The 144,179-nt window shown below is 38.2% G+C and overlaps 2 protein-coding genes across 2 annotated transcripts; both read left to right on the plus strand.

Moving 5' to 3' along the window:
* The first annotated feature begins 18,400 nt into the window (after nucleotides 1–18,400).
* On the plus strand, nucleotides 18,401–75,780 carry ADAM28 (ADAM metallopeptidase domain 28). Its single transcript, XM_026681162.2, has 25 exons — nucleotides 18,401–18,567; nucleotides 28,177–28,289; nucleotides 30,194–30,270; nucleotides 33,476–33,554; nucleotides 38,689–38,765; nucleotides 40,820–41,015; nucleotides 41,746–41,808; nucleotides 43,794–43,865; nucleotides 44,708–44,877; nucleotides 46,022–46,106; nucleotides 47,386–47,516; nucleotides 50,111–50,288; nucleotides 53,193–53,282; nucleotides 56,358–56,553; nucleotides 58,560–58,662; nucleotides 61,470–61,626; nucleotides 62,448–62,528; nucleotides 64,485–64,560; nucleotides 66,757–66,862; nucleotides 67,493–67,586; nucleotides 68,159–68,221; nucleotides 68,978–69,025; nucleotides 70,607–70,675; nucleotides 72,277–72,342; nucleotides 73,313–75,780. Exons 1-25 carry the CDS (start codon nucleotides 18,516–18,518, stop codon nucleotides 73,331–73,333), a joined length of 2,463 nt encoding a protein of 820 aa, XP_026536947.2. The 5' UTR covers nucleotides 18,401–18,515; the 3' UTR covers nucleotides 73,334–75,780.
* An 18,280-nt stretch (nucleotides 75,781–94,060) lies between these two features.
* Nucleotides 94,061–122,510, plus strand: LOC113420980 (zinc metalloproteinase-disintegrin-like NaMP). The gene is made up of 17 exons (XM_026681161.2): nucleotides 94,061–94,236; nucleotides 95,516–95,622; nucleotides 96,989–97,065; nucleotides 99,143–99,221; nucleotides 100,391–100,467; nucleotides 102,246–102,444; nucleotides 104,095–104,157; nucleotides 106,383–106,454; nucleotides 107,795–107,964; nucleotides 109,289–109,373; nucleotides 111,559–111,689; nucleotides 113,111–113,288; nucleotides 115,176–115,265; nucleotides 116,694–116,889; nucleotides 117,277–117,379; nucleotides 119,825–119,954; nucleotides 122,056–122,510. The coding sequence occupies exons 1-17, from the start codon at nucleotides 94,185–94,187 to the stop codon at nucleotides 122,125–122,127; spliced, it is 1,881 nt and encodes a 626-aa protein (XP_026536946.2). The 5' UTR covers nucleotides 94,061–94,184; the 3' UTR covers nucleotides 122,128–122,510.
* The last annotated feature ends 21,669 nt before the right edge of the window (nucleotides 122,511–144,179 follow it).

Here is a 144,179-nt window from a genome sequence, read left to right on the forward strand (position 1 = left end):
CCAGTTTCCCAGTGCGAGTGACAGTAAGAAACCAGTAATCTTCAAGGGATGACTCAGAAGATGGAGGAAGATTTGTCATTTCCTTTTTTCTCCCCAGTAAATAGGAGACCAATCTCTGTAGCTTCCAACTTCCAGTCCAGCAAGCTATATGGCCTTCAGAGGAAAATGTTCTCCATCCATGTTAAGTGTAAGTGTAAGGATTGCTAGTCAGGTGTCATTGAGAGGAGGAAGTATAGCATAGCAACTAAAGTGTTGAGTTGAGGTCAGGGTGACATTCCCCTTATCTCCAACCATGAAGCACTTTTAGTATGGTTTGCCAATTGCACAGTGGCAGATAGGACAGATAGATACCTCTGGGTGTCATATGAGTCCCAGATATATCCTTAGAAAATACGGTGTGAATTGGCTGTAGCCTTCTGCTCTGTTTTCTGTGTGATGGGCCATATCCATCATTTCAACCATTTTGTTGTAGGAATGCTGAAAATATGTTCTTCACATTAACATCAGAGAGTTAACATAATTGCCCAGAGGATCATTGGCTTCCCTCTCCCCTCTTTGAAAGAGCTTTATACTCCCACTGCCTTAAGAAAGTTCAAACGTTCTCAAAGATCCATCTCATCCTGGGAACCCCTTTTTTTTTTTAACTATTACCATTTGGCAGACAGCACAGGACAATAAAAACAAGGACAAACAGGCTGAAAAACAGCTTCTATCCCAGGGCAGTAACTCTGTTGAATTCTACTATATAGTGCAATATTAATGCAATATCAAGGGTTTTCAATTTAATTATGTAGAATGCAAATGATGTGTGTTTGTGTTTTATTTTTATAGTTATAATGTACACTGAAGATGGCGTTTAATTTCGTTGTACAAGGGGCAATGACAATAAACTAAACTAAACTAAAACAAGTGCTAATTATTGTAGAGATATAGGAAAAGAACCAGCCTCCTCCTGTGCTCTGACTTGAGCTACAAGAGAAAAGGAATGATAAAAATACAGTGATGAACAGATGTAAAAGAACTCCAGAACGTAAGATACATTATCAGATGCATTTATGGTAGCCCCATATTTTCTTCACCTTAAAGGTTCCAAATGTTAAGAATGAGAAGAATAAGAACACTTTCAGGGCTGAAGGGCTTTGGTCTCCCTCCACTTCTTCAATTCCAAATGACAAGATACATTCTAGATGGAAGAGGTGCAGAGGTGGTATTCAGCAGGTTCTGACCAGTTCTGGACAATCGGTAGGGGAAATTTTGAGTAGTTCGGAGAACCGGCAAATACCACCTCTGACTGGCCCTGCCCCCATCGATTCTCTGCCTCCCGAGTCCCAGCTGATTGGCTGGGTCTTCTTTGGTTGCCCTGCACAGGAGAACAGAGCTGGAAAGCAGGTTAGTGGGATGGGGAGGGAATGGGGATTTTGCAGTATCCTTCCCCTGCCACGCCCACCAAGCCACGCCCACAGAACTGGTAGTAAGAATGTTTGAATCCCACCACTGAAGAGGTGCTTTTAAAAAGTATTTTGTAACTAAACTTTGCAGGTGGCCGCTTTAACTGAACAAGTGCATTACTGTTGGTGACTACTTTGGTGATTCTCCCATGTCATCCAGTTGCTCAGAGGAAATAGTCAATCTGAAGAGAAGAAAGAAAGATTTGGTATTGAAATGTTTCCAAGAAAATAACCAAGCTGAGAGAGCACCAAGGACCCCAAGGTAGTCATAAGAATTAGCTGCTACAAAACAGCAGTGATATCAGCAGTGCTTTACAATGACAATGCCTGTGTTTTCAAGAATAGCCTTAATAATCATTGATTTCCAAAAGGATAAGCTTAATAATGATTTCACAGTTGTTCTGCTTGCTGTCTTACCAGGATCCAATTCAAAGAATCAGGCAAAAAGAGATTAATGCCAAAGAAAATGTAAGAAGGAACAATTTTTCCCCCGATATGTTTTTTTGAAAATTTCTTTTGAAAAGGTATGAAAGCCAGCTGGGTGACTTTGGGCCAATCACCAGGAGACTGGGAGTTCTAGTCCAGTCTTAGGTATGAAAGCCAGCTGGGTGATTTTGGGCTAATCACCAGGAGACTGGGAGTTCTAGTCCCATTCAGGTATGAAAGCCAGCTGGGTGACTTTCTACCAGTCATTCTCAGCCCAACTGAACTTGGGCTGAGTTGGTGTTCGAGGAAAATCAGAGAAGGAAGGAGTATGATGTCTACCACCTTGACTTATTTATAAAAAAAGTAAAGACGGGGAAAAATATAAAAAACCAGAAATCAAGAACAAAGCATTTGGCTGTATACCATATAGGTCTATAATTATATTATGGCAACTGCACATTGTCAACAATGCTGATATTCAGGGGTCTCCATTTGAGACAAGTCTTGGCTCTAGAGAGTTTAATCTGACCCTTCTTTTTTTTTGATGCCTAGTTTCCAAGACAATTAAGACTTTAATCATAGTGCTGCCATGTGTATTTGGAGTGGCTGTCACCAGTTATGGAATGTTGTGGCTTGGGATGGAGCCATTTCTTCTCAAGTACAGGAAAACCTCATCATCTGGTCCAGGTGGGAACTCACAGAAGCCTTTGGCTTTTTTTACTGAGAGCTTATAAGTGACAAATGAAGCCTTTTTTTGTTTGTTGTGACTCAAGAGGGCTTGCAGTCAGCAGCCTGCAATGTCTGTGCAAACATTTTCAGTTTTCCTAGACCTCAAGTGAAGTTTCTATCAGCTGGTGAGTGGGAAATAAGGGAAGCTTTCTGGAGAAAATACTTTATTTATTTATTTGTCAAACATGTACAAGGTAACAACTAAAATCATGAACATAAACAAGAACAAGGGAAGCAATACAGATAAATAGGGACAGGGATGGTAGGCACACTGGTGCGCTTATGCACGCCCCCTTTAAGGACCTCTTAGGAATGGGGTGAAGCCCATAGTAGACAGTTTGAGGTTGAAGCTGTGAGGGGTTGAGGCTGTAACAATGGAGTTTGGTAGGGCGTTCCAGGCGTTGACCACTCTGTTGCTGAAGTCGTATTTCGCAAAGTAAGGTTAACGCCTTTTTGGCAATGCTATTACAGTGAGCTCTGGGGCTTAGATCATTTGAGATGAGTATTCCTTATATCTGACCTTTACTCAGATTACTCAGAGTACTTCTCTGATCTTCCCTACTCAGCCTTTTTTTAAAGACAAAGTTGCAAAAAGGAAGAACAGTTCAAGCACATTTTAAAACATTTGCAAATCTGCTGACGTCTAGACTAGACTTTCTAATTTACAGTATTTTTAAAATTTATTTTACTTTGATATCCTTTTTGGAGGGCCAGTATGATACAGGTGAAGGTGTTGGATTGGGTTCAGGATACCCATATTTAAGTCTCCAGTTACCATGCACTTCACTAGGTGACTTTGGACAATTACTTTTCTCAGCCCAGCCAAATTCACAAGATTGGTGCTGTGAGTATACAATGAGAGGTGACCTCATGTATACCATCTTGAACTCTATGAAGAAAAGATGGTAGATTAATGTAAGAGAATAATAGAGATTCTTGATTATAGCTCTTATGCAACAGTTTTCTTAGATTATATTGATGGGTTTTGTTTATGCTTCTTCTCTTTGACCAAGCCAATATCATTTAACACAGATGTAATAAATCTTGGCTTATGACAACAGATAATAGACCAACAAACAAACACAAGAATAAAATTAAGATAAAAGGAATTCCCCCCCCCTAAAATATCTAAAAAGAGTTAGAATTAATACTACATTGCACAATACTTGGCTGTGATGAAGGAAATAAAACCAGATTGACCCAATAATAACATTGTTTTGAGATAGAACAAATCAGAACGACCAGGATATTTAGTAAAGAGTGAGAATAATAATTAATTCTTGGTGAACACTTGCATAGGGAGAACAATAAAGAATAACATGAAATTGATTCTATTACTGTATTACTTCATTGCATGGACACAATCTTCATTTGAAGGAGATTTTTTGGGTATCTTCCTTCAGTAATGACTGTTGGGAGGGTCTTGAATCTAGCTAAAGATAAGGTCCTTCTGAATTTTGGGATTGTTACGTGACTGTACAGAGTAATTATAAAGTTGTAATTTAGCATGTATTGCCTGGCTCCAGGAACACTGAAGCTGTCAATCATAATGAAAGGGGCCCAGCCAACTGGAGAAATCGAAGTCTGGAGTCATATTTTCACCAGCCTAACCTCCAGCTAATAAAGTTAAAATGGCACTTTCAAGTAGCTGACACAGTGATCTTGTTAACAGCATCAAGGGTGTTACAGAAGTTGTTCTGCAACAGATAATAGTTACCCAACATGAATGATTGTTATATTGGAAGTCTTGATCAGGGAATCTTCAATTGAAGATGACTTGAGGGAACTTGTGTCCATAGCTACCACATTGTAACTGTGATACAGATCCATAGTAACATTCAGATGCCCCAGTTCCATTTATCTTTAAGCACAATCATGCAGAGTTTAGAGTAGGATTAGCAGAGGTGGTATTCAGCAAGTTCTGACCAGTTCTGGAGAACTGGTAGCGGAAATTTTGAGCAATGCAGAGAACTGGGAAATACCACCTCTGACTGGCCCCACGCCCATTTATTCTCTGCCTCCGGAGTCCCAGCTGATCAGCTGGGTCTTCTTTGGTTGCCCTGCACAGAAGAACAGAGCTGGAAAGCAGGTTAGTGGGGTGGGGAGGGAATGGAGATATTGCAGTAACCTTCCCCAGGAGTGGGGTGGGAATGGAGATTTTACAGTATCCTTCTCTTGCCATGCCCACCAAGCCATACCCACCAAGCCATGCTACGCCCACCAAGCCATGCTCACACAACTGGTAGTAAAAATTTTTGAATCCCACCACTGAATTAGCTCCAGAATTAAGATCTTTGATACACCCAATGTGTCCTTCATTGCAATGTAGACATATATGGCTTTAAGAGCAGTGGACAGCTGGGGATTCCTACCATTAACAGTTCACAAAATGAACTAATTTCCACTGTTATGCATTACCAAAAATTTTAGTTCCAAAAACAGACAGCAGCTGAGCCAACCAAGAGAATGTTAGCAAGCTTTCCTATTAAGGAAGAAAGACAGAAAATGTAATCCGAAATATATGTGTTGAAAACGTGGTAGGAGTAAAAAAGAGGAAGGAAGTTGATCATAGTGTTTAGCATCACTTAATTTAAACAAGTTGTCTAATTGAGGACTTGACAACATATTTACAAAGTTGTGAAATGAGGACGTATTTCCAAATATTGAGCAAACCCAAGGGACATGGCAGTGGAAATTGAAAGTCTTTTTAAAGGTTGTACTAGCCAGCTTAGTTTCTCCTTTTCAGCTTCTTCTTAGCCATAACTAATTTATTGTGTTTGTTGCATAGTCAGCCAGATATTTAGACTGGATTTGGCAGTTTTATTCACCTATGGAGTCCTTTCCAAGGACCTGGAATAGGCAGATGTTGATGTTTGATGGTGTTAGAGATATCATTGCAGGATATTAGGTGTCCAGTGTAAAGCTCCTTTTTACAATTGAATGGACCACATCAACAGCTTCCAGAGTACTTGCTCACTTGGAATCCAGCAATGGAAAACATTAATCCAATGTACTCCAGGAAATAATTCCCTGATGAACCAAAGGTTTCATCACACTTTTCTTTTTGTGTGCATTGATTTAGAATTTAGAAGAGAATAGAGCTGGATGGGATATTGGAGGTCTCTTAGTCAAGCCCCTACTCAAGCAGGAGATCCTATACCATTTCAGATAAGTGACTGTCTAGTCTTTTCTTAAAAACCTCCAATGATGGAGCACCCACAATTTCTGGAGGCAAGCTGTTCCACTGGTTAATTGTCCTCACTGTCAGGAAATGTCTCCTTAGTTCTAGGTTGCTTCTCTCTTTGATTAGTTTCCAATCATTGTTTCTTCTCCTGCCCTCCAGTGCTATGATTTGACCACCCCTCTTCTTTGTGGCAGTCTCTCAAATACTGGAACACTGCTAGTCTTTCTTTTCATTAAACTAGTCATATCCAATTCCTGCAACAGTTCTTTATATATTTTAGGCCTCCAATCATCTTAGTTGCTCTTCTCTGCACATATTCCAAAATGTCAACATCTTTTTTTGGTAACGTGATGACCAAAACTGGGTGCAGTTTTGCATCTGTATGCATGTGTATAATATGGATGCAGATTATATAGGGAAGAATGTCTAAACGTAACTTAAAAATTTGCAGTAAGAAAGGATGTTTGAGGCTCCTTGATAAATGGTCTAAGATTGAAAGGGTAGGAACCATTGGTTTCTAGTCTAGAGAAAACCATGAACCTATATATTTCATCTACTTCCTAAGCCACTCAAGAGATTAATGAAGTATTTGTGAACTTAGAAGTGCAAGAGGAAAATGCAAGAGGAAAGAACCCTAGAACCCGAGACTTCAGAGAATAATTAGGACTGCAGAAAAAACAGTTACTACCAACCTGCCTTCCACTGAGGACATGTATACTGCATGAGTCAACAAGAGGGCTGTGAAAATATTTACAAAACCCTCACATCCTGATTCAACCCCTACCCTCAAAACGACGCTACAGAGCACTACACACCAGAACAACTAGACACAATAATAGTTTTTTCCCCAAACTAAATCCCTCTGCTAAACAAATAGTTCCCTCAACATGGTCAAATTATTTACTAAGTCTGCATTACTATTACTATTAATCTTCTCATCACTCCTTATCACCCATCTCCTCCCACTTGTGACTGTATGACTGTAACCTTATTGCTTGTATCCTTATGATTTTTATTGACTGTTTCCTAGTATGATTTGATTGCTTATTGTACCCTATGACTATTATTAAGTGTAGTACTTTATGATTCTTGACTCTTGACGAATGTATCTTTTCTTTTATGAACACACTGAGAGCATATGCACCAAGACAAATTCCTTGTGTGTCCAATCATACTTGGCCAATAAAGAATTCTATTCTATTCTATTCTATTCTATTCTATTCTATTCTATTCTATTCTATTCTATTCTATTCTATTCTATTCTAACTTCTACTCTTCAGTATAGAAGCTTTGAATGATTAGCATTATAAAGAACATATGGCTGTTGGATATAAGGTGTTATTCTTGGCTACAGTGAAGATCCTAATCTCATAAAACCATTTCTGAAAGTTTTCTGCCAAGCCATGTCTATTTCTGAACAAGAGACTGGATAGCTATGATAATGGAAGAGTTGAAATCTGATCATTTAAACTGTTGCAATTCTCTTCATAGAAATTTACTTGGGTTTGAGTAAATTTTGCAGCATTTAAAATATATGTAGAAATATTATTTCCCAGAAATAGTAACTATTTTGGTCAGGTCTGCAGTATATGCATTTCATGCCTTTGCAATTTGATTTAAGTGATGTGGCAGTTCAATAAGTTATGAAAATTTCCATTAGTCTGACAACTGTGACAAAAAAGGTTGTTATTTTAAAAAAAACTGGCCAAGAAAAGAGATCAAACAATAAGAAAGGGCATCAAAAAGGCAAAAAATATCTCTATGTGTTCAGATTTGGCTATTTATGTAGTAGGGATATATAACAGAGAAACAGGAATATTTATTGAGAAATGAGATACTGGGGAACAATAATTATCATCAGGATTAGTTTTAGATTCTCAGATTAGAAAAACTTATTATTTGTAAATGTTCAAAGGCTTTTCCATTTCATTTGCTTTACAATCTTAGGAATCCATTTTCTTTATTGTAAGTGTGATATCTACGTGACATTCTATTGCAACAAAATTTTGCAACATGTTCCTTTGCGGTTTTCTGATTAACTTCACATTTCAATCAGTGCTCAAAACTCAAAACAGTGCTTTTGTTGTTTACTTGGGTTTTGAAAGTACAGCAGGAACTTAAATTGTAGGAAATGATGACTTGGCCGCCACCAAGTACAGTTGGATAGTTACATTGGTACTGATTGAAATACATGATTTTTTAAAAAAATTACTAGCATTATCTATGCATCATTTTGCAAGGAAATGTACGTGCAGAACTTGTAGATACAAACGTTTGTCTCAAGATGTTCCTCTCCCAATATAATTACAAAGAACACACAGATCATTGACATATACCTTCTTGTTCTAAAACCTAAACAAATGATTAAAGTTCTGCAGATAGTTTGGGTATTAGCCATCGTCCAATGATGTGGATCTCGCCTCCCAGGATTCCCTAAGCAGTGTGCTAGGAATTCTGAGAGTTTATCTACACATCTCAAGAGTACCTTTGTAATAAAGATATATTCACATAGGGTTGGTTTTGTTATTTGCATATGATGTATTAGAAATGTTGCTGCCAAGGCTAATATAAAATAAAATTCTTCTCAGAATAACAGAGTTGGAAGAGATCTTGAAAACCTTCTAATCCAACTCCCTGCTCAAGCAGGAGATCCTATACCAGGGGTCTCCAACCTTGGTAACTTTAAGACTAGCGGACTTCAACTCCCAGAGCAAAGCTGGCTGAGGAACTCTGGGAGTTGAAGTCCGCTAGTCTTAAAGTTGCTAAGGTTGGAGACCCCTGCCCTATACCATTTCTGACAGATGGCACTCCAGTCTCTCCTTAAAAGACTCCAGAGATGGATCACTCACAACTTTTGAAGGAAAACTGTTCCACTTGTTCATTGTTCTCACTGTTAGGACATGTCCCCTTAGTTCTGGGTTGCTAAGAAATTCTGTTTCATCCCATGTTCAATAACACAAAGCATTTCCTTCTAAAGTATGGGCCTCTTTCCCCCTGTTGCTTCTGTCTTCTGAGATTTAGACTCAGAGACGACCCTAGACCAGGGGTGTCAAATTCAATTTCATGGAGGGCTGCGTCAGGGTTGTGTTTGACCTCAGCAGGCTAGGTGGGTGTGGCCAGCTCAGCATCACACATCAAGGGTCCATTTTTGGCCACAACGGCCTCCTGCAGCCCTCTGCTAGTGAAAACAGAACTCAGGAAGGCTGCATGCGGCCTGCCCTGGCTCTGCTTTTGGCAATGATGGCCTCCTTCAGCCCCCTGCCAGTAAAAATGGAGCCTCAGGGAGCCTGTATGCCTCCATTTTCACTGGCAGAAGCACTGCGGGCCAATCCTTTGCTGTTTCCAGGGTGGGTCTGTGGGCCAGATCTAAGCACCCCGTGGGCCGGATGCAACCCATGGGCCTTGAGTTTGACACCCCTGCCCTATACGGTTAGATATCCTGTTGTATAATCAAAGGTCATAACATGAAACTATTTCTCAGGCTTATAGGAGGGTGCAACTGAAAATGACATCAGTGGAACTGTTTCTCACATTGATCATTCCAACCAATCAGGGACACTGCTGGTGTAATATGACATGGTGTGAATGCAAAGCTGATTTTCTATATATGTGTGTTATGTCTCACCTTTACAAAGGAGGTGAGAAGTCCAAACTCCAACTGAATACAGACAGGCAATCAAATCCAGTAATTATAGAGTTAATTCTTTGAGCCGATAAAGTTCTTGGCAGTCTCACACACGCTGTCTGCCAAGTCCGACAAGAAAACAGGAATATAAATCACACAAGCTGTCACAACATAGAAAACTCCAAAGCTCCTCTGAATAAGTCACACGTTGTCCCGTATGAAATTCCCAGAGCAAACACACTTTTATTCCCTGTGGGGCGTGTCACTAATTCAGCTCACTCTCTCATTCGTCCACGCCTCCTGCGCTGCAGCCCACACTTTTGCCTGCGACGCTGCCTCGCATCAAGCCAGAATTCGTCTGCCTGATTCTCTGTCAAAGGCTGCTCCAATATGCCCTCCTCCTTCTCCTGATTAGCCTCAGGCTGTTCCTCTCGGTTATCTGCTGACACCTGAGGCACAATCAGGGAGGAAGGCATTGCCGAAGAGGAAGGTCCTGGGGAGGAAGGCATTCCCAATTCCTCCTCATCTTCCGAATCCTCTTCCTCTAAGAATGCAGGCTCAGGACTCGGAGCCACAACATATGTGCATGAGGGATACTAAGAAGAAATACAAAGAAGGATTTTGTAGATTTTATTTTTCAATGGGGGGGGGGGAATGAGAGAATTTGGAAATGCAAAGTATCTTAATATCATTAATATAACTCTCTTGATTAAAAATGCAGTCTTATTCTTTTAAACCTGTACTAAACCATCATACAATTGTTCTGTGTGATTAAACAACAATGTACTCCATGGGGACTTATGCTGTATTTCCTAAGCACTGTTTTTGCTTATCTGTTAATAAATTGAAACAAGAGTACAATTTTAGGTGATCATAGAAAAGTAATGATGGGATTGAACGTTAGGTGTTTTGATCATTGCTACACTGAAAACATTTTTAGGCTACGTCACCAAAGCTCAAAATATTGATCTAGGGTGATAAATCCTCTTTTATTGTTCAAAACAGCATTACTCATATCTCCAAAAATAATTTTCACTCGAAAGCAAATTGGTTTCTGATTGCCAAAGGAAGCCCAGTGGTATGAAAACTATCCACAGGTTGTGTGCAAGATGGTTGATGTATGAGTGACAGTTATTATAGTAACTTAAACCTACTTTTTCCCCTCCCTACTCAATTCTGAACAAAGCCAGGGCACCCTACATTAAAAAAAATCCCTCCTTGCATTAATATTCCAAGAAATAGGAAGCCATTCATTTTGTTCACCTTTAGTAATTGCCTGAAAGAAAACTTGGCAGGGGTACTTACCATTCATATGAATGGTTATAGCAATAACACCTGAACTTATATACTGCTTCATAGTGCTTTGCATCCCTCTTTAAGTGGTCTACAGTGTCAGCATATTGCCCCCAACAATCTGAGTCCTCAGTGCCCCAAATTGGGATGAAAGGCTGAGTCAACCTTGAGCCAGTCCTGGCTGTGAGCAGAGTCAGCCTGCAATACTGCATTTTAACTACTGTGCCATCATGGCTCCTTTTATTTCATGGAAATCTCTTGGTACAATTATTAAACCTTTTTTTTTTCTTTTTGTTCATCCTAAAATGCAACATTCCCTGATTTCTGTAAGAATGTTTGAATTAGTCTTGATTACTATCAGGCATGACAGAGTGTAGAAATCAGAGAGGTGATTTTGAGGGAGACAAAAACTTTATATCAGCAAAGAAGGTTGAAATATTCCTTTAAGTCCCAAGAAATAAGCTAGCATTTTGAAGAGCCTTGGGCAGACTTCTCCTGATTCACTGGGGTTTGTGAGGAAGGGGAAATAAAGCAAAAACAGGTTGTGAGATTTATGTCAGTCCTTGAGATGTCCTCTGTACAATTTGAACAAGTGTTTATCTGTGAATCAGATGACATCACAAGCATTACTCAAAATCCTATTAAATGGGGGAAATTTTTGGGGGAGAATTCATGAACAGGGCTTTTGAGAACATGACGCAGAGATGCTCCTGTAGCAGAATGACATAGACATATTTACAACAATTGCAATACTTCTTGAGTTGACAGATATCCGTTGATATGAAGAGAGACAACACATCCTTCCTGTATGAAGACACTGAAGATCAACTTACTCTGAATGTAGATCCTTTGCTACCAACTCATCTTGGTGCTGTTCAACACTCTGTATTATGTTCTTACAGAGATAGGGAGCTGGTGTGATTCTCCAGATGTTGAACAAATTGCAATGTTGACCTGTATAGCTAACAATCAGGGATGCTATGAATGGTGAGGTACTGGATCTCCATAAGATGCATCCATTCTCTCCCTCTTCCAGGAAAACAATAGAACAAGAAAAGCCAAACCCTACCCTGGCTTTATTTAGCAAATGCAGAGGAGTAATTACTTTGCGTTCTCTTCTACAAGATAACTTTTTTTTTTGGTTTGATGACTGCAGAATTAGGATAAAGCCAGCTCCATAGACTTGAGGAGGCTTTGCAAATTCAGTTCTCAAACTCATGTTTGGTACAGGAATTCTGAGCTTCAGCATCCTCTACAGATGTTTAGGCTCTGGGTGAAAGTTTCTGGTAGGGACCCTTTACATCCTCAGCAAATTGCTTACTCTTGCTTTAGATGTTGCTTCTAATGTTCAACCAATACCAATCTTTGTGTATCTTGCACTATGAGAGCTATTCCATTTTCTGAGATAGTCAATAACGATCAACTTTTCTCTGTAACAGTCTTCTGAAAAGTACTGTCAGCTGCCCCAGCTTTCCAGCATCGTTTCCATACTTAATAGAGTTGAAAGGGACTTTGTAGCAGGGGTGGGATTCTACCAGTTTGCACCTATTCGCTAGAACCGGTTGTTAACATTCTAAGCAGTTCGAAGAACCGGTTGTTAGAAGAAATTACTGGCCTAATCCTGTAAGGAAGGCAGGAAGGAAACATTCTGGTGTTGCTTACAGAAACTGCCTCTCCGTTAATTCTTATTACATTCTTGGCAGGATTAGACTTCCTGTCACAGGAACATCTCTGGAGTTTTTTTCCCCTCCTTTGCTGGTACTTTGCTTGTGTGGAGTGACCATTCAAAGTTACAATGGCACTGAAAAAAGTGACTTATGACCATTTTTCACACTTACGACTGTTGCAGCATCCCCACAGTCATGAGAGGCCAGGCAAGGAAATGCGTGCCTCGATGTGAGTGATATTGAGTTGGCCACACCCAGCTAATAACATGACCACCAATCCACGCCCACCACCTAAGCCACGATTCAAATTTTGAATCCCACCCCTGCTTTGTCGGTCATCTAGTCCAACCCCCCACCCAAGCAGGAGACCCTACCCCATTTCTGACAGATGGCAGTCCAATTTTTTATTGAAAGCTTCCAGTGATGAAGCTCCCACAACTTCCGAAGGCAACTTCTGTTCCATGTGTTGATCGTTCTCAGTCTCAACATCTTTTTTATAGTGTGATGACCAAAACTGGATGCAGTATTCTAGGTGTGGTCTTACTAAGGCTTTATAGAGTGGTAAAACAGATTACCTTATCACTTAATGGATTAAGACTCCATTGTGGTTGTTGAAGCTTTCTGTTTAGTAACATACGTTTAATATGTTTCATGTGTAGCTTGGATCTGTCTTAGGTATTTCATGATAACACATCCTGCAAGCCTGTGTTTCCTTGTGCAGCCCACAATTAATAATATGTGCTTTGTGCATAAGGTGAGACTAGAATTCACACTCTCCCAGTTTCTAGCCTGGCACCTTGAACCTATACAGCAACCTAGCTCTTAAAACAGTAATACTTTTTTCCCCACGTTCAAGTGAAAGTCCAAATAATATTGAGCTGCTTTAATGAATACCAATGACCCACTGTACTCTGCAAGTTCCAGGATGACGTTTGAAGTATACGTAGCTCTCTTGCTGGAAATAAAGATTGCAGGGACTTTTAATTTCCATTTTTTTAAATTAAAAGTACCCATAAGATACTTATTAAGATAGTAAGCATCAAGGGATCTATGGACACCTGCTGCTCATACATACTACATTGCTTAATTCAAAAACTAGAGAATGACCACAAGCATTTAAAGAGATGAGCAGTCTGAGCAATAAAGATACCAGTTCTGTCTATTTACACACAAACTCCTCAGCTTGTTACACTCAATAGAACAGGAATCGGGTCTGACCGCTATTGGAAATTGCATCATTTGGTGAATATTATGTTATGGTGTTGGGTAATTCTTTTTTACATTGTCATAAACTATGAACAACTCAGGGAACTGATGGAATACCAGTGTGACAGCAGATACAGATACAGATTAACAGAGTTGGCAGGGACCTTGTAGGTCATCTAGTCCAATCCCCTGCCCAAGCAGGAGACCCTACACCATTTCTGACAGATGGCAGTCCAGTCTCTTTTTGAAAGCTTCCAGTGATGATGCTCCCACAACTTCCGAAGGCAACTTCTGTTCCACTGGTTGATTGTTCTCACTGTTAGAAAGTTTCTCCTTATTTCCAGGTTGAATCTCCCCTTGATCAGTTTCCATCCATTATTCCTTGTCTGGCCTTTGGGTGCTTTGGAAAATAGCTTGACCCCCTCCTCTCTATGGCAGCGCCTCAAATATTGGAAGACTGCTATCATGTCTCCCCTGGTCCTTCTCTTTACTAGACTAGCCAGGCCCAGTTCCTGCAACCATTCTTCATATGTTTTAGTCTCCAGTCCCCATAATCATCCTGGTTGCTCTTCTCTGCACTTTTTCTAGAGCCTCAACCTTTTTTTTTTTTATAGTGTGGTGACCAAAACTGGATGCAGTACTCTAGGTATGGTCTTACTAAGGCTTTATAGAGTGGTATTAGTACCTCACTTGATCTTGATTGTATCCCTCTGTTAATGCAACTTAGGATTGCATTGGTTTTTTTGGCTGCCGCTGCACACTGCTGGCTCATATTTAATTAGTTGTTCACAAAGATTCCAAGATCTCTCTCACAGTTACTGCTATTAAGCCTGGTTTCACCCAGCTTTAGTACTTTTAGAATCTTGGGCAACAGAGACGACCTGTAGGGTGCATAAGGAATAGTTTTGAAGGACACAAGAAAAATCCTACTATCAAGTTAACAGTCAGATAAGAGGGGCTTGAGCCTGGGACAACAAAATAATTTGAGAAAATGCCCCTCCTTACTTCAGACAAAGGTAAAGCAAGGGAGGGAGAAACCACATTCAGACTTGTAGCTTATATTACTATAGATGTTACAATTAAAATAGTCCTGACCTATATGACATTGATTTCTTAGCCTGGTCTACCATGTTGGGTTGACAAGACCTCATTCCACAGTTTATTCCATAAAGTAATCAGAAAATCTGGTTTTAGGAATTAAATTATGGATAAATATGGTTGAATTTTACTGATATCAGGTTCCTGAAGCTGCATGTTTGGCAACAAGTCCCAATTAATGGAATAGGATTTCATAGAAGGGATAGTAACCCTTAGATCTCCAGATGGTGCTAAATTAAAATCTATATGCCTTGGTTATATAGTTTAGGGCAACTAGGAGATGCCTAGTTATTATCAATTTCTGGAAGTCTAAGGGACTATTGGTAAAAATAAAGAAAAAAAGAATTCTGAAACAAAAATCTCTATACACATATTATACACATCTGTAATGTATATATAATATTACTATTTAAAGACAAAAGAAAAATTGCCCCTTTATTAACTGAACTATTCTCAGAAATTATACCTGTTATGAGAGATTATTTGTCTCCCTCCAAAGAGCAAGATAAAGTGTGGGAAGGAAATTTTTAGCTCATTTTATAGGTTTAATTGGCTTTGATTAAAATAGATCATTCAGCATTGCCAATGTTATCAGCAGATTTGAAACATTAAGAGGAGCGTCAATTTTTTAAAATAAAAGCCTACTTGAAAATGCTGGATTGAACATTGTCATTAAGCTACAGCTCATCTCCTTGTCTTTTGGCATATTTTTTATCAAAGTATCCACTAGGGAAAGGAAGATGGAGTACCCTGCTATACATCAAATGACATGAATGAGAAGTGATTATGAATAACTAATGGACGTAGGCACAATTTTCTTTTACAAGCCACAGTGACATCAAAATTATGGGTTTGTGAAACTGATTCATCATATCTTTATGAATCAGGTCTTCCAGTCAAGATGAGGGCAATTCAATTCATAGAATCCAATAAATGCCCAAATGGTCATCTATCTTAAGAAATTGGTGATCAAACCCAATTTTTTGAGCCCAGGTGGCTCAGTGGTTAGAATGCAGTATTGCAGGCAAACTGTCGACTGCCAGCAGTTCGATCCTGATTGGCTCAAGGTTGACTCAGCCTTCTTTAGAGGCTGGCAAAATGACCCAAATTGTTGTGGGCAATTATTTCTGTAAATCGCTCAGAGAAGGCTGTAAAGCACTATGAAGTGCTATATAAGTCCAAGTGCTATTGCTGTTGCTGTTGCTTTTAACCTAAAGACAGTCATATTTAGATGTTAACCATTTAATTTTGTACATTTTAACTCTTATACCGTGGGACAATATATGTTTCTTTGCATATGTATGCATTATAGTTTCCTTTCCTCTTTGAAAAGTAGCATTTATATTTTGTGGCTTTTCGATTTTTTAAAAAATATAATAGCAGAGCCTCTGCTATCTGGGGAGCCTAAAATTATATTAAGTAGAGGTGTGAGTGAGTGAATGGCATTGGGAATATTCATGTTTTCTGGTATCATCTTCCTTCCATTTAAAGTACCAAGTAACTGGGGTTCTTTGGACAGTTTGTCAATTAAAAACTGAAAATATAGGGAAATAAAACAAGGACAGTCAAACAGATCTGATGAATAAAACTGGAATTATAACCGCACAAAAAAGGGTCTGCAGGAGAGAGAAAAAATAGATAATGATGATTTTACCAAATGAGGTAGCATATGCAAGAAGTGAACAAATGGGGAATCCTAAGGCCTTGTATTCTGGAAGAAGAGATGGAGAAAAATAACTTGGACCGAGTTAAAGAAAGAATTGGAAACAAATTTAGACAAGGGATGGAATTGAGAGTGTGTTAGGTATAAGTGTCAAAAGATTAATTTTCATGTATAGTTGTTTTAGTGAACAACTAAAAATAATTTACACAGAGAGTTGGGCTTATGTCAATTTATTCTCAGTCAATAAACTGAGTTATTCTCAGTCAATAAACTGTTTTATAGTCAATGACCATAAAAAAAGAAAGACAAATATTCTAGCTCTAGCAAATAAAACCTGAATAAAACTAAATATTGTAATCAATAAATGGTGCAGTCAAAATACAGCATATTTTACAAGCAATAAAGCAAAATGCAGCCACATCCAGAGAAAGGAAAACAGATCAGACAATAATAATTTAGGCAGAAATTGAGTTGCCTGGAAATGATCAACTATTATTGTAGCGGAGAAATATGTGATGATCTAGAAGTTTCCTTGTCTACTGACTTGTGAGTGACAATCTCTTCTTCAGAATCAAAATATAAAAAGACAAATTAATGGGCTGTGTTGGTGAGGTTGTTCAGTTGGGTAGTAGCTATGAGGAATGACCTCAGTCCTGGAATTCTGGATTTTTTTAATCTCTTCATTCTTTGATCACTGTAAAACAGAACCATGTTCTCACTGCAAGAAAGCTCATTGGATAAGCTCATTTCTAAGAAGGCAATGGATAGAAAGTTTTCCCTCCTTGTTCACTATTACGAGGAAAGAGTTTAAAGATTCTAGCTCAAGGCCAGCATCAAACTGAGATAAGAAAAGCATTAAAGGCAGTTGTATATATGCAGGGACATGCGTACACTGTAACACTGGTTTATCATTTATCCTCCTCTCTAAGAGAAATCTTAAAATCAGCATAAGATGTGGCTTGAGGCTACTTCTATAGCTTTTCACCTAGACGAGCATTGCCATTTTAATTAGTTTGGTGCCATTGCAAGAGAGGACTGCTAATGATGATAAATGGCCACCAAAGAGAGTTTCAAAGGCTCACATACCTCCTTGTTTCTAAAATATGAAGAGAAGTTTCTTTTGCCTTTGTCCTCTTGGAATGAAATTGCTGTTTCTATTGTGGCTTCTCTTTCCTCTAAAATTGGCAAAAAGTAGTCAAAAGTAGTTTTTCCTCTACCACCCCCCTTTTGCTTCACAAAGATTTCTGCTTTACCTTTAACAGGAGAGTGGGTTCTACCTCCTTTGTTCACCCTCGTCTTTATTTTGGTGTTGTAGATGTCTATCCCAGGTGGAGACAAAAGGAGAGATTATAAGGGAAAAGTAGGCTCCCCTTACGGCAATTGAAATGATTCACTCTGCTATGTGATTCATCTCCTAGTTCCCCTTCAAAACCCTTTGAGTGCATATTACTGCAGATGACATTTGGATGACCAACATATAAATCTCTTGTTTCAGAAAATAGAGGGGTTTGTGGAGGTGTTACACTAAGAGAATAACAAACGTTCTTGGGGTTTTTACAAACTGAAAAAAAAATCTATTATTGCATAAAGTTTCCCCCCTGTAGTGAAGGCAAGAATCCTTTTGGTAGATGCATTGGCATGGATTCTTTCCACCAATAACACCATTTTTCAGAGGCTACAAGCCCGCTCCTTGAGCTTCCTGATTACCAACTAGCACTAAATGCTAGCAACATTGAAAGGATATTAGATTGTTCAAAAAGTGCCCCTGACTCACAAAATACTACAAAAACCAACTCGCTGCTGTCTTCTTGGCGTTTAAAACCCTTTGCACAAGAGCGCACAAATTTAATTGTATTAGCATACCAGCCAGGGAGAGCTCTTATGTGATCACTTAATCTCCTCCTTTTGGCTTTGGCTTTGGGGCCCGCTTTGAAAGAACTCTTCCAGGTATCATTGTTGGAGTGACATGCGCTAAGCCAGCTGGAACCTTGCCTTCTAGTAGTAATGTTGCAACTTTGAAGTTGTGCAACACCTTTAGCAAACACTTCCTCGTGTAAGGGCATGAATAAAGCTGGAGCACTCACTACTTGCTTCTCACAGTTAACAGGAGAAGCACTCAGGTTGGCTGGAAGGCAGAAAGAATTTCCCTGTCCACCAGCCAAATCCAAGATCCAAAATGATCCAAGCTTTCTTGGTTACTATATGCTTAATAATGTTTTCATACCAAGGTAAGATGTTTTCTTCAGTTTCATATTTTTTTTTCAGATTCTTACTGCTAAAAGACTATTGTACCTGATAGTTTCTACGGTTTTTCATTTGATGATTAACAAGCACTTGTCCCAGTCTAGCCAAAAGAATGCTCTCAAAGATTTTGTACTAAAATTACAAAAAGGGTTTCTTGTTTTTGCTTAAATGTTGTCAAGCAGGAAACAGATCTTAAGGAAGAAAAGTCCTAAGATCCTAAGAAACAAAGCACGTTCAAGTTAGAGGAAAAGTTTTCCAATTATGTGAATAAAAATTAGAAGACTGAAGAGGACAGAGAGGCAGAGTTCATTTCAAGAAAATTTCAGGAAGCAAAATATTAAAGGAAAAATAAATATTTTTCAGATTTAATTTTCTTCCAATAGAGCTCCTGTAATTTAAGCTTGCATAATATTCAGCCAAACAAAAGCTAGTATTATTGTTATCTTCAGAGACTCTTCAAACTACTTAAACTAACATGATGCTACTTACTTTTCTCAATATAAGTTGTTCAGATTTATGCCAGTTGGCAGCCCAGAAATGCAGGTTTTATTTTCCAGTTATCATAGGTGAATATTCTTTAAAATCCGTGTTAAGTGTGACCTTAAATGCTTTCTCTTTCATATGAGACTTCGGAGAAAATTTGTTTATTATGGTATGGAAAGCTGTATTCATGCAACATGCCTAACTAATTTGGTGGAAGTCCCGGTATCACTAATGGGGTTTACTCAATTATAACCTTGGTTATACGATTTTGGGGTTTAGTGTATCTATAACATCAGTCTGGTTGGTAAAACTAAATAGGGCTCAGTGTAGCGTGCATGAACCACTTTCAAGCCAGGATTTAGAGTGGGGCCATGCTTGTTTTTTATCTGTGGTAAACCTAGGATGTGGGTAGTGCATTCATCCTGATTCCCTTGATCTCTCAGCAGCCTTTGATACTATCAGCTATGGTATCAAAGGCTCCTGAGGGGGTTATGAGTGGGAGGCACCACTTTAGGAACATGGAGTGTTTTCTTCATTGGTTTTGCATGGGATGGCACACTCCATTCAGAACTGATGAGCGATCTGGGGGTCCTTCCGGATTCATAGCTCCTACTCAAAGAGCAGGTGGCAGCTGTGGCCAGGGAGACCTTTGCACAACTGCAAATTTGTGCACCAGTTACTTCCATTCCTGGGCTGCCAGGCACTGTGCTTGCATTCACTCATGTCTTAGTCACTTCCTGATTGGACTACTGCAAAATACACTTTATGGGGCACTACATACTCCTTGAAGACTATTTGAATCTCCAAAATGGTATCTCTACTTTGTCTTATTATTCTTCCATTAGTGCTTCTTTCCTATTCAGGATAGTATTAGTCAGGAAGGAGAAAAGATAGTGCCTTTAAAAAATATATAGAGAGAGAGGCAGAGATGGGTAGCTTTGTGAAATCTGATGGGAACAGGAAAGCTGGACTAAACTTGCTGTGTAATATTCATGTTTGGATCTAATCAACCATAATCAGCACTGTGGCATGGAAGGAGATGCCTTTCAGTCTCTCCCACCTCCTTATTTGATCCTGCTATTGGCAATAGAGCAAGTGTGGTTAACTGGAGGTTGTGACACCACCTTGCTTCTTCATCTTCCAAACTCAATATCTCACATGCTACCTTTCTCCCTCCCCATCTCCAATTCCTTTAAAGGTAAAGGTTTCTCATGTCCAGTCATGTTCAATTCTAGGGACATGTGTGCTCATCTCTGTTTCTTAGCTGAGGGAACCAGCATTATTCAAAGACACTTCCGTGGTCATATGGCCAGCATGACTATACATCAATCTGCATGGAACATTTTATTTTCCTAACTATTTATCTATCTGATACCTATTTATCTACTCACATTTGCATGCTTTCAAACTGTTAGGTTGGCAGGGACTGGGACAAGTAATGGGAGCTCACCCCATCACACGGTGCTGGGGTCTCGAACCTAGGCTCTCAGTTTTCCAGCTGACAAACTCAGCATCTTTAACCCCTGAGCCATCACACCCCCTTCTTTAAACTTACTCTACCACAGGAATGTCAAACTCAAGGTCCAGGGGGTGGATCCAGCCCTCTGGGTGCTTAAATCTGGTCCACAGGGCCACCCTGGAAACAACAAAGGACCAGCCCACAGTGCCTCTGCCAGTGAAAACAGGCTCCTGAACTCTGTTTTTGGATGTGATGGCCTCCTGCAAGCCTCTGCCAATGAAAACAGAGATAAGGAGGCCCCATGCAGGAAGCTGTCACAGCCAAAAACAGAGCTCAGGAACTCATTTTCGATGGCAGAGCACTTGGGCCAACACAGGCGCACCCCCAACATGAGTGACGTCGAGCTGGCCACACCTACCCCAGCCACACCCATCCCAGCCCCCTGAGATAAAACAACCCTGATGCGGCCCTCAATGAAATCGAGTTTGACACCCTTGCTCTACAGTAATGTAAAAGTTAACATCCAACTCCTTTGATATTCATCTTTCTCCCAAAATCCACCAGGGAAATAGTATACTACAGATAATCCTCAACTTACAATCACAGTAGAGACAGGAAAATTTGTTGTTAATTGGTGCAGTCATTAAATAAGGTATCCTGTGACCACATCTTTTTGCTATGATTGTTAAGTGAGACTTCACATTACCGTCACTTCTACCTGCCTGTCAGCTTTCCCGTCAATTTTGCTTGTGTGAAACCAGCTGCGAAGTTCACAAACAATGATCACATGACCAAGGGATGCTGTGATTAGTAAATTAATCTATTTTTAGATTCATACAATACTCTTTCCCTGATGAGTATGTTTTATTCAACACAAGTTTATGAATCATGCATTCTTGGAAGCATGCAGTTCTATGTAATGGATATTATAAGCAGATCATGATAAATGTATGATGGTTGCCCAGTGCCTGAATCGTGATCACATGACTGCAGGGACATTGTGATAGTTGTAAGTGCAAGGATTGGTCATAAATCATTTTTTTCAGCACCACTGTAAATTTAAACAGTTGCTAAATGAATGGTTCTAAGACAAGGATATTCAACATTCTGGGGAAATTGCAGCATTGTTTTTTTTAAGAAGAGAAAGTTTATATTTAAAAACCTTGCATCAGTGAGACTGACATATAAAAGGAGAAAAACAGGAAAGTTTCCTTAAAAAAAGGTTCTTGGAGCAACTTACATTAGCAATACATCAATTAGGTGATTGTTCATAGAGTTTTTACGTGTTAAAGCATATTGGTCAAACATAAAGGCCATCTGAAGACTGATATTGTCTAAGTAAGTGTATGTTGAGAAGCAATTGCATTGAATACTTCCATATGGTTATGTGTTGTAAACCAAAAAACAATCCAGTTCCATCACAACTCACATTGTTTTATTGTCTGTATCATGGTTTTTTAACCTTGGTGTCTTTAAGATCTGTCGACTTCAATTCCCAGAAGTTGAACTTCAACTCCAGAATTCTGGGAGATGAAGTCCACATATCTTAAAGCCACCAAGGTTGAGAAACATTGATCAATATAAGCAAATTCAGAGGGGCAACGAAAAATGGAAAAGAGGCAAATCTGTAAACTTGGAATAATCTCTGTCTTCAGGATTCAATCTAGCAGCTACAGTAGCAGCAACACACATCAACATTTCAATAACCTGGAAGTGAGAGGGATATTTCCTTTGCCAAACTCATTACACAACCCTGACTGAAACAGCCAGCACTCTGCTTGCTTCATAGATGAAGTCTTGTGTTAGCTGGTGGCATGTTTTGTTCCCCAAGTTTCTGATGAATAATTTGCTTTTAATAATTATCCAAAATAGATTCTGAACACCCACGCGGAAACTCGTTTGTATTTACTTACCGATATAAAATCAATTATAGTCAGGGAACACAAAGTAATTATTTGAAAACACCCGATTCCTTAAAAAGCAACATTTGTAAAAGGTAGATGGCTCACTTCTAGCAGATCGACCACAGGACAATGCTGACAGATCTGACCAGATACCTGCTCAAATAGAGATAAATAGAGCATGTACAGTATCTCCTGATCTTTTAAGTTGTACTTCTAATTCATTTCTATAGAGCGGGGGTGTCAAACTCAAGGCCTGTGCTTAGATCCGGCCTGCGGGCCCAGCCTGGAAACAGTGAAGGACCGCCACACGGTGCATCTTCTAGTGAAAAAGAAGTTTGGGAGGGCCGTGTGCAGCCGTCCCAAGCTCTGTTTTCTCTGGAAGCGTGCTGCAGGAGGCCGTCATGGCTGAAAACAGAGCCCAGGAGAGCTGTTGACATTGAGCTGGCCACGCCCACCCTGGCCACGCCCACCCCAGTCCCCCGGAGTCAAACACAACCCTGATTTGGCCCTCAGTGAAATCGAGTTTGACACCCCTGCTATAGAGCATGGTATCTGGTGAAGAACTTTTATAGATCAAACTGTGTTGCTCCTGGGACCATTAGATACCTAAGAAATCCTATATCAGTGATTCTTCATCTTTGACAAATTGAAGGTGAGTGGACTTCAGCCCCCAGAATTCTGATAAATGGCTATGCTGGCTGTGGACTTTTAGGAATTGAAGTCCATGTATCTGGAAATCGCCACGGTTGGGAAATCCTACTGTATATGGTCAGATAAAGAAGCCATTGCTTCCTTACAGGTTCTTCTAATCAGAAGTTTCTAATTAGAAATTTTTTGAATAAAATAGCAAACTGTCTACTTAAAATCCTAACCAGATAAATCAATGATTCCACACAGGGAAGGAGACACGGTGTTATTTCAAGCCAAATCATTCTTTGTGTGAAACCCATTTGAAGTTAGCTCACTGGTTCCTCACATCAATTATTCTTATGAAAAGTTAAGCATGACTTCATGCGAGGAAAGCATTCTGGAGTTGAGAATTTTGATTTCTACCACTCCTTCTAATGAGGTAACCTAATGGCTGCTTGCCAGCAGAAAGAATAAAAGAGATTAGTGTGCCAAACCTTAAAATATGTGCCTGTAGAAGATCTAATCTTTAACCTTAAATTTAAAGTTTAATTTAAATGCCATTCAGTTTTTGGATTGGTCATATCCACTTTTTGGAGTACACACCATGTAGGGTATCTAAAGATCAAATATGGCCCTTGGTGGGGGAGGGGAACATACACCTCTGTTAAAGGGATTGTTAGACACCCTTGATCATCCCCTTCACCAAGTTTTGAGTTTGTTTTGCTCGTTTATGTTCTTCTGAAAGGGTCATACCCAGGGGTGGGCTTCAAAATTTTTAGCAAAGGGTTCTCTGCCCAGTTGTTGGGTGGGTGTGACCATGGTGGGCGTGGCCTAGTCGGCCTCCTGCACTATGCCCTCCCCAGGCTCCGGAGGCTCTCTGGAGGCCAGAAAAGGGCCCATTTCCGGCCTTCCTGAACTTCCAGGCGGCCTGTTTTTCACCCTCCCTGAGCCTCCGTGCACACCCTGCAGTTACTTGCATCCCAAATGGGCCGTGTGGGGACTCCTGGGAGGGGAGGAGCGTAGTGGGCAGGGCCAGCCAAGAGTGGGATTTGGAGGTTCTCCAAACTGCACAGAATTTTAGCTCTCCCAAACCCTACGAACCCCCAGCAGCACATCCCTGGACATACCAGAGATGATACCTTTGGCATCTTTTGAGTTATTTCCACCACTCATAGCATGCTATGTAGGCTTGATACTATGGATACAGCATATCCTGCTCCATTGCTATCAAGCATTCCTATGTAATGACCTGTAATATGGATCTATTTACTCCCTAATTACTTTGCTATTATTCAAGCTCCAGTGTAAGTTGTCTGCACGGTTGTTGTTTTTAAACGCTCTCAATTATTCACCACTACTAAAGTTTCATAGCTTCAGGCTGGCATTAGGGCTTAGGAGTTATAAATATATAGGTGGTTTTCAAAGAAGCAAGCAGATCAAGGATCTTTTACCTGTAAGGCATGTTCCCTCATGACCTGTGAGAAAAGAACAACCCTTGTGAAACAGGCTTTGTTGAAGGGATGATTCCAGATTAACATAGCTCTTCAGCCATATTTGTATTAATTTCAGAGGCCTTTTGGGAGGGATTAGATCTCTGACAAAAAGCTACCCCTTCTCTTTTTTGGCAGCCTGCTATGTGAGGGGGAAGGCAAGAAGGAAGGAGAACATTAGAGAAGGAGAATGACTAATATCCCTTCTTGCTTTTGGCTTTTTCCCTGTCCAATATTGGTACACTTACATAACCTCCAACAAATTGTAACATGTGAGAACAACTGCTTTAAACTTGGTTGTAAAAAAAATAAAGTTTTTAAGAGAGTTGTCAAAGTCCGGAATATCTTACCCAATTCAGTTGTTTCAGCTACTAAGTTTCAGAGTTTTAATTCCAAATTAACTTCTGTGGACCTCATCCCATCTTTAAGAAGTTTCTAAGGAGGGGTACCTAAGTGCACTAATATGCCTATCATTCATGTCACATTTTAGTTCTTTCGTTTTGTTTGAATTTATATCTTTTGTTTTATGAAGATGATAGATAGATAGATAGATAGATAGATAGATAGATAGATAGATAGATAGATAGATAGATAGATAGATAGATAGATGATAGTATTTGTGGGAGAAAAGCCCCCAACAGAATGTGCCCACAAAATGTTGGCAATTATCCACAACAGGTTATGACATGACACCCTGAGTTTTTGCAGATAACCAGTATGATACAGTAGATAAGGGTCAATCAAGAATTTGGAAAGGCCATGTTTAAGTCCAAGGGGGCAAGGTCCTGAGCATGCATGTATGTATGTATAGAATTACTCTGAATCAGAAATTAGGAGCTGGAACATTTCATTTTTTTGCTCAGATACTCCCTTCCTTTAGTATTAGGGAAGTATCCCTAATTGTAGAGAAATATTCTAGTCTTCATCCCACTCATCCTCTGAGGGGAATTACAGGAGGGACTTTCAGAATGGATGTATCAGCTTACTTCAGACTCTAGGCCAGAAAAGAGGACTGTAGAAATGTTGAACCAGACCGAAAGACTCCAAATGCACATAAGAATTCTCTATTATGTACAAGTGATTCATAATTCCCTCTCTGGCCGATTCATCCTTGACTTTGTGTTCTTGATAAATATGCTTACATTTATTCACAGCCCAACCCTCACCTATCCCTTCGAGACTCAGTCTATTTACTTTTAAAGCTGAAGGCAGGGAGCTTTCTAGTTTCTGGGTTGAAGAGCAGTTTGTTCAGTAGCCTCGAGCTCTGAGAACATCTACATCAGAGGTCTCCAAACTTGGCAACTTTAAGATTTGTGGACTTTAACTCCCAGAATTCTCCAGCCAGCTGGCTGAGGAAATCTGGGAGTTGAAGTCCACAAGCCTTAAAGTTGCCAAGTTTGGGGACCCCTGATCTACATTTTACCTAGAACAGGGACAATGATGAATGGAAGGAAAGAAAGCTGGTTATGTATTTCTTTCTTTAGCATTACAGTATTTTATTAGCTACCCAGTGTTACTGCAGTAATTCAAAATATAAAGCAATTAAAAAAATGCTAGCCCTCTGAGGTAGTCTAGGTCAGTGGTCCCCAACCTTTTTTGTACCAGGGACCAGTTTCAAGCAGAAACACTTTTTCAAGGACCGGGGGGGGGGGAGAGATTCTATTTTCCATTCCCAAAACTTTATGTTTACCCTACAACTAGCATTAAAGACACCTGACTGCAGTCTCTCTAATTCTAGGTCTTGCCCAGCTGTGTAGCTACAAAATTTCATGCAGATGTTTCTCTTATCTCTGTTTGGTGAAAACAGAAATTGAATGAGGAGCATTTAGTCAGTGTGTTTTCCCTAGGAAGCTCCTGTAGTCCTTGTTTAGGGATCATTCAGAGCTACGATGGACCTCTAACATCCAGCCCAGGAAGAAACTGCTTCAAAGAAGCCGGGGGTGGCTTTTCCTGTCGCCGCACCTCCTCCGAGCGCCCATTCACCCCCACCCCGCCCGCCCGCGCGCGGTTCAATCCAGTGCTCCGTTCTGCCTGCCTGCCTGCCTGCCTGCGTTTCTGGTTGTTTGGGAGCAGCTTCAGCTGAGAATAATAACTATTCGCCTCTTTTTATCAGCCGAAGCTTCTCCGAATCAACCAGAAACAAAGGCAGGCAGGCAGAACTGAGCACTGGATTGAACCGCGGGCGGGCGGGCGGGATGGGGGTGAACGGGCGCTTCGGAGGAGCTGCGGCGACAGGAAAAGCCACCCCCCCCCCGGCTTCTTTGAAGCAGTTTCTTCCTGGGCTGGTGGAGGAGCGAGAGAGCGACTGAGAGAGGAACGAGGCAGGAAGCCGCTGAGCCGGAGAGTAGGACAGGCTTTGGTTGCTTCCTCCCTCCCCTTCTTTCATTTGTGTCCTTGATCCCTGATCCCAGCAGCATTCACCGAAGGCGAAGAAAGCCGCCATTTTTTAAATTTTTTTTTATTTGCGGCCCGGTACAGAGTGCGGCCCGGTGGTTGGGGACCCCTGGTCTAGGTAACAAGCACAACCATGAATATTAGTTCTCTGTAAAGGCATATTAACAGCATCTTGCGAGACTGAAATTATTTCTTCCCTCTGTGCTTTCACTCTCCAAAAACCCCACAATCCCTTCTGAAATGCTTCCCACGTTCTCCTTCCTTCTATGGGCTGAGATACCTTTTACAAGCCAGTTGACCTGTCTGTGGCTCTTCCTCCTATCTCCCAGATCTTTCCCACATATCATTACAAATAATGATACTCGACTAATTCAGATGCTTCCCAAACACAATTAAGAACCAGACGCTCATTGGAGTAACCCTGATTTTTGTTTTTTTAAGCAAGGAAAGATTGGGTTGCCTTTACCAGGAGTCAAGTTCCAAAATTAGAACAGTAATTGGTAGAGAACAATATAGTAAAGAAGAATTGCTGCTTTTTCTGTGCTCTAAGCAGGAGAGAATAGTAACCTTTCTTATCAGTCGGGCAAGCAATCACACCCCTCCCAGGTTTCTGGCAGCATCAGGTACATAAAAGTATGAGGAAAATGTAATCTTTTGCCTGGGGTTATCTTTCAAAGATGTCAGTCAGTCTCAGAAGATACATTTCCATGGCCAAATGCTTAGACTTCAGTCCCTCTCTACTTTAAGAAATCTCTCTTCCTCTCCCTGTCTCTCTCTCTTTTGCATGGAAGCAGATGATAAAAACTGTCTCACTTTTGTAGGTGTTTGGATATCAAGTTTTTCCCCCCTACTGGGTGGCTGTTCCTACTTTACTTTATTGTTTTGTTTTCACTTGCAATTTACAATTACAATTATTGTTATCCTTTTTTATAATGTGTACTGGACTAATTAGATGCTTACAACATGATGGAAAGGCTGGATTAAAAAGTAAATAAATAAATCCCTTTGCCAGTCTCCCAGTTGCAACATCTACTGTAGGAGAAACAATCTTGAGTTCAATCAGCTTCTGGTAATTACATGGTGATGGTCATGTAGTTTGTTTGACTGCAAAATGGAAGTGGTTTTCCACTATTTTCATTCTCCATTGGTAACCGAATAACAAATTGTGTTGTAGATGTGAAAAGGGTAGAATAACATACCAAAGTGAACTGTTCTTTTCTTTTCTTTGTGAAGCGAGCTGTACAAAGGAGTCCTGGAAGGTTAAGGATTATGAAGTAGTGTATCCACAAAAAGTTCATGCATTGCACAAAAGAGACATAGGAGAGTCTCAGAAGCCTGACCAAAAAGTAAGAAAAAAGATTTGCTTTCCATCAACTTATTTATTGATGAATCTGATCCTGAGTTTTGCTCAAGATTCATGTGAACCCGAGTTAAATTTACACTTCTTTCAAAATTTTGCAGTCTGGTTCTTAGGGCAATGTCTCAACTATTTTTATTGTTCATTTTTAAAGTTTACTTTGTTCTGCTTTATGGTTATAAAGTCACATATTTGTTAGAGTTCATAGAATATGAAAAATGATGATGGGAGGGAGGTTATAATTTGGAACCTATCACCTGTTTCATTTTTAGATTGGATCTGGTATTGTCTAGGATCAGTGGTGGGATTCAAATTTTTTAACAACCGGTTCTGGGGCATGGCTTAAGTGGTGGGCATGGCTTGGTGGTCATGTGACTGGCTGGGCGTGGCCAACTCAACATCACTCACATCGAGGCACGCATCTCCTCGCCTGGCCTCTCATGACTGTGGGGATGCTGCAACAGTCGTAAGTGTGAAAAATGGTCATAAGTCACTTTTGTCAGTGCCATTGTAACTTTAAATGGTCACTCTACACAAGCAAAGTACCAGCAAAGGAGGGGGAAAAAAACTCCAGAGACGTTCCTGAGACAGGAAGTCTAGTCCTGCCAAGAACGTAATAAGGGTTAACAGAGAGGCAGTTTCTGTAAGCAACACCAGAATGTTTCCTTCCTGCCCTCCTTACAGGATTAGGCCAGTAATTTCTTCTAACAACCGGTTCTCCAAACTGCTTAGAATGTTAACAACTGGTTCTAGAGAATAGGTGCGAACCTGTAGAATCCCACCCCTGTCTAGGATCCTAGAGACCTTTGAATAATAGTTTGAATAATATTTGCATAGATCGATTTTCATAGACAGCTGCAAGTAAAGAATGGTTTCCTCTTTTTAGATAGACATACCATAAATCTCGTAAGACTACAAACTTTCAAAGGTCTGGTTCACCTTGATTAAAAATCTGTCAAGTTGCAGAAATCTGAGACAATCTTTGCACACTTATATGAAGATTTGACACACTTGACATGGTTTGAGTGAAACTTATACAGACCTAATATTTCATGGGAGCGAAAAATCCTATTACTCAGGATTATTGAGTCTGGCTAATTACTCTGTTGTCAGCCAACATAACTTTTGGTATCCTTTTGCTGCCAGCTAGAATTGCCATCTGCTTATTATGGATTTTTGCATTGCAATCTATGCAACTGCGTGGGTAATTAATGATTTATTATTAAACAAATTTATATGGCCACCCAATTCAACACAATTGTGGAGACTCTAGGTATCTTACAAAATTCAAATTTCACCATGTTAATAAGTTAATATTGTTAATACAACTACTGTTAATACTTGACTTTGACATTCCTTTTTACGGTCTTGGATCAAAGATGATGGGTAACTGTGGCAACTGTGAAGCAAGCAATATGAAAATAGCAATAGCAATAGTACTTAGACTTATATACAGCCTCCTAATGTTTTACAAAATATTATACTTTCTGGATTCCCAAAATGCATCACTTTAAATATAAAAGTTGTATTTGTGGATGAAAAAGGCATAGTGAGGTTAAAACCAGCGATTGGATTCAGGTCCATCCTCAGCCATAGAAAAGCTCATGGGATAATTTTTGAGTCAGTCACTGTGTCCCAATACAACCTCATTCACCCAGATGTTGAATTGGAGAAGAAAACCTTGAACTTCTGGAGAAAGTTTAATTTAAGAAGATCTTACAGTGGCTCTCAAGCATCACAGATGAAATAATCCATATGTAATAAATGAATTTGCTGCAACTTTCCATTTGACACTGGTGCTGAGTTGTTAAGAATACATACATTTTATTTGCATATTTTTTAAAGAATACCATCTGTTGTTTCTCTAAATAAATACTGAACTCTGCATTTCAGACTAAGTATGATGATACCATGCAATATGAATTTAAAGTGAATGGAGAGCCAGTGGTCCTTCACCTAGAAAAAAATAAGTAAGTTAACTCAGAAGTTCCTTTAACTTTTCTAAGATGATGTGAAAAAATTTATATTCTTGGACACAATCCAAGAGAAATTAAATTGTATTGCTTTGTTTGGGAAATTAAAACTAAATTAAATTAGTTAATTGAGTTAAATTAAATATAATTATTGTAAAGGAGAAGGGGATATAATTAGTGAACATGTTAATTATGTCTTACCTCAGAATTCAGAATTTATTTTTCCTGCTTTCTATGGTACACTGATGGACCATAACAATTCTAAATAAAATTGAATCACTCAAGGCTCATAAACTTTGGTCCCTTGAATTACCTAGGTTAGTTATGAAATATTAGAAATTTAAAAATCATTGGTTACACATTTATGCTGCTCCACAGACACCTCATCAATCTGTATCACTTTTCCTAAGAGCCTTACATAGCAATAGCACTTAGACTTATACACCACTTCACAGTGCTTTTACAGCCCTCTCTAAGTGGTTTACAGAGTCAGCCTATTGCCCCCAACAATCTGGCTCCTCATTTCACCAACCTTGGAAGGATGGAAGGCTGAGTCAATCTTGAGCTGATGAGAATTAAACTGCGAAACTGCAGCCAGCACCCAGCAGAAGTAGCCTTGCAGTATTGCATTCTAACCATCACGGCTCATAACTGCTCAATTTTCATCAGAGTTTACATGTTGAAGCATGAATGTAATGAAATGTCATGTCCTATTGAGGTATGAAAGGGGACATGACCTAAACAAGTCCAGATTTCAACACAGCCTATTTTTGTGTGTGTGTTAAGAATGCCATTTCATTCCTCTCAACGGTCTCCATTTGAACTGTAAATCAAGATACTTATAAAGATAACAATAAGTAGATTTGCCACCTGGCTTATATCTGCATAATAACTAACTAGCGGAACAGGTTTTGGGTCTTTCATTGACTTGTCTAGCCAGGCCACTGCATTTTTATTAGCAGCTTTGTTTTGATAGGGGGAATAGACAGGGACTGAAATTATTTTTCACTGCAACAGTATTGCCAAAAAGGCTTTAAGAATTGTAAATTTAATTTTATGAAGCTTCTCCTCTGGTAGTAGTGTTTTGCTAACTAGGGCATTCAAAACCTTTGCGAGATCAATACTTGAATTCAGCTCTGCTGTCTGGAATCCGCACTGTATATCAGACATAAATACAATTCAGTGAGTCCAGAAGTATTTTACCAGAAGAGTACTACATTCCTCTGTTCACAACAGAATACCCCACACCACCAGGCTTGAGATTCTAGGCTTAGACAACCTTGAACTACGCCAGCTAAGATTGGACATAAGCATAGTACATAAAATCATATGTGACAACATCTTACCAGTTAATGAATATTTCAGCTTTAACAACAACAACACAAGAGCGCACAACAGATATAAACTTAATGTAAACCACTCCAAACTCGATTGCAGGAAGTACGATTTCAGCTACAGAGTGGTCAACATCTGGAACTCACTACCTGATTCTGTTGTCACCTGCTCAAACCCCCAATCCTTTACCCTCAAACTAACTTCTATTGACCTCACCCCATTCCTAAGAGGTCTGTAAGGGGCGTGCATAAGCACACGATCGTGCTTACCGTCCCTGTCCTATTGTCCCCAATTATTAGTTCCTATTTCTTGTATTGAAACTTATGTTTATTCTTGTTAAATTGTAAGCTTTTGACAAATAAACAAACAAACAAATAAACAAACAAACAAACAAATAAATAAATAAATATTTCTCCCTTGTAAATAAACTACTTCTACTGCTAAAAGGAGGTGTGCCATTTTCATTGCCTGAAATCCGGTGAATGTCACATCAAAGTTGAAATTAGTGTAGCAGCCACTGCATGGAAAACATGAGAACAATTATTTAGAATACCTGAAGCCCTGATGCAATTTAATATTAACATTAAGACCCAGATACATACTGAATGCTTGGGGAATGATTTCCCACTTTTGATTTTAGAATATATTTTTCTATCGACCATGTTGTTATACGCGCCCTCGAAATGTATATTAATCTAATTATTAAGGATGAACGGTAAAGAAATGTGCCCCATGTGTGTGTCACTTTATCTTATACTGTTGAGACATTTTGTGTTAAATTAGATGATGTGTTTTTTAGAAATTATCATGTTACCTTTTCCTATTGTCTAAACATGCAGGCTGCGTCGAACTTCAGGGTAGCATCTTGATCAGGGGTGTCAAACTCGATTTCATTGTGGGCCGCATCAGGGTTGTGTTTTACCTCAGGGGGTTGGGGTGTGTGGCCAGGGCAGGCGTGGCCAGCTCAATGTCACTCATGTCAGGGGCACCTGTGTCAGCAAAAATGGAACCCGGGAGGGCCATGACAGCCTCCTGCAGCCCCCTGCCAGCAAGAACAGAGCAGCCCTCCCAGCCTTCGTTTTTGGCTGCAGCGGCCTCCTGCAGCCCTCTGCAGGCAAAAACAGAGCTCAGGAGAACTGCACGTGGCTCTCCCTAGCTCTGTTTTTGCTGGCAGAGGCCCCACAGGCCAGTCCTTTGCTACTTCCAGGGTGGCCCCATGGGCCAGATCTAAGCATCCCATGGGACTTCACCTGATCTGGATTACCTTGTTTGGGCTTGGAGCTAAAGGTAGGAGGCCAGCAATAAATACCAGGTGTATGTCTATATTAGAAAAATGGAAGGCAATGCCAAGAAAAGTGCATGAATGTGTCTGCATAACCAGCAGGAGAAGAAAGTTAACTCCATTGTGTTGATTTGGGGCTGCGAGAGAGATGCTTCTGAATGAAGGTTCAATGTATTCATTGCCTTGAAGTTGCTTCATGAAACAATATTGAACCCTTTTACTCTGGAATAAAAGGAACTAAATTGTTCTCCTTTGCAGACCTTAGCAGCTTCATCAGGTTGTTACTTTGGCCAGAAGAATCAAAGAAGAAGCAATGCAAAATGTCTTATCCTGGTAAATCATACCTCCTCTGAGCCTTGATGAAGAGACTTGCAGAGTTTTCTTAGTGCAAAGCTCTTTGCTAAGGTGAATCCAGTGTGCTCTGCACTCCTCTTAAATGGCAATCCCGATGAGATTGAAATACCTGCTCCTTCCCTTTGATGCCAAACAAGATCCTTAAAATGCCAGCATACAGTAGTTGTATACTTATTATGCAATTATCTTTGTTCCCAAGACTAAATAATGTCTTCTTTGTATTCTTTCCAGGGAACTTTTTTCAAAAGATTACAGCGAGACTTATTATTCCCCAGATGGCAGAGAAATTACAACCAGCCTTCCAGTTGAGGTAATATCCAGAGCATCTTACTTTTATGAAATAAATGGAGAAGGTTATTTGTGCACAATATTCAAAACATGCACATACCAGACCTGGCTATTCAAACAAGAAGGGCTGTAATATGCATTATATTGATCATGCTCTGTGTAACAATGTGTGGGTTGTTAAAACCCAGTCTGCTCTACTGATTGCATTAATAGGGCTATATTTCAATCAACCAATTCTTTCCTACTGATTAAAAGCAAACATTTTGGGGAGTGAGCCCCACAAATAGGTTTATTAAAAGAATATCAGATTTATGGGATCCACTTTGCTTTTTAAACCCGATTACACTGATAAATGCAAAAACGTTTGTTTGGAACACCAAAAATAAGAATAATTCACTTTGCTTCTACAAAATATAGAAACCCATTCTATGTTCCTCACACTAAAATGGACCAGAGCCTGTTATAATATCACAGCACTATCTTACTTCCTTGGCCCCCTCCTCCTCCCAAATTCATCTAAAAGTGTACCCTTTGTCTCCAAAAAATATCTACTCCTGGGTTAGCATCTTCAAAGGTCATACAAATTGTTCTTAGTTAATGTGTAAAAGAAATCTATTTTGATAATTTGATGTCTATATGGATTCTGCTCCAGAAGATTCTAGGAATTAAAAATACAACACCAGTTGGAGTCTTCCAGGTCATATAGGACTTTTTAATATAGTGTTAATATTGTGTATTTATATCTCTGATGTGTTTCTCAAAGCTTTCATTATGTGGGCTCAAGGAAATAACCATGTAATTGATATAATAAGTAAATATGGGTTTCCCCCCTACATTATGAAAAGATTTCAGAACATAGGACAATGAGCAAGTCTTCAAGTTTATTCAGCAAATCCTGTGGTACAGTAGTAGAGTTGACCTCCAAGAAGGCCAAGTTGGTGAAGAAAAGGTCTTGTAACTTGAAGAACACATTTTATATTTCTTTGTTGATTGTCTGCCCAAAGGCTCCTAGCTTTTTGCATCCATGGGGTTCCTCCTGCAGTGATATTCTGTACTTCCAAATAACCAAGACTTATTATTTGTAAAATGCATTTGTTTGAAATTCAATGTCTTTTGGCATTTGTGTACTGCATGTGATTATTGTTCTCTGTTATAAACAGTCACTTCCTTAAATTCAGAACAGTTCAAAGCCAGTTCTATTTGAGTACCAGTATTTGCAAGGTCATATCTCACTTATAATCAGCACAGGTTTTGGTACACCTTAATTTCAATCTCTGTGGGAGGACATTTAATCTATTTTTGGGACTGGGTGGCTTTGTGCTTGCTGAGAGATCTCAGCTTTGGAACTTTATCACAGGGACACAGGTGTTGCTGTCTGTACTCCAAGCCAAACCTCACAGGTGATTCTCCCCCCTCCAAACACACAGATCTCAATGTTACTAATCAATTAAAGAGATGTGTTGGACTTCAATTCCCAGAATTGAGTCAGCATTGCCTCAAGTGTCCTTTGAAATTTTCTACAGAAAAAGTCATTAGGCCATAATACAAATTATGACTATGTTAATTAAAACAATATGAAGAAGTCATTGCTTTGCAGACAATTCCAGATCTGTGACAAATTTAATTTAACTAAAAAGACAATAAAACTGTACCAAGTTCCTTTCTTTTCTAAGTTTCTGTCTGAAGGAGTTCTTCCCACACCCCTTTTTGACACACTCAAAGAATTTTCTATTTTTATCCCTTCTTCCTGATGATATCTGTTTCAAACAAGGCACTTCTCTTAAAGACTTCTAGAGAACTTTCGAAGGAAATGGCAAAAGCCATTTAAATGGCACAAGATTGGTACTTATGTAGCAAAATGTGAATAAAAAAATGTGAATAAAAAAATGTGAATAAAAAAAACCTAAGCTAAAGAATCTGATTTAATTTAAAATGAGGAAACACATATTTGGCGTCCTAAACGCTGCACGGATTAAACTGGAGAGGGAGTTTTTGTTTTTTAAAATCTTATTTAAATTATGTGTAAGATACAGTTAAAGAAAAGCCCCTGTATGTTTTACTCCAGTAACTGTAGCCAACTTTACAGGGTTGTGCTTATATCTGTTTCTTTAAGCCATTGAGACTGTCTGAAGATGAGCTATCATGCCACAGCACAAAGCATGCAGCAAACACACAGTTCAGTTGCCTTTCCATCAAAATAGTACCTATTTGTCTACTCGTATTTGCATGCTTTCAAACTGCTAGGTGAGCAGGAGGCAAGTGACAGGAACTCAGCACTTGGATCTCGATTGTGGACTGTTGTTTTCCAGCTAACATGCCCAGCATCTTAACCACTAAGACATCATACCAGATTGCGTTGCATCAATTCAACGATGATGGGAAAAGTGCCGTGGTGGTGCAGTGATTAGCTGATGGTCATTTACTTGTAAGATAAGGCAAATTAGATCTCGATGATCCAAAATAACCTACAATTGAACAGCTGATGCTAGAGAGACCCTGCTGGTGGAGGGTTTCTCCAGTTCCACCTAATGTTGTGGTTCGCCGGCAGCAGGTGCGGACGGCTGAGGTCTCGGAGAGTGAGGACTCAGATGAGGGGCCTGCGTGTGATGCAGGGATGGGGCCAGGACCATCAGGGAGTTGAATGCTGCCTTCGGAGATGGTGGAGGCTGGCAGTAGCGATGAAGAGGTCCCAAGGAGCCTGTGCCCAGCATGCATGTGCGCAGGGCTACTCGAAGGAAAGACTTGGGCGACTCGGGAGTAAGGCTGCAAGGTAATGGCCCCTCCCTGAGGAGATAAAAGCCAGCTGAGAAACTGCAGTTATTTGCAGAAGGCAAATAACTCGAGCTTGGTGGACATTAGGAATATCTGAGTTGGTGTTTGGAGACTCTTTGTGTTTGAATGATTGCTTAGTAACTTTATCTGGTGTTCTTGGCAGCCTTGCAAAAGCTTGGCAAGGCTCTTTCTTATCGGAGCTAATTGGTTTGAATCAGCCTTTTACCCATGAAGGAACGGGATTTGTAAAGAAACATTAAAAGGTTGTGCTGTTACCTTTGTCTCGTGTTTGCTTCCTTGGAACCAGGTTTGGGTCAGAACACATGAGGGCTTTCTAAAAGCATTCGTTTTGCTATAGCTGATAGTACATTGCTGGTACTGACCTGATATTGTCCAGAAAAACGTCTTCCAAATTGGTCATTAAGATCTCACTTATCCAGAAAAACATCTTCCCTTTTGTTTGTACAGTAGAGTCTAGTGAGTAACTCTTTGTCTTTTGCAAAATATTGCAAGAGACATTGGTTTTGTACAGAAAGCCTCTTCCTATAGTCAGTTATCAATTTGCAAATGATGTTTTGGATCTGGAAGTGTGAAGGTGTATCTTTCTTTGGGTTTTGGTGCTGGAGAGAGCTTGGACATAAATGCTATTTCTCAGTGTATTTATGCATATAGTATATACATAACACATTCCTAAGTAGAGACTCAATGAGCTTGTCTTGCTCTTTGGAATAGAATGATTTAAAGGCAAAAATTTTTATAGCATCTTCTAGCAAAGTGAAAAAGAAAAAAAATATTCTAACACCCTCCCCACTTTCCCCCTTGTCAACAAAAGCCTGATAAAAGAAGCACAGAATTTTGAGCAACAAAATCCTGCATCAGGCGATAGGGCCAGGTAGGAAAATAACTAAGTAGTGACTTTTATTTAAAATTATTCTTTCTGTCAATTAAGCAAGAAAAGCTCAGAGTCTGCTTTTTATTTTTAGCCACTGTCCAAAATGCTAAGTCAGCCAATGATTTTACCAACATATACACCAAATAAGGGGAAAAAAATCAGAACTGGTATTGAGTCAAATCATGCGAAAGAGCATCTGGGACACCTTCTCTGGCCGGGGAGAAATTATTGAATAGGGAAAGTGAGATCTTAATGACCAATTTGGATGATTTGAAAAATGCCACATTGGTGCATCAAATTGTACACAAATTGTACACTGAGGACTGCCAATCTAAAACATTATTACCCTTTAGTTGTTTTTCATGTATTTGTCTCTCTCACTGTCATTTGGAATGCTCCAGTATTTTACATAGCCATTTATAGCCTCCTCATTAGTAAATTTCAAACTATCTTTAGGTAACATTTTAAACATCTTTGTATGGGAACATTTTTGAGATTTTTTTTTAATGGACTCAGTCCAGGAATGATGGCGTCAGAGTTTATGAAATCTGGAGGCTCACATATCCCCCAGTTCTGCAATAAGTAGTAGAACAGAGTGAGAAACATTCTGATGATGAATTTTAAAAAGTCGATTGATTGATTTAGTTAGTCATTCAATTTCTATAGCTACCCATCTCAAGCAATGACTCTGTGCAGCTTACAAAAATCAAGATAACAGCCACAAAGGTGCCATCAAAGCTCTGCCTGTTTTTGGTTTGTATTGCAATGGTGCCAGCAATATGTCCTTATTGGCAATATCCTTTGGATATCCTTGGATTCAGGTTAAGTTTTCCCATATAAGCTGTGTTGAAAAGTTCAATAATTCTGGAGCACATATGTGCAGGTGCAACTTGGTTTTAGGGAGATTTGTGTTTCTACTGGGCTCATTTTGAAACAACCAGTCACTCTGATTCCCAAAGTGGACGAATGGCTGCAAAAGTTGATGAAGTTAGCAGAGATGGCTAAACTGATCGCTTCGATTAAAGATAAAAAAATATCACATTACTTTTGTTTCTACTTGGAAACCACTTCTGGGCTTTGTGCTTGAGGTGGAAAAAAAGTGAAACTTTGATTTTGGGCTTTACTGATTAGACAGCTTTGTTGTTTTAGAAATGGACAGTTTATACTGTCATGTAAAAGTAAAAAGTTGAGGTCTGATGCTATTATCTTATTTTACTGCACCGAAAGGAGTCAATCCCTTTTTTTTCTTTTCCCGTTTCCCTACACATTCTCCTTCCCTTACTTTTCTACTATTTTCTTTTGTATTTTTGTATTTCACATTGTAAGCTAATAAAAAAGAAACAGTCAATAGTAGACAGATTTTGTATCCCACAAATCAAAATATTCTGGATTGTTTTCTGTCTTACACATTACTTCACTTATATGTTGGGAACCATATTCCTGCTTAACAAATCACAGTCCAATCCAGTGTAGTCTTCTTGCTTCCATACAGGATCACTGTTATTATAACGGCCACATCCAGAATGATACTGACTCAACTGCAAGCATTAATGCATGCCATGGTTTGAAGTAAGATACTGTTTTATCTTTATTTTATAAGAATGAAAATATTATTACTGTTCTTGAAGCTGTCATAGTTAAAAAGTGGCACATCAGTTTCTTATGCAAATTAGTTGTGTAACTTCTAAACTTCTGCAAAATTAAGAAAGATTTTGGTTGGATACCTAGAAGAGCTGCTGCCAGCCAACAAAGACAGTAGGGAACTAAATCTCTGTTTAAAGGAGCTTCAAAGACCATGTTATCTTTGTACAAAAGAGTTGATGTTACAAGAAAAGAAGATAAGTAGGTTTCAGATTGTGAAGGAAGTATAGGAAGTAGCTAGGAAGTGTACAGGAAGAGGCAAACAGACTTTTGGTTCTACTAGGAACACTTTCTTGAGCCATTCTGCACACTTTCTCCAACCAACTAGATATCTTAGCTGTATAAAGATTAGAAGAGTCAGATTATCATAAGGCTAATTCAATGTCCTCCTGACAGCTGTTACTGAGGGAAGACACTGGAAGCTCCAGTTGATGCAAAATGCAGCAGCCTGCATGGTTTTGTGCAGACCTTAGTGTGCACATGTTTCAACCAATGCGGGAGCTGCATTGGTTGCCAATTTGCTTCCGGGTGCACTTCAAGGTGCTGGTTGTCATCTTTAAAGCCCTTATGGCTTGGGACCAGGTTATCTGAGGGAACGTCTCTTGACAGTCACATCTACCTGACCCATCAGAGTGGAGAGGCAGGGAATGCTGCAGGTCCCATCCCTGAGGGAGATACTTCTGGTGGGACCCAGAAGTTGGGCCTTCTCTGTGGTGGCTCCCTCTCTCTGGAACATCATTCCTCCAGAGATGAGAAGGGCCCCCACTCTAGCACTCTTCCGAAAGGCACTGAAGACCTGGTTCTGCCAGCGGGCAGGGGGAACCCAGAGAGGGCTGGAGCCCATCAAATGGCTTATGTGATCTGCTGTCGTCGGGTCAGTGGGTGGGAGTTGGGGGTGATTTTTTATTTATTTTTTTCCAGATTTTGTTCTATTGTACTTTATTAATTTATTTGATTCTTTTTATTAGTTTTCATTGTTTTTTATTTTAAATATGGCTTGACATTCTATTAGCTGCCTCAAGTCGCCATGGGTGAATAGGCAGCAGTATAAATAAATAAATAAACAAACAAACAAATAAATGATAATTCTGTATTGAGGGTATTATTATGTCAGCTCTTTACTAAATATCCTGAGAGTTCTGACTTTTATCTTAAGTTGTTATTATCAGATCAATCTTATTTCGTTTCCTTGACCACAACCAAGTACTATTCTGCAGTTTGTAGAGTACACACTATTTTCTCTTAGATATTTTAGAACAATTATATTTTTTCCTCTTTCATCCTACTTAATTGTGACTTTCATGTTTTATGTGTTGATCTATGAGCAGCAAAAGATTGGTTTGATTGAATGACTCTACAGTAGGGAAATATATAAGATATATTTCACCCCTATGAAACACATGTTTATACACAAAAACTGAATCTTCCAACATGTGTAGTCTTATATCTTCATAGCTAGAAATATTCTCTACTTTTTAAACAATAATTTAGGAATTATACATTATTGGATTCCATGACAAACTACATCCATTCAAATATTGTATAGCTGACAATTGTATAGCTAATTCATCATTGTACTGAGAATGTGCAATATCTTATATTTTTTTGTGAGTTTAGCTGTGTCTTTGAGAAGCAGGAGAAAGTGATATGTAAGCTAGGGAAAGAAAATAAAAGTCAGTTTATTTTAAAGAGAGATTCACAAATTTATGTTGACTTTGTTAGTTAAAACTGGTTATTCATCATGGAATCCTTTGTACTCTCTGAGCTTAATTGTTTTCTTGCAGATGTTTCATTACCCAACCAGGTAACATCTAGTCCACTAATGATGTTACTAGTTGAGCAATAAAATGTTTGCAGGAAAACAATCAAGTTTAGGGAGCACCAAGAACCTCACAGTTGAACCCTGAGCTCCAAATATTCTCTTCTATGGGATTTCCAGCTCTAATCCTAATTTTCAAAAATAATCTACAATTGTTTTTCAGAGGGTATTTCAAGAATTATGGTGAGAGGTATCTTATTGAACCTTTGAAGCTTTCCAACAGTGAAGCCCATGCACTCTTCAAATATGAAAGTCTGGAAAAAGAGGACAACACGTTCAAAACCTGTGGAGTAACCAACACTACTTGGAAATCAGATGACCCCTTCAAAAAGACCTCTCGGATGAGCATGAGTATTGAAGTAAGTTCATATAACATGGTTTGAAAACAGGGGTTCATTTACTTGTTTCTAAAATGTAAAGTGAAAGAGAAATTTCTGGGACTGCTAAAAAGAATTCAGAAGATAGGTTCCCTCATTACTAAAATTCTATTCCACCCATGCTCTACAAGAACATATGGAAACTCAATGAACAGAAAATACATATTCCAGTTTATAACATTTTCTATGTTCATGCAAACTTAATTTAGAGAAATGGTTCAAAATAGGTTCAACTGAATCTCCAAATCATCTCAACTTTCTGAATCAGTTTAGAAATAAGTTTAACTGAATTATCAATTGGAGGCCTCTTTTATTATGCATGCACAGGGGATAGAGGGAGAAACTGGTTTGAAATATCAAATCAAAGTGCTTTGTGATGTCTAATAAGACCATTACATAATCTTGATTCAATTTTCCAATTTGATTTGAATCATCAAGTTGGATTGAAGCAAGGATTGAATCAAAACTGATGAAGTGAATCTGGTCAATCATTGCATAATGTTCTCCACCTGAGAAATTTCTCAGCACATTCTAAAATGCTGAAGTTTTAACAATCTCTCTCACTATACATGTCTTCTTCAAAGAGCCAATATTTATGAAAGGTCATATACTTTGTCCAGGGAGGATAACAAGATTATCTGAGGATGCAACATTTCTGTTGACTGCAGGAAGCAACATGTCTAAACAATATTTTGTTTAATGTTCTGTTTAGAAAAAGGAATACTTGCAGGCCAAAAAATATGTTGAGTTTTACGTAGTTGCAGACAACAGAATGGTAAGTATTCTGGATACCAATTTTCTTTCTGTATTGAGCACACAATTTTGTTTTCAATGCGGGTGTTTTGAAGGCATTACCAAATACAACACTCTAACTAGATTTCTTCGTAAAATATGTGCTAAAATATACTTTGATAATTTTTGTTTTTTGTTATTGGACCCGATCCCTATGTACAAAGTTAAGGCACATTTGAAATTCAATTATTGTCTGATTTGTACTAAGCTGTTCCTGGACTTTATCTAAATTTTAATGATTGTTTATCCAGAAATGCCAAGATCAGGAAGTTGAAGTTAAGATGGAGAACATAAATGAAATTTTGAAACAGAAAAAAAAAAGAGTAAAAGAGAGAATCATCATCCATTTCTTCTACCTGGGAAATCTAGCATTCCAAAATCCAGAGCAAAATTCATGAAAAGAATTTTGAATTGGTTTTGTGGGTGGGCATCTCTGGTTGTTTTGCTTTCCCTTATTTTTTTATTTATTTCAGAACCATTACATTTAAGTTGCTTTTTAAATTGTATTGAAATATGAATACACTTTGGCTTCAATGTTTCCCAGAATATTTTTTTTATTTTACACTTTTGCTTGATTTTTGAAGATAACTTTCCCTAGCAGGAAAAATATTTTTATTTTTTATGAATATTTGATTTGAAATTGATATTCTCCTTATGTGTGTTTGTGCAAGTATGAATTTCAATTAATAAATTGGTTCAAAAGGTCAAAATTATGTACTGTTAATTTTCATACTATCATTCAGATTAAATATATTTCTCCTCCACCACTAGCTCAAATAGAAGCTGACCTTTGGCTAATAGAGAAATAAGATCCACATTTTGACTTAGCCAATCTCATTTGCAATAATACAGTAAAATAACTCTTGGGGGAATTTGAACTCTCTGAATATGTGCACATTTCCCGCCAGTAAAATTAACTATGTTCATGAACTCAGTGAATTTCCAGATACCAGTCTGAGCTTCCCCTTTTAATACTATTGCAAAAGAGAACGTCTTATGCAAATTTTTTTCAGGGAAATTGGTCTCGGGCTGGTGGAATTTAAATCCAGTTTGTAGTGAAGAATGCTTTTCTCACACTTCTCTGAACAGGGAAATATAGTGTCCAATTAAGGAAAAGGTTTTCAGTAGGCTGACCAAAATTTTCTCCAACCAGGAGGAAAACCCATGTGTGGTACTGAAAAATTAATAATAATGTTAATATATTAATGCAGATTCATGTGTAGAGTTAAAAAGGTCAAAAGGGCCCAGCAGAGATTATACTAGCTGAGACTTCTCAGAAAACAACAACTGAATGGAAAACTGCTGGTGACCTTCTACCACTGCACCATAGAGAGTATCTTAACTTACTGCACCTGTGTGTGGTTTGCCAATTGCAAAGTGGCAGATAGGACAGCACTCCAGAGGGTTAACATCATTGCCCAGAGGATAATTGGTTGTCCTCTCCCCTCTTTGGAAGAGCTTTATAGCTCCCGCTGCCTTAAGAAAGTTCAAAACATTCTCAAAGATCCATCTCAACCTGGGCACCCCCTTTTTTTTTTAACTATTACCATTTGGCAGACGGTACAGGACAAATAGGCTGAAAAACAGCTTCTATCCCAGGACAGTAGCTCTGTTGAATTCTACTATATAGTACAGTGTTGGTGTGGGGTCGGGGTTTTCAATTCAATGTGTGGAGTGTGAGGATGTGTGTTTGTGTTTATTTTCATGGTCATGATGTGCACTGAAGATGGTGTTTGATTTCGTTGTACAAGATGCAATGACAATAAAGTAAACTAAGAACTAAATGACCAGCACAAAATAATTCATTGGAGTCCTTGGATATAGAATTATTATTTTTGTCTGAATCAGCAAATTCCATGATTTTTTAAAAGTATTTTCCTTTCCCTGACATGTTCTTTCTTTCTCTGCTCCAGTCCCTCCATCCAAAACAATTATTATCTCTTCTTAACCTTTTTGTCTTTTCTGTAGTTCAGGAAGTACAGCCGCAGCATCACTACTATAAGGAGGAGAGTATTTGATATAGCCAACTTTATAAATGTGGTAAGAAGACATGACAAAAGTTATTTCACTTTTTGGATTTAAACCTCTTGGATTTTCACTGTGTTCACACAATAAACTTAACCAGGTAAAGAGACCTAGGAGATGCACTTCTCCAAGAATGTTAACTTTTCCAGTTTTGAGTTCAGCAAAGCTGGGTCATGAATGGGTTAGTTCAGTAACTAGGTTAATAAGCCTCTTATGTGAATACAAAGTTCAAAGCGGTTGCAATAATTCAATCAGTAATACATTTCAGTAGCTGGATTCTTTCAGGGCTGTGGTTAATCTGCTTTGCTTGAAGATTAGAAAGAGATGATCTTAGTAAGCCCATTTTAAAGCCAACTGATTAAGAACATGATCTCTTAGAAGAAAGCAGGAGAGAGGAACCCAATTCGAATTGGATTGTGGCACTTAAAAGGAGATCCACTCATATTGTACTATTATACTTATTGTATCTATTAACCTTGTTGACCATCTTTACTGTTGATGATCAGTTAGAATCAGGGAGAGGACAGGAAGACCGATGGGTCAAATCTTCCTTAAATAATCACCTGTTTCTTTTTTTAACATTTATTTCTGCTGTTTAAAACAATCCTTCTTCTTCTCTATGCAGAGTCCTTGGTGCTGTCTGAGTCTGACTAAATGTCCATAAGCAAACCCACTAGGCTCAGAGAGCACTGAGGACTCCACAATTCAAATCTTTACAGATTTTCTTCTATTGATTCCCAAATCTATTCCATTTCACCTGTCTTTAGAAACTAATGTCAGTTGCCTTTTAGTCTAGAAACGTTTCTCAAGGTTTATATGTGTTTGAGTTTCTGATTGATGCCATATCCACCACACAGGTTTACAAACCTTTGAAGGTTCATGTAGCATTGATTGGCTTAGAAATTTGGTCCGATGAAGATAAGATTGAGATCAGTGAAACAGCAGGTGCCACTTTGAACCACTTTTCGTCATGGAGACAGTCAGTTCTGCTGAAGCGCAAAAGGAATGATAATGCTCAGTTACTCACGTATGTCTCATTGTGGGGAAAGGGAATGGAGGTGGCTGGGAGTGGAGGATTATGGGAAAGTTAGTGCTTGCACAGAACTTCCACTCTATGCTGCACGCTTTAAAGCTTGTGTGAACTATATTTCTGGGTCAAAGCCAACACAATTTTTTTTTTGTATATGAGAGCTGGTTTTAAGAAGTCTTTGAATGATTGCCAGTCAAAAACGCAGCTTGATTTGATTTCACCTGGATTTGAAATTGAAACTGAAGTGATTACCCTGTTATGTTTTGGTTGTACTTACACATGCATTTTTAATCTGATTAAATGATGTTTTGGTTTCCATTCTGTCCCAACTGAATGAATACTTCCATTACACAACAGATAAACCAATAATATAGTAAAATAAAAATAGCTAATCTTGAGTTTGACAGGATGTATAAATCTATCATCTAGACTAAATCTTAATATGATCTGGTTATAGATGCAGTGTGAATTCAGCCTATATATTGCCATACAATTTTATGAGTGAGAAATTGTCAAATTTACTGGATTATATCTACAATATATTGGAAAAGTAATAACTCTGCTGTGAGCAATCCTACAGAATCTGTGCATAACAAATGGGTCTTATAAAATATATTGGGGCTAGATGGAATGCAGATCAAAGTAAAAAAAGGAGAATATAAAACATAGAAAAAAATCAATTTTATTTTTCCCACAGATGTTGATTTGATCCCCCACACTTAGTCACTTTTTCCAAGCTCACTTAGTTTTTAATAACACCATGGCTAAACTGATAGGAGAAATCTAATTATTAAATAAATCTGCATTTCAGTGTTCACAGTACATGGAATCTAAATTAACCTAAATGGACTGGATTCACACAACATGCTAACCCTTTTCCTTCACTTAATGAAGGCTTACACCAACCAAACTTAGCCTGTTGTGAAAATTCATCCTGAATATGTTTAACAGATCTGCTTAGTTAAATGGCTTATGTGAGCAGAGCCTAAAATGAATTATTACATAATTCTAACCCTGAAAACTGGCAGGAACTGAGGACAGGATATAGGGTTTGTGAAAGGCATAAGAGGTTATACATCCCCAAGACTACAAAATGTGCTCCCATCTTCTACAAATTTTATCCCCCTCTTCTTTCTTATAGGGACATTGACTTAACTGGAAGTACTGTAGGATTGGCTTACGTTGGTACCATGTGCAATTCTTTGACATCTACAGCAATTATTCAGGTGGGTAGAAAAGCTACCTGTTACTTGTTTATGGTCATTGAAAACTCCAAAATATCTCAAAATATAAAACTCCCAAAATATAAAATATAAGAAGACTCTTCTTATATTGGATCCACATCATTTTCATCCAACCTTATTTATTAATTTGACATCTCCAAACTCTAATTGACAGGTTCAATTAAGTTTACAAAGTTGAGGACTACTGATGTAATCCTTTAGTTTCAGGTTTCACATTAAACAGTATACTTTCTTAGTATTTTTCTACATTAAAAGCAAACACAGTAGTATGGTCTGGAGAAAGGTTCTTACTCCTTCCACTCCCTTTGAAGCTAGCTTTCAATTTACATCTCACTTTTTTTAACACGGACAAATAAATAATACTTTTAATTAATAATAAAATAATCATAAATAATCATAAATAAACAATAGAAGACCTCTTTGTAATATCACAGCATTCCAGTGAGATAATTGTGGAGAAAGCACCATCCCTAAGCCAGGGGTGGGATTCAAAAATCCCAGCAACCAGTTTGCTGCCCAGTTGCTGGGTGGGCATGGCCATCATGGGTGTGGCCTACTGGACCTTCCGGGAGGGCTGTTTTTTGCCTTTTCAAGGGTCTAGAGGGGCTTCCCTCAGGCCTCTAGGGTGAAAACGGCCTCCCCTGGGCTCTGGAGGCCCTCCGGAAGCCAGAAACAGGCCCGTTTTGCAACTTCCGATTTTTCTGGGAGGCCCGTTTTTCTCCTTCCCAGGTCCTCTCAGGCCTCCCCCGGGCTCTGGAGGCCCAAGGGAAGCTGGAAACAGGCCCATTTCCAGACTTCCGGAAGGTCCGTTTTCCCCACTCCCAGAACCTTCATGCAGACCCTGCAATTAACTTCATCAAAAATTGGCCACACAGAGACTACTGGGAGGGGCGGGGTGGGGCAGGGTGGGCGGGGTGGGGCAGGGTGGGCGGGGCCATCTGGTCAGTTCAAATACTGGCTCAGCAAACCAGATGCAAAGTTAACATCCAGTTCATCTGAACCAGTCTAAACCGGTAGAATCCCACCCCTGCTCTAAGCTACTGAAAATTGTTAGTACACTTCGTTACTTTAAAGAAAGAAACTACTTTTTGTAAGAAACCCTATTTCAGCTCTGAAAATTATTAATCTCTTTTTCTAACTCTTTGATTTTTTTCATTAGAAGGTCCTGGAGCAAAGGTTTCAGTTCAGCGCTAGTAATAATTGAATTCACTTTTGGTTTCTTGGCGGACTAACAATAGACAAAGTGTTTTCTTGTTTTCAGGATCACAACACGGACCCAATAGCTATGGGGGCAACAATGGCCCATGAGCTGGGTCATAATTTTGGCATGAATCATGACACAGATTTGTGTACCTGCAAGACTGGCCCGTGCATTATGGCTGACAAGCAAGGGTAAGGGATCAGGAAAACTTTTAATGACTTTCAGATCAAGCAATTTTCAAACAGTTGCAGTTAACAATAGTGTAAAGAAATAGCCTAGGCAACATAGGCCAAGAAATATCTGTGATGGATAAAAGAGGAAACGAAGTTAGACATTAAAGAGCCGTGCACAGTGGTTAGAGTGCAGTACTGCCGGCTACTTCTGCTGATTGTTGGCTGCCAGCTGCCAGCAGTTTGATTCTCAATAGCTCAAGGTTGATTCAGCATTCCACCCTTCCAAGGTGGTTAAAATGACTCTGTAAGCCACATAGAGAGGACTGGAAAGCACTGTGAAGTGGTATATAAGTCTAAGTGCTATTCCTATTCCTAAAGACTTTCCTAAAATAGGAAGCAGAATGGGGAAAATATTCTGAACTAGGCAACAGCAGAAGGAAAAAGATTAAATAGTGTCCTTGGGGTTTTCCTGTCTTCATCAAGGTGGAAGATACGTTACATTTTTCATATATTGCAGTCTGCTGAAATCAACAGGTAGTAACGTACAGGTAGCCATCCACTTATAACCATTTGTTTAGCAACCATTTGAAGTTACATTTGAAGGCACTGAAAAAACTGACTTACAACTGCACTTACAACCATAGCAGCCTCCCCTCACATGATCAAAATTCCGGGGCATGGCAACCAGCGTGCATTGACGATAGTTGCAGCTTCCTGGGTTCCTGTGATTACCATTTCCTGACTGTTCTATCTCGGAGGGTAGGCGCAATAACGGAGACGAGACATCGAATAGTGACTCCAACTCTTTATTAGTGACTTCAGGAACAGACCGAAAGGAATAACAACAGCCGCTCCTTTTATAGAGCTGGCTGCTGTCAAAGCATCCAATGATTTAAGTTTGCCGCGCTTGGAGAGTCCAATCGCGGCAGCCCGTTAACTAGCCAATCAGATCAGTCCCAAATGACCAATCGCAACTCACTGTCAACGGCCAATCAAAAGTGCAGGATTACGAGCCTGTTTGAGGAACGGCTAGTCCGGTTTGCAGGCTTACAAGCCTGCTTAGTTCGGAACACTGACCTTTTCAACTGTCTTCTGATAAGACAGTGGAGGAAACCTGACTTCTTAATGATGGTGCAGTTCATGTAATAACTGCCTTGTTTACTAATGGAAAGGCTGGTCCCAGTTGTGGTTTTTTTAGCTCAGCTGACTTGCGCCTCAGCTGTTTTACTCACCAGCGCTGACATAGAAGGTAAGTTTTAAAGCTTAAAATAGGCAGTTTTTTTAATGCTGTGTGTGAGGGCTAAGCACTCGACGCATGCGTTCGCCAAACCAGTTGTTAAACCAGTTGCAGCCCACCACTGCAATTATATTGCTAGTCCTTTTTTAGCCTCTACTTCCTAGGAAAAGGAAATGGAGGAATGGAATGGAAATGAAAGGAAGGGAAGGGAAGGGAAAGGAAAGGAAAGGAACGGAAGGGAAGGGAAGAGAAGGAAAGGGAAGGGAAGGGAAAGAAAGGGAAAGGAAGGGAAAGGAAGGGAAAGGAAGGGAAAGGAAAGATCTCAGGAATTATGTATTGCAAAACACCCAATTACCTTTTGTGTAATATTTTTATAGCCTCAGTGAACATGCCACCTGTTGTCAAATTTCTGGTTTCTTCTGACAAAGCTCTAGGACTTTGTTGTCTCATATTTTATGCAATGGCAATGACTTCAGGAAGTATTGAGAATGCTAACTAACCCTTCCTGTCCTTACTGAAGGATTTTTGTGCGTCACAATTACTTAATACTTCAAAACCACTTTGTGGTATTTTGTACAGAAGGCCTTGCTTGGAGAACAGTTTGCTCAATAAACCCCACCTAATGGGTCTGGTGCAATTTTGATCTTCAAAGAAGACCACGTTATCTCTTTAGTGGCCACCAGCAGATCATCTTTGGGTTCTTAATTTCACCCTCTTAATTTGAGGGCCAATAATTATATTCCTAATGATTTGTAATAGCATTAGGAAGGGGCTTGAGTGGGCTTGGTGATAGCATGTTGGCATCCCTTTTAAATATGCAATTTCAGAGATCAATGGCAAGTTGCAAGACCTTTTCAGCAACAGAAGTCCAATAAGTGTATCAATTCTCCTGTTGCCTTAAAACATTCATTTGCAATAAAAAGTACAAGCCTTTCTTCTCCAAAAGAAGAAAAGAAAAAGAGGGTCAAGATTTCACTATTTTCCCTTCAATTATATTATTGCCACTTCTTCTTCATCCCACCAACAAAGTCACTGTATCATTTCCAGACTCCCCTTCCACAGAGAGACTGACTGAAAATGAAAAGTAAAGGCGGACTACTCAAACACAAGAAATAGCTTAAGCACTAACACCACATGGAGTTCTCATTGCAAATTCATTGTGTTAAAAAAAAAAAAGAAAAAAGTTAGTGTAATTAAAACTGAGGGAGCATAATAAGATCAAAGGGTACAAAGATTTCTCATAGTTATTTTGTTAGCTTTAAAGAAAAACAACACTGCTTTGTTCATTAGCCAATTTTTTTTCTGTTTTTGCCATGCATTCTATTCCTGGTCCACATATGAATGATCATGATCTCATATTGGTTCATCTTTACAGCTATATAACTCCCCAGGAGTTCAGTTCTTGCAGTTCACAGTTTTATCAGAATTATATCATGAATGAAACCCCACAATGCATCATCAACAGACCCTCAACCAAAGATGTGATTTCACCTCCAGTGTGTGGGAATGAATTTGTGGAGGAGGGAGAAGAATGTGACTGTGGCCTTCCAAAGGTATTTTTTTTTTTTTTGTAATGAACAAGGATGGTTCCAAGAAGTTTCTCAAAAATAGGAATCCTTGCAAAATCATCTGTTTTTTTTTAATTGATGTGAGCCGTCCAATAGGTTAGTTTGTGAATAGCATAGTTTGTGCCCTTTATGAACATGCATTATGTAGGTTTCCTGGATTTAAGAAACCAGTTGTAGAGGAATGGAGAACTAATACCTCACTACTATTTTGGGAAGAACAACATATTTTTAAAAATGGGTGATTTATCACTCCAAGAAAATCCTTCCCCATTGAAAACACCTACTCTGTTGAAATGGTCCCATTACTTTCTTACATTGGCCACATTATCTATCCCTACTATTTTCTTGAGCTGCTTGCTCCAGAATCTCTGCTTTCAACATGTACTCCTCAATGGAAACTACAGCTACATGGAGGGAAGTGTACACTGGGGTACCTCAATGTTCTGTCTTAGCCCCAGTTCTCTTCAACAACTTTATAAATGATCTAGATGAGGGGATAGAAGATAAACTCATCAAACTTGCAGATGATACCAATCTGGCAGGAATTGCCAACACTTTAGAACAGTGGTTGCCAACTGGTGGTCTGCAGACCACTGGTGGTCTGTGAGAAAATTTTAGTGATCCACAGAGAAATGCCACCCCCAAAGCAATTAATCCAGGCTGTGCGGGAACACAACGCTTGCGTCACTTGTATTGAGAAAAACACGAGATAGTGAGGGGAGGGGGGAAAGGGCAAACTGGGGGAGGGAACTTGCCCCACTCACTCCACGCCCCATGGCTGGTCACTGGGCTGCTTCTTTCTTCTTCTGCTTTTGGCTGCACGCAAGGAAAGCAGCAAAAGTCTTTCTTTCTCTCCCCCACATTCTGTCAGAAATGAGTCTTTGGGACCCTGCAAGGCATTCTGCTCCAAGAGGCTGCACCAGTATGACAAGTCTCACAAAGATTCATCTCTGGCAGAGTTTGTGGGAGAGAAAGAAATACTTCTGCTGCTTCTGCTGCTTTCCTTGCATGAAGTCAAAAGTCTCTCTCTCTCTGTCTCTCCCCATGAGAACAGAGCTGGAGACGGAATCCTGCGATCCCAAATAAAGAATGATCGATTGGTAGGAAAACGGGGTGGGGAATTTTCCTGCAGACTTTTGGGGGGATTTTCCTCAGGGTCTCTGCTGCTTCTGCTTTTTCTGCAGAAACCCTGGGAAAATCCCAAAAATAGTCTGCAGGAAAATTCTCCACCCTGTTTTCCTACCGATTGATCATTCAGGATGACCAAAGGGCCAGTCTTGTGACTACTGCAGCTCTGGAATATGGGACTGACTTTCCTACCAACATCAGCAAGCCACCATCAGTAAAAATTCATATTAATGGTCTGTGGGATTTAAAATTATGAGTTTGGTGGTTCCTGAGGTCCAAAAGGTTGGTGACCCCTGCTTTAGAAGATAGGCTCAAGAGCTAGAAGGAACTAGACAGACCTGAACACTGGACCCTACCCAACAAAATGCAGTTCAGTGGCAAGAAAAGTAGGCTTCTATAGGAAGAAAAGAGTATGTAGTACCTGGCTCAACAGCAGTGACTTTGACGGGAATTAGGTATTCTAATGGACAATCACTTAATTAAGAACCAGCAGTGTGCTGCAAGTGCCAAAAAAAAAGCAAATGCAGTCCTAAGCTGCATTAGCAGAGAAATAGTAGATCAATAGAGGAATAGTAGATCATGTGAAGTATTACTGCCACCATATAGTGCCTTGGTAATACCACACTTGGAATAACGCATCCATTATTGATCACCACAGAATAAAAAAAGTGTTGAGACTCTGGAAAGAGAGCAGAAAAGAGCAACATGATGATAAGAGGTCTAGAGGCCAAAAACATAAAATACAAACAGTTGTAGAATCTGGATATGTCTAGTCTAATGAAGAGAAGTCCTACAATATTTAAGAGGCTGTCACAAAGAAAAGGGGAACAGCCAGTCTCCAAAGCACTTGAGGGCAAGACAAGAAGTAACGGATGGAAATTTATCAAGCAAAGATCCAACTTAGAACTAAGGAGAAATTTCCTGACAGTGTGAACAATTAATCAGTGCAATGGCTTGAATTAAGAAGTTGTGGGTGCTCTCCCTCACTGACAGTTTTTAAGATGAGATTAACAGTCATTTTTCTGGAATGGTATAGGGTCTCCTGCTTGGGCAGCGGGTTGGACTAGAAGATCTAGTAATTTTAGACACAAGCAGTAATTTAATAAAACGTTCTCCTTAAATTGTTAAATGGAGTCAATGCAATTGTGTAATGGTCTTTGAGAATGTCCTTGAGAAACAGAAGGAGGATGAACTACTAGGTAGTGGTCAGATAAGAGGTAGCTTAACCTGCAGAAGTAATGGGGCATGAAAAACATCTCAAGAGGAACAACTCCCACCCACTTTCTTGGACCATAAAGATGAGGGAGAAGAAATGTACTTTTGGCCTTGAAAGGTTCAATTATTGTTAGCTAACAATAAAGGTGGTGTTAAATACTCATGGTTGCTGCCGCTCCTCTAGACTGTCTCAAAGGGTAGTTAAGTAGAAAATCTTGAGTAGAAACCCCCTCAGAATAAGCAATAGATTTGGGCTGCAGGTTATGTGGGCTTTACAATTAGGAGGTGAGGATGTTTTTATTTATTTTATTCTTTTCACATAAGAAATATCAGATAATATTTCACATAAATATGCCATCATCCGGTGGTTGCAATAACAAACACTCAGGTAACTGTTAGTCACATTCACTTTCTAGCTTGAATCCATAAGAGGGAGCACATGGCAGAAATATCAGTTTCCTTGGCAGTTCTCCTCTTCAAAATAGGCCAATTAAAAGAGACCAGAAAGAAAAGCTGATGATGTCATTTGATACGTTTGGTTTTCAGGAATGTAAAAATGAGTGCTGCGAAGCTGCCACTTGTAAACTGAAACCTGGGGCAAAGTGCGCACATGGGGAGTGTTGTGAGAAATGCCAGGTAAGTCTTGTTTATTTTTTAACAGCAGGAGAGATTTTACCTTGCTCCTTACTAGCCTCATGAAAATGTGATTTCTCTTGGTGAGCTTACTGTGAACAAAATCATTCTAACCCTGTTCCTATCCCAGTTTATGGGACTCTTATGAACATATCCATAGGGAAGACAGTTTAGAAAAATTTCAGCATTGCACTGTCTCGGTCTGAAACACACTTGCTGTGAAAGTCAAATGTATCCAAATGGACACCCAGTTTAAAAGAGTTTAACCCTCCAAAAGGGATTAAAACACAGCACTGCAGCCTTGCATGGGGAGCTCAAAGATATAATAGATAGATAGATAGATAGATAGATAGATAGATAGATAGATAGATAGATAGATAGATAGATAGATGATTGATAGATAGATAGATTTGATAGATAGATGATTGATAGATGATTGATAGAAAGATAGATAGATAGATAGATAGATAGAGATAGATAGATAGATAGATAGATAGATAGATAGATAGATAGATAGATAGATGATTGATAGATAGATAGATAGATAGATAGATAGATGATTGATAGATAGATAGATAGATAGATAGATGATAGATAGATAAATAGATAGATAGATAGATAGATAGATAGATAGATAGATAGATAGATGATTGATAGATAGATAGATAGATAGATGATTGATAGAAAGATAGATAGATAGATATAGATAGATGATAGATAGAATAACTTTGTCACTTTGAATGTACACTAATCAGAATGCACATGAAAATGAAATTTCATTGCATACAGTTCTCAAAGGGTCTCCACCTCCAATATACACTACATAAATATGACTAAATAAACACATAAATGCAAAATTATATTATATTATGTAATATATTATATTACATGTATATTATATGACATTGAGAAACAACACAGTCATGTACATGGTGAGAAAAACAAATCCTGTGAGTTTACCAGGCAGATGGCATAGGGAACAAAACTTTTATAAAATCTGGTAGTCCTTCTCGAAATACTTCGAAACCTCCTCCCAGAGGGGAGCAACAGAAACAGACTGTGAGGTGGGTGTGTGGGGTCTCTAACAAGGCTTTGAGCTCTCAGCACATAGCGCTTATAGGCAGTGTCCTGAATAACTGGAAGCAAGCTTCCAATAATCTTCTTGGCTCTCCTCACCATTCTCAAAGGAGCACGAAGGCGTGTGGGTTGTATATCGCTCAGGGTCCTTTTTTGACAGAGATGAGCAGTTCAGAAGTGTGAAAAATGAATGAATGAATGTGGGCAATGTTTGAGATTGATGCCCTAACTCAGCTCCTTGGCTTTCTGGAAGATTCTAAATGGCCATTAAATAATGCTATGACATTACTAAGGACCATTTTTGGCATTTACTTTTTTTCCCTCCAAGACTTTTAGGGATCAGGAAACTTCAAAAAGTCAGAAGCTTCTTTCTGTCTTTCCCACCAGTAAGTTCTGCAATTGCTCCTCAAAGCTCTAAATTCAGTTATTTTGGTGGCACATTCTAGAGGTGCTGCAGAACCATAGCAAGTTGCTCATTCCTTCAATATGGGATCTCAGTTTATTCTGTAATAAACTTTTTGAGCAGAAGGGCCCAAAACATTTTGTTATTTCATATTTCCATCACAAGCCTAGATTCACAGCAACAGAAAGCAGCCACATTTTTTTCATCACATGGGGAAAAAATATTTATTTAGCATATGGCATAACATACACAAACTTACAACGTACACTAACATTTCACCTAAATTAAAAATACAGTAAATTATGAATGTCAAAAAACTCTACAGTATATTCAGGTCACTGATGTAAGGAAATAAAAATATACCATGCAAATGTTCAGCAATTAACTTTTTGCTGCTTTTAAAAGAGAGCCAAATTGACTTTCATGGTCAGACAACATGTAGAACTTGTGTTTTGGTAATTGAGCCCTTCATGCAGAGGTGGTATTCAGCAGGTTCTGACCAGTTCTGGAGAACCGGTAGTGGAAATTTTGAGTAGTTCGGTGAACCGACAAATACCACTTCTGAATGGCCCTGCCCCAATCTATTCTCTGCCTCCCGAGTCCCAGCTGGTTGGCTGGGTCTTCTTTTGTTGCCTTCCACAGGAGAACGGAGCTGGAAAGCAGGTTAGTGGGGTGGGGAGAGAATGGAGATTTTACAGTATCCTTCTCCTGCCACGCCCACCAAGACACACCCACCAAGCCATGCAATGCCACGCCCACCAAGCCATGCCCACAGAACTGGTAGTAAAAAAAAAATGAATCCCACCACTGCTTTCATGGCAATTAGTTTCTCATTGCAAATAAGAGTGGTTTGGGTGAGAAGTTGCTGGTTACTTTTTAGTCTACCATCAAGAGCATTTTGGCATACTGTATAACAGTGTGGTGTACTGGATGCTCTGCAGTGGATAAGAAGATAAGAAGATGCTCCAGAGAGTTATAAACACAGCACAAAAAAATCATCGGTTGCTCTCTTTCTTCTTTGGAAGAGATTGCGAAGACCAGACTCCTCTCTAGAGCACTAAAAATCTCCACAGACCGTTCTCATCCTGGACATTCATATTTCGATCTGTTACCATCAGGGAGGCGTTCTAAGTGTCTTAAAATGAGGACTAATAGATTGAGAAACAGTTTCTTTTCCAAGGCAGTAATTGAATCAAACAGTGCACTTGTGATTTTTTATTATTATTATTATTATTATTATTATTATTATTATTATTATTATTATTATTATTATTATAAAACTCAGTAGTGTGATTGTGATGTGGTATTTAGGGCACTGTGCTGGAGTAGCTTTCAAATTTCATTGTATTCGTGGAATGCAATGACAATAAAGGTATTCTATTCTAATTCTAAAGAGAAACTGGGACTTCTAGGCAGGGACTTGTAGGCTCTACACACAATGTCTTAAAACCTGGAAGCCATTTGTAACCTAGCAGGGATGCCTTGATTGGTAACCCTCAAGACAGATGAAGAGGAGGCTTTGAAATGTGTTGGTTTAGCTCTTTGATTTCTGCTGCTAAAGAGTGATAGCTGGGAATATTTTTCATTCTTGCCCGCAGCTTATGAGAGCAGGATCAGTATGCCGGGTAGTAAAGCATGACTGTGACTTGCCTGAACTATGCACTGGCCAATCTGCTGAGTGTCCCATGGATCGCTTCCACATTAATGGACACCCATGCCAAAACAACCAAGGTTACTGCTACATGGGGAAGTGTCCTACCTTGGCGGACCAATGTATTGCTCTCTGGGGGCCAGGTAAGTCAACCTTAGGATTTTAGAATAGTGCTATTGCAAAACAACAACAACCAAAATATCCTAAGGCAATCATTTGTATTGATCAAAGACATTTTCTCCTTACTATCCATAACAAAGCTTTTCATTTCTGTTCTATTTGTGTTTTGTTCATAATCTTTCAAGATGAAATTTTTTTTTGGAGGTTTTAATGCTCAGCCCTCCAGATCTTTTGCTTTAAACCTCCAAATATCACCAGAGAACCTGGCCTAATCGCTGAAGATGATAGCAACTGTAGACCAAAAATTTGAAAAGAAAGATCTCTGTGTGTGTGTGTGTGTGTGTGTGTGTGCGCACACCTGCACACACGCACATGCACACACACCATAAATAGATTGTTAGTTTTTGTATATTGTAGCAACAGCTCAAAACTATTCTGCAATACTCTTTGTCTTAAATCAATCGGTGTTGTGAAGCAAGCCAATACGACTGGAAAAGCACAAACAATAACATCAACTGTCATATGCTTAGAATTTTATCCATTTAGCTTGTTCTTCAAAGACTTAATTAGGGCCACTGATTGACCCATCCCTTATCATTGTTCTGAATTAGAGACAATGGAAATTGAAAATGGGACTGTCTGCTAAGAATATTTATACCTGGTGACTGAACTTTTCTTTACCTTTGGCATAATAATGAAAGAAACAGGTGTTGAGGGATGTGATTCTTGTCACTCTCTTGTAGAACATAGAACAGAATTGGAAGAGACCTTGGAGGTCTTCTAGTCCAACCCTCTGATCAACTAGAAGACCCTATATCATTCTGGACAAAGAGTTGTCTGATCTCATCTTGAAAACCTCCAGTGATTGAGCACCTACAAACTTTTGGAGGCAAGCTATTCCAGTGGTTAATTCTTCCCACTGTCAGGAAATTTCTCCTTAATTCTAGGTTGGATCTCTTGATAAGGTTCCATCCATTACTTCTTGTCTTGCCCACAGGTATCTTGTCTATGACAGCCCCTCAAATATTGGAAGATTGCTATCATGTCACCCCTAATTCTTCATATCTAGTTCCCACCGCCATTCATTGTATAATTAAGCCTCCAGACCTCTTATCATTTTTACTGATCTTCTCTGCACTTTTTTCTATGGTTTCAACAACTTTTTTTCTATCACGTTGATGAAAACTGGATCTAGTATTCCAAGTGTGGTCTTACCAGTGCAGTCCATTTATTTAGACCATAAATGGAACCTTACTCTTTTATTTCCATTGCTTTCAAAATAGAAACGTTCAGTTCAAACAAAGAAATCTTTATTTTGGTCAGTAAATCGCATGAAATTATGTAATGTTCCAAAGAATGGTAATATTTCAATATTTTGCAAGTAATCTAGCTATATTCAAAAAGGCTTATGCCCAGGGATTGACATGTGTCAAACTGAGAATGATACATGATGATTCTTACAAGCTGAGTTCTTTAGTGTTTCATATTATGGACAAAATCCTGTCAGACTAAGGTCTTCACTAACTCAATCTACAATATACTCTTTGGGAGGAGGTGTCTCCACCATCTTTCTCTCACACATGATATCCAGGCAGACTTGCCTGCCTCCCTCTTACTCCTCTGGAACTCAGCCCCCCTCCACCCCTCTTGCCTCCTGGGATTCCATCTCTTCACTACATTCCAGCACAGAAATATATCTATGAGAGTGATGAAGTTTTAAAAAAATGGGGATATAGTGGAAGGAATCTGGATTCAGATTTCTTGACATTGATTTACCAGGTAGTCTTCTGCAAGTTGGATAAGAGTTGTGTTTATAAAATGGAATAAGCAAGTTTATTGAAACACTGTATGAGGTAGCAAATGCTTCATAATGAGGATGAGATAAGTAATGGGTTACAAAATAATCGGTTACAAAGAAGTGGACATTAGCTAAATTATTTGGAACTCCTCTGAGATGTCTTAAGCCATTCTTCATCCTGGCATGTTACCCACTCAAGTATTTATGTTTCTTCCTCATTCTCTCTTACAGGTGGGAAAGTGGCTGCAGATTCATGTTTTAAGAAAAACCAGCAAGGGAATTATTACGGCCACTGCAAAAACGCAAATGGTATAACCATTTCATGTAAACCAAAGTAAGCAGTCTAAATTATTTCCTACTACAGCACTAGCACTTAGACTTATATACTGCTTCACAGTGCTTCACAGCCCTCTCTAAGCGATTTACAGAGGCAGCATATTGCCCCCAACAATCTAGGTCCTCATTTACTAAGATGATGATATATGTAAGAAATACTTTCATCTGTGGGGACATGATTCTATCACCTCACTAAAATCAACAGAAATGTGAATCAATTTCTGAATGGCTAATTTTGTTTTTTGTTTGAGTTACAAGATGGAGCAAAAGTGGGATATAAAAAGAGGCCATGAGAGCTTTTAAAGTACCCTTTAGCCAAATCAATTTGATAAATTATTAGAGGATACAAAATCAATTTCAAAAATGTATAATTACTTATTAGAGTTTGAGATGGCAGAGGAATTAGAGAAGGGCTTGATGATAGCATGGGCAAGAAATGTGGGACACAACATTGATTTGGAGGACTGGGAAAGAATATGGGAAAAGAATTATATGATAATGAAATCGGCGGTATATAAAGAGAATCAATATAAAATGTGTTATCAGTGGTATCTGGCCCCTTTGAGATTAGCCAATATGTACCCCAATTTAAGCCCAATCTGCTGGAAATGCAAGCAGACACAGGGCACCTTCTTCCACGTATGGTGGCTCTGCCCCAAAATTAAGAAATATTGGATAAAAATACAAACATGGATAAAAGAAATTACCACCTTTCAAATAGAACTTAAAACAGATTTTTTTTTTTTTACTGGGGATAATAAAAGGAGACTACACAAAAGAGATAAATATTTAATTTTGCATATAATCATTGCAGCGAGACTAGCACTCGCACAGTGTTGGAAAGGAGACCTCATGCCCACAGAGAGTTTAATAATCCAAAAAATCTACGATTGCGCTGAAATGGATAAACTTACTCTAAAATTAAAAGAAAAGGAAGACTCAAGGTATTATACAGTCTGGGAAAACTGGTACAAATGGATAAATGATAGAAATCAGCAAGTAAATAAATAAGGAAGAAATAATTTAAATAGGTTAATATATGAGAAATAACCAGGAATGTGAAATATGTATTAGAACAACGTTTAGTATATAAGCACCGATTTGTATTTTAAAAAGTGTTTTTTGTTTTCAATTCAGCAACCATTCACAGTTACAACACTGAAAGTGACTTACAATGGGTTGTAACCAACTGGGTGCTGTCCAGTTGCTGGGTAGGCGTAGCCATGGTGAGCATGGCCTACCAGTATTTCTGGTAGGGCTGTTTTTCACCTTCCCAAGGGACCGGAGGCCTCCCTCAGGCCTCTGGGAGGATGAAAACGGCCTCCCACAGGCTCTGCAGGCCCTCCGGAAGCCAGAAACAGGCCCATTTCATGACTTCCGGTACTTCTGGGAGAGCCATTTTTTTTTTGCCTTCCCAAGGGTCTGGAAGCTTCCCTCTGGCCTCTGGAAGGTCGAAAACAGCCTCCCTTGGGATATGGAGACCCTCTGGAAGCTGGAAACAGGTGCATTTCATGAATTCTGGTACTTCCGGAAGGCCCATTTTTCTCCCCCCAGAGCCTCCACATGGACTCTGGACTTACCTGCATTGAAAATGGGCCACATGGAGACTCCTGGGAGGAGAGGGGGGGCAGGGCCAGCTGGTCAGTTCATAAACTGGTTCAGCAAACCAGATACAAATTTAACATCCAGTTCACCCGAACTGGTCCGAACCGGTAGAATCCCACCCCTGCTTCTAACATCCCTATAGTCATGTGATCAAAATTCTGGTGCTTGGTAATCAGCATGTATTTTCCATGGTTGCAGTGTCCCAGGATCACATAACCGCCATTTTCCATCTTCTCAGCCATCTTCCAACAATCAAAGTCAATGGAGGAAATTGGATTTATTTAACAATGGTGAATTCATTTAGCAACCATGGCAGATAGATTATAAAATTGGGTGCAGCTCACTTAAGAACTGCTTTGTTTAGCAATGGAAATTCTGGACCCAGTTGTGGTCCTACGTCAAGGACTACCGCACAATCAGCATTTCTCTCCAGCTGACACCACCTAGCAGAGCTTGTTTGCAATGTTTTTGAATAAGCCCTGGTTGGCTGAGTTTCTGAATTGCACTTAGTATATAAACACAATTTAAAAACCCACAATGGCTAGATTTGCACCACAGGTTGAACCCAAAACAAACGATAAGCCACAATATCTTTTAGTGATGTGAGATTCTGCTTTTTAGACAGTTTAGACCCCATACCATTTTTTCCTACTAAAACAAGGGCAGTCCTTATTTCAATCTTTAATTTCCCTTTTTCATATTTTTCTTAAATTGAAATGGAATAATGGCCATTTTTCAGGGCAATTTCTCCCTCTGATATTTAATGCCGCTGCCCCAACCTTTAGATTTCAACTCACATCATCTTCTGTCATCTGCTAATCAGAGATTATTTTAAGGCTAAAGGTCTGGAAAAATCAAGCCTGCTTTAGGAGTTTTCCAGGTGGATAACAGGTACTGTACATTATCTGCTCTAAAGATAAGAATTGTGACTCAAACTACCTTCTCCTTCAAAAACAGAGATACAAAAACTGTGTTTCTCTATCCTCCCCCCAAACAAACAAACCTAGAAACACTTCTTGAGATTTTTTTTTTACTTATCTTTTAAATGCAGTCAAGTTCATTTTGAGGCTGAGCAAACCTCTGATTGTCCAGCTCTACTTTAAAATCACGTTAATCCAAGAACAATTTATGTTTGCAAATGAGCAAAGGGACATTAATCCATTCTTGTTTGTTAAAACGAATTGGTTATTTCCTTTTCAGTGCGGTAAAATGTGGCAGGCTATATTGCACAGGTGGTTCAAAGATGCCCTCAGATGGAAACCTGCTGGAATTTCTATCATGTAGAGCCAGCTTTCCACCCAAAGATGCAGAAGATGTTGGAATGGTTCATCCTGGAACAAAATGCGGAGAAGGAATGGTTAGTAAAAGATTACATCTCAACTGTATGCTGTCAGGGGTAATCAGTGAAATAATTTAGCAATCGATCTTGGTGAAAGCTGATTTACATTTTGCATACTACAGTTAATCTATGTAGAAGAAAATCCATCTAGCCTTCTTCTTGTTTATATTGTTTTGTTTTTCCTGCAGGCAGCAACCACAACAAATCAGCAATAGAAATAGCACTTAGACTTATATATTGCCCCATAGTGCTTTAAGCACTTTCTGGGCAGTTTAGAATGCCCCCAACAATCTGGGTCTGCATTTAACTGACTTTGGAAGAATGGAAGATTGAGTTAATCTTGAGTCCCATCAGGATCTAATTCCAGGCTATAGGCGGAGTTAGCTTGCAATACTGCATTCTAGTCACTGCACCACCAAGGTTTTTCAGGTGAATGCCCAGGGTGTTTCTTTCTTCTAAGAACAAAATGCCCGGCCTTTTCAGAGCCTTGTGCTTCTCCCTGGCATCAATTTCTGGACAGAAAGTCAAGGGACAGTCCTTTCTCTTAACTTGTAGGTATCCCCGTAGGGCAGGTGGAAGAGAGTTGAAAAAATCAGGTGTAGAACTGGTTGTGACCTAAAGGATATCAATTCAGTGAAGCCATTTAGAAGTGCTGAAGCAATCTTAAAGCTTATCTTAAAGGATCAGGAATTGCACACACACACGCACACACACACACATCCCTGTCTTTATATACAATATAGAACTTGGATGAAATTTGTTGAATATCCTGGTTTTGTTCTAGAGAATAACAGAGTTTAGTTGTGTAGGAAACTATAATCTCTTCCTTTGACTTTTAGGTCTGCAACAACGGGCAGTGTGTTGAGATAGAAACTGCCTACAGATCGACCAACTGTTCACACAAATGCATCGGACACTCTGTAAGCATTTTGTATTCTATATTCTGGTTAAAGTATTCTCCATGCCCTTTAGTGGGCTTTAAGACTGTTCTGCTTTGGGCTTGGCCTATATAAAGCTTACAGGTAACCCTCAATTTACAACAGTTCATTTAGTGACCGTTCAAAACTACAACGGGATTGAAAAAAGTAACTTATGACTGTTGTTCACACTTACGACTGTTACACCATCCCTCTGGTCATGTGATTAAAATTCAGATGCTTGGCAATTGGTTCATATTTATGACCGTTGCAGTGTCCTGGGGTCATGTGACTACCTTCTGCACCCTTCTGACAAAGTCAATGGGGAAGCCAATTCACTTAACAACCGTGTTACTAACTTAACGCTTTCAGTGATTCACTTAACAACAGTGGCAAGAAAAGTTGTGAAATGGGGCAAAACTTACTTAACAAACATTTCGCTTAACAACAGAAATGCTGGGCTGAATTGTGGACATAAGTTGAGAACTATCTGGAATGTGTTCAGCACATATACTTGGGGATTTCACATTTTTCCCCACAGTATTCTCTGCAAATCTGAAGCATCTGCAAAATATTCATTAGAGTGTGTTTGTAAATGTTCTTATGATGATATTGACATCTATATCTAAATAGGTTTTGCTGTACTAAAAAAGAAAATGAATATTATTATGATTATAATTTTACCACTAACATCTATATAGTAACTTTGAAAGTAAAATCCATCATGAAAATAATTTTCATTGAAGGCAGAAATGGAACTAAATGAAAAATGGTTTTGTTGGGCAGAGAGCAAGTTGACGGTTAGGTAAAACTTTATTATACATGCATAATTTACATAATTTTCCTTTTATTATTTTCTTTTTTCTGTGGTATTGTCCTCTTTTTTTCTTTGTTCTATGTTATTAAACAAATAAACACCACCCACCTACCCCCCAAAAAGTGCTTTCCAGAATCCTTGATGTTAAAAATATTTCAGTTTTTTTCTCTAAGTGTGAGTAGAACTTAGAAAGACATGAACCCCTGTATTTACCAAGCCCAGAATAGTTTATGGCTTTAAAGTCTAAATTACATTAAATTGAGCTTTAAAATTAACAGGTAGCAATGGAATTAGATCAAAACCTGGTGTCATGTTAAAATAGTCAAATATTAATAAATCAAATGAGAATGCCCCCTCTCCCATGGCCTATAAGAAGTTATGAAGATCTGGCACTTCCAGTTTTTGAGGACTAAAGGTGGAGTCAACCAATCCCAAAATTAAAATTTAGTATTGAATTATTTTGTTCTACCTTGTCATTTTTGAATTAACATCAGTGTGCTATTTTAATTTTGGTGCACTTTGATAGAGTCTGAATGGAATGGGGCAGTAAACAAACTTGATGGATGGATCTTGATGGATGGATCTATGGATGGATGGATGGATGGATGGATGGATGGAAAGAAGGGAGGGAGGGAGGAAGAGAGAGAGGGAGAGGGAGGGTTGAAAACTATTTACTCTAAATTAATATTTTCCTGATATCGTTGTCCACCACAAAAAATCTCAAAGCTTGATTTAGTCCTTTTCATCCTGCTGTAGAAATGCTTTGACCACAACTCTCATAATATCAAAAAAAGAAACACTTTGTCCACACTGTACTGTTGTTAGACTTAGTCTAATAACTCAGTGGACCACTAGATTAAAAAATAGTGACCAGCTATTTAGATGGCCTTTGGTACTTATTTAAACAATCCCAACAGCTTTGGTAGAAATCCTTAATTTATTTTTCTGTGTGGGATTTAAATGGATTTCCATCTTTTTGTCTGCCTAATTTGGTTCAGTTTTATGGTTCAGTTTTATGGTTCAGTTTATGGTTCAGTACTTTCTGCCTTCTTTGGGCTTCATAAAAATGCAAGAGAAATGTTGACTGCTTTTTCCCCCCTTGTATTTGTTTCAAAGATTAATACTGGTCTTTGCTATCCTAGGTATGTGACCATGAACTGCAGTGCCAGTGTAAAGAAGGATCAACACCGCCTCACTGTGACACCACAGGAAATAAATGTGAGTTAATTCAGGGGATGTCATAATAACATTTGCTACTCCACCTGCAAATGCTAATACTGGACGTTTGGGAGGTCTTTCTTTTCTCAGTATATTTTATAGCAAATGCACCACAGTATGACATCTTCATCAGAAAACAGGAAATGGTGGATGGAACTCTTTTTAGCTGGTACCAATAAATAGGTCAGAGGTAGGATATGTTTTTAAAAACAGGCATATTGGTAGCTGCAAGAGTGTAACTGAAGCTTGGCCTCCTTTCATGGGCACCATAACATCGATACAAGTGGGCGGAGCTTCAATCTTACCATCATAACCACCAATTTATATTTTTCACTACCACCTGTGGGCATCCCTCAATGTAGCAATCCTCAACCTTCCTGGCTCTGTGGACCGGCAGCAGTGGCAACAGAGTGGGGGAGGGGAAGGGGATGGTTTTGCGGAAGGACCCGCTGCTTGTACAGCTTTGTGTGTTTACCCACCACTTGTGTGGTCTAATTCCCAATGAGCCACGGACCAGTACTAGTCTGCAGACTGGAAGTTGGGTACCTCTGCTCTAATGGATATCCCTCTTCTCTCATCTCCTGAACATTTTTTATTGTGGATAAAATATATAGGGAGAAAATCCATCTGATCATTACATTTTAAGGATCTATTTATTATTTTTATGAAGATTAGTGATATGCCTTAGTAAGACCACACCTAAAATAATTCTTCCAGTTTTGGTCATCACACTGTAAAAAAAGATGTTGAGACTCTAGAAAGAGTGCAGAGAAGAGCAACAAAGATGGTTAGGGGACCGGAGATTAAAACATGTGAAGAATGGGTACAGGAACCGGGCATGGCTAGTCTAGTGAAAAGAAGGACCAGGGGAGACATGATAGCAGTGTTCCAATATTTGAGGGGCTGCCACAAAGAGGAGGGGGTCAACCTGTTTTTCAAAGCACCTTAAGGCCAGACAAGGAATAATGGATGGAAACTGACCAAGGAGAGATTCAACCTAAAATAAAGAGGAATTTTATACAGTGAAAATAATCAACCAATGGAACAGCTTGCCTTCAGAAGTTGTGGGACCTTCATCACTGGAGGCTTTCCAGAAGAGACTGGACCACCATCTGTCAGAAATGGTGTAGGGTCTCCTGCATGGGCGGTGGGTTTGGACTAGATGACCTACAAGGTCCCTTCCAACTCTGTTAATCTGTTAAATCTGTTAAATGCCATTATGACCTTTCCATAAATGATAAATCAGTTATTCTATGAGTTATTCCATTTTATTATAAAAATAATTGTATTTGTCATTTCTTTACCCAAAGCAATTCCCTTGTATTCCTTTTTCTGATTTTCGATAGTTACCACTTAAGTAATTTTCATTAGTTCCATATTGTAAGTAATAAAGAATTATCTCTAAAATGGTTTAGCCTCAGTTCATATATTAGAAAACATCCACATGAATTTTGGACTAAATTATTGCATGGAAATGGGGATTAATTTGACTTTTAGACAAGTTAAACAATCCTTATTGGAAATAGGGTTTGATATCTCCTTGTATTATTATCTAGCAACTGAATATTGTTAACTATTAGCAAACTACTTTAATTGGAAGTTCTATTTTTAATCTCATTGTGCACATGAAATGAAAAGAAGGGGAAAATAAGTTTAAGCCTTTCTGTAATTCATTTAACAAGGATAGCAAGTTTGTGATTAATCTTAAGCTACCTTATAGTGAAAATCCAAGTATAGATTTAACAGATGATAGTTTGCTTTCTTAATTATGCTGCTACATCCATTTACAAGACTATCTTGGGAGGTCAGTTAGATCTTCTTTGAACCAGAATTATTAATCAATAAGGAAACTGTAATCCTAATGTATCTAAAGGTCATGGAGTTGAGTTAGATTAATTTTAAAGGATGATGATTAGTTGAAGTCATTCAAGAAATGAGGTTTATTGCATATTACTTGTTTTCTTAGGCTAAATTTGATGCCCAGAGTTGGTTCAGAGTTGGGTAGCACTTAAATTAAAATAATTGAATAAATAAATACATTCTAGACAATTCTCAACAGTGGCTCTTAGGAAAAATTCTTACTGCATGGGTGAGAAATGCCAGGGCTTGGAGCAATATAATTTTCAACGGATTGTCTCTATGTTTCCACTGTGATTTAATCAAATCTATTCATAGCCTTTTCTCTTTATCTTTTAGATATAATCATCATTGTTGTAACTGTGATACTAGTCTCAGTAGCCACGGCCATCCTCCTTGCAGTTCTCTTCTGCCGCTACGTTTTAAAGAAGAAACAAAGGGACAGGTGAAGCTTTTGAATGTTCTCAGCCAAGCTTCTTTTAAGTGTGGGGAGTTTGCTGAGTCCCATAAAACAGCAGTAGTGGGTTTTCCTGAATTAATGGAGAGGCTGAATGTATACTGACTTGGAAAAAGCTGTATAAAACTGGATATTCAGTTCAGGAAATCTCTCATGAAGTTACGAGATGTTGACTGAATTATAGTATGAACTGAATTATAGTGTATGTATAGAATAAGTTCTAGGATATCAGGTATCAGGTAACTTCCAGGAAGGAAGGAAGGAAGGAAGGAGAGAGGAGGAGGGAGGGAGGGAGGAGGAAGGAAGGAGGGGAGGAGGAAGGGAAGGAGGGAAGGAGGAAGGAATTAAAGAAGGAAGGAAGGAAGGAAAGAAAGGGAGAGAGGGAGGGAGGAAGGAATGGGGAGGGAGGGAAGGAATTAAAGAAAGGGAGGGAGGGAGGGAGGGAGGGAGGGAGGAAGGAAGGAAGGAAGGAAGGAAGGAAGGAAGGAAGGAAGGAAGGAAGGAAGGAAGGAAGGAAGGAAGGAAGGGAGACATTTACTGTATTTCTAGTGTTACCTTGACTTTGGTGTTGGGTTCAGAATCCTATCCTAACTATAATATTCTATTATTTTATGGCAGCATTCACAAAAGTGCACCTGTAGCCAAAAATCCTTTCTCTGGTACAGATCAAAAGAGGAAACAGCATCTTGGTCCAGTGTTCAATGATCCAGAGGTGAGAGGTCAAATGGGCTGCCTGGGCAGAGTAGAACACTTAAATTTTATAAAATACTTTATCCATTGGCTTCATAATAGGTCATAAGAAGAATGGTTCCCCAGCGGCAATTTAAGGAATTGGGGTACCTGGGTGAATTTAGAGGCTCTTTACCCCATGCACAATGCCTAGAGAAAGAAACAAGATTTTGAAACTGCTAAATGTGGGTGCTTTTCATCAACACACAGACAAAATGCTTGCCTTTTTATTCGTTATATATAGAGAGAAACATGTTATTGCTTATATTGCTTTGATTGTAAGATAACGTCAATCAATCTGTTATCTTTCAAGATGCAACACAACTCTTTCTTGTTTTCAAAAACAAAAATAACACAATTGCTATAAATACTGAACCTATTGTTTGCAAAATAAGTTCAATAGAATGTGTTTGTAAAGAAAGCAACACAAAATAATTAAGGTTAACCTTAATGAAATTACATATGTATGAAAGTGCACCTGATCTGGCTAAGTATTTAAAGATATTGGCTTTAAAACCAATATACTCAAAAAGTCTGGCTGTTTCTTCCTTTTAGATAAATTCTTCTAGATTTCTCCTGCCAATTTCATTGCAAGGAAATACACCAGAAGTTCATGTTGTGAGTAAAATTCAATGGAACATTTCTTGCATAGTCTTTAACAAACAAAATACAGATATTTCACAAATCAAATCAAATATGCTGTGCTTTGTCAGTGGTGTGAATGTACACACTACATTGAGTCAAGTAAGTGTTATTTTATTTCAGGTTAGCATGTTGTATGAATCAGAATATTGTAGTTGATCAATCATGGTTTATGGTTTAATGTAAACTAAGTATTGTGGCTCATACAATATTTTATGATTAGAACAAGATAGCTTATTGTAATATATGAATATAGTTACTTGACAAATGTGAAGGATTTTAAATAAATGTGAAAAAATTCTCCCCAATTTATTAATGTTCATTCGGCTGCAATACCCATTGTACTCAATGCTCTTCTTTATGAGCAGATATAGAGAGAATGTAATTGTACTTTAGAAAAATTGATATGCATATAAGATTTTTTTTTCAAACTTAGCAATTTTAAGATCTAGAATGTTGCAAATGAAAAACAAATAATCTGCACACTTTTTAACCTGACAGTTGAAAAATCCATATTATAGTCTGAAACATAATAAGCAGTTTCTGATTATTTTAATTATTATTTCCTTTCCGCACTCTAAATCCTTGTACAGAGTAGGGATGACCTGCATAATTTGCAATGTTATAGGAACATCATGATTCTATCATAAGGGAGTTCTACAAAATTAGGGAGTTCACACACATTGTTAGAAAAATCAACTGATTAAATTGATACTATTTCATTATTAACAGAAAATCCCAGATGAACCTTTACGACACACATATGAAAATGCCAGAATGGTAAGTTTTTAAATAAATGGTCATTTGATCTAACAACTTCAGAATACTGTTAGATATTTCCTCTGATTCTACTAGTTCCCTGACAATTTTCCCCTCTTTTTGGAGTGTCATGCCTCATTCTGTGTAGCCTATAGAAGAGTGAAAATCTTATGGGATGAGTATTTTTGAAGACAAGAAATCAACTGTTCTTCATCTATAAACACTGATATGGAGTATTATGCTTAAATTTCCCAAACTGTCCATTAATGTAGTATTTTCTGCAGTGCATTTCCAACAGAGGTCTTTTCATAAACTGGTAACAAATCAATTGGAGATGCAAATTGTTGAATTATGTCAATTATCCAATAACATTCTAATTCTGTTCTGAATTAGGCAAATTTCAAGAAAATAACCAATGACAAGTCAATCATTATGAATGAAGTATATCAATACCCAAAGGGATATATGTGGCCAGAGGGCATTTAGGTGATTTCATGGCAAGTAATACATCTCTTGACCAGTTTTTGTTGTAACAACACTGCCAAGGATAAACAGAATAGGACAGTCCAGGGGCTAAAATAGTTTAAGGCATTCCTGGGCTGTATTAATGGAAGCATCGTGCCCAGATGAAATGGTTCCATTGAATTCTGGCTGGTTAAATCTTGTTTGCTGAACATATTAGGTCCAGTTTTGAGCACCATATTTTAAAAACCCATGAAGAGTGTTGCAAAGATTGAGTGATATATAGAAAATCAGTCTGAAGGACTTGTCAGCCCAACAAATTAGAAACCAATGACATATATTGTAAGTTAAGACTATCTTTATTGCAATAGAGTGTGAGCGTGTCTGAGTGTGTTTTCTCCTTCCTGATTTTATCTTCATGTGAAAGAGTGAGGAACTTATCCAAGATGTTTTCTTAAGTCATTATCACACTGTGAAGAAAGAGGACCATAGGCTAAGTTCCAATTAAGCTGATTTATTGCTCATGCCTATACACAAGAATCTAGTCAACTTACAGTCAGCACTAAATTGGCACTAGATGTGATGACCCGGGGCATGGCACAAAGGCAACACAGTCAGATAATCTTTATTAGCTCTAACTTTGCCCCCAATGTCCTAGTTACCTTCTGCCTGGAAAAGAACTCTCCCAGGAACAGCCTTTGGCTGCAGAGAATCAAGTCCAAAATATGGTCAACAAAAACTGTAACTATAAGTCCAATCAAGGCAAAATGAGGTAATTAGTCTGGCAGGGCAGGAGTAAGAATTCCAGATGTGAAGGCACGACAATAATTCAACCCTGTTGGGAGGATGACAGGAGCACAGATAATCAAAGTCGCACTCAGAATTTTCTGTTAGAGCTTTCCTCAAAGAACCATGGAAATTTTTTGCTTTGTGAGAATGCTGAGAATTTTGAGTTCATACAATTGCACATTTGGTGGGGAAAGGGAATAAGGATTAATTTTTGTTGCAGATAGAAGACTCAAATTTTAAGCTGACAGGAAATGTGATCTCCAATAGATGTTGAAAGCACTTTTTAAAATGCATCTTGGCAATTGTGTGCAAAGGCAACTCAAAAAACCTTCCAATTTTCTTTCCTTTCAGCCTATTGTGAAACCAAAAATCCCTCCGCCTCCTGTTCCAACAGCAAAATCCACCATATATCCAGCTCTGGTATGTCAGCTTCCTAAACATCACACTTCAAACTCATTTTGTTCCTTTATAGCAGGATGCTAGGGTGAGGTTTTGGGATAATAACTCCTTCTAGCCACCTTTTCATTTTTCCAGACTACTGGATGAAAAATAAGGCAAAGAACTGTAATGGGAGAAAGACTTCAACTGATGGATTATTGGTGGGGATTTTGTTTTAATGGGCCTGACCCTCCAGGTCTTGTGTAGTAATTCAGTCCTTTCTTCCTAATGCCAAGAAAGGCATAAAGCCTTTGGAATGTTGCATATCAGGTCTAGGTCTGATGCTTTTGTAAAGGGAGGTTGAATTGTCACTAATATATTGAATTGCATTATGACCTTATTCTTGAATCTGCAACTACCTAGGACAATTAATCTATGATAGTAACTGTAGGAGAAGAGCAGAGAGTTTGTGAGGGGGGGCACAGTTAAATGAGATTAATGTCAGGCATAAAGAAACAGGATCATTCATAAAGTTGGAGCATAGAAGATTTATTCAAGCCTATACACAAGAATCTAGTCAATTAATGGTCAACACTAAATTGGCACAAGATAAGGGTCAATAAAATTGAAGGGTGTCTAAACTTGGGTCTCTTGTGACAATGCATAGACTCTAAACTGATAAAGCATTTAACTCCACCCTCCAATTCTGCTCTTGTTCTTTTGTACAGTAACAGAGTGATGGCATTCCCATGCAAGCTTTGTCCAAACTCTAGTTTTAATGGAAAAAGTTTGGAACGTGTTCCGCTATTAAAATACTCCCTTCCTTCATGTAAAAAGGGGCCCAAAAATATACACTCTCTAGATTTTATCCTTGAAAGTTCCTTTTTCAAATAAACTTCTCATAAGCAAACTGAAGCCATCCAATATTAGTGCAAAATTTGTAACCCTTCATCATAATTGCCTTTCAAACAGTGAATTCCACTCTTTGTAACCAGCTAAGTTGCTTTAAACACATATTCTTGGATTACAAAGTTTCTTGCAAATAAATTATCCAAGAATGGTGCTAGAAACATGGGCATTAGGCAGAAGCTGGCTCATTTCTTGAAATGTTATATATCTGTACTCCTAATGCTGTTTTTTTGTTTTGTTTGTTTTTTGGTACAACCAAACCCAAGTTTTAGATCAGGAGTGCACCAAGGGTTAACTGGAGATTTAAAATGTCCTTCCAGAATCAATGTTGCAATTGCAAAATTCTATTCAGAATGTCCTGGAGCAAAATACTTGGCCCTCTTTCATTTGGGGGTGAGGAGGATAGCTGGGCAATATTAAGAAACAAAATTGGTACTTAAGCTCTCTATTTTATCCATAAAATAAAATTCTAAATCCAACCCCACAAAATGACTCTTTATTAGTTCAATTTTCGAATACGATCCTCAAGTTTCTATACAAACCTGGTGCAGGCAAGAGTAATTTGATGTAAACATTTCTTTGTGTCTAATTTGTTTACTTGTTAGAGTTATACACTATTGAATCAACCAAGGACTCTTGGTTATTTGCAAATGTCAGTTTAGCAATAATATACTCAACATATACTAAATGGCTGGTTAATATTTAACATAAATAATCTGGTATTTCTCTTACAGGGAATAAATCCAGCTCCTTCTTCTCAACTTGAGTCTAAACCAGCTCCTCCCCCACCTCCACCCCAGGTGAGAAGCAAGTATTCTATGAAAATACAAAAATGATAAAGATGTTAAAAGAGTTATGACTTTTTAACTGGTAGAGGTAGAAAGATCGAGAGGCTATACTTTGTTCTCATGTGACAAGATTACATTTGGGTGGAAAAGTGCCATTATAGTGCCATTATAGCAACATATGATCTTTGATACATGGATTATTGACAAGAATGGTATGAAGAAATTCTGCCATCTAAGCTAACATTTCCAAGGTCAAATAATTTAGTTTAGAGCCTTTGTGGGATGAAGAAGTTATCTGTGGACAAATGGAACTAGGTACACTAGTTCTTTGTTTGGCTGTTAATTCCTAAAATAAAGCACCCTGGAGACTTGGATGGATGGGTGCATATTTGGGTATAACTTCTCCCAGTGATTCCCTCTCCCCCAAAGCATGGTCATCGACTTGATCAGTCTGAAGCTATCATAATCAATAAACATACAGTATATTTTTTCAGAAAAAAAAATCAAAAGAACAAAAGCAAACCTTATTTTGGATAGGGAAAATTTGTCTTCTTTACCTATCTATTGTGGCACAGTGGTTCGGGGGTTAAGATGCTGGGCTTATTGGCTGGAAAGCTGGCAGCCCAGGTTTGAGATCGAAGTGCCATGTGATGAGGTGAGATCTCATCCTTGGCCAGCTCCTGCCAACCTAGCAGTTTAAATGCATGCCAATACAAGTAGATAAATAGGGTTAGGGTCAGGGTACTCTTGCTCACTTACTGGCACAATGACCTTGAAACAGAATTGAGCACCTCCCCCTATAGTTGGCAATGACTAGTGGAGTAAAATCTGCAGGACTCCTGCAGGACTCCTACCTGTTTATTGCTTCCTTCCCTATTCCGCTCTGGTTTGCTTTCCACCTTTAGGACTGATGACTTGAATCAATGTATAATGCTTTGCTTTCAGTCATTTGATTTCAATATCTGTTTGCTATTGTTTGCAGGCAATGAAACCCACTAAATAATCTCAGGGTATGAAACAAAACAAGAATCAGAAATAATACCAAGTCTCTGATTTCAAAGAAAACCTTTTCCATTTTCTCAGTTTCCATATCTGCATAGGACAACTGAATGGTGACTTCCTTCCACAAGTCTAATGCTTCCTCTGCTGCAGGAAATGTCTTTTTAATTTTGGGGACAGCATCACCTTTAGTAAGGATGGGAACTGATAGGAAATCTTCAGCATTCTTCCATTATATCCTTGGATATCAAATGGGGAGATCCTAGCAGAGTTGGGATGATTTTGTGAATTGTGAACTGAGCCAAAAGATGCATAGAAGCAAATGATGCCTCCATCTGAGATTTAAACACCCATCACCACCATTTGTGGACAAATCAAAACTAAAGAAACATTTGTTGATGCTTGATGCAAGTGGAAACCAAAGCTGTCCTGCCTACTGAATTAATCACTTTATTATCTTGGAGTACAAAATGACTGAGTCCTGCATGATGCCACCAGATTCTTTGGCATAAGCGAAGGCTGATCTCTTTGAAACCTTCTCTCTACCTGTGCAAACAAAGAAGCAAAGATGAGACTTGGGAACTTCAGTGCCTATTGTTTATTGCTCAAGGACTTTTCAAGGTACAATTGTATCAGCTCTGCCAACTTTTTTCACCAGACTCTGCTCCTATTCCCTAAGGCTACATGTGACCTTTGGCTTAATTTCAATAGCCATTGGCAAGTGGCCCTTTCAGGCTTCTAGTAGAGATACTTAATCCTTTGGGGGTATTGCTTGAGAGAAAAGGAATACTTAAAAAAAAACCAAGAGAGATAAGAAAGTAAAATTCCTAGTGTTTTTTGGTCAGCCTTGACCAATTTACCTAGGACATTTGCAGCCGAGTCATCAGGATAGTGGCTCTGATCATGCAATTGAAGCTCCCCCCTTTTTAACATATGTGTGTTAAAAGAGCAGGGCATTTATGGCATGGCTGCAGCTTTCATCTCGACTTTTTGACTTCCCTCCCTATGGATACCCCTGAATATAACCAGTATAACTAAAGGAGTTATTCTGGTTATACTAACTGAGTATAACTAAAGGACCAACTGGAATCTGCAATGGGTTTTCATGCTGTCAAAAGCTTTCTTCTGATTCTTGCAGATCAACCTTGTCATAAAGGGAAAGAGTAATAAACCATCTGCAGAAAAAGAACCAACCAAGGACCCAATAGTTAAACATTGAGCTGCATATATTCATGATTATTTTAAAAGGAAAGGGACAGAGACAGAGATAGAGACAGACCTGAAGATCTGATAACTCTAAATGGTAGAAGGAATTCATAATTAGCATTTGAATAGGCTGAGATCTCCTTGGAGGTCATTGTAAGTACTTTCTTTTTGTTACATTACAATAAAAAAGACATTTAAATATAATCCTTTCAAGGATAATATTTTCATTAAGCAGCCAAGTAGTTCATGGTTAAATGATGGGAAAGGTTAGGAGGCAGGATTGCATAAAGCGATACAATGTTCTTCTTCTTTTTTTTAATGTGCTACTGTTTGAAAAAGCCAAATGCGAAACTAAGGGAGATATCGGGATAAGTGCAATAGCAGCCAATAGATTTAATGTGATTGGGGGAGAGGGGCGGGGGGAGAGGTCAAGGAACAGAACCAAATGTATGTAATTTTGTTGATTTTTTTTTTTTTGTTGGTATTTTTTAGTTGTGTTTTAGGTAAGGCTGCTTCTGAAATCCTCCACATCTAAAATTCTTTCTGAGTTTGTAAGGTTTTAAACGGCTGATCCTGTCTGTGATTTTCCATTGTATTTTTGTGTCGAAGAGGAAGTTGCACTGTTTGCTCAGTTTTTACTCCATTCATGTTTCTTCCCCCTCCCTTCTTCATTTTGCACATGAAAAAAAAATCACTGCCAAAAAAAAAAAAAAAGCAAACTTGATACACTTGTCCAGATCCACATGACTTTATAGGTTGTTTTGCCTGTTGCAAGAAATACCCAGAACGGGAAGGAATTATGATGCACCTTCTCTGGGCTGCTGCTTTGCAGTGCTTTTTTACTGTCCATTTTGCTCAACAGGAGGTACAAAGGCATCAAAGAAACTGAGGCAACCTGTACATGTTTAGGAAATGTCAGCTGAATTAGAATTTGAGAGGAATGACATGGAGAGCAGCCTTGACTGCTGCAGCTGGTGACTTACATTTGTCAGTACACGTACGGGATTTCTGACACACTACAAAGAAACAGAAGCTGAGAAAAATAACATCCTCTAAATGAATCAAAGACGGAGTGCGCATATTTCTCAGTCTAAGTTGGGTATACCTTGCAAGTATGAAAGACATGACCAGGACAGCATTGGAATTTTCAGCTTGAAGGCAGTTGGGTCAATTTGCCAATCAGAATAACATAGTTGGAAGTGACCTTGGAGGTCTTCTAGTCGAAACCCCTGCTCAGGCAAGAAACCATATACCATTCCAGACAAATAGTTGTCTAATCTCTTCTTAAAAACTTCCAATGTTTGAGCACTCACAACATTTGGAAGTAAGTCCTTCCACTATGTAACTTTTCTCATCGTCAGGAAATTTCTCTTAGTTCTAGATTGGCTCTCTCCTTGGTTAATTTCCATCCATTGCGTCTTGTCCTACTTTCAGGCGCATTGGAGAATAAATTGACCCTCTCTTCTTTGTGGCAGTCCCTTAAATATTGGAATACTGCTATTATATCACCCAGTCCTTCTTTTCATTACATCTGAATCAGATCCAGACCAGAATTTGAAAGTCAAAAAACCCTGAACTGTTTAATTGAATCAGGTACTTGCAAAATGAACTGAAAATGTAAAAAGCTTCTGCATATATAAAAAGTCCCCTTTTCCCCATTAATTCAGAAAAAAAAGTGTAATTGATTTTCTAAATTGAATTGAAATTAGATTTCAAAGTGTTTCCAAAATAACCTTCGGTTCTGAATAAGCATCTCATGTTCAGTCAAAGAAAGTTATGTCATCTTCAGAAAGACAACAGTCAATTAGAATTACAACTTACAAGCAATTACAATTACAATTAATTACAATTAGAATTCCATACTGTAAATAGCTTTCTAAGTTGGTGCCTTCAAATGGTCAGACAGATAGATTTGACAGTCTTAGAATTTTCTAAGCAGCATAATCATTGGTCAAGATATAACAAGGCATGAAGAGGTATGCACTTGGCATGAAAGCCAACATTGCCTGATGAACAAAGAAACGTGGGCATTTGTGAAGTGCATGGGATATTGTTCTCCACTGCATGTCCTCTGCACCAGAAATAGCCCAGTGTGACATGTGGAAATCACCATAAAATGTGCCTTATCTGTACTGATTGTACCTGTTCCATCCCTTCTCTTTGAATGGCATTATCTTATTCTAGAGGAAGTATGGACAGTCTCTTTAAGTATGTTATATTTTAAAAAAATGAATTGGAATTATGCAAGGTTGCAAAATCTTAAAAGATTTCAACTTTTTACATGTTCTTATATATGAATGCCAAAACTTTGCATGCTCTCATTATTTCATTGTAGAACACTGACATCTTGTGGATTTTGGAACACATCTAGGATTTTGGCTGTTTTAATAGATTTAAATATATTGCTTTTTAATTTTAGGTTTCTGTGTATACATAAATTACATGTAGGAAATCTCAGGTTCAATTTTGGAGTCAGATATAAATAATCATTTCTGTTAGGAGAGAGGGAGCATATAGACTGTCTGGGTGACAGTTGTCAACAACCTACTCTTTCCTGTATATAAATTTAGCAAGATTGATCACTAGATCAGAAGAGGAAGGGGTATTTGCATTTGCTTGAATTTAAATAAAGGATAGTCCTCAATTTACAATGGCAACTGAGACCAAAATTTCCATCGCTGAGTGGTGTGATAATAAAGCAAAGCTGTACAAGAAGTGCTGGTTGGGAAGGGAATTCCAAATACGTCATAACCCGCCCCCCCCACATTCAGAATCACTGTAATTTCAAATTGCTGAAAGAATAATTGTACATTGAGGATTACTACAGACTTATCCATGAGATTGGATTTTCTAGTCTATACGGATTAGAATATTAGTGTTCATTAGTATATATCGCACATGCGTGTCATCTTCAGAACTGAGGTTTTTTAGTGGGAAAAACAGTGTGTTGGAGAAAAAGAATAGTTGCAGGTGAAAAGTAGGATTCTAATTCTCTTCTTAGCCTCTGCTATTCCCTTATAGTTTTTCCTCCAGGCCTATAGGACTGTTAGAAGCAAATTTGCAAATTGTTAGTTTGATCAAAACTCTCAAGTTAAAATGCAGATCAACTGCATTGAAATTTGCCTTGCAATTTCTCAACTGTTTGACTACTGTAAATAAAGATGTTCTTCTGTCTTCTTTTCAGAATGCTTATGGGTTTCTTTCAAACTTGCCTGGTTTGGAATTTTTGAGCTTATTTTATTGTTATTGGCAGTTATTGGCAGTGGGGGCTTCTCTTAAATCTTTCTCTTACATATCTTCCCACCCTAATCTGGAAAACTCAAGGAATTTTTTCCTTGAGGTCTCTGGTAGTGTTTTTTTTTTCCTTTGCACACTTTTATGTCTAATTAAATTGTGATTTAAAATATTATGTTATCTGTAAAATATGTATTTGGAACAATAGCTCTATTTAAAATATATTTAAATAAAACTGCTTATAAAAATAAATATGACCATGTCTTTCTTATTAAGATGCAAATGTTTGTGATCTGTCCCCTTTGGTGGGCTTATCATCCTCCAGGACTGACAAGAACCAGGCCAGCCTGGAACCAGATTCTCCAAGGTTCATCTTAGTTGCAGGGAAGCTCATGTTTCCCAAAGTGCCTTCAACCATTATAGTTCCCTTTGTTTCTACTCCTCAACACCCTGCCTGTTGCAGTGCTACCTTTCCTTCATGTAGAAACAATGCATTTATTCTCTAGTAAATGGTATTAAAAAGAGGTCAACTCTTGGACACAACTCTACAGTTTTCATGGGAGCAGGCCAGAAGTGTCCTCCTCCTCCTCCTCCTCCTCCCACCTCCTCCTCCAAGCTTCTTGCAATAACCTCCTTTCATGATGAAAATCCTTTGAGGGCTTCCCAATTAGCCAAGGTTCTGGAAAAATATAAAAGACCATTTGAAGATAAAGAAAACTCAGGCTATAAGAAAGAATTGGAGGAATTTAATTCCAGCAGCAAAATGTATGAACTCCATTTGGATTTGGCATTTAATCCATTGGTGCCTTAAAGACAGATGTTGTAGTCCTAACACCACAAATACCTGCAGGAAACTGGGAAGATCACTTCTGTGTCAGGGATTCTGAGGTAATCTCAGATGGGATCCCCTCTCATAGTGACCCCAGGACTGGGAGGTTAGGGCACTAGCTTTATTCTGCATAGAACAGAAGCTATCAACAAAGTATCAGAAAACCAGAGTTTTAACATTTGCCTAATATGTGTGTGTGGGAGGGGGGGAGCCCTGGAGTTTCGACTGAGGGAAGAAGAGGCAGAGAAAGGGGTGGGGGGCTTCTGTCAGGTTTTGGTGAGAAGACTTTTGAGGAGAGAGAGTTGAGGGAGGAAGAAACATTTTATCAGTGTATAAAATACAAAGAAAAATAAGAATAGGAAATTAAGGGAAGAAAAAAAGAGAGGGGGAAAGAAAAATATGAGGTACAAAGGAAGAAAGAAAAAGGCATTGACTTCTGACTCTTTTTAGCACAGTACAAGATAACAACATTATGGCCTTTTTAGTTGTATACATTGGAATATAACTAGCCATTTCTGTAACAACTAATGTATCTAATCAGCATAACCAAAGTCAAAGTTTCATATATATTTTTCCACCACAAGCACAACATCCAGAAGTGATATCCAAATCAAAAACATAATTAAATATATTCTTCTCTTTGAATCAATCAATTTAACCATTTCTGCTTCATCTTCCTTGCTTTGCAAATAATATGTATTTCTATTTGCACTTAATAATCTTTATCAACTATCATCATTTATATTAACAAGATTCACTGTATTCTTTCAGATTATTTAACCTTAAAGGGAAAAATACTTCTTTGTCAACCATTTTAAAACCCTAAGCTTTTCTTTAAAAACATTCCTAAAATCAAAACATTCTAATAGATCTTTTTTAAAAACTTCCTCTTCACATACATAGGCTTTAAAGTTCACTTTCAGACCATTAAAATTCCAATTAGCTCCGATTAACTCATTAAATTTAGATCACTCCAAGTTACCCTCATAGAACAATTCTGTCAAGTTTTGGGTGGGAAGGTTTTTGAGGGGAGAGTTGAATGGATTTTGAGTGGAATCCCGAAAGGTGAAGGGGACATTTTATCGCAGACAAGATTAGAAATGGAAGAGTTAGAAATTTTAGTTAGATTAGTCTTGGAGCTTCCACTGAGGGAGGAAGGAGTAGAGAAAGTGGAGGTGAGCTGACAAGGCGAGTGGGCAAGCCAGTGACCAGAGGGGCAACAGATACCCCAGAGGAAGCAGAGGTGACCTGAGCTGGGCCACTGGACATGACTGGGCGAAAGATCAGAGTGGACTTATGTCCAGAACGATGGACATTGAGACACCTGGTGAGTGACTGTGTAGTGGGAAAGAGCCCCGGTACGTATAGAAAAGGGGCTAGGGGAATCCCGACTCTAGTGGCCCTCCCAGGCTGATGCTACACTGTCATAATATTGCTACACTATCATAATATTCATAGATAGTAAGCAAATGGGACTCAAGTTAAGCTGGTGTGCACTTATAAATATCTTAGAGTTTAATTTCATGCTTCTCTGTCCTGGGATGCTCATTTATTTCACTGGGAAAGCGTTGCACATGGTACCTCCTCAGATATTGTAACTTTTACAGACTGAGCCATTATAATTCCGCAGCTTGCAGGGTTTTCTAAACTAAGGTATTCAGCTACTCTATAGCTCCCAAATTTGCTCTTTTTCAAAGCTTAATTTTCTCAAAACCATTCAAAATAAGTATAAAGCCACACCAATGATTTCAAAATGTATCCAAAATGCCACCTTATGTATAGTGATAGCTATAGAGTTGTTGGATGCTAGAACGTGGTTTCTTCTTACTGGCTTTTAGAACCCCCACCCTCACTCCTACTCTTCTCCTGATGGCTGCTCCTCTAGGTATTTTTCAAATCAGCCCTACTTAGCTTTCAAGCCATGTTAAGATTATCTGAGTTAAAGAGATAGCCAAATTGGAATTAAGGAGAAATTTTGTGACAGTGAGAACAATTAATCAGTGGGATGGCTTGACCCCAAAAGCTGTGGGTGCTCCATCTCTGGAGGTCTTCAAGAAAAGACTGGACATTCATTTGTCCAGGATGCTATAAAGCTTCTTGTCTTGGCCAGGGGGTTGGACTAGAGGATCTCCAAGGTCCCTTCCAGGCCTATATTAATGACAAAATAGTTAATAGGAAGAAGAAGAATGAAAAAAGACAAAATTAAAGTTTCAAATCTCTCTGTTAACAAACTGGTGTAATTGAATTGTAAAAGGTTTGCCAAAGCATCCTATCTATCTCTCCCAAAAGTTAAAAATAATTTGCCCTGAGTCAAATATCCACACTTTTTTCTTAACGCCATATTTGAACTTCTGTTGTTGAATTAAATATAATGGTTCAGTCTCCACTCTGGGTATATCTTCCCAACAAAATCCAAACAGAAGTGATTTACAGTTAGGTGTTATAAATCTGTTCCCCCATCTTCCACAGTCTTCATAGAAAAAAAGAATTTGTCACTTTCCCATTCAGTCAAACCCATAATATCATAAGGAAATGTAGCCTTAAACTTCAAAGAGGCACATTGGCTCAATTCAGTTGTCTGGATGTGGAGATATCTCTTGGTCTGCAACTTTCAATGCAGAGTCTTATTATCTATTTTCATCCAAAAATACATACCTCTGCATATTTTCTACAGCCATTATCAACTCATTAAACTTTTTTTTAAAAAATGTTCATGGTGGGGTGGTTAAGAATAGATATTAGAGGAGCTGGCTTTCCGAAGTCTCTTTCTATTTTATTATTTTATTTTATTTTATTATTTTATTTATTTCATTATATATTATTTTATTTATTTTATTATTTATTTTATTATTATTTATGAGCTGCCCATCTTGTCCAGAGATGATTTTGGGAAGCTTATGAACATTAAAACTAGTACATATTAAAATAAGAAAAGGGAAAAAATAACAGCAGTAATATTAGAATCAAATTCTTTATTGGCCAAGTGTGATTGGACACACAAGGAATTTGTCTCCAGTGCATAAGCTCTCAGTGTACATAAAAGCTATAAGTGATAAATTATCATGGTCATCATAAAAATACATTTATCATAAATCATAAGATACAACATTTAGTGATAATCATAGAATACTAAATAAGCAAGATAAATCATACTAAATAAAACAATATAAATTGTGAAGATACAAGTAACAAAACCATACTTATAAGTAGAAAAGGCGATAGGTAATAAGAAAGATGAGAAGAAGAAGAAGAATACAGCCTTACTAAATAGTTTGACAGTGTTGTGGGAATTAGTTGTTTAGCAGAGGGATGTCATGGGCGGGGGGGAACTGTCCTTGTGTCTAATTGTTCTGGTGTGCAGTGCCCTATAGCATCATTTTGAGGGTTGAAGTTAAAACAATTTACGTCCGGGATGCGAGGGGTCTGTAAATATTTTCATAGCCCTCTTTTTGACTAGTGCAGTATACAGGTACTCAGTGGAAGGCAGGTTGGTAGTAATTGTTTTTTCTGCAGTCCTAATTATCCTTTGAAATCTGTGTCTGTCTTGTTGGGTTGCAGAACCAAACCAGACAGTTATAGAGGTACAGATGACAGACTCAATAATTCCTCTGTAAAACTGTATTGGCAGCTCCTTGGGCAGTTTGAGCTTTCTGAGTTGGTGCAGAAGGAACATTATTTGTTGTGGTTTTTTTTAAAAGAAGTTTTTGATGTTAGGTGTCCATTTTAAGTCTTGAGATAAGATAGAACCTAGAAACTTGAAGATCTCTATTGTTGATACTGTGTTGTCTAGTATTGTAAGAGGTGTTAGCATAGTAGACTTAGTGTGCTTAATTCAAGATTGTTCCAGTCGCACCACAAGGCTAGTTGTGGTGAATAATAATATTGTTAACAGATGGAGAGGAGGGGAACACTAAGTACACAAGGAAAGACGGAGGTCTTTCCCAATCCAACAGCCACCTCCAGAAAGGGGAACTCCAGTTGGGGCCTCAGGCCAGGTGGCAAAGCCAGGTTTTCAGGGCCTTATAGAAGGCTAAAGAGAAAATGTGTGGGATATGGCCAAGACATATATGCAAGGATTAGCCATAATATACTGTATGTATGTATGTGTGTGTGTGTGTGTGTGTGTGTGTGTGTGTGTATATATATATATATATATATATATATATATATATCAAAAAAACAACAACAACAACAAAAAGAAACAACAAAAATACTACAAGAAGATCTTAAAAAGCTGGAGATAGAACAGATTGACCTCACCCCTTTCCTAAGAGGTCTGTAGGGGCGTGCATAAGCGCACCAACGTGCCTACCGTCCCTGTCCTATTGTTTCTCTTATTCCTCTTTTATTTTTCTTATATGTACCCATTTCATGTATTCACAACTATGTATACACTTATACTTATTATCTTGTAAACAATTGGCAAATCAAATAAATAAATAAATAAATAAATAAATAAATAAATAAACAGCAGAAAACCCCACAAAAGAGCATCATAAAAGAAAAAAAATGGAATTAACAAAACACAAATTAAATTAAATGGAAAAAGAAGAAATGGCACAAAAAATTAAAATTGCAAAACAAAACTTTTTTGAAAATGCAAATAACCCAAGAAGATGGCTAGCGTATAAGCTGAAAAAAAAAGAGAGAGAAGAAAATGATACATAAACTGTTAGAATGAGGAGGGGATCCTCCACCACCAAAATGAAGATTAAAAAGAAAATAATCCAGGAATTCCATGGAAAACTTTATAGTCTAGAAAAAGTACCAGAAGACAGGATAAAACAATACTTGGAGCTTTCTCTGCATTACCTAAGATACAAGAAATAGCGTAAGCGATGCAATTGAAAGAATAATGATGATGGAATTAACAGAAGCAATTAAAAGACAATAAAACAATAAAACATCTAGACCAGGTGGGCTACTGGCCAAACTTTATAAACATTTACAAGATACATTAGAGCTGTCAGTGTTGGATGTCTATAATGAAGCTTTGTTAAACACCAACCTCCCTTAAAACTTGGTCAGAAGCAAAAAACTACTTTAATACCAAAAGAAGATTCAGACTTACAATAGATAAAAAACTATAGACCAGTATAATTATTAAATGTAGACTATAAAATATATGCCTCAATAATAGCAGAGAGATTGAAAAGACTTCTGAATGAATGTATACATCCAGATCAGAACGGCTTTCTACCTAAAAGACAAATTAAAAATAATGAGAATTATTTTGAATATATTGGAATATTATGAAGTACACTTTGAAAAACAGTTGGCGATGATTTTCCTAGATACACAAAAAAACTTTGATAATTTGAATTGGCAATTCATGATATCTCAATTAAAATGTATGGACTTTGGCAATAAATTTATAAATATGATCAAGGCAATACATTCTAAAGAAACGGCAAATGTGATAGTAAGTGGGGATATGATAGAGGATGTTAACATTAGCAAAGGTACAAGACAAGAATGCCCTCTGTCCCCTTTATTATTTATTCAGTTATTCTGACTTTGAAGTTTTGACCAAAAAGATCAGACAAGATTCAGAAATAACAGATATGGAAATAAAAATAGAAAACTATAAATTGCAGGCATTTGTGGATGATCTAGTATTTATACTAGAAGAACCATTAGAAACAGGACCTAAGTTATTAAAAAGAATAGAGGAATATGGTGAAGTAGCAGGATTAAAAATAAACAAACAAAAAACCAAAATGTTGTAAAGAATCTTACAAATAAACAGAAAAATGAATTGACGGAAAAAAATGGGCTATCAGATAACTAAAGAGGTAAAATATTTAGGAATTTGGTTAACAGCAAGATATGTTACTATCAGAGAAGATAATTATTTTAAACTAGTACAACAAATAAAGTTAGATTTGGAAAAATGGAAAAACCTACAGTTATTGATGGTAGGAAGAATTGCTACAATAAAAATGAACATATTACCGAAATTACTATTCCTGTTTCAAACAATTCTGATAAAAATTGAAAACAAAAAGTTATTTGAGGATTTAAACAAATTGATCTTAAAGTTCATTTGGCAAGAGAAAAAAGCAAGAATAAAACTGAAAATGATACAAGAAGCTAAAAACAAGGGGGGCATTTGGGTTACCAGATTGGGAGCTCTATTACCAGGCCTCAGTACTTACATGGGTGAAAGAATGGGTAAATCTGAGGAATAAAAGAGTATTGACCTTAGAAGAACACAATATATCCATGATGGTGAACCGATGGCACGCATGCCACAGGTGGCACACAGAGCCATTTGTGCGGGCACACGAGCCCCAGGCAAACTTACCTCACTGCGCATGTGCGCATTTCCCAGCTGATTTTCAGGCCTTTTTCGGCCTGCCAGAGGCTTGAGGAAAGCCTCTGCAGGCTTTGCAGGGCAAAAAATAGGCCTGTTTTGTCACTTCCTGTATTTCTGGTCCATTTTTCATCCTGAAAAGCCTGCAGAGCTTTTCAGGCAGAAACTGGAAAACCAAGGAATTGATTTGGTGGCCATTCATCCAAATACAATCAAGATAAAATAAAGATGCAGAAATGTATGGATTCTATAAAGAACCTTTAGAAATAGACCAGCTTATAAAAAAATATGTACAAAATGTTTTATAGGTGGCATTTGCCCCCAGCAAGGATGGCAAAGATGTTTTAAAATGTATCTCCCAAATGTTGGAAATATAAACCGATACTGGATTTTTACTATCATATGCGGTGGACTTGCCTGAGGGCAAAAAATTATTGGACAAAAATAAAACAGTGGCTAGAAGGAATGACAAAACAACAAATAGACTTAAAACCAGAAATGTTTTTGTTGCATATTTTACTGGAAAAATATAATAAAAGAATCACATATTTAATTTTATATATGATAACAACAGTGAGAATTGTGTAGGCACAAAATTGGAAAAATGTAAATATACCTACAGAGGAAAATGTAATAAAAAAAATATTAGATTGTGCTGAAATGAATAGATTAACTTTGGAGATCCAGGGTAAGAAGGACATGGAATACTTTTTAAGTTGGGAACTATTTTATCAGTGGTTAGAAAATGGAAGCAGAAGTTAGAAAATTAAAATCAAGGAGGATATGTAAATAAAAATGAAGTAAATATATAACTAAATAATGAATGTTGAATAAACAGGATAAGGAAATGTGATTATTAGATATGGAGGATAATGGTGATAAATGTGATTTTATGTGATATTAATTAATTATATGGTAAAACTGAACAGAATGTTTAATTAAATAATGGAAACTGTTTAACAAGGATAAGTGAAGATTATGGTGAATAGATTGAGTGAATAATGACTATAATTAATGTGTGTATAAGGGTTGTTGTTTGTATTTAAATAGAAATTGTAATCAGACAGTACACTGCCATTGAGGATATGAAAATTTTATATATAATAATGGAAATTGCACAAAAGAAGGAGGAGGAGGAGGAGGAGGAGGAGGAGGAGGAGGAGGAGGAGGGGAGGAGGAGGAGGAGGAGGAGGAGGAGGAGGAGGAGGAGGCCAAAAAGGAGGGTAGAGATCTCACCTCCAGTGGGAGAATATCCCAAAGGGCAGGAGCCAGGGCAGAAAAGGCTCTTCTTCTAGGCAGCATCCATCCCCCTCTGCCAACATGGGTGGGGTGGACCAATCCCATTGATCTGAGATGATTGATTTATTATGCATTTTCTCTTGTAGCTCAAGTCAGAGCACAGGAGGAGGCTGGTCCTTCTCATTTTATATCTCTACAATAATTACCACTTGAGAGAGATTGGAGTAAGAGAGCAATCAGCTAATAGTGATCCATGGTTGCAGAAAAAGCTAAGAGTTGGATCAAGCCAATCCAAACTCAGCACCTTAGTTGCTATGCTATGCTTCCTCCTCTCAGTGGCAGCTGACTGGCAATCCTTACACTTTCCTCTGGAAGCCACATGGCTTGCTAGATTGGAAGTTGGACACTGATAGAATGGTCTCCTATTCAATAAGCATATCTTTGTTCAACTTCATATATGCAAAAGTCATCTTGGCATAGACTTCAGTCTCATTCTTGTCATCTCTCCACCAATTTTGAGAGGCAGCCCTGGGAATTATGGATCTTCCTCCAGCTTCCCAGTCATCACTTGAAGATTATTGGTTTCTTATTGCCATTGGAACTGGGAAACTGGTGATGTATTCTCAGTTATGCCATTAATCAGGTGGATAGCATAAATCAGGTTATGTGATTGCTTTCCATTAATGACAGAAAGAAACTCATGACTGGTTTCTTACCAATCAGCTGATCCTGTAAGTTTTGGACTGGTAAATTATAGCCCCTAAACCACCCAAACTTTGCAGGGGGGAAAAAGATGTATTGCACCCATGTGCCACCCAAGGGGTCTCCAAAAGTGTTGGTGTCACTGCATCCTAGACCAACTGTAGCTTCCAAATAGTCATCAAGGGTAGCCCAGTGTAGAGTGTGGGAGATGGACAATGTTTGGCAACAGGATGCTTGCTAGTTCCAAGTGTAAGAAGAGTGCTCATGAATTCAGAATTCAAAGTAAACTGCATACATACTCTTTTACATACATACTCTTTAAAAAAAATGCTGAAATCTGAAGATCTATCTTAAGAACACTAACGTGAAATCATAATTATGAACACTAAAATCTTGAAATGAGTTTAGTGATGCTGTGAAGTTTAGGATTATTATTTTTTGAACAGAAGCTGTGCCATTAGATAAAACTGTAAGAACTGTAAAACCAATGCCACAGTGGAAAAATCCATCACCTTGTCTAGACTAGGACAGCAGTAAAATATCAATAAGGGTTTTAGTGTCTTCATTTTGCCAAAGAGTTTTTTTGCAGTAATGATTAGGGTATATGTTTTCTTATTATTTCCTAATCCCTGCCATGAGAAAGTCTAAATGTCAGAGTATATGTTTATTATTACAATTTCTTGACACGGATGTGATTTACTGTGCTAGTTTTTGTACTTGGTGTACTTGTTACTGATTAGATTAAAAGATCATTATGACAAACATAATGAAGATTTGATGTGTAATGCCATAATGAGGAAGACCAGCAAAACAACATCTCAAGGCATGTGAAAGTTTTGTAAAGGTAAAAATGGACAGTGCCAGGTAAGGCTATATGGACAAGGCCATTCATAAGGCAAAAGAGTGAAAGCATGGATTTTTCTTCTGATGTTGTCTTGTGAGCCCCTGTGGTAAATGAAGGGTGTCTACTCTTTTAAAATATGCAGGCAGCTTGGAAGGTGGACAACCACAAAGTTCAGAAATAAATGATGATTCTATGTTTTATGAAGCCAGACAAACTAGTAGCCAGTGCCACCTCTCACAGTGGCAAATTCCAATCTTGAATTATATATTCGGGGGAACCACGTTGTCTGTTCTAATTCTTGCAGGATGGAATTTCATTGACTGCTTCAAAATCACCTCTTCAATTTCTTCATCCTGTTTATGAGCAAAGTAACTGAATTAGACGTCTCACTAGGTAAGATAAATTCTCAGGTTTTCTATGAATTAGAAGACTTCCGTTTTAAGAAGGCTATCATGCAATTTGCAACTCATAAAAAAGGGAGAGGTCCCTAAATCAGAGGACACAACATGTTAGAGAAACATTTTGCCTAATTAATTTAATCTCAACTTTCACTTCAAATAATATATTCACAAGGCATACCAAATTAGATCATGGAATAGTATATGAAATAAAAATCTTTGCAATGTTTTTTTTTTACCAAATATCAAAACTTGATTTCAACATAATCTCCACTGCTGCAACAATTGTTCATAAGTCTGGCAAGAATGTTCTACTCTTTGTCTTCTATATGAAGAGAAAGAAAGAATATTTATTTATTTTATTTATTTATTGGAAGTATGCTAGCCCCAGCTTGTCTGGAGACACCATATAACAATATTAGAAAACAAGAGATAAATAGATAAATTAGAGAGAGAGGGGGAGGGGGAGAGGGAGAGAACAGAATGCCCCTGTGAAACCACTCATTTATGAGTGGCTTGGCCATTATTTGTGCAATGTTACTCCCAGTTGATCTTCATAATATCATTTGTACGGCTTATGTAAAATAAGAATTAGTGGCATTCAAGGACACACACATTTCACCTGCATATACAAAAGACACAGGGCTTTGTGGCTACCATCTTGACACTCTTACTAACTCTCTCTGCCGATGCCTATAGTTGCAGTACAAAAATGGAAAATCACTGTCAGTGGTGGTTAGAATTGGGGGACAAATTCATTAGCAAAACGAATAAGAAATGGAGTAACAAAGAGCCATTTTGGTGTAATGGTTAGGATGCTTGCTCTGGAAACATGAAGACTGTGAGTCTCAGTCTCACCTTAGGCATGAAATTGGCTGGTCATTTTGGGCCAATGACCAGGAGTCAGTGAGTTCTAGTCCTTCCTTAGGTATGAAAGCCAACTGTGGGTGACTTTGAGCCAGTCATTCTCTTTCAGCCTAACTGAAATCATGGCATTGTTGTTGGTTTAAATAGCAGGAGGCACAACTATTTAGGTATGTGCACTTGTTAACTAATTTATAAAAATAATAAAGGGGGGAAATCTAAATAAAACCCCCAGAAATCAAGAACAAAACATTTGGCCATATTTCATTTAGATGTTGGACTAAAGTGGATAAAGCCAGAGTGTGGAGTTAAGCATGTCATCAGTTTGGAGTCATTGTGTTGCCACAATAGACTCAAGTCCATCTCTGCAAATTCCATTGACCCTAATCAAAAGCCAATGTACTACTGACCATAAGCTGACTACATTCTTTGCATAGGAGGCAAGAATAAACTTTTCTGTGCTTTGAACTCAACAGCTCTATTTAATTAATTGTGCCTGCATTATGTTGAATTCTGATATGATATGGTCACTCTCTGCCAAAGTCCCTGCAACTTATAGATGACCTACAAGGACCCTTCCAACTTTGTTGTTATGTTATTATTATTAAGAATTAAGTCCACTTTAGCTGACTCTCTAGTTACCTCCACAATTAATAGAAGCCAGCATGACCTTGTCAAAAACACCATCCCAGATCAACATTATTTATTTCTTTAATGAAGTGACTAAGTGGCAAGATAGAACAATGTGAAATAGACAGTACCACCACCTGATGGATGGGGGGAAATAGCAAGCAGTTTTGCATATAGGCTCAAGATTCATAATGGCCTTGAAAGACTTGAACACTGGGCCCTATCCAACAAAATGCAATTCGGTGGTAAGCAAATAATTTCCTACACCTAGCAAAGAAAAGCCAAATGCATAAATATAGAGGCTAAATCATATGATGAATGACTGAAGAAAATAGGCCTGTCTGCTTTAATGAAGAGATGAATTAGGGATGATATGATAGCAGTCTTCCAGGATTTAAGCAGCAATCACAGAGGATATGGAGTCAACTTATTCTCCAAAGCACTTGAGAGCAGGAGAAGAAATAAGATGTGGAAGATCATTAAGAAGAGATTCAACCTATATCTAAAGAGAAATTTCCTGACAGTGAAAACAATTAGTCAATGCAATGGTTTGCCTCTGGAAGTGGGTGCTCCATCACTGGAGTTTTCAAGGATAGATTGAACAGAAATGGTATAGAATCTCTATTTTTTTCTGGAATGGTATAGAATCTCCTGCCATGGGCAGCGGGTTGGACTAGAAAACCCCCAAGTCTCTTCTAACAGCATTATTCTATGTCCTGTGATTGTTTTCAGTTATTTGTGCCTGACAATATGTCTATAATTGCGTGATGGGAACTGTACATTTTGGACAATGCTGATATTCAGAGGTCTCCCGGGACAGGTCATGGTTCTAAAGACTTTAATCTGGCCCTTCTTTCTTTGATGTCTACATTCCAAGAAAATTAAGACTTTAATCATACTGCAACAATACTATAAGTGTATTTGAAATGGCTGCTGCCAGTGATGGAATATTGTGGTTTGGCAAGGAACCATTTCTTCTCAAGTACAGTAAAGTCTCATCCTCTTGTCCAGGTGGGAACTCACAGGGGCCTTCAGCTTTTTACTGACAATTCCCTTCTGGTCTGTTGGTGCTGTGACTCAAGGGGGCTTTTGGTCAGCAACCTTCAATGCTTGTGCCCATACAAACATTTTCATTTTTTTTTCTTGACCTGAAGTGAAGTTTCTATCAGATGGTGAGTAGGGTAAAAGTGATATTAGTTCCCTGGAGAAAATATTTACTTCTTTGATGGTCTCTGCTCAGCTGTTCTTTTTTAAAGGCTATGGTGAAACAAGGAAGAATGGTCCAAGCATGCTTTGAATCCCTTGCAAACCTGCTGAGTCCAGCCTAGATCTCGAATTCATTTTTAAATGTATTATTTTTGAGATGTTGGATTGGGTTCAGGATACTCATATTTAAGTCTCCAGTTACCATGTACCTCGCTGGGTGACTTTGGACAATTACTTTTCTCAGCCCAGCCAAGCTCACAAGATTGGTGCTGTGCAATGGTGGGATTCAATTTTTTTTTTTACTACCAGTTCTGTGGACATGGCTTGATGGCATGGCAGGGGAAGGATACTCTCCAGTCAAAGGTGGTATTTGCCAGTTCTCTGAACTACTCCAAATTTTCACTACTGGTTCTCCAGAATTGAGAACCAGAGTATACACTGAGGGGAGAAAAGATGGCAGATTAATGTAAGAGAATAATAGAGATTTATGATTATAGCTCTTATGTAACAATTTTCTTAAATTATACTGATGACTTTTCATTTTATGTTTCTTTCTTTGACCAAGCAATATCATTTGATTTTGTTCCTAACAACTACTAGCATAAGACAATAGATAATAATTGACCACCAAATGTAACATAAAAATTATAAGTAAATAAGATAAAAAGTAAAAAAAAATTATGAACTATATACATTACAGTGTATGATGCAGACTATGCAGCAGTGCTTGGCTGCGGTGTGGCTGTGGTGAAGGAAATAAATCAGATTGACCTGATAATAACATTTTGAGATAAAACAAATCAGAATCACCAGGATATTTAATAAAGAATGAAAAATGAAATGGAGACTGCATTGGGTAATGAGTGTTCCATTTTTCCTTTCTATATATCTTTTCTCTCCCAAACTTTATTTTTGAAGATTGTAAAATATGAAAAGAATGCCAGAATACACAATATTTGCTCACACCCTTTGCACACTAAATGCAAAATAGATTTTTTCTTTGAAAATATTTCTAAAATAAATGTCCTTTCACCGATTTGAATAAAAAGCAGGTAGAGAAAAATGCCACAGCAATTTCTTTGATTAGCACTAGTGAATTCCTCTAGCAAAAGTTGCATGTATAACTTTTCTTTTCATAATAGAGGTAGACAAAAAATAGATAAAGGTGATTTTATCAAATGAGACACCATATGGAGGAAGAGGACAGATGCAGAAGCCTAAGGCCTAGTATTCCCCAGAATCTGGCAGAAGAGATGGAGGGAAAAAATAACTTGGATTGAACTAAAGAATTAGAAACAAATTTAGATAAGGGAGTGTGTTAGATATAAGTGTCAGAAACTAATTTTTCATCTGCTATTGCAGTGAACAACAACAAAGATTAACACAGAAAATTGGCTTATCAACTAATTATCATTATCAGTCAGTCAATAAGCTTTCTTATGCTTGACCGATCATAAAAAGAAAAATATTCTAGCTCTACCATATAAAATGTTAATACAATTAAATATTATGATTATTAAATGAATACAGCTAAAGAATCACATATTTTACATGCAGCAAAAAATAAAATGTAGCCGTATTCATAGAAAAGAAAACAATAATAATTTAAAATTAATCTGAGTCTCCTGGACATGAAAAACAGTTAGTACAGGGGAGAAATATGTGATGATCTAGAAGCTTTCTTGACTACCAACTTGTGAATTATGATATAGAGACACAAAGAGACAAATTAATTGGGATGTGTGAGGTTATTCAGTTGGGTAGAAGATATGAGGAATAAAATAGGATAACCTTTATTGTCATTTTTACTGGCCTACATTAAAAATAAAATTATAGGTCTACATATACATAACACATATATACACATGCTACACACACACACACACACATAAATCACTGACCATTTTGAATACATAGCAGAAAGAGTATACTTGAGGATTCATGAGGCTGATGCTATATGGAACAAAATTATCTCAACCCTGGAATTCTGTACTTTTTAATGTCATCATTCTTTCTTCATGCTAAAATGGAACCAAGTTCTCACTTCTAGAAAGCTCCTTGCATAAGTCATTATTAAGAAGGCAATGGATAGGAAATCTTTTCTTCCTTTTTTCTATTACAAGAGAAGAATTAAAAGACTTGCATCAAATCAAGATTTTTTTAAAAAAAAAAAACTTTAAAAGCAAGTTTATGTTGCAGAGGCATGCATATATAATAATACTGGTTTATCATTTATCCTCCCCTAAAACAGAAAGGTCAAATTCATCATAAGATGTGGATTGAGGCTACTTTTATAGCTCTTCACCTAGACAGATTTTGAAATTTTAATTAGTTTGGTGTCCTTTTAAGAGAGGACTTCTGGTGATGGAAAGGGCAGAAATTCTGAAAGAAAACAAGCTGGCCACCAATGACAGTTTCAGAGGCTCATATACCTCCTTGTTTCTAAATGAAGAGAAGGTTCTTTCCCTTTGCCTGTGATTCATCTCAACATTCCCATTCAAAAACCCTTTAAAAATACAGAATAACAGAATTGGAAGGGACCTTGGACATCTATTCAAACACCCTTTTCAATTAGGTGACCTTATGCCATTCAGGGATGTCTAATCTCTTCTTTAAAACCTCCAGTACTGTAGCACCTATAGCTTCTGAAGGCAAGCAATTCCGATGACTATTCTCACTTTGAATGCATATTCCATCAGCTAAAATTTGCACCACCAAGGGATACATCATTTAGTCATGCCAGCGACATTACCATGGAGACATCTTCGGACAGCATTGGCTCTTTGGCTTTGTAATGGAGATGAGCCAGAAACTACTAGCATGCATGTGCAGGGGAACCTTTACCTAGTGAAGTCAGGGATCCTTTTGGTAGATGCATTGACATGGATTTAGTCTTCCCCACAATAATATCATTTTTCAAAGACTACAAGTCAGGTTGTTGAGCTTCCTGATTAGCAAATAGCACTAAATGAAAATAATGAAAGGATGCTAGATTGCTCAAAATTGCCTATTACTCACCATGAAAACTATGTCTGCTTGGCATTTAAAAATCCGTGCACAAGGGTACCTAAATTTAACTGTATTAACATGCAGGGTAGGGAGAGATCTGATGTGACCAATTAATCCCCTCCTTTGGGCTTTTATTTTGGGGCATGCCTTGAAAGAACTCTTCCCATAGAGTGACATGTGCTAAGCCAGCTACAAACCTGTCCTTCAATATTATTGTTATAACTTTGAATTCTGGGCAAATCCATAAGCAAATACCTTCTCATATAAAGGCATGAATGAAGTTGAAGAACTCATTAGTTGCTTCTCACAGTCAACTGCTCAGGTTGGCTTGAGAGCAGAAAGAGATTTCCTGTCCCGCAGCCAAATCCAGCTTCCAAAATGATCCAAGCTGTCTTGGTTACTATATGCTTAGTGGTTTTTCCATATCAGGGTAAGTTGGTTCCCTTCCATATCAGGGTAAGTTGGTTCTTTGGTTCCCTTTTCAGATTCTTACACATAAGAGATTATTGCACCCAACAGATTACTAGATTGTTTCTTTTGATGATTAACCACAATTTGTTTCACTTCAGTTTCTATAGACCCACCAAAAGAACACTCAAAGATTGCATTTGTATGAATTTTCATAGATTGCCTTTTTGTATTTGCTTAAACTTTGTCAATCAGGAAATAGATCTTAAAAAAGAAAAGAACTAAGATCCTCAAAACAAAAGCAGGTTTTCCAATAATGTGAGTAGAAAAGGATTAAAAGACTGAAGAGGACAGAGAGAAAGAATTTGTTGGAAGAAAATTCAGGAAGAAACCAAGTTAGTTTTAATTTTCTTCCACTAGGTCAATTAGACATCATGTAATTAAAGTTGCATAATATTGAGCAAACCACAGCTAGTGTTATTGTTGTTATCTTTAGAGAATCTTCAAACTGTACTCAAGCTAATTTATTTATTTGATTTGCCAATTGCTTACAAGATAATAGGTATAAGTATAAACATAGTTATGAATACATGGATACATATAAGAAAAAAAGAAACAATAGGACAGGGACGGTAGGCATGTTTGTGCGCTTATGCACGCCCCCTAATATGACACTTAATTTTTCTTAATGCAAGATTCTAAATTATCTTAAAATGTTTCTTCCCTCCATTATGTTTACTCTCTGGAAAACCTTCTGATATGCTTCCTGTGTTCTCCTTCCTTCTGTGGGCTGAGATACATTTTGCATGCCAGTTAACCAGTGTTTTTCTGCTGTCTCCCAAGCCATTCCCACATATGATTACAAACAATAATATTCAATTGCCTTAAATGGTTGTCCAAACACAATTAAGGGTTAAAAGCTGGCTGGAGTAGCCCTGACTTTTTTTAAAAAGTAAGGAAAAATGGGGTTGTCCTTACCAAGTGAGAAGCTTCCAAAATTAGAACAGTAATTGATGGAGAAAACATTATAGAGAAGAAAGGGAGTCAAAAGGGAAAATGCTGCTTTTTCTGTGCTCTAAGCAGGAGGGAATTTTAACTTTTCCTTTCGGTAGGGGAAAATTCATATGCACATAAATTTTCTGTGCTGTGTTCCACTAGAAAGAGACTCCATCATACACGATAACTAAATACCAAATTATGTAGTACACATGAAAATGTTAGAATAACATAGCAAAGTGATTCTTTCTTTCTTTCTCCCTTCCTTCCTTCCGTCCTTGCTTCCTTCCTTCCTTTCAATTAAGGGAGCTCTACAATCCTGGAATCTGGGAAAGTTAAAGATTATGAAGTAGTGTATCCACAAAAAATTCCCTCATTGCCCAAAGAAAGACTTCAGAAGCGTGAGGAAAAGGTAAGGAAAAATACTGCATTTCATCAAGTTATTCATTGATAAATGTGATCCTAGATTTTGCTCAAGATTATTATGAAGCAAAGTTAGAGTTAAAACTGTACTATTTTCAAATTTTTGCCATTTAGGTTCTTCAAACAAATTTCCATGAAATTCCAACTTTTTAGTGTTCATTTTGAAGGTTATTTTGTGTTTTGTAAAGGGAAATTATTACAGTCACATATTTGTCAGAATTCATAGACTATAAAAAGTGACAATGGGACATAGGTTGTAATTGGGACATATCACCTGTTTCATTTTTAGGTTGGATCTGATTCTGTTTTAAACCTTAGAGATCTGAACACTTTGAATTATATTTGCACAGAGAGATTTCTAGAGAGTGCTGCAAGTAAAGATGTCATATAAGACTGTAAATCTCTGAAAGTCCATTTCATTGTGATTAAAAGTCTGTCAAATTGTAGAAGTCCGAAAAAACTGATGGTTATCTGCATTTTTGCAGTGCAATCTATATGCCTGCTTGGATTATTTATTTATTAAACAAATTTATATGGTTGCCCAATCCACCCACAATTGAAGAGACTTAGAACATTAATTTCCTAATGTTAATAGGTAACTATAACTAATAAAGTCTTGGGAAATGCCCAGTCAGACAGGGTGGAGAGATCAAGCAAGCAGGAAATTAGCAATTGCATTTTTGAGGAATTGCAAAAGATCCAAGACTTATGCCCCACCCCCAGCAATTCCATGAATCTTATTTATCTGTTTCCAAGAGAGGGCAATCAATCTAGGGAGATTCCTGTATTCTAGGCAGAATACGATGAAATAGTTAGTTTGAGCTCTACACATGTGAATTTGGTCACGTGTGCCTGAAATAAAGTTACTATTAATAGGTAACTTTAAAAGATTTCTTCTTCCTTTTTATGCTCTTGGGTCATCCTTCATAGAAGACGATGAGAAGCAGTGATAACTGTGAACCATGAGATATGAAACTATCCTTTCTACCTTCCTAGAATGCATCACTTTGAAATATAAAAGTTGGGTTTCTAGGTGAACACGGTGTAGTGGTTGTAGCTCAAGGTTAGGTTGAGGACTAGATTCAAGTCCATCCTCAGCCATAGCTCACAATGACTTTCAAGTCATTGTCCCAGCCCAACATCATTCACCAAGATGTTTAATTAGAAAAGGAGATCTTGAAGTTATACAAGCAAGTTTAGTTTAATTTAAGAAATTTTTACAGCGCCTTCCAAGCACCAGATGAAATACTCTAGATCTAATTGGCTATGGGTCTCCATTTGACACAGTTATAGACTAGTTAAGTGAGTACACATTTATTTTTTAAAAAATAAACACTGCACTCTTTGCATTTCAGACCAAATATGAAGATACCGTGAAATATGAATTTAAAGTGAATGGAGAGCCAGTGGTCCTTAACCTAGAAAAAAATAAGTATGTTAACATAGAAGTTCCCTTAACTTTTCAAAGACAATGTGAAAAATGTATATTCTTGGACATAATCCTACATAAATAATAATTGTATTGCTTTGTTTGGCAAATTAAAATTAAATTAAATTTAACATCACCTAAATGTAGTGGATGTAGATGTATAGTCATTGATCATGTTAATTATGTCTTAGCCCAGAACTGATAATTTTTATTCCTACTTTCAATGCTACTCTGCTTGATCCTAACATTTCTAGATAAGGTTGAACCACTCAAGACTCATAAACTTCTGTACCTTGAATTACCTAGGTTATTTATGAAATATTACAGGGATTTAAAAATTATTGTTTATACATTCATGCTGCTCCACAGACACCCCATCAATCTGTATGTTTGCTAAGAGCCCTATGTAGCTGCTCAAGTTTCACCAGAATGTACACATTGAAGCATGAAAAGCATGAAATGGCATGCCCTATTAAGGCATGAAAGAGGCAACCTAAATCTAAAGAAGCTTGACCTAAACAGACCCAGATTTCAACACACCCTATTTTTGTTGTTAAGAATGCTATGACAGTTGTTTCAGGGATGCTCATTTGAACTGTAAATCCAGATATTAATAAAGACAATAATAAACAGATTTTCTACCTGCTTATATCAGTATAATAGTATCCATTGGAACCTGCTTTTGGTCTTTCATTGACTCACTCAGCCAGGCTGTAGCACTTTTATTAACAGATTTGGTTCAGTATGGGAAATAGAAATAGACTAAAATTATTTTTAGCGGAACAGAATAACATAGTTGGAAAGAGGCTTGGATGTTTTCTAATCCAACCCTGTGCTCAAATAGAAGACCCTATACCATTATGTACAAATGGCTGCCCAGTCTCTTCTTTATAAACTCCAGTGGAGTATCCTCAACTTCTAGAAGCAAGCAATTCCACTGATTGTGCTCAATGTCAAGAAATTTCTCTTAGTTCTAGACTGGATTTCTCACATGTGCATAAACTGCTAACACTGCTAAAAGAAATGGTGTCATTTTCATTGCCCTAAAACCAGTAAATGCCACATCATCTTTTAAATTAGTATAGCAGCCACTGCACTGTAAACATGGGAAGAGTTGTTTAGAATCTCTGCAGCCCTCTTGCAATTTAATAATAGCTTTAAGATCCTGATACATAGTGGGAGCATTGGAAATAAAGTTCTGGCTTGGATTTTAGAGTGCATTTTTGTATTGACAATCTATATGAACTCTCTAAATATATATTGCCTTTAATATTAAGTATAAGCTACAAAGAAACTGCCCTATGTGTGTGTATGTATGTATGTATGTATGTATGTATGTATGTATGTATGTATGTATGTATGTATGTATGTATATTTCACTCTATCTTATACAATTAGAGAAATTAGAAATTCTAGTGCTTCCCTTTTCTACTGCTTAATTATGAAGGCTGTGTAGAACTTCATGGGTAGCATCTGGATGACCATGTTTGGACTTGGAAGCAAAGCAGAGCTGGAGGTGGGAGACTAGCAATGAATACCAAGGCTATGCCTAGACTGGAAACATAGAAGGCAATAGCAAGAGAACAGCATGGATGTGACACCAGGAGTAGAGAATGACTCAATGCTATTGTTTTGAAACAAGAGAGATGTTTCTGAATCAAGATTTAAGGCATCCCTTCCCTTGATTTCTTCCTAAATAGTACGAATCCCTTTACTATTGAGTAAATGGAGTTACACTACTCTCCTTTGCAGATGTAGCAGCTACACTGGATTGTTGCATAGATCAGAGGAATCAAAGGAGAGGCAATACAAAATGTTTTCTCCTGGTCAATCATACCACCTCTGAGCTGTGATAAAGAGAATTGCACAGCTTCCTTGGTGCAAATCTCTTTGCTAAGATGAATCTAGTATAGGCTTCACTCCTCTTAAGTAGCAGTCCTCATGAGATTGAAATACCTGCTCATTTCTTCTGATACCAAACAATATGCCTAAAATGCAGTAGTTGTAGACTTATTATACAATTATCTCTTTTCCTACTTAATTCCTGGTATAAATAATGCCTTCTTTGCATTCTTTCCAGACGACTTTTTTCAAAAGATTATACAGAGACTCATTATTCCCCTGATGGCAGAGAAATTACAACAAGCCCTCCAGTTCAGGTAATATCCAGAGTGTCTTACTTGTAGGAAATAAATTGAGAGGAATATTTGAGCACAATATTCCAAATAGGCATATACCAGACCAGGCTATTCAAACAGGAAGGCTATGTATGCATGAAGTGTCTTATATTTAGCATGTTTTGTGTAAGTGTGTGGATTGTTAAAACCCAATCTGTTCTACTTATTCAATTACTAGGGCAATGTTTCAATCAATCAATTCTTTGCTACTGATTAAAAGCAAACATTTCAGAGAGTGAGCCTCACAAATAGGTTTGTTATGAAAACATCAGGTTGATAGGATGTACTTTGCTTTTTAAACCAGAGTACAGTGATACCTGCAAAATCATTTGTTCGGAACAGCAAAAGTGAGAGGAAATAACTTTATTTGTACAGAATATAGAAATCCATTATATTTCCCTCTCATTAAAAGCAGCCAGAACATTACAATATCACAGCACTAATATGTTTCCTTAGGTCCATGGCCACTTCCTCTCAGAAATTAAAAAAAAAAAAATCTGTCCTCCGTTTCCAAAAACTGTTGACTCATACACACTGTCCCTACTTAATGGGTAACAGAAATCTGCTGATTTTGATATCTACATTGGTCCTGCTTCCAGAAGATGTCAGTGATCAAAATTTAACCACCAGTTGGAGACTTCCAGGTTATATAGGCATCTTTGTTGGTATTGTGTATTTATATTTTTGATGTATGTTTCTGATATTTTTCATTCTGTGGGCTGAAGGAAATAACAATTAATTGATACCATTAGTAAATGTGGGATTTTTTCCTACGTTTGAGAGATTATTCATCAAATCCTGTGGTGCAGTTCTAGAGTTGACCTCCAAGAAGACAAGGTTGGTGGAGAGAAAAGATTGTTATTTGAATATTTTTTAAATTTCTTGGTTGATTGTCTGCCCAAAAGTTCTTAGCATTTTGCCATCAATGGGGCTCCATTAAAGGAAGTGTGACTTCCTTTAATGGAGACTTGTGATTATCCGATCCTATGTTCATTTTGAACAATATGTTCATTTTGAACCTAAGCAGGTTCCCCCTCAACTAGCTGCTCTCTTACTCATTTTTTCATTGATGTTGTGGAATACATTGAACTGCTCATCAAATCACACTGCAAACAAGCTTTAACTGGTATAGCTCTCTTGCCTCCATACAGGACCACTGCTATTATCATGGACACATCCAGAATGATGCTGACTCAAGTGCAGTCATCAGGGCTTGTGACGGCTTGAAGTAAGATAGTGTTTTATCATTTATTCATTTTATTAAGAGTGTAAATATTATTACTGCTGTTGGCAATCAGTTTCTTTCATTCAAGTTACTTGGGTTTGATCCAGGACATGTTCAGAAAAAAGAAGGACTTTGTTTGAAATCAAGAAGAGCTACTGCCAGACACAGTAGGGAGCTAAATCAGATCTGTTTAGAAGAGATTCAATGCTTGTGTCTCCTTTGTATACAGGAGGTGATGTTACAGGCAGAGAAGATAAGAAAGATTCAGACTGTGCATCTTGCCAGAAAGTGTACAGGAAGAGGCAAGCAGACTTTTTAGTTCTTCCCAGAAACACTTTCTTGAACCACTGCACACCTTCTCCAACCATCGAGATATCTTATCCGTATAAAGATTCCAAAATTCAGAAGAGCTTTATCTTTAACCATATTCAATGTCCTCCCAACAGGCATTACTGAAGTAAAATATATATAAAAATCCACTTTGAGCAGACACTGTGTCTATGTGGTAGAGGAATAATTGAAATGATTAAATATAATAAAATAACAAGAGGATAGAATAACATTTTGGAAGGGACCTCAAGATCTTCTAGTTCAACCTCCAGCTCAAATGGAGACCCTGACTTGAGTAGAGGAGATTGGAAAGCCATTCCAGAGAAATGGCTGTCCAATCTCCTCTTGTCATTCATCCAGTGATGAAGACAATTAGACAATTTTCTAAGCAAACCGTCCCCACTGGTTGATTGGTTTCACTGTCAGGATTTTTTTTTTTTTTAGTTTTAGGTTGTCTCTCTCTTTGATAACTTCTTGTCTTGCCTTCAGATGCTTTGGGGGTGCTTTCCTCTCTTTTTAGTGACAGTCCCTTAAATATTGCAAAACTGTTATTACCCAGTCCTTCTTTTGTCAGACTAGTTCCTGCCACTATTCATCATATGTTTCAGCCTCCAACTCCATGTTATTCTGCACTGTTTTTCACTCCATTACCCACTTATGCAGATGCTTGCCAAGAATTCTTATTTATATTCTTTATTAAATATCCTGGTCATTCTGACTCTTAAGTTGTTATTATCAAATCAGTCTGATTTTATTTCCTTGACCACAGTCAAATATTCTTCTATGGTTTCTACATAGTATTTTCTCTAACATTTTAAAGATAATTTAAAACAATTATATTTTTCCTTTTTTATCCTAAAAGTGTGATTTTTGTGCTTTATATGTTGGTCTATGACCAAATAAAGATTGATTGATTGAGTGTATAACAATGTATATATGGATGAAATACTTTATATCCTCTTTCGCCCTTATAAGAATAAAGTTTTACACAAAAACGTAATCTTTCAGACAGTGTATTCTTATTTTTCTATAACTAGAAACTTTCTCTATTTTTTGTAAAACCTAGGAAATATACACCATTAGATTCCATACCAAGCTATCACCATACAAATATTGTATAGACATTTCATGGTTGTATTGAAAATGCTTATATTTTTCTGATCGTAGCTATATCTTTGAGAAGCAAAGGAAGGAAATAAAATGAAATTTTCGGTGAGTTTTAAGGAGGGATTCAAAACCACATGGGGATGTTGACTGGATCATTTAAAAATTGGTTATCCACCGAAGGGTCCTAGGTGGTCTCTGAGCTTAGTGGTTTCCTTGTAGGCATTTCACTATCCAACCAGGTGACATCATCAGTGCAGTTCACTCCTCAACTGCAAATAGTATTTCCTACTGGTTATCCATCTCTGATCACCTTTTTCAAAAAGTGTCTACAATTATTTTTGCAGTGGGTATTTCAAGAATAACGGTGAGATGTACATTATTGAACCCTTGAAGCTTTCTGACAGTGAAGCACACGCAGTCTTCAAATATGAAAGTCTGGAAAAAGAGGATGAGACCCCCAAAACCTGTGGAGCAATCCATAATTCTGGGGAATCAGATGAGCCTATCAAAAATACCTCAAAGTTATTCATTACTCCAGAAAAAGTAAGTCTCTTATTAAACTCTCAAGTACATAACGTGGTTGGAGAACAGGGATACATTTATTTGTTTCTAAATGGTAAAATAAGAGAAGAATTCTCTAGGACTGCTTAGAAAAAAAATCATAGAAGAGGACCCCCCCACACACACACTTTTAAAACTCTATTTCAGTCATTCCATACAAGAAAATATGGAAGCTCACTGAACAGAAAATACATATTCCAGATTTATATTGTTTTCTATGGTCACACAAAGTTAATTTGGACATTTGGATCAAAATGGTTTCATCTGAATCCCCAAATCATCTCAACTTTCTGAATTAGTTTAGAAAATTTAATCAAATAATAAAATACCTCCTTTATGCATACATAGGGAACTTGGGATAGGAGAAGAAACTGGTTTAAAATATTAAATCAAAGTGTTTCAAGATGTTTAAGGTAAAGGTAAAGTTTCCCCTCGCACATCTGTGCTAGTTGTTTCCGGCTCTAGGGGGCAGTGCTCATCTCCGTTACTGTCCAAAGACGTCTCTGTGGTCATGTGGCTGGCATGACTAAACGCTGAAGGCACATGAAACGCTGTTACCTTCCCACCGAAGGTGGCCCCTATTTTTCTACTTGCGTTTTTATGTGCTTTCGAACTGCTAGGTTGGCAGAAGCTGGGACAAGTAATGGGAACTCACTCCATCACGTGGTGCTAGGGATTCAAACCGCCAAACTGCCAACCTTTCTGATTGACAAGCTCAGTGTCTTAGCCACTGAGTCATCGCATCCCTTCAAGAGTTCTAATAAGACTTAATAAACATAACCTTGACTCATTTTTCCAATCCAATTTGAATCACCAAATTGGATTGAAGTAATGATTGAATTAAAAGAGACAAATTGAGTCTTGTTACAGATGACCCTCATATTCCCAATGTTTTCCTCCATTGCTGGAGACAGAAAAATTCAAAGACAAAACTTTACATCCAAAATAATAATTCCTTCCTTCCTTTTGATGGCAGAGGTTGAAACTGGCTGAAACATACCTGGAAGTTCAAAACCTCAACTTCTTCTGCTAAAATGTGATAGACTTGAACAAGTTGCTGTTACAATGCAATAATGATTATAAAGTCTGCTGCTTGATTTTTGGCTTCAGTCTTCTGGCAATTGGAGATTCTTTATCCTCAGCAAGTTATGGTTTTATATATAGTGTGTTTAGGTAGTCCATTATTTTATAGTCACCTTTGCCCTTTCAATGGTCTAGTCTCAATTTCAGGTGATGGTCACATTATTCAAACTAGGTCTTGTGTATAGCAGAAAGTAGCTGTCAGATAGCAAGAAAAGAATTGGCAATCTAGGGCTCAACACAGGAACTCTCTGACCTTGTATATGGTAGTTCCATATGCTGAAGAACCATGAATATATGTTTTTCCAGCATACGAGAATAATGGGAAGAAGCAAGTAATAGACACTCATACATCTTCTAGGTGTTAAAGTTTTAACAAGCTCTCTCTATATAAATGTCTTCTTCAAAATGCTGATACCAATATTTCAGAAAGTTCAAGTATTTTGACCAGGGAGTATAACAAGCAATTTTCTGATTATCTGATGACCCATGTGCCTGTTGGCTGCAGGGAGCAACATATCTAAACAGTCTTCTGTTTATTGTTCTGTTTAGGGAGAAGAATATTTGGAGGCTGAAAAATATATTGAACTTTACATAGTTGCAGACAATTTAGTTGTAAGTATCTTGGATATCATTCTATTTTCTTTCTGAGTTGAGCACAAAATTTTGTTCCTGTCTTTTTTTAATATGGCCATTTTTGAAGGCATCACCAAACATAACATTCTAACTGGATTGTATCTTAAAATGTGCTTTAAAATATACTGTGATTTTTTTGGTTATTGGTCTCAACCAATATTTACAAAGGGAAAAGAGATTAGAAATTTAACTATATTCTAATTTGCACATTAATTCTTCCCAAATTCCATCTAAATTTTAATTATGCATTATCCAGAAATGCAAAGATCAGGAAGTTGAATACCGAGAACATAAATTAAATTTTGAAATAGAAAAAGGAGCAAAAGAGACTTATATATCTCTTCTACTTGAGCAATCTAGCATTCTAAAATCCAGAACAAAATTCATGAGGAATTAATCTGTGGATGGGCAAATCTGGATGCTTTGCTTTCCCTTTTTTTTCTTATTTATTTCAAAATAAATCTTCAAAATAATTCTAATTGTGTTGAGATAATATTATACAATGTTATTGTTCATACTATCACTAAATTAAATCTGTTTCTCCACTACCACTAGCTCGAATAGAAGTGATCCTTTGGCTAAATAAGAGCCACATTTGACTTAGATAACCAATTTGTAGCAATGCAGCATTTTCAGGAAAATAACTATTTAGGTATCTCTGAATATATGCACATTTTTGGAGCAAAATAAAACTATGTTCATGACCACAAAATGAGCCCATGGAGACTTAGATACCAGTTTGAGCTTCCTCTTTTAGTAATATTGCAAAAGGGGACATCTTAGTCAAACTCTTTTCAGGGAAATTGGTCTCAGGCTGATGTCATTTAAATTCAGGTTCTTCCTCCTCAGCAGGGTGACTAGTGATATTCTCTTTCCATATAAAGTTATTTTTTTTGCAAAAATGTAAGCTCCTTGTTCTGCTATAAAACAACATTCCCTGTGAAAATATAAAATGAAAATGTGTGAATTCCATGATTTTCTATCAATACACAGAATTTTCAAATATTGAAAATACTCCTTTATAATGTTAATTCATGTTATGAATTCAGCTTAATGATGTTCCTTCTTTTGAATGCTGCTTAGTTAATGCTACGATTTCAAAACAGTTTCACATTTTTTTCTTTGCACTAGTTGGACAATATTAACTGAAAAGATAACTTACAAAAGCATTGTTTTGTTTCCTTGGGAAATATGACATGGGAATGACTTTGAGAGACAGCAAGAACCACAGACTCTAGGTCAGATACGAGGCAGCTGAGCCCATAGGAGGAAGGGGGGAGGGGAATGGAAAACATACAAGTCCTCGTTTCTAGGACTGTAAAGTTTGGGGAGGGGGGAAGGACAGAGAGACGTCCTTTAACCTTTCAGGATTCTGTTAATATCATGTTTGGCTATGTCTGACTATGGATGTGGGGCACATCTCTTTTGCTGAGGGATCAAGTGTTGTCTGAAGACAATTTCCACTTGTGGCCAAAATGGCTATATGCCAAATGCACACAGAATGCTGTTATCTTCCCACCCAAATGGTACCTATTAATCATATTTGCATGCTTAAGAACTGCTAGGTGGGCAGGACCTGAGCAAGGAGCTAAACCCATTGCTCAGCAGTTGGTTCTAAAATCTGGGTCTGTCATCTCTCCAGCTCTGTGTCTTTGACTGCTGAGCCAAAACACACCCTCTGTTAATGTAAACTTACAGTAACTACCCAGAGTTGGCGTTGCGTGTGCTTCTTGTCCAGACTGTTTTGCAAGATTGACACCCAGAAACCCCACCTGAATTTATTTTATCCCAGGTTTTGTGGGTTTCTTTGAAACATTCCTCAACTATTTGTTTATTCAAGTTATCAACATATGAAGAATAAGATGTGTAGTGAAAGATTACATTTCTCTAAACATGGAAATATAGCATCCAATTTAGGAAAGCATTTCAGTAGGCTGACAATTTTTTTCTCTAACCAGGAGGAGGCCTCTTGGGTGGTGCTGAAAAATTAATGTTAATGTTAACAGAACAAATATAGGTTAAAAATTAGCAGAAAAGAATTCATTAGACTGCTTTATATAGAATTATTATTTTTGTCCAATTCAGCAAATACAATGATTTTTAAGTTTCTTCCTGCTCAGCTCTGTTCTTTTTCTCTCTCCTTCAATACCCCCCACACACCCTAAAATTATGGTCACTTCTTAACTTTTTTGTCTTTTCTGTAGTACAGGAAGTACAGCGGCAACATCACTGATGTAAGGATGAGAATATTTGAAATTCTCAACTGTGTAAATATGGTAAGAAGACATGGCAAAAGTAACTTCACTTTTTGAATTTAAACCACTCCCTGCCCCAACTCAGATTTTCACTGTGTTAATGGAACAAAATTAATCTGATAAGGAGACTTAGGAAATAGACTTCTACAAGAATTTAACTTTTCCAGATTTGAATGCAACAAAGCAGACTCATTTGGCCCAGAAAACAGTTCAGTAACTAGGTTATTCCAGAAAACAATTTAATTCAGTAACTAGATTAATAAGCCTCTTATGTGAATATAACCACTGTGATGGAAGGATGAAAGTCCAAAAGTGTTGCAAGAATCCAATCAGTGTATTCTCTAGCTGGATTCTTCCTGGGCTGTGATTAATCTGAACTAGAAAGTTAGAAAGAAAAAGAGAGAATAAGTCTATTACAAATTCAATTGATTATGAACATGATTCCTGAGAAGAAAGCAGGAGAGAGGAATCCAGATGAAATTGGATTGTGACTCTTAGTAGAAGAAATTGTGTTGTATTACTCATATTGTATTGCTTCTGCATGTTAGCTTTGTTGACTATCTTCTATTTTAATGATCAGTTAGAATCAGCAACAACAGGAACATCAGTGGGTGAAATCTCCCCTTTAATCCTCCTCCCCTTCTGTTCTTGATTAAAGAGCAAGATCACCTGGTTCTTCTTTATCATTTTATTTATTTCTTCTGCTTAATAAATTATTAAAGGTAAAGGTTCCCCTCACACATACGTGCTAGTCATTTCCAGCTCTAGGCGGTGGTGCTCATCTCCGTTTCAGAGCTGAAAAGCCAGCGCTGTCTCTGTGGTCATGTGGCCGGCATGACAAAATGCCGAAGGCGCACGGAATGCTATTACCTTCCCACCAAAGTGGTCCCTATTTTTCTACTTGCATTTTTACATGCTTTCAAACTGCTAGGTTGTCAGAAGCTGGGACAAGTAACGGGAGCTCACTCCATTATGCGGCACTAGGGATTCGAACTGCCGACCTTTCTGATCGACAAGCTCAGCGTCTTAGCCATTGAGCCACCGCATCCCTTATAAATACACTAAATTGAGGTACACTAAATTATTAGTGTACCTCAAATGTGGAGTTTTCTGTGCTGTCTGACCTTGGTGGTTTCCTTGCAGACATTGCATTACCTGAAATGAATAGTAAGTAAATCAACTAACTCAGAGAGCACTAAGAACTCCATAGCTCAACTATGCGCTACAGAGGTTCTCTTCAATGGATTCCCAATCAATTTCAGTTCGCCTGTCTTTAGAAGCCAATGTCAGTTGTCTTTTAGTCTTGAAATGTTTCTCAATGTTTATTTGAGTTTCTGACTGATGCCTTGTCCACTCCACAGTATTACAAAGTTTTCAATATTCATGTGATATTGATTGGCTTGGAAGTTTGGTCTGATGAAGATAAGATTCTGATCAATGGATCATCAGAACCCACTGTGAAATCCTTTGCAGTATGGAGACAGTCAGATCTACTGAAGCGCAAAAGGAATGATAATGCTCAGTTACTCACGTATGTCTGATTGCGGGGAGAGGGGATGGGGGTGGCCAGGAGTGGAAGATTATGAGAATGTCGATGTTCCACTCTGTGGTTTTCACTCTGTGTTGTATGTTATAAACTATGTGTAAACTTTGTTTCTGGGTCAAAGCAAACCCTTTTTTTCTTAGCTTAGAACTAGTTTTGAGAAAACATTTGAATGATGCTCATTTCACTTCACCTGGCTTGGAAATTGAAACTCAAATGGTTATCCTCTTATATCAATTAAACATCCTCTTTTGGTGACACCTTTAAAGTTGGTCTGGATGTTAGAAGATGTAGGGAACTGCAGAGGCTTCTGATTGGACATTTCTGCTTTGGCAGTTACAAAAATGATTTTTTGGCAAATTTGGAATGATGCCCTCAGAACAAAGCAGGTTCTAACAGTTTCCCATGTTTAATAATGTGTAAAAATGAAGAATACCAAGTCAATTGATGTCCAAAAAGAATTATGCATGTAATTTATAAGATTTTTTCAAATAAATTGGTAGACATATCCACTTATTTACTTAGAAGTGCAAAAATCAGTGGAACAGATATCAGAGTTCCTTTTACTCTATATCTCACGATATCTTTGGCCGCACTCACATAAGCATTTTAATCTGATTGGTTTCCATTCGGCACCAGCTAAATGAATGTTTCCATTATACCACAGATAAACCAAGAATAAAGAAAAATAATAAAATATCTATTCTTGGACAATACCTGTGCTTAGCAGGTTATGTGAATCCATATCATAGATCTTAATGTGACTTGTTTATAGAGGCAATGTGAGCTCAGTCTATATGTCATATAATTTATGAATGTGAAATTGGCAAGTTAATTGGCTCAAATCTATAACATATTGGACAAATAACAATTGTGAGCAATCCTACAGGCTCCGTGCAAAAAATGCATGAAATATGTTAGGGCTAGATGGAGGGCAGATTAAAGTGAAGGAGAGACTGTAAAAAATACAGAAAATCCATTTCTCTCCACCCTCCCAGCCATTGGTTTGACTTGTCACTCAACCAGCATTTCCAATCTCAACTAGTCTTCAATAACACCACTGCTAAATTGATAGAAGAAACTTAATTATTAAAAAAAACTTGAATCTGGGCTTTTTGAAACAGAGAATGTAAATTAATTTAATGCGCTGGATTCACATAACATGCTAATCACTGTGTAGTGAAAATGCATCCTGAGGACAAGGCTAGGGGTTTGCAAAAGGTATAGGGTGTGATGTATGCCCCAATGCTATAGACTGTGCTTCCATCTTCTATAAATTGTATCTCTCCCCCCCCCACCTGCTTTCTTACAGGGGTATTCACTTCGATAAGGGAGTCTTAGGAGTAGCTTTCGTAGGCGGCATGTGCAATGATTTAACATCTGTAGGAGTTATTCAGGTGGGTAAAAAGGATAAGCGTTACATGTTTGTAGTTGGTGAAAACTTATTTCACCCTTTATTACAAATAAAGTTTACTACAAACTTTATTACAAATAAAGACTCTTCTCATTTTTGATCCACATCATTTTCATCCATATTTATTTATGTATTTGACATCCCTTTGTCTTTCCTCAATTGATGGTGTTTTGTCACAATGCATTATGGCAGGGATCTCCAACCTTGGCAACTTTAAGCCTGGCATACTTCAATTCCTAGAATTCTGGGAGTTGAAGTCCTCCAGTCTTAAAGTTGCCAAGGTGGGAGACCCCTGCACTATGGAAATGTCATAGAACAAGATTTTTGTATACTTTGACTTATATATCAGAAGATGAAAATATATTTGGATTGGGAGAAGTCAAAGAAAAACTGCCATAATTGGCAAATGAGGAGGTCAAATGATGGTGCAATACTTGCAAACAAGGCTTCTGAACAATATTCTTAGTAACCTTGATGACAGACATGAATTGTCCTTCTTTCATTCTGAGAAATTTAGGGTCGAGATTTATATGGCTGAATTAATACACAGCGAGAAAATTAGACAATACTAAATCTGCTTTTAAAAGAAACTTTCAATATTTGAAGAGCCTGTAAGAAAGTCATTTTTATTCAGAAGGACCAACTCACTCATAAATCTATGGAGCATTTCAGCCTTCAATATTCTGAAAATGCTAGTATCAGCTTTGGAAGCCATATTAGCACCGGAAGGTTCCACGCTGCCACATTCTTGAGCTTGGGAAGTTGGGAGGAGGGTTTCATACGGTTGGGAAGTTGGGAGGGGGGAGCGTATATGGTTAGACGTAATAGCATTCTTCTTTGAAGTCAAGGTCATGTTCTTCCTGCACCTGGTGGGAGTGGTTGAAGGGATGTCTCAAGTTGGAATGGATGGTGATTGGGGCATGTGATGGAACGATGGGTGCAGGGGGTGGGTTTGTAATTTTTTACTTATTGGAGGAAAACCTGGAACTTTCAGATTCGGGTTTTCCCAGATGTGCCAGTATGACAACTGTAATAAAATTGAACTTTGAGAAAATGCCTGGGTTGGAGTTTTGCTGTTGGAGTTTGTTTTTCTGGAACCCTGACAGCTAGCAAAATCCACTAAGTAGTTTTTGGACTGATGTTGCCTGCAAGTTTAGTAACTAAACTAAATAAATGCAGACAGACAGATGGATGCAGATCTTCAGGGCTTTAAAGTTTTCTTCTGGATGCAAGTATTTGTGCATGTTCTGAAGTCACGGTCCACATGCACCCAGAAGAGCTGAAAGAATGGTATAAGTAGTCTTAGTGACTATTCAAACTGCCATGGACCTCCCAAAAGCTACTTGTGCCCCGATTTTGAAGTTCTGAGATCCCGTGACTGCATTTTGAGCCCTTGACCTGCAATTAAGGCCATTTCCAGTGCCCTGAGATCATGTAATTGTAATTTATGAGTTTTGCCAGAAATTGGCATTTTGTTCTGGTTTTGTGCAGAAAGAAACCCAAAGCAAACGATGGATTCATTTAACAACCACAGTATTGTATGATTGACTGTGACATTTATTTTAAGACCACTGTGTTTGCTTAACAAACACTATAAAAAGGTGGTAAAATTGGGTCAGTCTTATGATGACCCATTGTACAACCATCCTAACTTATGACCATAATTACCAGCCTCAGTTATGGTCATAAACTGAGGACTACTTGCATAATCTTTTTGTTTCAGGCTTAGATAAACAATATACTTTCTTAGCACTTTTCCATGTTACAACCAGTGGATAATGAGAAAACCTGTTGCTGATAAAACAATAGCACAGTTTGAAGAAAGGATCTGACCCCTTCAACTCCCTTTGAGGCTAATGTTTTATTTATATTTCCTTTTTTTAACTCAGAAAACATAATAGGTAGACACTTTTTTGCCTCATTATTCCAATGAAATAATTGTGGAGGAAATCTCCATCTCTAAGCTACTAAAAGAACCCATCAAACTTTGAAAAAATAAATGCTTTCTGCAAGAAACCTATTCTCAGCCCTGTAAATTATTTCTTTTTCTAACTTTTTTATTATCAGAAAGTCCCTGAGCAAAGATTTCAAATAATTGGGGTCCCTTCTGGTTTCTTGGTGGATTAACTGTAGACAAAAATGTTCTCTCTCTCTCTCTCTTTTTCCAGGATAACAGCATCCAGGCAATTTTAATTGCAGCTATAATGACCCACGAGTTGGGTCATAATCTTGGTATGGATCATGATGCAGATTCCTGTACTTGCAACACAGGACCATGCATTATGGAAGCCTCAATAAAGTAAGGATTCGGGGGGGGGGGACACTTTTAATGCCTTTCAAATCAAGTAAATGATTGCAATTAATCATTAAATTAAGTATACTGAGAACTTGAAAAATGAAATGGTCAGAATTACAGAACAGTGGGGTCTGGTCAAATGTGTGTGAATTTATGGTGTGTGATTACAATGTGTTGTATTTAAAAAGGTAGAATATCTCTCAACAGTTGAATTGCCATCATTCAGTAGCTTCCTCCAAAACACAATAGTTTAAAAAATGGCATAGGAAACATAACCCAAATTTTAATAACTGTGATGGAAGTTGTTACCATGCTTTATTTTTTAAAGAAACAAAAGAGAGATGGGAAGGAGAAGGAGAAGGAAAGAAAGGAGGAGAAGAAGAGGGTGGGAGGAGGATGGAGGGAAGAAGAAGCAAGGGGGAGAGGAGGGGAGGGGAGGGAGAGGAAGAAGGAAAACAGGGAAAGGAAGGGATGGGATCCTCTCATAAATTGTTTGTTCCTGTAACCTTTTGTGTAAGATTTTTCCATAGTCTCAGGGCACATGCTACCTGTTGACAATTTTCTGCCTTCTTCTGCCAAAGCACAAGAACTTCATTGTCTCATATTTTATTCACTGACAATGAGATAGGAAGTATTGAGAATGTTATCACACCTCTTCTGCATTTTTTAATACTTCAGAACCACTACTTGGTATTTGATACAGATGCCCTGGTTTAGGGAACAATTTTGCTTAATAAAACCCACCTAATGGGTCTGGTGCATCTTTGCCCTTAACCATGTTGTCTATTTAATGGCCAAAAGCAGTTGGTCTTTGGGTTCTTGCTTTTACCCTCTAACTTGAGGGCCAATGATTATATTCGTAATTATTTGTAATAACATTAGGAAAGTGGATTTATCATAGTGTATTTGTATCTCTTTCTGTATAATCTTTCAGAACCCAGTGGCAAGTTGCTGATAATAGAAAAGAAGTCCAATAAGTATCTTAACTCTCCTTTGGCCTTAAAATATTTATTATTAAAAGTGCAACAACTCCAAAAAAAATCCCTTTAATTACATTATTGCCATCTCTCCTTCATCCCATCAGCAATGACATTGTATGACTTCCAGGCTCCCCTTCTACAGAGAGACTAAAAATGAAAATGAAAGGTAGTCCACTCAAACTAGCTTAAGCAACTAATATCATGTGAACTTCTCATTACAAATTAATTTTGTTAAAAAAGGAAATAAAGTTAGTGGAAATAAAACTGAGGGAAGAATAATCTGGAAGTAAGACCAGGGGGTATATATAGTTCTCTTAATTACTTTTTTAGCTTTATAAAAAATTCAAATATTTGTTCTTTCCATTTTTTATGTTATTGCCATGAATTCTGTTCCTGGTCCAAATATGGATGAGATCATAATCGTATATTGGTTCATCTTTACAGTTTTAACCCTCCTTGGGAGTTCAGCTCTTGCAGTTTACGGGATTATCAGAATTATATCATGACTGAAACTGCACAATGCATTCTCAATGACCCCTTGACCACAGATATTGTTCCAATTGCAATTTGTGGAAATGGTTTTGTGGAAGAGGGAGAAGAATGTGACTGTGGCCTTCCAGAGGTAATTTTTATTTTAATCAACAAGGGTGATTCCATGAACTATATCAGAAATGAGAATCCTTGCAAAATCATCTTTCTTAGTGGTTTGAGCTATCCAAGAGATTGGCTTCTTAGTGATATAGGTTTGTGTCCTTTATGTACATGCATTTATGCATTGGTTTCTTGGATTTGAAAAATCAGTTTTAGAGGAATAGAGAACTGATATCTCACTTACATTTTGGGAAGACTGTGTTTTTTTAAATGGGTTTTTTACAACACCAAGAATATCCTTCCCTACTGAAAACCCCTATGTTGTTGACATTCGCATATTACGAATGAAGGCAAATATATGTGTCCTAGGATAATGTTCCAGGAGCCAATCTGAGTTCGTCATCAGGACCAGAGACTTTGTCTTCCAAGCTTTCAGACTTATGCTGGAGCACAGAACTTATCTCTCTCACCAGAATATCTGCCATCTGTCAGGGTTCCAGTGATTGCCCTAATTAAATCATGAACCTCGAGCCAAGCTTCAAAAGAATCCAAAAGATTTATTAGGAGCAACATGTCAGCATTAACCTAAATGAAGCCAACCCTGGCATACGTAATTTACAGTCATCTGTGACCCTGTTTCTCCCCTTCCCCCTGGGTGTGTCATAAATCAGATTCTCCAATGAAGCACATTCATGGGCTGGGTGTCATCAATCACGTTCTCCAATGAAGGATTTTCATGGTCAGAAGATCCAGTAGCCTAGTTACAATCTTTGTAAGATAAGCGTGGAATGTACTTTTTGTTTTAAACTGCCGTACTGTTCCTTCAGATCCCCCCCCCCCCATTTATGGCAACTCAAAAACAGGTATAGGAATGTTTTACGAGTTGACACCATCATTGGTCCTGGTGACCGAACCAGATTGGATCTTGCAACTTGGCCACATTACCTATCTCACTGTTTCCTTGAGCAACTTTCTCTTATGATCTTCAACTTCTGTTCTGCTTTCTAACAGTAATTTTTCAACATGAACAGTGATTTAGCAAAGTATTCTCTTGAGATTGTTAAATAGAGTCAATACACATAATGATCCTTGAGAATGTGCTTGAGAGATACAAGGAGAAGGAACAGGCTACTTAATTGTCAGATAAAAGGTAGCAAGTTCAGCCTGCAGAAGCAATGGGGTATGATGAACATCTCAAGAGAAATACCCATCTTTCCATAAAGATAAGGGGAGAAATGTCCTTTCATGAATGAAATATTATCATAACCTTAGAATAAGGGTAGTGTTAAATATTCATGTTTGGTGCTTCTTCTCTGGCCTACCTCAAAGGCTGGCATCCTGAGTAGAAAATCACTCAGGATAAGCAAGAGTTTTGGGCTGCAGGTTATGTGAGCTTCACAATTAGGAGATGTGGATATTTTTTTGTTTCTTTCTTTTCACATAGGAAATATGTGATAAATCTGTTTCATGCAGAAATGCCACCATTCTTTTACAATAACATGGAACACAGAATAACAGAGTTGGAAGGGATCTTGCAGGTCATACAGTCCAACACTCTGCTTGAGCTGAGAAGATCATGGCATTTAAGAAAAATGGTCGTCCAGTTTCTTCTTGAAAGCCTCCAGTGATGGGACATCCATCACTGATGGATGGGGCATCATTGATGGATCCAGTGATGCAGTGATAAATCAGTGATGGATCATTGATGGAGGGGGAATGGATGGGGCACAGTAGTAGGCACCCAACAAACACTCAGGCTGCTATTACTCACTTTCATCTTCCAACATGAGCTCATAAGAGGAAACACATGACAGAAATATATCCTTTTCCTTGGCAGTTTCCCTCTTCAAAAAAGACCAGGTAAAAGAGACCAGGAAGGAAAGTCTATGATGTCATTTGATATTTTTTTGGTTTTCAGATATGTAAAAATGAGTGCTGTGAAGCTGCAACTTGTAAACTGAAACCTGAGGCAGAGTGTGCAAGTGGAGCATGTTGTGAGAAATGCCAGGTAAGGCTTGCTTATTTTTAACATTAGGAGAGATTTTACCCTGCTCCTCCCTAATAATATGAAAATGTTACATCGTTTGGTTGCTTACTGTGATCAAAAACATGTTAACCCTGTTCCCATCCCTTCTTCCAGTTTATTTCACCTTATGAAGATAGGGAAGACAGTTCAACAAAATTTCAGCATTGTTTCAGTTTAAAATGCATTCCATTGGCATGTTAAGTCATGTCTGTGAAAATAATATATATCCTTCTTTGACTGAGTTTGCATGGGACCCCAGTTTTAATAAGGCTGGGCAATTTTGGGATTGGTGCCCTAACTCACCTTCCTAATATTCTAGAAGGTTCTAAGAGGTCTCTGATAATGTGTGACATTTTTTCTCCCTGCTATGACTTTTAAACAGGGATGTGTGGCTCAGTGGCTAAGACGCTGAGCTTGTCAATCGAAAGGTCTGCAGTTCAGCGGTTCGAATCCCTACCGCCACATAATGGAGTGAGTTCCCATTATTTGTCCCAGCTTCTGCCAACCTAGCAGTTTGAAAGCACATAAAAAATGCAAGTAGAAAAATAGGGACCACCTTTGAAAGTGGGAAGGTAACAGCGTTCCGTGCGTCTTTGGTGTTTAGTCATGCCAGCCACATGACCACAGAAACGTCTTTGGACAGTGCTGTTTCTTTGGCTTTGTAAAGGAGATGAGCACCACCCCCCAGAGCCGGAAACAACTAGCACATATGTGCGAGGGGAACCTTTGCCTTTATGACTTTTAAGGTGGAGATGGGTTCAGGAGATTTCTAGAAGTCAAATTGCTTTCTTTTGCACCATTAGGTTACCTACCTGCTCTCCAAAGCACTAAATATTTTAGTTGCACATTTTGGAGGTAGTGGAGGATCATGAAGCGAGAGGTGCAAGTTTCTCAGTCCTTCTATATATGATCCCAGTTGACTGTATTATAAACTTTTTGAGCAGAGTGGGGCCCAAGGCCTTTTGTTATTTCCATACTTCCATCACAAGGCAAGACTCACAGGAACAGAAAACACCCATGTTTTTTCAGCACATGAGAGAAAATTACAAAATGCCTTTTTCCAATATAAAGAAATAAAAATATAAAAATATAAGAGGTTTTGCTGCTTTTTCATAAGGGCCAAATTGATTTTCATGGACATCCACGGTCAGCAAACTTGTAGCCCTTGTGTTTCAGGAATTGAGCTTCTCATGGCAATCATTTTCTCATAGCAAATAAGACAGGCTGGGATTTCTAGGCACCGTACACAATGTTTTAATTCCTGGAGCCCGTTTGTATCATGGCCTTGCTTGGTAATCCTCAAGACAGATGAAAAGAAGGCTTTGAAATGTATTGTGAATCAGGGTTTGACACTTTGCTCTCTGCTGCTAAAGAGTGATAGTTGGCAGCATTCTTCATTCTCACCCACAGTTTAGGAGAGCTGGAGAACTATGCCGGGCAGCAAAGGATGACTGTGACTTTGATGAACTCTGCACTGGCCAATCTGCCGAGTGTCCCATGAATCTCTTCCATATGGATGGACACCCATGCCAAAACAACCAAGGTTACTGCTTCAGGGGGACATGTCCCACCTTAAAAAAGCAATGCATTGCTCTCTGGGGGCCAGGTAAGTCAACCTTAGGATTTCAGAATAGTACTGATATAAAAGACAGTTGTTGCAATTGATCAAAGATATTTTTCCTTGGTATCCATGGTACATCATTATCTCATTATGATGGCATATTTTTTTCAAGATGAAGTTCTTTCTTTGGAAGTTTAATAGCTCAGTTCTCCAGATCAATCCATCTTTTGGTTTAAAGCTCCAAACTTCCCAAGAGAACATGGCCAATGGTAAAAGATGATAGCAGTTGTAGATCAGAAATCTGGAAAGACAGACGGAAGGGGAAGAATGCTTTGTGGGTTGTGGATACATTCCCAAAATGAACAAAGACATGAGACAATATATGTGTGAACACTTCAGTATTTGTCTTGGTTTCTCACTCCCCTCTTACAGATGCAGAAGTGGCTCCATATGGTTGTTTCATGAATAACCAGAAAGGGAAAGATTATGGCTACTGCAAAAAGGAAAACGGTACAAACATTCCATGTGAACCAGAGTAAGCACTCTAAATTATTTCTTGCTATAATGATGACCTCATTTAAGGATAACATAAAAATGTTTTCAGGTCCATATCTGTGGGAACCTGATTCTAATTCCCGCTAAAACAACAGAAGTGTGAACCAATTTCTGAATGGCTAATTTTCCTTTGTTTTCCATCTTGGGTTACAAGAGGAATATACCCTTTTATACCCCATTTGGGTTAAAAGCGGGGTATAAAAGGAGTTCCATGAGGACAGAAGTGCCTTTTAAGAGCCTGTATAAGAAAGTACAGGTAGTCCTTGAGTTACAACCATTGTTTAATGACTTCAAAGAAACATCAACACTAAAATAAGTATCTCACAACTTGTCCTTGCACTTACACTGTTGACAGCATCCCTATAGTCATGTGATCAAAATGCAGATGCTTGTCAATCAACATGTATTTATGAGGGTTATGCAGTTCTCTTCCAGCTTCCAACAAGAGAAGCCAAGCCGGAAGTCAGATTTGATTAAGAACGATGTGATTCACTTAATAGTTGCAAAAACATCATAAAACCATCTGCAAGATGTTCAACAATAGACTTGTTTAGCAATGCAAATTCTAGATCCTTTTATAGCGATAACCTCATATTGGTGTGGCAAGATGTTGAGGCAGGAGCAAAAGCAGAGAAGGCCCTCCTCCTGGATGCGGGCCAGCTGGAATAATTGGGCTGACAGGACCTGCAGCATGCCTCTGCCAGCACCAGTGGGATGGGCCAATCCCAGGGGGATGAGATCAAGTAACTTGGTTCCATGTGCCATGATGAAGAAGGGCTTTAGAGGTGATCACTGACACTTTTGACTGCACCCAGAAGCAGATCGGCAACCAATAGAGCTCGCAGAGCAGCAGAGCAGTGGTATTACAGGGGCCATTTTGATCTAGGAAAGGCCGCATCTGGTGCATCTCCTAGCCAAGACTGTCTCCTGCTCCAGGAGAATCCCCAAGTTTGAGACTGAATCTGTTTGAGGCAGAGCAACCGCACCCGGAGTCAAAGATGAAAAGTCCTGGATCCTGGAGCCCATGTACCCAAAGCCATTTGGTCTTGCCAGGATTCACTTGAAACAATGCCTCTGGGTGGCATTCTGAGGACTCAATAAGAGCAGAGAAATACTGCTATCTCATCACTCTTATTGCCGTGAGGTAGGCCTCAACAATGGCTCTAAGTCATGTTTCGTCAGAGTCATCCCTTCTCTTCCTCCAGAGGCTCTCTAGGCAGAACCCATAGCTCCTCCATGAACTACAGGGAGGGTCAGGAACAATGGGAGATAGCATATGAGAGCAACAAGGATATGAATTGCACTTAGTCATAAACCATAACTTAGAAACCACAATAGCGAGATTTGCACCACAAAATGAACCCAATCCAAACAATTAGTTGCAGTACCTTTTCATGATGTGTGCAAATTCACTCTGCCTTTAGGTCTCACACAAAACCACAGAATCCTGTGCCATTTTTTTTCTACTAAAAGAAGGGCAGTCCTTATTTTATATATCCCTATTTCAATCTTAATGGACTAATATGGAAATGGAGTAATAATCATCTTTCGAAACAATTTCCCTTTCTAATGTTCAGTGCAATTCCCCCGACCTTTAGATTTCAACCCACCTCATCCCCCATCATTCACTAAGTCACAGATTATCAGAAATTTAGGCTAGAGATCTGGAAAAATCAACCCGCCTAAGTCTGCCTTAGGAGTTTTCCATGTGGATAATAGATATGTTACTACTCTGATGATAAGAATCCTGACTCTATCTTCACCTTCATAAACAGGGAAACCATGTGAGCTCGTTGGAATTGTGTTTCTCTACTTTTACTCCAAACCCTGAAACACCTTGTGAAATTTTTCATTTAACTGTTAAATGCAACCCAGTTCAATTTGAGGCTGAGCAAGCTTTGGATTCTCCATCTCTGTTTTCAATTTTTAACTTAAATATTTTCAAACGAGCAAAGAGACATCTTATTAATCCACTCTGTATCAGGATTCCAGTGATTGCCCTAATTAAATGATGAGCCTCGAGCCAAGCTTCAAAAGAATCCAGAAGATTAGGAGCAACATATCCGGCATAGCCTGTATGAAGCCAACTCTGGCATATGTAATTTACAGTCACCTGTGACCCTGTTTCCCCCCTCCTTCCTGGGTGTATCATAAACCAGATTTTCCAATGAAGCACATTCATGGGCTGGGTGTCATCAATCACATTCTCCATTGAAGGATTTTCACAGACAGAAGATTTGGTAGCTTAGTTACAATCTTTGTAAGATAAGTGTGGAATGTACTTCTGGTTTTAAGATGCCCTGCTCCTTCAAATCCCCCCCACACACACACACACACTTGTTTATGGCAACTCTGAAACAGGCATAGGAATGCTTTACAAGTTGACACTTTGTTCATTAGACGGAATTGACTGTTTCTTTTTCAGGGATGTTAAATGTGGCAGGTTATACTGCATAGATGATTCAACTGAAGAGAAATCATGCAAATTTTACTTTTCAAACGAAAATGCCAATTTGGGAATGGTTGAACCTGGAACAAAGTGTGGAGAAGGAATGGTGAGTAAAAGATTAGCTCTTATCCATCTGCTGGAAGATCTGATTCCAAGGGGTGATCACTGAAATAATTTTGCAACGGATCTTGCTAAAAGCTAGCTTAGATTCCTTTTTTTGGTTATAGTTTTATTTTATTTTTTTAAAGAGTTAAAATATAAAATTCCAAAAATCGTTTAAAAAACCCAAACAAATGAAGAAAAAACAGGAAACAAGGCATTAAAAAAGTAAAAAAAAAAACCCATCCCTAACACATAAACACATATTATCCCCCCTAGTTGAATACTGATTAATACATTACTGCAATATTAGTTTCCCACCTCTTGAGAAACACAAATTTTTTGAACTACTAAAACTATTTTCAAATTATTAACTTGTCATCTATATACTATATTAATGACAAAATAATTAACAAGAATGATGATAAAAAAGCAAAATTAAAATTAACCCTCTGTTAACAAACTGTTATTCTGATTAATGTGTAGAAAATTTACCACAGCATCTTATCTTTCCCAGATTGGCCCAAGTATTAACAGTGATTCATCCTTGATCAAATATTCACATTTTTTTCTTAATACCATCTTATCAATCGATGTCAGGTTAAATATAATAAATGCAATGTCCAAAGTTAGTCTATTTTCCCAAAAAAGTACAGATGAAAGTGTTTTCCAGTTAAGTATGATAAATTCATTCCCAACTGACCTACAATCCCCTTAAAGGTAAAGGTAAAAGTTCCCCTTGCACATACGTGCTAGTCATTTCCGGCTCTAGGGGGCAGTGCTCATCTCCATTACAAAGCCGAAGAGCCAGTGCTGTCCAAAAACGTCTCTGTGGTCATGTGGCTGGCATGACGCCAAAGGTGCACGGAACGCTGTTACCTTCTCACCAAAGTGGCCCCTATTTTTCTACTTGCATTTTTACATGCTTTCAAACTGCTAGTTTGGCAGAAACTGGGATAAGTAACGGGAGCTCACTCCATTACGTGGCGCTAGGGATTCGAACTGCCAAACTTTCTGATTGACAAGCTCAGTGTCTTAGCTACTGAGCCACCGCATCCCTTCTCAATCCCCAATCCTTTTAGGAAAAACCAATTTATTGCTTCGTCAGATTCCTGCTATTGTAAAAAAAAAATGCAGGGTTCAACTTCAGAGACCCATGTACAATTAAACTCAGTTCTAAATCTGTACACTCTATATTTCTTTCTAACAATTCTGCTGCTTTCAAATCATATTCATTTTGTGAATCTAATTTATCCAGAACTACATGTACCCAGGGATGGGATTCGACCGGTATAACTACCGGTTCTGTTGCTTCGTGTTGGGTGTGCATGCGCGCTTTGCGCACGAGTCACGTGAGTGCAATTTACGACCTGCTGAGCTGCCTGGACAGCTGAGCAGCGCTGCGTGCAAGTGCACAGCTGTTGGAAAAGCCCTTTTTTTCTTCTTTTTCCATCACAGCTGTGTCGCGCAAAGCAGCTGTGGTTGAAAAAGCAGGAAATAAAGGACAGGTAAGAGCTCAGGTGGGCCGGTGGGCCAAAATAGCAGCAGACATAGAACCGGTTCTATGTATGCTCTCTGTCTGCTGTTCTTCAGAACTACCGGTTCTACAGAGGTGGACAGAACTGGTAGAATCCCACCCCTGCATGTACCTGAATATTTTCTGTAGCCATTATCATTTCATCAAAAAAGCTTTCAACTAGGGATTGCATGTTGCAAAATGGTCTTTCTTCACATATCAGCCACTGTCAGAAATGCTGTAGGGTCTGCTTGGGTAGGGGGTTGGTCTAGATAACTTACAAGGTCCCTTCCAATTCTGTAAATTTGTGTCTGTATCTAAGGTATCTCTATATGGAAGGAGGAAGAAAGATGAAAAAATCAGGGCAGAGCTGGTTTTGACCTAAAAGTCACCAGTTCAATGAAGCCATTTAGAAGTGTTGAATCAATCCTAAAGCTTTTCTTAAAGGATCAGGAATCACTTCTTCCTGTCTTTTTACACTGTATAAAACCTGAAAGAAGTTTATTGAATATCTTGGGCTAGTTCTAGGGAGTTGAGTTGTGTAGGAAAGTGCTGTCTTACTCTATTGATAATCTTTGACATTGACTTTCAGGTCTGTGGCTCCGGGCAGTGTATTAACCTAGAAACAGCGTTTGGAGCAACCAGTAACTTCACTCAAATGTGATTTTGGAGATCCACTTTCCAGAAAGCTTGACTTCCCTCAAAAGACCCATCTCTGTTCATCATACTAGTAAATCTTTCTTAACTTCTAGATGGCATCTAAAATCTGCAATTTTTCTTCTCCATGTTTAATCTGATTACTTTTTGCTGTAATTAAACCCTTTCCCAGCCACAAGGCTCCATGAGCATGTACAACACCAAAGATATATGTGCTGTCAAGAAAAAAATATTGGCCATTTTACTTTTGCCAATTGCAAAACACATTTTAATGCAAAAAGTTTTACTTTTGGAGCTGGCATCTTCAAAGGCAATGAATTCTGTTCCAAAATTTTCTTCCTGACAATCAAAGATGTAGCTGCTTCTATCAATAAACTAATTTTGCATTTAGTAAAGGTTGATGTTCAAATTTGTTCCTCAAGAATTTACATGCAATCATGAAGTAAATCATCAAGTGAATTATCTACTGGCATTAAAGAGGTTAGATTTAGTTCATTCAATCAGCCAGAAAAAGACGGCTAGTATTTTGTTCTCAGAAGGAGCCCTTAACAATACATCATACACATATGGCAATACAGAGCTGTTTGTTCGTGGTTATGGGGTGGGGTCTATCTGAGTAGGTCAGAGCCAAGAGCTTTACCAGAAATGATTGGGCTATTTTCAAATCAGTCTGGTTCCTTTTACATGTTCAAGGGGTAGAATCAAGATCAGGTGAAGCGTTAATACCACATTATAATGCCTTGGTAAGGCCACACTTAGAATAGTGAATCAAGTTTTGGTCACCACAATGTAAAAAAGATGTTGAGACTCTAGAAAGAGTACAGAGAAGAGCAACAAATATGATTAAGGGACGGGAGGCTAAAACATATAAGGAATGGTTCAGTGGTGGGATTCAAATTTTTTTACTACTGGTTCTGTGGGCGTGGCTTGGTGGGCGTGGCAGGGGAAGGATACTACAAAATCCCACTTCCTTCCCCACCCCACTAACCTGCTTTCCAGCTCCGTTCTCTTGTGCAGGGCAACAAAAGAAGACCCAGTCAGTCAGCTGGGACTCGGGAGGCAGAGAATAGATGGGGCGGGGCCAGTCACAGGTGGTATTTGCCGGTTCTCTGAACTACTCAAAATTTCCGCTACTGATTCTCCAGAACTGGTCAGAACCTGCTGAATAACCTCTGGAACAATTGCTAGAATTAGGTATGTTGAGTTTAATGAAAAGAAGAACTAGGAGTGACAGAGATATCAGTGTTCCGATATCTCCAGTTGCCATCAAGAAGAGGGAGTCAAGCTATTCTCTAAAGCACTTGAAGGCAGGACAAGAAGCAATGAATGGAAACTAATCAAGGAAAGAAGTAACCTAGAGCTAAGGAGAATTTTCCTGAAGTTAGAACAATTAATCAGTGGAACTGATGAGAGACTCCAAAAAATTGAAGAGAAAGATAAACAAAGAGATGAGACAATTGGAAATATTGATAGCAGATTAACAATGGTTGAACATGACAAAAGTGGGATGTTGAAGTGGGAGATGGACAGGTCAGAATTTTATCTCAGATTTCAAAATATAGAGAAAGAAAAAGGACAAAACTTGACTGCAATAATGATAGAAATTTTGGCTGGAGCTCTGGAAATAACAGAGGAAAAGATGATGGATGGAGTAGATGAGGTATACCGAGTCTTCACAAGATATGCGATGAGAAACAATCTACCGAGAGAGGTCCACGTCAGATTTACAAAAAAAAACCTATTAAAACACAAATATTACAAGTGGCAAGAGAGAAGACGTTGAAATATAAAGACAATGAGATTGTGGTTTTAAAACAAGTACCCAGAAAAGTGAGAGAGATGAGAAGAGAATATCAATTTCTGACTAAAATGTTATTGAAAAAAGAGGTGAATTACAGATGGCTGATTCCAGAAGGATTAATGTTTACATGGCAAGAACAGAGACAGAATTGACTCAATTGAGAATTTTTTTTTGATTAAAATAATCTCACATTATTAATGGGTTTAAACCTGGCTCCAGACTGTGTGATTGCAAAATTTGCAGGATGAAGCTCAGAAATTAAGAAAAATGGGCAAATAACCTACAGCAGACAAATCTAAATAATAGTTCCCAAACTAAATTCAAAACCGCTACTCATCTATAGGAGCAAAGCTTCCCAGATTCTCAGTAGTTCTGTCACAGCATGAATTCCCAAGTGCATAATAACCTTTCGCCATAACTACAGAGTAGTAAGATTTTATTGCACATTTAGGCAAGGTAAAACCAAAAAAGCAGATATAATATAGGAGGTACATAGCTCAATAGTAGTAAATTTGAGAGGTATCTTGGAATCCAAATGGACAATCACTTAAATATGAGCCAGCTGCAGCTGCTAAAAAAAGTGAATACAATTTTAGGCTGCATGAATGGATGGATAGAATCAAGATCATGTGAAGTGTTATAATGCCTTAGTAAAACCACAGTTGGAATATTGCATCCAGATTTGTCGTAACGATTTAAAAAAGATGTTGAGATTCTAGAAGGAATGCAGAGAAGAACAACAAAGATGATTAGGAGTCATCTTAGGGGTCAAAGATTGTCACTTTCCAACTTATAATAAATAAATAATAAATAAATAATAAATATACTTTATTGTTATTGTACGTATATACACAGTATACACATACAACGAAATTCACATAACACCCAGACCAGACCCAACACACACTCACACATGACAATCCCCAAACTCATCCCCACTCACCAAATTCACCACCCCAAAAAAACCACAAGCATCCATACAACAGACCAAGTAATACTGTCCAACAGCTCACTGTTGCTGGTCCTTAAGTTCATTGTTAAGTGCAATGATAGTTCTCAGATAAAAACTGTTCAGAAAATGTGTGGTCTGAGTTTTAATTGTTCTGTATCTTCTGCCAGAAGGCAACAGTTCACAAAGATTATAAGCAGGGTGGGAAGAGTCTCTGAGAATGTTGTACAACTTCCTCAAACAGCAAGATGTGAAGATGTCATCCAGAGCTGGTAGCTATATATTCATCTCAACTCACAGCTGTGCATTATTGGTATGCAAAAGAAATGCATGGGTTGCTGATTGACAGGTTCTCCCAGGTTGCTTGATATAATGTTTCTCTTGCATCCTAGGGGCTGCTTTTGCAATCAAAAGCAGGGATGTGAAGAACAGTGATGGAGCCACTCACATGCTCAGAGATCCCCGCTCAATCTCCAAGCGGTCAATTGAAGCCACTGGGGTTCCAAATATAACAAGGGTCCCTGGCTGAGTGATTCTCTGTCTGCTGGTATCCTCCAAGGACTGGTCACAGAGAGGCTTACCAAGTGTGCAAGCCATGGTCATCTGGGCCAGTGAGGGGCAACAAGTATGAGCTCTGCCTTTCCCCCCAATAGTTTCTGTATCACCCTTGGGATCAGGGGCAGTGGAGGAAAGGCATAGAGGAGCCCCCATGGCCAAGGGCTGCATAAGGCATCCGTCCCCTCCACCCCCCGGAACCATAAACCTGGGGAAGAATCTTGGGAGTTTTGCATTGTCCGGAGAGGCGAAGAGGTCTACTGCTGGTCATCTGAAGCACTCTGACAGCTCCTGAAACAAAGTGGGGTGCAAATGCCACTCTGCATGGTCTACGGTGGCTCTGCTAAGCCAGTCTGCTTCAACATTGGATACACCTGCAATATGCTCCTGAGCGAGACATGATGCCTTTCTGCCCAGAGACACAGTTGTTCTGCCTCTAGCATCAGGGGCCTTGAACGTGTTCCCCCTTGGCAATTTACATGTGCCTTAGTGGTCACATTGTCAGTTAAGACCAGGGCGTCCCTATTTGCAACTATGTTTTGGAATTGTCTCGGGGCCTGGTGAACTGCCCTGAGTTCTAACCAATTGATGTTATGGTCCAAATGGGCCTGGGACCACTGTCCATGGGCCATCATGGATTGGAGTAGAGCTCCCCAGCCATAAAGGCTGGCATCAGTGGTCAGAACCAGCTGGTTAGGGTCCTTGAATTGGTTTCCTAAGGAAAGTGCTCCTGATAACCACCACCAAAAGGACTTGATGACTTCTGGGGGTATTCTGACTTGGGAATGGGAACAACTCTTGCCTGTCCTTTGATAAGGAAGAAGAAACTGTTGGAGAGCCCTGGCATGCAAGTGTGCCCAGGGCACTATATTAATACACGAGATCATCTTGCCTAGAAGTCTTGAAAGCATAGCCAGGGGTACCTGGTCTTAGATTTCACTAGCATAATCAATTCACTGATACTCTCCTGATACTCCTGGGACAAGAACACCTTGCACGATATGGTATCTATTACAGATCCCAGATGGAGTAAGCTGGTGGTGGGAGTGAAATGGCTTTTGGCCTTGTTGACAGAAAAGACGTGCTCCTGTAGCACCTGAATGGTGAGCCCCAAGTCCTCCGCTGCTTGAGATGCTGAAGAGGACTGGACCAGGGTGTCACCAGATAACACTGGACTTTGACTGAGATAGCCCTAAGGTGAGCTGTTAGGGCTGCTAAAAGCTTCGTGAATGTTCTAGAAGCAGATGAAAGACCAAAGGGCAAGATCTTGTATTGAAAATGTCTGCCACGATAGTAGAATCTGAGGAATTGCCTATGGGCAGATAGTATAGGGACATTAAGTCTATGGAAGTGAGGAAGTCCCCTTCCCTAATTCCATCCAAAATAGACTGGAGAGGATGCATCTTGAACCACCTGTATTTAGTTGACAGTTTAGACACTTTAGATCCAGACTTGCCCTCCATCCACCCTCCCCCGAGGCCTTTGGTATGACAAACAGGATGGAATAAAATCCCATCCCTTGTTGGTCCTCAGGCACCAGATGGATTGCATGGATTTCTAGCAGGTGCTGAATAACTGTTTCCATGAGGACCTTTTCCTCACTGTTCTTAGAAACAGGGCAACGAATGAAAAACCTCAGGAATATGGAGAGGAATTATATAGAAAGTCCCGATCGGACCATCTCCAGGACCCAGGGGTCTGTGATTACTTCCTCCCAACACCTGGCAAACAAGGCCAGATGTCCCACAATGGGGGATATCTATTATTGTATTTAACATGTAGAAAGTCTAAAAACAACTTCCAGCCTCTTATAAAGCTGTCTACTCCGTTGTTTAATCAAAGCAGTCAGTTTTGCCATCACTGCTAGTTCAGACAACTTTAAGATCCATTCTTCAACAGTCAGCATAAGGACAGTCAGCAAGTGCAGTCCTCCCAGCAGCCAAATAAAGAGATAACATCCCAAAATGTTTTTCAATTGGTTTGTCCATAATACCTAATAAAGAAAACATCAAGTTTAATATTTCTATCTTAAATTGTAGAGAAGTGAAATGTTTTCAAGGAAAAAAACAACCCAAGAAAGTCCAGTTGCCTTTTAAAAAGCACCTTTGGGACAACCATGACCTGGATGACAGAGAATCTCCATAGACAGTGAGACCAATTAATCAGTGGGATGGCTTGACTCTAGGAACTGTGAGTGCGCCATCATCCCTGGAGGTTTTCAAGACAGTTGTTCGTCCGGGATTGTATAAGGTCTCCTGCTTGGCCAGAGGGTTGGACTAGAGGACCTCCAAGGTCCCTTTCAGCCCTATGATTCTAAATGCTGACTGCTACTAAAGGTTCTCTGGTTTCAAAAAGGTGCAAATTCCCTGATTGCAGATTCTTACCCTTTTGTGCTCAAAGCTGACTATTTGTTTTGCTAATGTTGGCATTCTAGCTTAAAAAATTCAGAGGACATGAAAAGACATCAGTTCTAAACATTTAGATTTTTAAAACATCGATTTTTTTTAAAAAAAGATCTTTATATGTGTAGCAACCCTGACATCTACTGTGCATGAGTCTCAACTGCACCCTTAAACATATGCTATTTAGTTGTCTTCTACCTGCATAGAGTCATGCTGGTCACATGACCACAGAAGCTCTTCAGCTGTGAATCAGGGGTGAACACTGCCCCCTAGAGTCACACATTTTTTTAATGCACCGGTAACAATGTTTGATAGTTCTTCCTCTCATATTTGGGCAGAAGATTTTGAGAGAAATAGAGCTAAATGAAGCTCATGAGTTACGTGGATTTTGTCAATGTAAAGAGAGTAAAATTTGTGTTTCTGGTGCCAGATCTTCTTTTTCACACTTTGTTCTGATGACACAAAGGATAAGATCCAAGGGAACAGGAAGTGATGATGACATTTCTAGTTTTTATTAGATAGCATTAACTTTGGTCTTGAAAAGTCTAAACGAGACAAGCTGATATTAATGGTAGATTTGTTTCCAGACAGAGCACATGAACTTGACATTGTCCTTTGAATCAGAAACGGTAATGGTGTGTGGCAACGACCTTGAAAAAGACTGGGCAAGCTGAGGGAACAATAACACAAGAGACAACATGACCCCACAGCTGCATAATAGGTGGTGTAAGAGGCTCAGAAGGGACTCTCCCTCGTTTCTCAGACTGCAAAGGAAACAGTGGAAGATTTGTCCTTTCAGACAATAGAGGAGTTGGTTTTCCAGAGTCTCATCCCTCCACTTCTACTTCTGTTCTGTAGTGGAAAAAGCTCTTCAAATAGAGCTACTAAAATGGCTCACTTGTGCCCTGGTTCTTAGTTCTCAAGTACACAATTCAAAAATGGCTGTCTTTATTTTTCTGCAGTTCTAGATTTTACAGCCACCTGTGAAATCCCATTTTAGCACTCCGATGGAACAGCTTACTTCCTGAAGGATGTTCTGTCTGACCAGATCAGTCAGCAAGAGTAACTCATGTGGTCAGTTAAAGCTACCACCTGCAACATTTAGCAACAAAATGATTTTTAAAAACACACATTCTATCTCTTCCTAGTGTTTGCCTTCCTTTCATCTTAAAAAGTGATTAGAAACTCCAAATGTGACATGATTTGGAACTGGGGGGCGGGGGGAGACTGTCAAATTCTCCTAGTCTTGAATTAGATTGCCTTGAATGTATCAACCACATTCTTATCAACGTGGTTAATTTCAAAGGTGAGGAAGATGTCTGGCTACCATGAACGTATTTGACAATATACCTTAGATTCTGGAGTGTTCATCATTGCATCTTGTTTTATTTTATTTTAGTTTAGTTTAGTTATTTTATTTTATTATTTTTTTATTATTTATGAGCTGCCCATCTTGTCCAGAAGCGATTCTGGGAAGCTTATAAACATTAAAACTAGTACATATTAAAATAAAAAGGGGGAAAGATAACAGTAGTAATTGTTCTGTACAAGTCAATTTACATACTCGTAGCCCAGCGTCGCGATTGGTTAAAGCGGCGGCGACCGGATTGGTCGGCGAGCCGCACTGATTGGCCGTTGCGAATCCCCCGCGATTGGTGGAAACTAATCGCGGGAGATTCAAGCGGTGTCATTAACGCGCCGCCGCGGCTCGGAAATAAAAGCCGCAGTTTTCCCCTTCAAGCTTAAGCTGTATCCGGGCCAATAAAGAGCTGAAACCAAGTCACTGACTCCGAGCTTCCTTTCTCGACGGACACGACACTGGCGACGAGGATGGGATTCAGAGAATAACCACCGAGCACGTGTCCCGAGGAAGACAAAGACCGACGAGATGGCCAGCATGACCCCACCAGCACCCTTCAACCCCGCTACCGAGGACTGGGAATCGTACACGGATAGATTCCTGAGACACTTTAGATCCAGACTTGCCCTCCATCCACCCTCCCCCGAGGCCTTTGGTATGACAAACAGGATGGAATAAAATCCCATCCCTTGTTGGTCCTCAGGCACCAGATGGATTGCATGGATTTCTAGCAGGTGCCGAATAACTGTTTCCATGAGGACCTTTTCCTCGCTGTTCTTAGAAACAGGGCAACGAATGAAAAACCTCAGGAATATGGAGAGGAATTATATAGAAAGGCCCGATCGGACCATCTCCGGGACCCAGGGGTCTGTGATTACTTCCTCCCAACACCTGGCAAACAAGGCCAGATGTCCCACAATGGGGGATATCTATTATTGTATTTAACATGTAGAAAGTCTAAAAACAACTTCCAGCCTCTTATAAAGCTGTCTACTCCGTTGTTTAATCAAAGCAGTCAGTTTTGCCATCACTGCTAGTTCAGACAACTTTAAGATCCATTCTTCAACAGTCAGCATAAGGACCAGTCAGCAAGTGCAGTCCTCCCAGCAGCCAAATAAAGAGATAACATCCCAAAATGTTTTTCAATTGGTTTGTCCATAATACCTAATAAAAAAAAATCAAGTTTAATATTTCTATCTTAAATTTTAGAGAAGTGAAATGTTTTCAAGGAAAAAAAAAACCCAAGAAAGTCCAGTTGCCTTTTAAAAAGCACCTTTGGGACAACCATGACCTGGATGACAGAGAATCTCCATAGACAGTGAGACCAATTAATCAGTGGGATGGCTTGACTCTAGGAACTGTGGGTGCGCCATCATCCCTGGAGGTTTTCAAGACAGTTGTTCATCCGGGATTGTATAAGGTCTCCTGCTTGGCCAGAGGGTTGGACTAGAGGACCTCCAAGGTCCCTTTCAGCCCTATGATTCTAAATGCTGACTGCTACTAAAGGTTCTCTGGTTTCAAAAAGGTGCAAATTCCCTGATTGCAGATTCTTACCCTTTGTGCTCAAAGCTGACTATTTGTTTTGCTAATGTTGGCATTCTAGCTTAAAAATTCAGAGGACATGAAAAGACATCAGTTCTAAACATTTAGATTTTTAAAACATCGATTTTTTTTAAAAAAGATCTTTATATGTGTAGCAACCCTGACATCTACTGTGCATGAGTCTCAACTGCACCCTTAAACATATGCTATTTAGTTGTCTTCTACCTGCATATAGTCATTCTGGTCACATGACCACAGAAGCTCTTCAGCTGTGAATCAGACGTAAACACTGCCCCCTAGAGTCAGACACATTGTTTTTAATGCACCGGTAACAATGTTTGATAGTTCTTCCTCTCATATTTGGGCAGAAGATTTTGAGAGAAATAGAGCTAAATGAAGCTCATGAGTTACGTGGATTTTGTCAATGTAAAGAGAGTAAAATTTGTGTTTCTGGTGCCAGATCTTCTTTTCACACTTTGTTCTGATGACACAAAGGATAAGATCCAAGGGAACAGGAAGTGATGATGACATTTCTAGTTTTTATTAGATAGCATTAACTTTGGTCTTGAAAAGTCTAAACGAGACAAGCTGATATTAATGGTAGATTTGTTTCCAGACAGAGCACATGAACTTGACATTGTCCTTTGAATCAGAAACGGTAATGGTGTGTGGCAACGACCTTGAAAAAGACTGGGCAAACTGAGGGAACAATAACACAAGAGACAACATGACCCCACAGCTGCATAATAGGTGGTGTAAGAGGCTCAGAAGGGACTCTCCCTCGTTTCTCAGACTGCAAAGGAGACAGTGGAAGATTTGTCCTTTCAGACAATAGAGGAGTTGGTTTTCCAGAGTCTCAGCCCTCCACTTCTACTTCTGTTCTGTAGTGGAAAAGGCTCCTCAAATAGAGCTACTAAAATGGCTCACTTGTGCCCTGGTTCTTAGTTCTCAAGTACACAATTCAAAAATGGCTGTCTTTATTTTTCTGCAGTTCTAGATTTTACAGCCACCTGTGAAATCCCATTTTAGCACCCCGATGGAACAGCTTACTTCCTGAAGGATGTTCTGTCTGACCAGATCAGTCAGCAAGAGTAACTCATGTGGTCAGTTAAAGCTACCACCTGCAACATTTAGCAACAAAATGATTTTTAAAAACACACATTCTATCTCTTCCTAGTGTTTGCCTTCCTTTCATCTTAAAAAGTGATTAGAAACTCCAAATGTGACATGATTTGGAACTGGGGGCGGGGGAGACTGTCAAATTCTCCTAGTCTTGAATTAGATTGCCTTGAATGTATCAACCACATTCTTATCAACGTGGTTAATTTCAAAGGTGAGGAAGATGTCTGGCTACCATGAACGTATTTGACAATATACCTTAGATTCTGGAGTGTTCATCATTGCATCTTGTTTTATTTTATTTTATTTTAGTTTAGTTATTTTATTTTATTATTTTTTTATTATTTATGAGCTGCCCATCTTGTCCAGAAGCGATTCTGGGAAGCTTATAAACATTAAAACTAGTACATATTAAAATAAAAAGGGGGGAAAGATAACAGTAGTAATAATATTGTTAAAAGATGCAAAGGAGGGGAACATTAAGTACACAAGGAAAGATGGGGGGGGATCTTTCCCAATCCAACAGCCACCTCCAGTTGGAGCCAGGGTTTCAGGCTCTTGTGGAAGGCCGAAAAGGAGGGTACGGATTTCACCTCCGGTGGGAGAGTATCCCAAAGGGCAGGAGCCAGGGCAGAAAAGGCTCTTCTCCGAGGCAGCTTCCGCCAAAATTCCTCGATTGACGCCTTGACGGGGGTGCAGAGCATGCCCCCTCTGCCACCATGGGTGGGGTGGACCAACCCTATTGATCTGAGAGGATTCATTGATTATGCCTTTTCTCTTGTAGCTCAAGGCAGAGCAAGGAGGAGACTGGTCTTTCTCATTTGATATCTACAATAGTTACCATTTGCAATAGACTGGAGTAAGAGAGTAATCAGCTAATAGTGATCCATGGTCGGGGTTAAGCTGAGAGTTGGATCAACCCAATCCAAACCCAGCCCACTATGCTTCCTCCTCTAATGGCAGCTGACTGGCAATCCTTGCATTTCCCGCATGGTGGAGAATTTTTTTTTCCTTTGGAGACCACATGGCTTGTTTGATGCTACAGAGATTGGTCTCCTGTCCATAAGTATATCTTTGTTCACTTTTGTTAACATTTAGTAGCTGGAGCTGTGGAGTTGTGCAGTGAGCCAGAAGACATAGGTAAAGTGGATTGCTCTTGCGTGAGGCAATCTGCCCTGTGATTGGTTGCTATGGGTGTGAAGGAGGAGGGGTGGTCTCCCTTTTCCCCACCTTTTTCTTCTGGGTGCTCTGCGATTTACGTCATGATGCTCCTCTTTGCCCAAATATCTAGTTTTCTTTAAAAAAGTATTTATACATTTTCCCATTATTATACAAAATGCTTATAATATCTAGTTTTCTGCATTTACAGATGCAAAAATATATTTATTTAGTATGACACCTGCTACACAATTCCCTGACAATGTTCATATATGTAAAGGCCATTTTGGGATAGCCTTGATCCCTTTCTTGTAGCAATAGTAATAGCACTTAGATTTATATACTGCTTCGCAGTGCTTTACAGCCCTCTCTAAGCAGTTTATAGAGTCAGCCTATTGCCCTCAACAATCTGGGTCCTCATTTTGCCCACCTCAGAAGGATGGAAGGCTGAGTCAACCTTGAGCCTGGTGGGATTTGAACTGCCAAATTGCAAGCAACTGGCACTCAGTAGATCATCTCTCTTCCAATCTTGAGCAGCATCACTGGGGAGGAAAAATATGATGAACCTTCTTCCATTTTCCCAGTCATCCCTTGATGATCACTGGTTTCTTACTGTCATTAGCACTGGGAAACTGGTGGTGCATCCCAGTTAAGCTACTATTCATCTGGATAGCAGAAATGAAATTACCTGATTGCTTTCTATTAATTGTGGAAAGAATTTCAGTTCAATATAAGAAGAACAAATACTTTTCAGGAACAAAAATGTCAGAAATAATTTCTACGGTGATATTTACCTATCTCTGAATGTTGCAATAGTTTCAGTGTGTCTTCTTCTACAAGCAGTAGAAGAAAGGTGGTCCTTGAACATTATTCTCCTACACTATAGAACATTACAGGTAGTCCTTGACTTACAACAGTTCATTTAGTGACTGTTCAAAGTCACAATGGCACTGAGAAAGTGACTTATGACCGTTTTTCACAGTTACGACCTTTCCAGCATTCCCATGGTCAAGTGATCAAAATTCGGATGCTTGGCAACTGGTTCATACTTATGACCGTTGCTGTGTCCCAAGGTCACGTGATTCCCTTTTGCGACCTTCTGATAAGCAGCGTCAATGGGGAAACCAGATTCACTAAAGAACCAGGTTACTAACTTAGCAACTGCTGTGATTCACTTAACAACTGAGACAAGAAAGGTCATAAAGTGGGGCAAAATTCATTTCACAAATGTCTCACTGAACAACAGAAATCTGGGGCTGAATTGTGATCATAAGTTGGGGACTACCTGTAATATCATGGGAAATTTCCAATTTTATCCCCCCCCCCCTCAGTTTGATATGGGTGTGGAGGGTAAGAAGGTAATCAAAATATTCTGTATCATTTCTCATTTTGCAGACCTTCTGGTGGTCTTTAATGAGAACCGAGATGATCCACGTTTCTTTAATTGGAAATTACAAAAAGAAGGGTGTGTGTGTGAAGAAGCATGATGTTGTATGTAGACATTTTTCTAAACCTTCTACTTTCTTTATGCTGTTCTTCTACTCATCTTCTGTGGCTGTGAAGATTTTCAAACTGCAATAGATGAGATAAAACTGCAGAGTCTGTCTTGTAATGTGATGACAGTGAGGTATGAAATAATTGTAAAGTATAAACTAGCTATAGATACATAACAATGGCAAAGCCTAGTGAATTGTAGAAGAGGTTTTCATGACTTCAGGTATTCCTGAAGAAATATCAATAGTTGGTGTTCCTCATAGCTTCCATTCCTAGATGATAATTCTGGGCATGTTTTTACTCAGAGGTAAGTCCTATTGAATTCAACAGGAACTACCGCTGGCTATGTGCCAAGGAAGCAGTGTGTGTGTGTGTGTGTGTGTGTGTGTGTGTTGTTTGTTTGTTTGTTTGTTTTAAAATAAGCTTAGCAGAGAAACAATTTTGCAAAGCTAATTCTTTCTGAATTGTTGGCTGAGTGTCACCAGGGCCAAATGTAGCCACTAATGACCTTCACTTTGATTCTCCCACCTACATTTCCAACAATATTTAATATTCCTATATTTATAATTGTCAAATATTTGTGTGTTTTATCTTGTAAGCTGCTCAGAATGACCTTGAGCCACCAGGTGGACATGAAATAAATAAAAATAAATAAATAAAATTGTCAAAAGAAGACGGTCAAAGTATTGGCCTGCTGAGATTTGGGGAAGTTGCAGATCTGGAAGGTTGCAATCTACCACATCCAAATATGATTGGAGAAAATTAGTCTAGCTGCTATCCCAGAATAAACATTTCCATTTCCAACAAGCTGCATTTTATAATTTTATAGAAGGAGGAATGATCCTTCTGCATTTAATTAATTAAATTTGTGCAGAATTAAATTAGTTTTTATCTGGTTCTTCTTTTCCATTGTTTTGCCTTAATTCTGCCTAATTAAAAAAAAATCAATATTAGATTCCAAAATCTTGAGTATTTCTCAACTAATCATCCCTTTGTAGCTGAAACAAGTGAATCAGGTAGCGCATTCCAGACTTTGACAACCCTATTACAGAAGTCATATTTTTACAGTCAAGTTTGCATTGAGCTTAAAGCAGTTGTTAGCACACGTATTATTTGATTAAAACAAAAAAAGTCATTTATAGCAAAACATTAGTACATATAATTTTGTATAAAATACCAAGGTCTGAGAACAAGCTATGCCGTTCTACATTATCCAAACTGAGAATGTTGAGCCTAGTAGCGTAGGGAATTCTATCGTGTATAGAACAGTGCAATACTTTTTTCATGAAGTACTTCTGAACCCGCACAATTTACTGATGTCAGATATATGGTGGGGATTCCAAACAATACTCTAAGATTGGTCTAGCATAAGTTTCATAAGTTCTAATCAACAAAACAATGTTTCCAGGGAAAAAAACTGTGCAAAATTAAATTTACAACTATTAATGCTTTTACAGTGAACTAGCTTATACTTGACATTCTGATTACATTTACCAATATGTAAGACAGAGCATATATTGATCAAAATTTGAAGTTGCCAAATAGATGACCGTTCAGACACATAGTTGAGATCACTTTGCAAAACAAAAGAATTATCTGTAGTACTGAATAATTTTATGTCATCAGCAAAAAGAATGCAATTGCTTTTAAGTTGATCACATAAATCGTTGATATAGAGCAAGAAAAGCGTAGGACCTAAGATGCTGCCTTGTGGAACACCACTGTTAACTAATGCAGGATCTTCTTCTGGATCCCACCAGCCAAAATCCCTTGGCAGAAGGATCCAAAGTAGCCCCCTTCAACCAGCATGAATGGGGCAAGCCAATCCCTTTGGGGAAAGGTGGTTCTGCAGATACCTTCGATCCATGGCATGAAGGGCTTTAAAGATAATAAATAAAACATTTTTAATTGCACCCAGAAACAGATCAGTGCAGCTCTTGTAATGAGGTGTAACATATCCTATTCAAGGAGCCTCCAAAAGTGTCCAAGCCAAAACATTCTGGACCTACTGTAGCAAAGGTAGCATTCAGCAGGTTCTGACCAGTTCTGGAGAACCAGTAGCGGAAATTTCGAGTAGTTCAGAGAACCAAACTGACTGGCCCCACCCCCATCTATTCTCTGCCTCCCATTGAGTCTCAGCTAATCGGCTGGGTCTTCTTTGGTTGCCCTATGCAGGAGAACGGAGCTTGAAAGCAGGTTATTGGGGTGGGGAGGGAATGGGATTTTGCAGTAACCTTCCCCTGGAGTGGGGAGGGAATGGAGATTTTACCGTATCCTTCCTCTGCCACGCCCACCAGGCCATGCCCCCAGAACTGGTAATAAAATGTTTGAATCCCACCACTGTATTGTAGGTTCCAAATACTCTTCAAGGGAGGCCCCTATAGAAAACACTGCAATAATCCAAGTGGGAGATTGACAATTATGGCAGCAGGATGTTTACTGGTTCCAACGGTGAGAAGGGTGCCCATGAACCCACAATACAAATCAAAGTGTATACTTCTATTTTAAAAAAAGTTGAAATCTCAAGATCTATCTGAAGAATACTACTTTGTGAAATAATAATTATGAATAATTAACCCTTAAGAAAAGCTTTGGTAATTCAGTTTTAAGGTATGACGCCTTTCCCTAAAGTAACACTTAAAATAATACATAATTTCTATCCTGATTCTGCTTAGTACATTCTACATGTTGCATTTTGGGAAAAAAAGAATAATAAACTTATAATATAGTTAAGTATATAATTTCCATTCTAATTCTATTTAATAGTATAACTAAGCATTAATCATTTTACACATTCTCTTTAATATTTTATTAAATATTGAAATCTATCATTATAAAACATTTTAATATTTTAATATTTTGTTAAATCTTATAGTATTCCAATAGACTATTTCAAATGCAAATACTACAATACTATCTTATGTACTCTTGCAGAATCTTTCTTAAATTATACACTAATGTTTATCCCATAAAAGTGATTACAGGGGAAATTCTTTGCTAAAGAGAAGAGATAAATAGATGATTGGAAAAGAACGGACAAAAGATACAAAAATAATGATTTTGAAATAAGATGAAATAAGCAAAATATAATTAAGAGAGTGAAAAGAAGGGAGAAGTTACATAGAAAATATAGAATGGTTAATAAGATATGAATGGTATATAAGGTGAGCATGAACTTGATTTAGGTCTGTAAAAAAAGATGTAACCCGGGGCTAAGCCACTTTTCAAAAGAAGTTTTATGTTTTGTGTTTTGGTTAGCTATGTTTTGATTGTGAATTAATAAAACCTTGGAGGAATAAAACTAAAGGGAGAGAAATTTGGAAAAGACATGTATAAATAATAATTAAGAAGGTTTTATCTTTTTATGTTTTGTTTTATGTTCTGTATTTTGTGTGTTTATGCTTGATGGAGAATTAATAAAACCTTGATAGAAATAAATATAATTGAACAAAAGTGAAGGGAGAAACAATGAGAAATTTGGAAAAGATATATGTGTGTTTAAATGGAAATGTGATAATGTGGAACTATGCTTCAAAAAATAATGCTTTATTTGCCTTGTTAAAACTTATAAGTAATTTTTGAGAAAGGAGGTTTTATACTTTGATGTCTTATGTTTTGTTTGTTTTTAAAATCAATAAAAATTTGTTTTTTAAAAAAAAGCTTTGGTAATTCAGGAAAGTTTAGGATTATTATTTTTAAATAAAGAGCTCGGCCATTAGATAAGACTATAAGATGACATCAAATGCCAGGGGGGAAAGCCATCATCTTGTGTAGAGGACAGCAGTAAAATATAAATAAGTGCTTTAGCTTCTTCATTCTGTTAAAAAGTTTCCTTTGCAGAAGTGAGTAGAATATATAGGTTTTCCTATTATTTCTTAATCCCTGCCATGAGAAAGCTAAATGTCAGTGTGTGTGTTTGTTATTAAAGGTTCTTGGCATGGATGAGACTTATTGTGCTAAATGTTTGTACTTGTCTTTCAACGATTAGGCACATCTCCAGAAAGGCAATGAAATGCCATCACATGTCATATGAAAGTTTTGTAAACGTAAATGTGGACAGTGCCAGGTAAGGTTACATGGACATTCATGAGACAAAGTTCTCCTCCTCTGATGTTGTTTTTTGATCCACTGCAGTAAATGTGGATTGCCTACACTTTTAAAACTAGGGAGCAGCATGAGTGGTAAACAGTCACAATGTTCAGAAATAAATGATATTGAGAGAGGAAAATGAAGAAGAGACAAAAACAATGGGTTCATTTCAAAAGAAATAGATTTTAAAGAAATAGATCTCAACACAGTGTGTTTTTGCATACCTTCCGTGTATTACTCTTTGACTCAGGAACAAAAGGTTATATTAAGAATGTACATGCATAACCCATCAAATCCATCAGTCTTTTCTCAGTATAGTTGCCAACTGCAAGAGAAACTCTTTGGACTCCCAGCAGAAAGTCCCTCTGCCTTCAAGGCTAACAAATGATATATTTCCATGTCTTCTATGAATTGGTCTAACCCTTTTCTGAAAAAAGAAAAATGGTTTAGGGAGCTATGTATGTCTAGCATATCAAAGAGAAGGGGAGCATGATAATTGTCTTCTAGTACTTGTGGGGCTACCTTAGTGAAGAGGGCATAGACTTATTAAAGAGAGATCAAACTAAAAGTAAGTAGAAATTTTCTGTGAGAATGATTAATCAAAAGAATGAAAATTCACTGGAGATTTCACTGGGATGTTATAAGGCTTCGAAACAACCATCCTAAATTCTTCACCTTGTTTATAGTTAAAAAAAAACACAATTAGGTAAGAGGATTTCTCAGGTTTTCAATAAATTAGAATGGTCACCTCTGATGAAATCATCCATTTTCAGAAGGCTACCATGCAATTTGCAACTCATAAAATGAACATGGAAAGGTCCCTAAAACAAAGGACAAAAAAATTAAAGCAACATTAGAACAAACTCTCTTAATATAATTGTTTGAACTAGGCATACAAAGTAAAGTACTTCAGAAAATAAATGTATTAGATGTACATGCATACAAATTTTAATGCAGGCTTCCTGTTAATACAAAATTTATAATGATTGAATGATATGCTCATTTATCTATTTCATTTATACCTCAACTTTCATCTCAAATTAATATTTAATGCAATAAATTGACAAATGCTATCAGATTAGATTATGGAATAGTCTACAGAATAAAAATCTTTGCAAATCTTTAGCCAAATATCAAACATCCATTGTAAAATAACCAACACTACTGCAACAACTGTTCATAAGTGTGGCAAGAATGGACTGTCCTTTGTCTTCTATATGAAGAGGAAGAAAGAATGATACATTAGAAAAGAAGGGAGAAATCACTAAGAGAGAGAGAGAGAGAATATGTATGCCTCATGAAATTTTACCTTTTGCTCCCAGTCACTAGTTTATCCAGTCTTGTCCCTTATTTGTACAATGCTTCTTCCAATTGAGCTTCAAAATATCATTATGAACAGAAAGGCAGAAGAACTAAAGTTGATGTGCAAATACTATAATACTAATATTACTATAATACTACATAATATTATATAACATTATATAATACTAATATTATTGGACACCTGCATAACTGAATAGAAGCGTTCCTCTCAAACAGACAACAAATGGTCAAAATTGGAAGCGTCCTACCAAATTCTGTACCTATCAACAGTGGTGTCCCCCAAGGCAGCGTTCTAGGACCAATTCTTTTCATACTCTACACAAATGACCTCTGTGATCATATCAAGAGCAACTGCGTTCTTTTCGCTGATGATGTAAAGTGATTCAACACCACAGACAATACCTCTACCCTTCAAAAAGACCTTGACTATGTATCAGAATGGTCAAACAAATGGCAACTTCAAATCTCAACAAATAAATGCTCTGTCCTACATATTGGCAAAAAAAAATCCAGAAAATAAAATACAGGCTGAATAGTCAAGACCTTGTTGATGATCCAAATTCTGTCAAGGATCTTGGAGTAATCATCTCTAATGATCTAAGTGCTAGAGCTCACTGTAACTACATAGCCAAAAAGGCATTATGAGTTGTTAACCTAATCTTATGTAGCTTTTTCTCTGGTAATATTACCCTAATAACTGAATAACTGGAGCACACAAAACATTTGCTAGACCAATACTATTTTTGTATCATGGTGACCAGAATAAGATATAGTATTCCAAGTGTGGTTTCATCAGTGCAGTATAAACCAGTATAATTATTTCTTGAAATTATCCACCTATTCATGCAACCTAGGAGTACATTAGCCTTTTGGCAGCTAAAGCACTTTGCTGTCTCATACTTAAGTGATGATTCTACTAGGACACCTAGATTTCACTCACAGTTGCTACTGTTGAGCCAGGTATCACCTAGTCTATATTTGTGTATTTTGTTTTTCTTGGTTATGTGTAAAACCTTACTTTTCGGACCATTGAATTACATTTTGGTAGATAAGCCCCAGTGTTCAAGTCTGTCATGGTCATTCTGAATCTTGAGCTTATCTTTTAACAATGTTGGCTGTTCCCCCCAGGTTGGGGTTGCCTGTAAATTTTAAGAGTTTTCCCTTCTACATGACGAATTTATCTTTTTTTTAATGTACACTGAGAGCATTTGCACCAAGACAAATTCCTTGTGTGTCCAATTACACCGGGCCAATAAAGAATTCTATTCCATTCCATTCCATTCCTCTAAATCACTTATGAAGATGTTGAAGAGTACTGGGCCTAAGTCAGAATTTGGGCTACCCCACTGCATACCTCCTGCCATATAGATGTAATTCCATTGAGAACTACCTGCTGAGTATGGTTGGTCAGTCAGTTGCAAATCCATCTGGTGGTGGTACTGATTATCCCTCGTTCTTCAATCATTCCAAGAGATAGGCTGTGGTCTACTTTGTGAAATGCCATACTGAAGTCTAGTAAAACTATGTCCACAGTGTTTCCGTTATCCATTGATTTAGTACTTTGTCAAAGAACAAAATAAGATTTTTTGACAACCCCATGGTGGCTTCTATTAATTGTGGAAGGAATAGAGTGTTAGATATACTGGACTTAGTTCTTACTAACAGAGATGGAATGACGGGGGAATTGAAGTTGCAGGAACTTTGGCAGAGAGTGTCCGTGTCATGTTGGGATTCAAAACAATGTAGGCACAATTAATTAAACAAAGCCATTGAATTCAAAGCACAGAAGGTTAACTGTTGCCACTGTACACACAAATCTAATCAACTAATGGTAAATGCTGAATTGATACTAAAAAAGGGTCATGGAGGGCTGGACTTGAGTCTTTTGTGGCAGTGCAATAATTCCAAACTGATGTCATGTTTAACTCCATCATCCAGCTTTGTTTTTTCTTCTCCTACATCTATATGATTTATAGCCAAATGGTTTGTTCTTGATTTCTGATTTATGCTTAGATTTTCTCTCCAGCCTTTACTATTTTTATAAATAAGTCAAGGAGGTGAACATTCCTAATATTCTTTCCTAGTCCAATTTTCTTCCCCCAAAACATTGCTGGGGAACCTTATGAGTTCTGTTGGGCTAAAAGAGATGCCCAAAGGCACCCAACTGGCTTTCATGCCTAAGATTGGCTCACAGTCTCCTGGATTCTAGACCAGCATCTTAACCACTGCTCCAAACTGGCTCTTTATGACTCCATTTGGTATTAATTTTGCTAGTGTATCTCTTTCTCAATTCAAATCACAAGGATCAGTGATTTTCATGAGTTTTGACTGTAGCTATGGGCATCTCCAGGGAGGGTTAGAAAAAAGTGTCAAGATGGTGGCCACAAAGCCATGACTCTTTTACATTGGCAGGTGAAATGTGTGCTTTCTTGACTGCCACTATTTCTAATGTTGCATAAGCCACACTATGACCCTGAACAGCTTTGGAAGATAAAATCAAAACAAGCAGAGAAAACAAAGACTCAAGGAAACAGATCAGGGAAGAAAATTGTTCCTTTCTACCTTCTCTTTGGCATTAATCTCCTTTTAATTTCCTTTAATATCATTTTGTCTGTTTCTTTCAATCAGGTGCTGACAAGGCAAAACAACTGTGAAACAATTATTATGCTTTACCTTTTGGCAATCAATTATTATGATGATGATTATTAAGGCTATTTTTCAGACTTTGCTACTGTAACGCTACTGTACTTCAGTTGCTCAAATTATTGATATTACTGCTGTTTTTAAGCATCTATTGCTTTTGAATACTGTGGGGTCCTTTTTTCTTGCAGAAATTTCATTATCCAACTAAGTAATATCATCAAGGCTAGAAGGGAATGGGATTTGCTCTCTATTTATATACAAGTGGCTTTCCCTGTTAGTCTTGGTAGAAGTCTTCTTCATAGTCCTTTGATTAGGTTATTTTTACTGTTAGCTTTTTGTCTGAGTTGTAAATTCCTTGATTGGGATATTGTTTACTTCTTGACTGTTGGTCTAGTGTTCATCTTGGTGTTGAATGTTTGTTCATCTGGTAGTTGAATGCTGATGATGAAGTATTTGGGGCTTTTTTGTTTCCTTTTTGGCTTTTGGATTACTGGTATCTCCTTTGAATACTATGTAGATGATTTTATGTCTTTTTTACCTGATGATGACTGGTTTGTTTCCAAATCCCAGGTATTTTCTAGTCTTGTTGGACTTGGCTTGATCTACCGTAGGATGCTCACAGTCTCCCAGTTGAAACTCTGTGGTGTGCAATTAAGGAGTTTTCTTTCTGTCTTCTGATTGCTAGTTGGTGTTGATGGATATGCTCTGTAATATACCATAAACATCAATAGTTTTAAAAGATACAATAAAAAGGGGAAGTTAAACTTTTCTTCCCCTAAAATCTTATAACAGAAACTCTTGTTTTTCCAGGTTTACATTTATTTCAGTTTATTCTTGAATCAGGTTGTATTTTTAAATCTGCATCAAGGACACTTTTCCCATTGTTTCCTACAGACGTTGTCCTAATAATCTTGTTTTGTATACTTTTAATATTTAATAATTAATCTTTAAAAGATCAACAGCAATATATTCACTTGTGCATTCAATGTACTCTAATGAGTTTATTTACAGAATGCTTGTTTGGGATTATATATTTATTTATTTATTTTATTTGGTTTGTCAATTGCTTACAAGATAACAGGTATAAGTAAAAACATAGTTATGAATACATGGATACATATAAGAAAAATAAAAGAAACAATAGGACAGGGACGGTAGGCACCTTGGTGTGCTTATGCATGCCCCCAACAGAACTCTTAGGAAAGGGGTGAGGTCAATAGTAGACAGTCTAAGGTTAAAGTTTTGGGGGTTTTGGGAAGAAACCACAGAGTCAGATAGAGTATTCCAGACATTGACCACTCTGTTGCTGAAGTCGTATTTCCTGCAATCAAGTTTGATGCGATTAACCTTGAGTTTGTATCTATTGTGTGCTCTTGTGTTGTTATGGTTGAAGCTGAAGTATTCATTGACAGGTAGGACATTGCAATGTATGATTTTATATGCTATACTTAGGTCAGATCGAAGGTGGCATAGTTCTAGGTTTTCTAGGTCTAGAATTTCGACTCTGATGGCATAAGTTATTCTGCAATGAGTAGAGGAATGGAAAACTCTCCTTGTGAAATATTTCTGGACTTTCTCAACTGTGTTAATATCAGATGTAGTTACAGTGAGCTCTAGCACTTAG

The sequence above is a fragment of the Notechis scutatus genome, chromosome 7 (genome assembly GCF_049901735.1).
Source record: "Notechis scutatus isolate UNSWTSFEM ecotype Mainland chromosome 7, rNotScu1.2, whole genome shotgun sequence".
NCBI lineage: Eukaryota > Metazoa > Chordata > Lepidosauria > Squamata > Elapidae > Notechis > Notechis scutatus.

What these genes read in the sequence shown, in the direction of transcription:
- LOC113420980 (XM_026681161.2), top strand. Translation starts at nt 94,185, where the DNA reads ATGATCCAAGCTGTCTTGGTTACTATATGCTTAGTGGTTTTTCCATAT. An exon ending in GATAATGCTCAGTTACTCAC is followed by an intron (nt 107,965 to 109,288) that starts GTATGTCTGATT and finishes GCTTTCTTACAG; the next exon opens with GGGTATTCACTTCGATAAGG. An exon ending in CATCTGTAGGAGTTATTCAG is followed by an intron (nt 109,374 to 111,558) that starts GTGGGTAAAAAG and finishes CTCTTTTTCCAG; the next exon opens with GATAACAGCATCCAGGCAAT.
- ADAM28 (XM_026681162.2), top strand. Translation starts at nt 18,516, where the DNA reads ATGATCCAAGCTTTCTTGGTTACTATATGCTTAATAATGTTTTCATAC. An exon ending in GATAATGCTCAGTTACTCAC is followed by an intron (nt 44,878 to 46,021) that starts GTATGTCTCATT and finishes TCTTTCTTATAG; the next exon opens with GGACATTGACTTAACTGGAA. An exon ending in CATCTACAGCAATTATTCAG is followed by an intron (nt 46,107 to 47,385) that starts GTGGGTAGAAAA and finishes TCTTGTTTTCAG; the next exon opens with GATCACAACACGGACCCAAT.